The sequence below is a fragment of the Amphiura filiformis genome, chromosome 14 (assembly GCF_039555335.1).
Source record: "Amphiura filiformis chromosome 14, Afil_fr2py, whole genome shotgun sequence".
In the NCBI taxonomy this organism is placed as follows: Eukaryota; Metazoa; Echinodermata; class Ophiuroidea; order Amphilepidida; family Amphiuridae; genus Amphiura; species Amphiura filiformis.
The window spans coordinates 38,967,372-39,111,550 of record NC_092641.1 but is presented as its reverse complement, the minus strand read 5'-3'; the positions used below and the strand labels follow the sequence as shown (position 1 = coordinate 39,111,550).

Sequence of the window (144,179 nt, the reverse complement as noted above, 5' to 3'; positions counted from 1 at the left end):
CACTGAGAGAGTTGATGATAAGATTCGCGATAGTGAGACCGGTTAAGAGCGTGGAAGAATCTACGGTGAGGTCTGGAAAATGTGTGTCTGTCGTCATCTTGAAGAACTGTAAGCTAGGATATCCCTGCTTTAAGATGGCGATGTGATGATGGATTTCTTTAGGTTGTATACTGAAGTGGCATTTTATAACAATTGGTTTACACTGTACAGCTTCAAAGGAAGCTGGAGTATAACATGAAAGTCGTTTTGTAGGTGGTTGTTACCGTATCTGTACAACTCTAAACCGTCGATGTCTCATTAAAATATTTCCAAAAGCCTGTTTGCAGGCTATAGTTTGCAAGCCTATATTCTTAAATGCTGTGCTCCTTGGATGGACACACGGTGACACTTGCAGGTCTGCTCCACCAGATTATCATCAGACGTCCGTAATATCAGTAGGTCGCTTTGCAAAGTGTCATCAGAAGCAGTTTGAGCAAAGGGTTGTATAATTGGTACAACGTTAATTTGTCGAAGAGTTGGATCTAGCTCACGTTGTACCATCCACATTGGAGAACGTGAAACTATTATTATACAAATTAGAAATTAACAAACATGTCCTTTGTAGCCATTTTCAACAGGTAGGCCTGTGCAAACCAATGCCGTGCACATATTCCTGCATCAATTTCTATTAAACGATAGAAAAACCAAACCAACAACAATGTATGGATTATAATATCGATAATGCAACAGCTGTCCCACATTATTTGTTGTATTTTATAGTAATTAAAGCGAATCTAACTCATTATGCACACACGTACCTAGCTCTCGTCTGTAACATATGTTGTGTCTTTTTAAAATTTAAATAATGGAAGGCCTATCATGATAATTTAAAGGAAAATATATTTGTGTACATGGGGTTTGGATCAAATTTTTATTTTTTATTTTTTATTTTACAATGTTGAATTATTAATAATAATAACTGCCGGGAAGGGTTACTGTCCATTTTAACAAGATAATAACAAGATAAAGTGAAAGAAAAATAATAAAATACATGACTTTATGTCGAACTTTGCTCTGTTGACCTACAAAGACAACACATTTGGCCGATTACATAACTTTTAGGTATACGTTGGGACATGTGTAAACATTATAAATATGAAAAATAAAATCATATTAAAATTTTATATTATTTGATCGCATTATGGCTTTAAAGGTCCAATCAGTGATTTGCTCATCCGGACGATCATTAAAATCATCAAAATTTAGGTACCTTTTTCATTGCCATAGATCTGCTAACATAGCCTGCTATAGTGGTTCAGCCGACAACCGTGTATTTAAGACAAAATAAAGCATTTACATGAATCTGTAATTTATATAGTGACATTATATAAATTAGATACATGTATTTAAATGGGGCTTCAACTTCGTTAATACTGTCGTTTTCTTTGTTTTTATATTTCATTTCAAAAATACCAAATGACAATTTGAATGACTAACCCTTCACCTTTAAGCAATTTATTAACAATTTAATTTTTTTTACACTTCTAACTTGAACGGAACAAATACGCGACAAAATTTGGACATTTTACCAAAGAACGGGCATGAAGGAAGATTCCAGCGATACCCTTTCCCTGTATCTGTTTGTGATAATACTTGTCTATGCATTCTGCATGATTATGGATGTTCAAAAACGTACTTCGAGCTTTTTCAGTTGTAATGCGTAGGCCTACACCCCTAGTATGGAAGGCTCAACCTTAATCTTCCACACAAGGAGGGTGAATGTCAAATAACGTGACCTGAATTGGTGACTTTATTTTGAAATCTACCCTCCTGTGTGGGAATATTAAGGTCATGTCTTCCATATGGAGTGTATGTTTTTAACCTAGAATATCCCATTCCATCTAGAGAGGAGAAAGATGTTGTTGGTATTTACATTTTAGTAATGTTTTACCTACATTCCTTAAAATAAAGTTGTTATTATACCCGCACTCAGAAAGATGGTCAAAAATTCTTTTGTTAGGCCGTATAAAATTAATGTTTTGGTTCTCGTCCAGAGGATTTTCATGAATTGATGAGGGAGGGAGGTGGTTTTTTTTTTTTTTTTCAATGTAAAATTAGCATTGTCAGTAGTTTTCGGTCTTCTCCAACAGTGCTCGAGGAAACGATGAGGCCCTTTTTTTTTCAAATGTGAGATTCTGAGGGATAAACCCCTAGAGTACCACGAAAAGACTTGGAAGTGATGCTTGTTCTCTAATAAACTTATTTATATGTATGAAGATTTCATAAATCATTCCAAAGTCTAAAAAATTGAAAAATCTATAAAAAAAAAAAAAATCTGACAAATCCCAGAAATTGAGGAGGGAGGGGACGAGAACCAAAATATTAATTTTACACGGCCTTATGCATAGTCGCGCTAAAAGTCGATCGATACATGTTAAAATCAGCACAATTCAGAGATACACCTTTTTGCTATGAAATTTATTTTCTCGGTCAAATATAAAGCAATATTTTTTTCTTCAGTAATGTCAGTTAAAAACATAGTGCTTGGATATAATTTTTTTTTAATCCTGGTGTTAAAATTAAGCATCAAATAGTGTCTTTTAGTGTGATATTTTTGTAGGCCTTTAGTTCGCCCGCGAGCTTTTTACGGAATTCATTTTAATATAGTTGCTAAAGAAAGATATTTCCCACCTCTGTAAGGCACATCGTGTGGGTCTATATATTATAGTTTTGTCAGAATTTCCGTTTTATTTTACCCTTTTTCCTTCATGCTCCGAAAATGTCAAACTCAGCACCAGCAGAAATAATCGATATTTCCATTGTTGTCATCAAGGTCCCTTTTCCATTGAAAGCAAGGATTGCCCGACCAGCGATCTGGTAGCCCAAATCCCCAATTGGGTGTTCTGGTAAATGAGGTGAATTTTGGAAATTTGCTCCCGTGATAGCCTGCAATTTCAATTTATAGGGCCTATGGATTCTATGATTATGAAAACCATTTTGTCTGTTTGTTGTTTGTTTATTTACCTAGAAAGAGGTCCATGGGAAAATCCACTCTCCAAACCTAGAGAAAGTAGCGTGTTATTATAGGGGATTTTAATTTTCTGTCCCTCCTATCTCCAGGTGAATTTTGTATGACCCCCCCCCCCTCCCATCGCGGGTTGGCATTTTCATTACACCCTTCAGACTTGTGTTCGGGTTTGTTTTTAATTTGACATGTAGGCCTATTTGTCATAATTTAGCACTAGGACCTACTTTCTAAATGTATAGCTATAGCCGTGCTATATAAAAATTATTATGTACCGGTATGTAATATGATATGTAGGCCTATGGGGTTGGGTGGGTGCACAGGTGTGTGAGGTGGGTAGTGGGGGTGTATGTAGGGGTGGTACTCAATACATTTTAACCATGACTTTCAATGCAAGGCTCATTGTTGCCACAAATGTTTTTTCATTTAGGTCATTTAATAGGTTTTTATAAACTTCCACGCTAGGCCTGGGAATTTCTTGCTGCATTGAAGTTCTGACAACACTGTAGCCAGGCCGGGCCCAGAGATATCGATCCACAATGCTGTATTAGCCTCAGATTTCACGCGTTGATTTTGAAAAATTTTCAGCCGGCAGTAAAAAATATCGCTCACGGTGATGTGCGTTAGGAAAAATCTTTCATTAGCGAACTATATTACTTTGAAAAGCTAAAAGGTTGATCCAAAAAAAGGCTCGCGGGCAGAGTTGAAGCCTATCAATATCGAAAATCTTACACTAAATGACTGAATTTCAGTATTCAAGCATTACAGTTTTTCCTGACATTTACTGAAAAAATGAAAATTATTGCTTTTCATTTGGCCGAGAAAATTAATTTAACATTGAAAAGGTGTAACTCAAAATTTTGCTCATTTCAACACCAAATTCGATCGTTTGTATTGACCATTAAATGACTGAGTGAGCCTTGTACAACAATAGTTCAGAGTGCCCGCATGCGAAGCATGAACGGGTATATTGCCATTCTATGGTTTCTTCTCCTCCATTTCTTCTTCCTCCTCCATTCAAACACAACATTCTGTCAAGGCTAGCGCTAAAACTACAAGGGCCATAGGGCTCATATGTTGTACACTTATGGGCCCTACCCCGTAGATTTATCCTTTGCCCATCTTGGCCCCAGAGGTCAAAGGTCACGGGCCCCAGGGGCCAAATGTAAAAATACAAAGCATGCCGTTTCTCATCAAATGAAGCAGCCTCAGGGCCCTGAGTTGGTACACTGATAGCCCCAGGGGTACTCTATATATACAAGTATACATGAGCCCCATATGTCATATATAATGGGCCCCAGGGCCCCAAATGTTAAAATAAGGGACAACAGTTTGACAGGGCTAGCGCTAAAACTACAAGGGCCACATGGCCCATATGTGGTACACTTATGGGCCCTACCACGTAGATTTGTCCTTTGCACATCTTGGCCCCAGAGGTCAAAGGTCACGGGCCCCAGGGTCCAAATGTAAAAATACAAAGCATAGGCTATGGGCCCCAGAGGCCCAAATGTTAAAACAAAGGGCCGGTCGTTTCTCAGCAAATAAAGGAGCTACAGGGTTTAGATTTGGTACACTAATAGGTCTTCAGCATTATATTGTTATATGTATATATGAACCCCATGTGTTATCATCAAATAAAGCAGCTTCAGGGCTCAGAGTTTGTACACAGATTGCACCTGAGAATTATATTGTTAAAAACACCCATCCGATCCCACCCCATACACGTAGAACTAAACAGATTCACAGACAATAGCGTAATTATAATATAGATAACATAAACGTTAAGGCTGTTTTAGTTAAATTACATAACCATTGGCTGTTCTATTTAATTTACATACTCCCTCTGGAATGGCCACAAAATAGGCTGTTCCATTTAATTTACTTTTTTTTTTTGCAATGGCAGTACTAAGTGTACCAAATTGTGGCTGTATGACATGCACACAATCTGAGGCGAGACTCGTTTGCTGTATGTTACTGTGTGATATCATTTAGCGCTCTCATTTTGCTTGAAGTTTTCACAAATAATTGTGCATTTAGAAAAGCGGGGGCGTCAAGCATGCAGGCAGACTTCCAGGATTCACGCGTTCTCTCTATTTCATCACTTATACGCTGGTATATTGCCCTATACCCTAACCCAGGGCCTGAGTGGATATGGTTTCATTTAAATCAAAGTGCTTCTTCCTCTCTAAATCTTAAAATATTTTACCAAGATCTGCTATTTTCATCTGCCCGCAGAGGAATTTGTTCATGTGTCATTCAAAATTGTCATTATTATTATAGGTATTATGGTAATACCATAAGCTTTCAAAAGAAAAACACAATGTTTAAAGACTTTTTGATATGATCAATGCCTATGCAAATCTACTAAACACAACAATAAATGCTCAAGGGGTAAGGCTGTTTGAACTTTAACCCGGACTTTATTTTAACTGGTTTTCCACATTATCATAACAACCCAGCAAACACAAAACGTTTTCGATATCATTCGCAAAAGGTTATAAAAGGTTGTCACAAAACGTTTAAATGTCGGGTTATATAAAGGGTATATTAAGAGAATAAATCGTTTTCATAATCTTAAAATACATTTTTTTGATAATCTACTGCCCAGCAAAGAAAAATGTTTTACAGAAAACGTTTAAATGTCGGGTTATATAAAGGGTATAAAAACGTTTTAATAACATTCCAAAAACATTCTTGAAAACTTGATACGAAACATTCTAAACAGAATGTTATTTTGGGGTTGAAAAAATATTTTACGAAAAATGTTTGCCCAAAATATTTTCAATAACGATTTAAAAACGTTTTCATGACCTTTATATAACCCGACATTTAAATGTTATTAAAAGGTTATGAAAAAAACATTTTAAGAACATTTTTGTGTTTCCTGGGTTCAAATATTTTAACATAATGTTATTTAAGTATTGACACAATATTTGGCAAAAATTTTTGCAAAAATAGTTTACAATAACATTTTTTGAAAACATTTAAAAATATTGTTGTAGCGCGTTTTCATACAAAACGTTTTAAAACGTTATCATGACCTTTATATAACCCGACATTTTAATATTATTAAAACCTTTTTTACCTAAACCAAAAGCCAAAATATAACTTATTTAAAACGTTTTTAAAACGTTTTTGTGTTTGCTGGGAAGTTGCTTTGTAGCATTTTTCATTCCGATGTGCTAAATATTCATCATCCATCCATGCGATTGAAATTAACAATTGAATAAACCGCGCTTTGTACCGGCACTTGGGATTTGACATTTTCAAAAATATATAGTAATATAGTTTTTGTACTTGTTACGAGTCGTACTAACTCAAGGCCAAAATCCCCTTTTACCCGAACTCACACGAATGCACAACACAAATACACTGTTTGATTAAGCTAACAAAATCTAAGTCTTTAATTGGAAAGCAAAGTATGATTGGTACATATAACAACAATATACAATAAAATCACACAATCAGTTTTATTCTATCAGACTTAACCAGCGGTTTTCTTGTTGGTGATCCTAGAGTTCTTGCAATGTTCTGGACGACTGATGTGATATATCCTTATTCACTTGTTCTGCGAAATCAGCGAAGTCCAGTGTACACTTGCATTTATAAATATCCTTGCGTATGAAATCCTCACACGAAAATGATGCTGCAAAATATATCTCCTTGCGCTGCTTTCTCCAAGTATTTATCTCCTTGCGCTGCTTTCTCCAAAAATGGTGTTTCTTTCACCAATCACTCTTTCTCCAGGGAACAGGTTTCTTTAACACAGCTCCGCTGTATTTGACAGATGCGTGGCCTTCATAAACCCAGCAAACTCCAGCAATTCGACAGAAGAACTTTAATCCTTTGATGAGGAAGAGCACACGTGTGTGCTTGCAATCTCCTTCGTTGCTGTATTAAAATTAGCTCAATTATTGGCTATGTAAACTGGTTAAAATGTACTTCTTTTTTGAAGCACGAACACCATCACACACATGTGGAGTTTTGCAATCTCCCATGACATTCTGTGAAACCAAACTCCAAATCTTCACCTTTTATACACACAATCTATTAATATACCATTCTGTCACATTTACTTCCTGGGGATTTTATAAAATCATGTCCATTTCACAATCTGTTATCAGGGATTCCCCTGATGGTGCAACTATGCACTAAATATTGAGTAATATGGAAAATCCCCTATGATATTAATAACTCTGATTCAGTTTGTTTTGATCACCTGATGAATGAAAGGGAATTCCCCTAGAATATGCCATAACACACAAACTCTTGCAAGTGCAAGGGGGTTACCCATCTCATGAAATAATTTCAGCTTGTAAACAAAGTTAAATAATTAAATTAAATTACTCACTATAAATAGAAAGGGGCATATGTTAACTTACTGATCTAATAACCTGAAGATAATAGGTTGATGCATCTGGAAGCTTTTGTCATTTAAACGAAGATCGTTGTAATCATAGCTTTAATTGCACACCACAAGATGAATAGGTTCACTGCTTGAACTATTTATTGCATCATGCTCTCGATCAATATTTCATTTCAGTCTACATAACATAAAATTGCTTATACTATTAGAAAGATCCTGACAAAATACTATAAGGATCACTTGAGGTTTTGACTTTAAAAACGTACATTTTGGTCAAAAAATGTGCTTGGATAGGTAGTTTTAACCAGATTTACCACAGTCGCCTTGCTATAACATTGAAGTGCGTTATCCGTTATCTGTTGACCTAGTGACGAAAAGTATTTTTAGGGTAGGTGTTAGCTTTCGTTTCATATAAAAAAAATTTGATTGGATGAAGGGAACACATTAGGTTTCTACAAAAACCAATTACAGAGACCCATTTTCCAGCTAGAAGCTCCATAGCTCATCATACGATGCTATATCAACTGTGTACTGTAATCAAAGACTGTGGAGGAGACAATTCCCTGCTTGCTGTTCTCTGCTTGGAAGCTCTTAGACGAAAATGTGTGCTCAGGTGTATCGAGGTGGAAACTATAATAGTCATGTGGAAGATCGCATGCCATTGCTAGAGAGTATAACATGTGGTTATTTTAAAGCCAAAAATTTTCTGCTTTACAAATGCTAAATTCCGTTTTTCTCCGCTTTGTAATTTAAGCACATTTCTGACATAATAAAATTTCACAAGAATCTTACCAGGATTGTGGGATACTCGAGCTGTGAAAATGACGCATTGCAGCATGTTTGCAGCCCGGCCAATGTGACGATCATTGCGATGTTGCAAAGTTGGGATGGGTGATTGGGTATCATGGCTGCAATGGGAGGTAGGACAGGCGTTGTACGGTAACTCTATGACGGATTTTACTTTATTTTGATGAATTTTGAAGACCCATTTCATTTAGTATTTTATTTATTTCTTTTCAATTGTATTTTTCTAGGTCATTTTTGCTTATTTTTTTTCTCAGAAATGCGTTTTCCGCTTTACCTCCGAATTCCGCGATTTTCGCGGAATTTCCGCAACGCGGAGAATTCTTGGCTTTAGGTTATTTACTTCTTTTTTGGAACAGAAACATATTCAAGCAGTCTCAGCCTCAGGTTTGGGGACTTTTTATGATTCAGAGAGGGAAATTGACTCGATACCTCTTTGTTCTTGTGGTTGAAATTAGAAACGGTATTCTCATACGGTCCTTACATTTACTTTGAAACACGTACGTATGTATGTTGTTTTCATAATACACTTATACCCAGAATGTGCCCAGAATGTCACCCAAGTTTCCTAACCACGGAAGTAAACATCTCAAAAAAAAAGTAACTAACCCCCCCAACATGCTTAAATAATGACCATTATTCAAAAACGGGTGATTGTATCACAAATCTGTAAAATGCGTTGGAAGGAGAATTTATTTCTGCACATTTTGACACCTCATTTGCAGCAATTGACTAAATATTGACGCCACAGCGTACATTTAAATCAATGTAACCCAAGATTTGAAAGTTGCAGTAAATTGTATTGATTTTGTATTCAGTGTAATGGAAGGAAATCTGTGTAATGATATCTGAGTGTTTTTGTATTGTAAAAATTTGTATGTAAGTGCAACTTTCAAACCTGGACCTTACTACATTAAATTGACCGGTGTTTTATTGTTTTCCGGGCTATCGTATCAAATGAGGTGTCAAAATCCGCAGAAATAAATTCTGCTTCCAACGCATTTTACAGATTTGTAATACAATAGCCCTTTTTTGAATAATGGCCATTAGGGGTTAGTTACTTTTTTTGAGATGTTTATTATGTTATTACAATGACCTAAAAAACACAGGTACGGGGTCTCGGGACAGTTTCTATCACCATAGAGTGCAAGTAGACTGATTTGTTTCGTAACATAAATTATATATACCCAGAAGATGCCCAGAATGTAAGGGGCACACCATTTGATTTCCAGGGGATGGGCATGGGAGGTTTTTTTTAAATTGCGCCCACTAGTCAGTAAAAAAAATAATTGCCTCACTGATGAGTAAAAAAAATTGCCCACCCAACTCTGTATAAAGGCATACACTAAAATTGAAAAAAAAAGTCGCAGAAGGCGGTGAAAAAATATCCGTCAAAACCAAACTCCAATGCCCCCCCCCCCCACCCACCCCCGAGAATGTAACGGTGGGTCCCTAACCACCGTTTCCGCAACATAGGAAATAATGTGTTATCATGGTTGTTACAATATAACCAAACGTTCCTTAAATGCATGCATACTATGTGTAAGTAGTTCCTGTTTGAGATGTTTATTTAAGTTGGTGAATTCTGGCGCAAAATCAGTGCAATATGATCAGTAATCACACTTCCCAATAATAAAATGGAATTTTCTGTATTAGCACCCCTCCTACCATGCCTATGGTTGCAAATAATAATTAAGAATCTTACAAACTCAAAAAGTTTGACTGCTTATAGTTAAGTGTAAGTTTGGACATGTACATGACAGATTTGCCCCCAAAAATCAGTTTGATAAACCAGAACAAAAAACAACAAACAACCAAATTCATTTAAAAAGACTGCACTGAAATGAAAACTGAAACTGCTTTCTACAAGTTCTAAGTTCCTAACAAAGGGTACAGAAAAAGATATCGGTAATGACGTCAGTCAAGAGCTAGGCATATAGGAAACCACGTGACCAAAACCAAAACCAATCTTGTATTCATAAGTTGAAACGACCGATTGGCCAGTGAAGTTAGTTGAACATTATGATAACGTGTTCCACCTGTTTACCGTGGTTGAAATAATACAATCATTATCATCCGCTCTATAGCAGTTGAGAGGTGCACTCTTCATCGGCCATTGTAATAGGCAGTGGCTCCAAACTGTAGTTTACCATACATCGGCCATTGTAATAGCTCCAAACTGTAGTTTCATTACCATACACGTAAAATACATTGATAGTTGTACCAGACCACGTGTTTTGGTACCATGCTGTTCTTCCTGACTGGTTTACTCACTTATTTAGTCGCAGGTAAGATTTACTCCTTAGCGAATACAGCCGCTGTTGGACGGGGACCACTGATTGCTGATCGTTCAGTAGCTGATTACTGCATGTTCAGTCACTGATTGCTGATCGTTCAGTAGCTGATTACTGCATGTTCAGTCACTGATTGCTGATCGTTCAGTAGCTGATTACTGCATGTTCAGTCACTGATTGCTGATCGTTCAGTAGCTGATTACTGCATGTTCAGTCACTGATTGCTGATCGTTCAGTAGCTGATTCATGTTCAGTCACTGATTGCTGATCGTTCAGTAGCTGATTACTGCATGTTCAGTCACTGATTGCTGATCGTTCAGTAGCTGATTACTGCATGTTCAGTCACTGATTGCTGATCGTTCAGTAGCTGATTACTGCATGTTCAGTCACTGATTGCTGATCGTTCAGTAGCTGATTACTGCATGTTCAGTCACTGATTGCTGATCGTTCAGTAGCTGATTACTGCATGTTCAGTCACTGATTGCTGATCGTTCAGTAGCTGATTACTGCATGTTCAGTCACTGATTGCTGATCGTTCAGTAGCTGATTACTGCATGTTCAGTCACTGATTGCTGATCGTTCAGTAGCTGATTACTGCATGTTCAGTCACTGATTGCTGATCGTTCAGTAGCTGATTACTGCATGTTCAGTCACTGATTGCTGATCGTTCAGTAGCTGATTACTGCATGTTCAGTCACTGATTGCTGATCGTTCAGTAGCTGATTACTGCATGTTCAGTCACTGATTGCTGATCGTTCAGTAGCTGATTACTGCATGTTCAGTCACTGATTGCTGATCGTTCAGTAGCTGATTACTGCATGTTCAGTCACTGATTGCTGATCGTTCAGTAGCTGATTACTGCATGTTCAGTCACTGATTGCTGATCGTTCAGTAGCTGATTACTGCATGTTCAGTCACTGATTGCTGATCGTTCAGTAGCTGATTACTGCATGTTCAGTCACTGATTGCTGATCGTTCAGTAGCTGATTACTGCATGTTCAGTCACTGATTGCTGATCGTTCAGTAGCTGATTACTGCATGTTCAGTCACTGATTGCTGATCGTTCAGTAGCTGATTACTGCATGTTCAGTCACTGATTGCTGATCGTTCAGTAGCTGATTACTGCATGTTCAGTCACTGATTGCTGATCGTTCAGTAGCTGATTACTGCATGTTCAGTCACTGATTGCTGATCGTTCAGTAGCTGATTACTGCATGTTCAGTCACTGATTGCTGATCGTTCAGTAGCTGATTACTGCATGTTCAGTCACTGATTGCTGATCGTTCAGTAGCTGATTACTGCATGTTCAGTCACTGATTGCTGATCGTTCAGTAGCTGATTTTTGCTTGTTTAGTTACTGATTGCTGATCGTTCAGTAGCTGATTACTGCATGTTCAGTCACTGATTGCTGATCGTTCAGTAGCTGATTACTGCATGTTCAGTCACTGATTGCTGATCGTTCAGTAGCTGATTACTGCATGTCCAGTCACTGATTGCTGATCGTTCAGTAGCTGATTACTGCATGTTCAGTCACTGATTACTGATCGTTCAGTAGCTGATTACTGCATGTTCAGTCACTGATTGCTGATCGTTCAGTAGCTGATTACTGAATGGTTAGCTGATTACTGATTGTTCAGTAACTGGTTACTGAATGGTTATCTGATTACTGATTGTTGAGTAGCTTATTACTGAACGACCCGTTAAATTAAAAGGACATTTGTGACATTGGAGTTATCTAAATCAAAGGAGCATTAAATGAGGTGTTGATTCAAGGGCATAGCAAGAGTCCCGGAAGCCCATGGACAAGAATCAGTACAGGGCCATTTTAACCTTTATTAACCCTGAGGGAACAACCAAATATATGGTTATGAATTTTGAAACTTTGATGACTGCAACTGACAAATTGGAAGAGGAAGTCATTCCATATTTTTATCATCGTAACTAAATTTAGTAGTCTTAAGTGTACCTTTAGTGAACTTAATTCTTAGAACACAGATGTCACGGGTCATTGGTTCAGTTTGCAAAAATACAAAGCAAATTATTCAAGTTCCTTATCATGAATCAATTACCCATTGAAAAGTATTGTATACATAACTCCAGGTGAAATGAACCCTGTCAACAAAGGACATCTTATGGATTTTAGTGAAATTCATTATTTGCCTGTTCCATGGTCTGTTGATTTGTTATGAAAAATATTTGACATTTAAATTGTAACGCATAGTACACTCGTAGGTACATGGCTCTTTTTACCATGTACTTTTGCGTTTTAACGTTCCTTGTTACACGATTTCGGCCAAATTGTAATTCGATTATTCTTTGCCAAAAAGTTATACAATATTATTAGTAACAACTGTCAGAAAAGGTTTCTGGTCATTTTAAGCCAAACTAATGAGGTAAAATGAAAGAAAACTTACTTACTATCCGAGCCGCTTAAGGGTATACGAGGTATTGTTGGTCGAAGCAGTAAAAAAACGATTTTCTTTATCTAAATCAATATATTATTGAAAAACAACACTTTTGATGTTTTGCAAAAGTTTATTGTACAAATCATATACTTTGAAAACATGCTTGATTTATTATTGTTGTTAATGAGTTATGTATGTTTTACAAAAGTGTCGTTGTTTCAGCCCTCTTTAGAACATAACTCAAACACCATAGGACATACAAAAGTATATCTGTGATATTTGAATTCTTCTACATACTTGCTTTGAATTGATCACTACCGTTCGCAAGGTGCTGTGAACTACCAAATCACAGCAGTTTAAAATAGTTGATAACCTCGTAGATGTGCTAACACAGCCTGCTAGTAGTCCGGCTGCGAAACTCAACTTTGCCACAGAATTAAGCTTGTTGTGGTGTCCATATTTTTGATTTTGACGGATATTGCTTCTCAAGACCACCAGCTTCAAAAATAAGTTTACTGGAACTCTGTCAGCATTGAGCATTTTGAGATACGATGGGTCAAAGTTCACACAGGCGTCAAAATTCAAATTGCTCAAATGCTGTTGGAAAGTTCCCCAAATTATTCCTCTTTTCATGGCGATCCAGAAAAAGTATACTTTTACCTATCTGTGACATACCCATCTGGAGTTATAAAAATGCTCCGATCTTCACCAAAATAGTCTCAAATTGTTAACCATAGAAAATCCATGCAGAAAAATAGTATTGTGTATGATGCTTCCTTACATGGGTAACCATGGTAACATAGCAAAAGGTGTCAGTTCTATGGACATTCAATGGACATTGACCTTTGTCACCACGTTACCATAGTAACTAAACACCCTAGCTATGGCAAACTATTCTCTTTTTTAACTGTTTATAGAAGACGAAAAATTTGAGACTGTTTTCATACAAATCGGAGTATTTTTGAGGTTTTGACCCCTGTGTAGTTGTCTACTTTTATTACTAATACTTAGTGGTTTTTTTATCATTTTCTTTTCTGTTCTTTTCCCCAACAGTGTCGGGTCTAGAGTGTTATTCATGCAACTCTCTGGGTGTTGGCGATACACATTCTAATGATGCCTGTATAGAATTAGATAAGACAAAAATAGGAATCGAACCCTGCCAGATACCTGATGGTCAAGTTGGTAAATGCCAGGTCTTCAAAGGCTCCGTCACAATTGACCCACCACTGTGTGAGTAAATTAATGTAAAATACTTGCAAAATGTTGTGTTTTTTTGTTGTTTTTTTGGTTTTGTTTTTTTAGCATGTGTTGAAGTGAAATATTTTATGCGACTTTAGTTGTTTCATTATTTGTGAGGAATTGCAAAGTTTGATTTTACGAAGATAAGGTGGTCAATCCCAAATAAGGTGAAAGGGCTAATATACCCCTCCCAAAATAGTCCACTTGTATTATACACTTGTACTCAAAAAGTCCACATTTGAAAGAAAATACAAAATTTCCCATATTTGTAACAAAGTCATACTCTGCATGTCACCCAAGGACCATGTTTGTTTCTATTATGTGACCTGAAAACCTAAATGTGAAATGCATTTTTTAATTTTTAGAGTCAGGGTGTATTCGGAAAAAAATTAAGCCTAATGGTCTTTAATCTAGTTTTCTATATTTTTCCTAATCCTTATCTTTGGACTAGTTAAATACATTTAAACCACCGTAGGGCCGTTGTGAAACACATTTTTACTTCTAATATCAAAACGGCTAGTGCTATTTACCTCAAAACTTGGGAATCAGATTATTTTGGTACAGGCCTCAATTTGAGGTACAAAACACAATACCAAAAAAAAAAAAAAAGAAATCTGATCACCCACCTTTAAATCGATCATATGTGACCCGGCAGCACAAACGTGCCGTAAATTCCCTAAATTGTATTCTGTGTTACGGAGTAAAATGTGTACGAAGGTCGTATTCATCGATAACTTAAGCTGGCCCGACTTCCGTCTTATTTTGATAGTCAAAAACTAATCAATAATCCTATTGTTGAAGTGGATAATAAGCTCCTACCTTAGATGGCCGGCTATAGAACTTTTAATAGCTCTGGTCTTTGTTTGCTTTTGCTAAATCATGTTCAAGTGGTGGGTTACCAGGCATTGTATTTTGTACAGGTATGCATAACCAACAATTAACAATGAGAGAACTTTCTTAAACCTCGTTGACTTGGGGATGATTTGAAATGACCGCCAATTATGACTGTTTGATACATATTGCCAGCAATGTGGAAAAAGAGACACTTGTAAAAACGTAAAAAGCTATAATTTTGTTGAAGGAGCAAAGTTTAACAAACCATAACCTCGCATCTGGATATCGTTTGAAGTCAAATGATATACCATTTTTAAGTTTATTATGTTAATTTTTTAAACACGAAATAAAACAAAATTGACCGGGGGAGGTATTTACGGCTCATTCGCCGTGGACGGTCACATATACACCTGTTTATATACATAATTGTCCTATTATTGTTCAACTATGAGTAGTGTGATCCTTATTTTATCGCGTTTTCGCTTAAATCGACCGTATACGGTATATACCGTATAAAATGTCTTGATATGCATTGTTAGAACACCAACACAAATATTTATTTATTTATTTATTTATTTATTTATTTATTTATTTATTTATTTATTTATTTATTTATTTATTTATTTATTTATTTATTTATTTATTTATTTATTTATTTATTTATTTATTTATTTATTTATTTATTTATTTATTTATTCAGTTGATCCACAAACAGCCGCTGGAACCTACCGTTCCTGTGCAGTGTTTGACAGGAATGCAGTCCCACAAAACGGTTGTTACGAGGCAGAAGAAATCCCCAATGATGTCTTAGGAACAGTGTTCCAACTTTCCAGTTTCGTTGGTGTCCGTGAAGCAGTAGATGGGATCACATGTTATTGTTCAACAGATAGGTGTGATGAGACGATGTCAAACGTGGCCACTACTACAACCAAGATGTCGGAGTCAAACGGCCGAAACGGGGTCACTACTTCAGCACTTAGTTCTGTTAATTTGATAGTATTACTTGTGTTATATGTTGGCTTCATATGTAGTATGTAAAATAAATAAAAATTAAGCATAAGTGGATTTAAAAAACAAACACAAAAAACACTTTTTATATACAGGGGACCGGGAAAAAAGAAGCACATCATCGCACACAAGCCCATTTTAACATGAAATTACAATAAAAACATAGCATGCATACGGACATACATGGGTGTGTGGGGACTTGAACCCCAGACCTTCGGATAGTGCGTCATGAGTCTGGTACTACCTATCAATAAGCAGTGTAAACAGTTTAAACAACACACAACACACCAATTGTGTATTCTGAAATGTCTTAAAAACAGGTTGTAAATTATGTTGGATGTTATCAATAAGCAGTATGCTTCGACTATAATAAATACGTATTTATAAATACGCACATGACCCATGGGCACAGCATACCAAGAGCACCAAGCGTAACCAAATCCTCATACATTGACCACCATGCAGAAAACTAAGTAACCCTGTACCAAATTTAAGTATTAAGGTTACACGAAGAAACGTATAAAAAACGTATAAAAGACGTATAAAGTTGTTCTCTAAAACCGCGTTTTCTCAGCAATCAAATATCGCAGTGAGTCAAATGTTGGTGCATGGATGTATCTTAACATTATTTTTGTGTGTTTATGCAAATTTTTAGAATCCGTTTGAAAATCCTTCGTTTAAATCATTTTTACGCACCATGTTCACAAGATGAAAACCACGTTCCATGCAGTTTTTTTCAAATATTCGCTCCGTATAAAACCACACCGAGTGATTGTTTTCTCCTTTTTTGTATTGTACTACAAATCGACCAAAGAAATAATGTTGCCATGGGGAAGAACCAAATACAGTACCGATTAAATTTTATTAGCCCGTTTTGGGAAGAATTTTCGAGAATCTTGTACCACAAAACACTGTTATGTTATATTATCGATATCTGGTTTGTGGAACGTTAATTTTGATTTCTAACTGCCTACATTATTTCTCAAATGTCTGTCGCTTACTTTACCATTTGAATTTCACTCCAAATTTAAGCTACTTTTGCAAAAATCGAGGTTTTTCGCCATCGATACGTCCGACATTTACAGCGGTGATGAGATTGTTTATTATAAGAGCCTAGTATGCACTATTCCATAATAGTCAGTTTGAGATCAATCGATTTCACAGGTCACTCAATAGCTCAATCGGTTAGCGCGCCGAACTCACGTTCGACTATATAATACTATAGTTTTGAGCTGGAAAACTTTGGTACGTGTTCGAGTCCTTATGTGGTCCATTCCATCTATTTTATTTTATTTTTCTCTCACTTTTTTTCTTCTTTTTTCTTGTTCGTTTCTTTCTTTCTGACTGCAGCGATTGATTGTTTTTGCACGGTTTTTTTCATTATATAATTCAGGAATTTGTAGGCTATACTAGTCTAATAGGCGCGGTCTATGAATATATTTTTACAAATTAGATTAACAAAATATTGGTTGTTGGTTTTGTTACTGTTGTTGTAGTTATTGTTGTAGGCCTATATATTGCATAATCAGGGTATAAATAGGCATACTAGGCCTATATGTGACCAGTACACCACGAATGAGCCGTAAATGTCCTCAATTGTATTCTGAGTTACAGTGTAAAATGGGCATGAAGGTCATATTCATAGGTATTTCAATTTGGTGCTACGTGTATCTCATTAAATGAGGTACACGTAGCACCAAATTGAGGTACCTATGAATACGACCTTCATGCCCATTTTACACTGTAACTCAGAATACAATTGAGGACATTTACGGCTCATTCGTGGTGTACGGGCACATATAGCCTATAGAAGCATTGATTTATTTCACGACAGATATCATCCAGGATAATTTTAAAAATTGAAAATTTAGAAAATCCAAAGGAATTGCCGAAAACGGCTGCCCACAATCACCCCCCCCATCAGCCCATATGGTCCTATCATGGTCGCCCCCTCCCTATCCCTGCAACATATATAGGATGACTCACGAGCCGCGGTTTGCCCGTGGCCCTAGTTCAGATTGATACACCATTCACCATTGTACGCGTGAGTTCATTCTTTTCTGCATGGCTGTTTCCATTATTAACTTACGCCCCTCTGGAATCAAGCCTTGAAAATCAATTGTATTTAACCTTAATCGAAGAGCAAAATAATATTATTACACATGGGGGGGATGATTCCGAATATCTTTCTTTTATTGTTTCTACAAGTTTACACCCTTTTACGATGTGATGGTTGTTGAAAAAATTGAACAAAGCTATGGAAAGAGGAAGAAACAGTGACATGTTTGTGAACTGCTCCTGTCTGACATGTTTATGGAGTCGGTACTTTGTATTTAAACAAATCATAAAAAGTTTAATAATCTATAAAAAATTGTCAATGTAAATGATGTAAATTATACAATAGTATTATTAGCTTGGATATTGCTGCATTTTATGTATACAATATTTATAAAGTATTGATTCTGAATTAAAAAGACTTATTTTTGTCAATATTTAGCTAAATATGACTGTATTGTGTTAAATTACAGGTGGAATTGTATATCAAATAAGGAGTTATAAGTTATAAGTTACTCGGAAAGATGTTCAAGATATTATATTGTTTTACAATGTCAAACATTCAGTGGCATAGATTTCTTTTTGACATTGGGGGATGAGGTTGGAAAAATTTCTTGAAGTATAGCGAGACGGAATAAGTTTGTGGAACAAATGCGCGAGAAGCGCGAATAACTTGCCATATTGAAGCTAAAATGGTGAACTATGGTGCAAAAGTGGAATAAATTCGCGCGAAGCCCGTAAAATGAGCACTTTTCGGGCTAAAATGTCCAAATAGGAGGTTAAACCAGCATACGTGCATCAATATTGGGGGGATGATTGTACGGACCATCCCTCTTATCACAATATTGGCAGAATTCCCCATCCCCCATGTTGAAGTGGGTAAGTAGCACTACTGTAAATGGCAGGGTGATTTGTCTTGTCCCGACGGTCACTCCCATTGTAGCTCAGTGGAGATGATGCGTATGTAAGGCCCGGATGTAGGGGGGGGGGCTGCAAATTAACACCTCCTTTCAGCTTTGCCGGGCAGCATTGCAATCCATCAAAGACCTAATTGTTTCCAAACACCTGGTTTGACACACAACCACCCCCCCCTTATCTTTGGTGAACCGAATAGTTCACCTTATAGAAGTGTATGGTATTTGCTTACTAACTTAACACAAACCGCGAAACACCGCCAACAACTGCCGCTCACTAGGGAATTTCAACTACCGAGATTGCCCCCGCAAGGCTACAAAGAACAACTAACCGCGAAATTTGGATATCCAATTACCTTTACCCCGCAGGGCTGCAAAGAACCACTATAACCGCCACATACATCCAACCAGCTTAAACTGTAAATTACCCCCTTCTATAGGGCAGGGCTTGAACAATAAATTATGGGTTAAAAGTTTTAAAAAGTAAAATATATATTCTATGGTGTCAAATTGATTCCGTTAGAGACAGTCCGTCACCCTTGCTTTCTATGTTGGAACTCATTTGGAGGCTCATTTGGAGTGTGTAGTTGTCGTATGCGCCCTTAATGTTTTTTGTTGATATTGGGTTACGAGCTGACGAGACTCCCATACTACAACTAAATACTCATAGTGAGTTCCAATATAGAAGGTTCCAGCAGGGCAAGAAAAAAAGGGTGGTCTCTAACGGAATCAAAACCTTCCGTAACCTTCATATAAATGTGAAGACATCAAAAATGTCCTCACTGTTTTTTGGTTTTTTTTGGGTTTTTTTAGCTGTCCTTACATTTTCCGTAGAGTATAGAAGACAGTCCTCACTTATATCGGTACACCAATATTTTCTTACTTACTAAAAAGCACCGGGGTTCTACTCCTGACAGTTTTAAAGTTGCGTTCATTTTACTCTCCCTGCCATACTTGTATATGGGGAATTGGATTTAAAAGTCCTTCTGGTCTACGTATCATTGTACGTTGTACATCAACTGGTCCGATTCATTCAGACTGGTGTTGAGCCTTCTCCAAGTTTCTCATAACTGCAGGGCTCTGGCAAGCAGATGCCTCTTTTTTATGTCCTCTATCAGCATCGCAGTCTTGTGTGACACCCACCGAGTCTCTGGTCTGTGTCTGAGCTGTAAATGAGTACCCAGACCATAATTTATCGGTGGGGGCAATGTCGACACCTGTACCTGCGTAATTGTAACCGATAAACAGTTGTGATGGGATTTGCCTTTCTGATAAAGGTACACATTGTAGGTGGGTACCATAAGTGGTTTGAAGGTAGGTAGACGAGACACACCAGGAACAGTTTATGTTTTTGTGCCAGTTTCTCGCTGGTACACCATAAATCAACTTCTGGAATTGACGCTGGAATTGTTACCTACCCACGTCGGTCAAGCAGGTATCCTGCCAAGATGCTGAATGACCTGGATTTTGCTGATGATATTGCCCTGCTGGAACCTTCCATAGACAGCTTACCATGCTTACTAGGACTGCAACTGCAGCAGCAGATCTAGGCCTTGTCATCAGCGCACCTAAGACAGAATATATGACTGCAAACTGTAACGCCCAACCAGTACTTGAAGTATATGGTAGTACCATCAACCATGACACAGACTTCAAGAGTCATGTTAAAAATCAAGCGTGTGGATCGGATTCCAAATGAAACCATCTACAACCTGATCAACACCACTCCACTGGTTGCCAGAGTCAAGATTCATCAACTCAGATTTCTCGGCCATATACTGCGTCTTGAAGATGGCGAGCCTGTGAAAGAATATGCGCTTTATATTCCACCACATGGGAAGAGGAAACCGAGATGGCCGCACATAGGCCTACTGTACTTACCTCCTGGGAGATACTGAAGGGAAGCTGCAGCCAAACAAAATTGTTTCGCTTGCCCAAGATCGCATTAGTTGGAGAAAGCTTGTAGTCGCCTGCTCCGCAGCCGACTGATGATGATGACACCATAGATTTAGTAGAAGACATCTGCCTAGACACCTTCGATCTAGTATTTGGATATTGTTTGTAGTTTTCATTATCATTAAATTGCCATTCTTATCAATTAGTGTGGTTCTGTCACCTGAGCGGGTGATAATCCCTGAACAGCATAATATTTCCGGAGGCAACAGCAACCGAATGGCTTTTTATTTCCAGGATTTGTGTTCTAACTGACCACGAACACATTGGCCAGTTAGTATTTGACCTATGATGACGTGTTCAGCACCATCCTGTTTACCGCTCTGCGTTGGAATAATACAATCATTTACATCCGCTCATTAGCCGTTGAGAGCTGCACTCTTCATCCGCCATTGGAATAGGCAGTGGTTCCAAACTACAGTTAACCATTCATGTACTATATTGATTGTTTTACCAGACCAAATATTGTGGTACCATGCTGCTCTTCCTGACTGGTTTACTCACTTCTTTAGTTACAGGTATGATTTGCTCAATAGCCAATACAGTCTCTTTTGAACCGGCGCGCGCCTCCCGGATATCAAAAAACAACTGAGAGACAGGGGGGAGGGGAAAGAGAGTTTGAAGACGGAGGGGTTAGGGAGTAAGAGAGGGAGCGAGCGAGAGAGGTGGGGGAGAGAGAAAGAGAGAAAGGAAAGGAAAATAAAGGAATTATATTGTAATCATGTATAATGTTACAGCTCTGGGTGTTATATATATATGAATACTTTTTTAATGATGTTTTGGCTTCTGACTACTACGTACCTGTATATACCGGTGCACCAGTTTCGTAAACTCTATAACTTACCCAAAAGCCACAAAAAGCTACAGCAGCAATCCACGTGATGCGATTGCGTCATCATACGAAAGCACATGGCACGGAAAGCTTGACCCATTTGGTGCATCATTTTTACACTTTCTTTCAGGGTCTACAATAGAGAAATGATTATTTATGGTCACCCAGACAGGTGACACACAGCACATTATGGGTTTGATTAAAGGGGCCGCCCCTCCCCGGTCGACAAAAGTCTCCCTTGGTCCCCCGGTTCCTCCTCCATTGACTATAATCATGATTATTATTAATTTCAAGTGACTCAAATAGTACGCGGCGCATGATAACACCTATTTTTTCTGATAATGCAGTCTGTAGTACTATTGTGATTTTATTTTTGCATTTTCTTTTCTGGTCTTCTTTTTCCCAACAGTGTCTGGTCTAGAGTGTTATTCATGCAACTCTCTGGGTGTTGGCGATACGCATTCTAATGATGCCTGTATAGAATTAGATAAGACGAAAATAGGGACCGAACCCTGCCAGATACCTGATGGTAAAGTTGGTAAATGTCAGGTCTTCAAAGGCTCCGTCACAGTTGACCCACCACTGTGTGAGTAAATTTATGTTACAGTTTTGAAGTGCAATATTTCATACGGCTTTGTTTGTTTGTTTGATTCATTATTTGGGGAAAAAATGTATATCTTCAATACGAATGAATCAATTCTCTTTATTAATGATATTTTTTAAATGGTAATTCTAAAAAGTGGCATTTTTGGAATCGACCATATACTGTATAAAATTTGTCTGAAGATGCATGTTAGAACATAAGCACAATTATTTATTTATTTATTTATTTATTTATTTATTTTTCATTTTTTTACATTATTAATGATATTTTTTTAAATGGTAAATTTAAAAATTGCCATTTTTTCACGTTTTCGCTGGAATAAATTATTTATTCATTCATTTATGCAGTTGATCCACAGACAGCCGCTGGAACCTACCGTTCCTGTGCAGTCTTTGACAACAATGCAGTCCCACAAAATGGTTGTTACGAGGCAGAAGACATCCCCGATGATATCTTAGGAACAGTCTTCAAAACTCTCAGTTTTCTTGGTGCCAGTCAAGCAGTAGATGGGACCACATGTTACTGTTCAGAAGATAGGTGCGATGGGACGGTGTCAAAAGCCGGGTCAAAGGCGGGTTCAAAAGGAAGTACTTCAACTAATACGTCGAACGGAAACGGAGCCATAACTTCAACACTATGTTGTGTCAATCTGATGGTATTGCTTGTGCTATGTGCTGCGTTCATATGTAGTATGTAAAAAATAAAAATTAAGCGTAGGTGGATTAAAAAAACCTTTATATACAGGGGACCGGGAAAGAAGAACCGCATATATCGCACACCAGCACATCATCTTATTGCATAAGCAGGTAAACCAGCGGAAAAAAACTTATCACATACGTGCCTGTGCGGGGACTTGAACCCCATACCTTCGGATAGTGCATCATGAACAAGTCTGTACTTGTGGATAAGCGGTCGGGTAAAATACAAACAACACGCAACACACCAATGTAAACCACAGTAGCCGTATTATAACATTTCCATAAGAAATAGAATTGTAGTTTTTTGGTATAAAATGTTAGTTTTCATTGTCAGATATGTCCTCTTTTAATTTGGGCCCAAACAGACGAGGCAATGCAATGAAAATCGCTATTTAATACCAGCGCATATGCCGGGCGCATATGTCGCCAATGCGGGCCACTCATTCGAACGTGAGTCGTGTCGGCTCTTTTGATATGTCACGACTGCCCGCTCGCCATGTACGTACTGTGTTATGCACATCGTGTACACGTTCGATATTCCCATCGTAATAATAAAGCGACGGTTCCTGCGGTTTATTCAAAATTTCACATTTCGATAAAACTACAGCACCTAAAGTCGTGATTTTTGCAGGGTATGTTAGTTTACTGAAGTACATAAGGATAATGTTTTTTATACTGGGCACCTAAAAAGGGCGGCTCTGTTGCATTCTTACTCATCAAGACGTGTTTACATGCATGTAGCTTGTTTATTTGATATTTATTATGAGCTTGTTTAGTACTATTTTTTCCTTAGGCATTGGTCTTTCAATTTCTGAAACAAAACTTAATGATTTTCATTTGTACTAATTACTGTAACTCGTTAAGTCTAATTAGTCAGGGGTGGCTCATGTGGCGGAGGATCATGTGGTGGAGGATGGTGATCCACCGCCACATGATCTTCAATAAACATTATTGATGGATTTCTACTTGTTTCTGTACTTGATCTCAGCCAAGTGATATCATGTTTAGCATTCATTGCCTCAGTATTTGTTAATTAGACAATTAAAAATTACTTGTTGCTACATTAATAAAGTTCATTGACCTCTCTATGTATTTAATAGGGATTTAATGTAGGCAACATTCAAAAGGATGGTACGGACAAACGAAACATGATAAAAGGCTCAAATTTCTTAAGCAGACCTTGGTTGTGATCCTCTTTACTTCAGTAAACTAAAAACTAGTAAAACATAGAAAGTTTGCGACAAATCTGAAAGAGCGCCCTCATGCTCAACTTTGATCCAAAAAGTCCATCTTTACGAAAACGCTTTGTCGAATTCTCTTTTAACTTTCAAAACTGGATTGTTGAGCTTATTGTACATCTAGTTACATGCCTCAATCATGAAAATTTGCATCTCCAGTGCCAGATAAGGGGTGTTTACGTACATTTCCCGGCTGGGCAAGTAAGATCCATGCAACTAGCCCCCTGTTTTCCCACCTAAAATGTGCTACTGGACTGGACAAGTGCTAAATTTCTAAATTCGTATGAGCTACCATTTATAAAGGTCTGTATGGAATCACTTGGGCATTAATTCTGATTCAAAAAAAAAATACTGCACTACTTTTTTGGAATAAAAAAAATTATCTTGTTTTGTCAAATGAAACATAACTAAATCCTAATAATTTTCTTAGTTCTAACTAGCAATAAAAGTCCAATTTTAATCTTTTTCAAATATGAGGGCAAATGGGCTAAAACATGCAATTTTGTATGATTTCTTACAATTGCAGTCACAAAATTCAGCATTCAAAATATTGAGTATAGGCTAAAAGTTAGCTCATAATTTTAATATTTTATGTTTTTTAGATAATCGGTTATGAAAAAGATTAGAAAATGTGTTTTCCAAATATTAGAATGCATAATTTGAAATTGCTCTTTGTACAAGTTTTTGGGCTTTAATGTCACAGCATGCGAAAAACGTAGTAAACTATGCAGTGGCATTGATTCTAAAATAAAAGCCATTTCTTTCAATATTTAGCTTAAGGCGATTTAATACCCTGATTTTCATCAGTACCCATCTTCTTTTTTTTTTTTTTTTTTATAAAGTATATAATATGTTCATCATCTCATGTCCTGAACTTATCAAATATCTCTACATAAAAAGTGGTTTTAAACCATTTTAGAAAATCATTTTAGCCCTATATATTTTTTTTTTTGTTTACTGTATCCTGGTAACTGAGATGTGTGTTTCATAACAAACCATAATTTATTCTATTGAACATGTTCAAGTAGTTGAAGTAGACTACATGAATAGAATACATTAAATCCTTTGTTATACTATCTATAGAAATATACTCACTGATTATAACACTGAATAAATTAAATAGGCCTAAATAATCTCTTCCACATAGACAATTTAATATTACACCATGTATGTATCTTCTATAATAAAATACATAAAACAACGTAATTATGTTATAACAGCATGATTTATTACTCGGAGTTTCACGCCTAAAACGGCGATCATCAGATAAATATCTGAAGGCGTGAAACTCCGAGTAATAAATCATGCTGTTATAACATAATTACGTTGTTTTATGTATTTTATTACACGCTCTACTATCTAATAGTATCGAGCACTATCTTCAGCTGTTTTGATTAACTATATATTATATCTTCTATAATATGTTGTTGGGAAAAGAGATTTAAAAAGGCTATAAGGTCATCAAAGGTCAGGTTATAGGTCAATTGGTTCAGGTCAAATTCAGGCATCAATTTTGAATACATGTGATAGTCTGTGATATCATACATGTCATAATGAGGCATCAATTTTGATATTTTGTCTGTTACTGGATATATAATGGAAATGTGTGAGGTGGATATACTAAAATACCTTGGGATGTAAATGGTGAGTACAATTTAGATTGCCTAGTTGAGTTGGATTGGGCAAATAAAATATAAAATAGTTACCAAAATCACAAAAATGAAACTTACGGAAAACTACCTAATATGGTGGTATAGGTGATAAAAAATACAATCTTTTTCAACATTGCTGTAGTGTGGTTGTGGTAACCTGCTACCTATGGCTTAATTAAAGTTTCAGTGACATAGTGTTGCAAGTTCAAAATACAAAATATAGCTCGACATTGAAAATAGAAGCATTTTAACCGGTTCGTTTTTTGATAGTTTTGGAGCACCAAGTTCATGAAGTCATAAAAGAAATCAGGGACCACTTATTCCCATTTTACATATTAACATTATTTCCCTAATGTGTTAGCAACACATATCCAAAATTTTAACGAAATCCGTTGATAGTAAGCTTTCCAAAATGAAGTGAATTTAAATCATAAGTGATGTACCTCCTTTTGGGTTCTATATTCAAAAGCATGTAAGCTACATTGATACCGATGCCACCAATAAAACGAGAAGATTTGCCCCTTCATTTTGCATACCACTTTGTCCAATTTTTGTTTGTAATTTCTTCACAAAATGCAACAAAATGCAAAAAAAAAATCAATGGGTGTAGTACCCCTTCTTAAAATGACATTATTGTATTAATTTACAGTGACAATTGTATATCAGATAATGTTCTCCCTTTAGAATAACTCAAAAAGTTGTTTAAAACTAATTTGTTTTACAAACTTACTCCAATATTTACAATGTCAAATATTTTTCTTTCGGTCACACAAAATGCAGTTTTGAAAGTTGCACTTTGGTCCATTTTTAAAATCTCACAAAGTACACACGCAGTATGTAATTTACATTATGTCATGCCTAAGTAAATACTGCATTGTTTCAGAGTTGAATGGAACAAAGTGCAACGTAACGCTAAAATTCGACCAGTTGTGTTACCATGGTTACTGTGTTAGTTATTCTAAGTGAGAAATATACTGAGTAAACGCTGTAATTCTTCATGTGCCTATTTTCATCAATACAAGCTGTAAGCCTATATTTAAAAAATATTTTTACGTTTATGTCCTGTATTATCATCATTCTATGAAATCTTCATTCAAAAATTAAACATTTCTATTAAAACTTCATAAAGGTCTTTTGAAAGAATGTACTGATTTCAGGAAACGGATCTCGGTTTCAGGAACGACTACATGTACATCCGGTTGTGCATGTTCCTGAGATAGATCCTGATCCTGTTTATGCTGGTTAGGCCTACCTACAAGGTCTGAAAAGACTAATTCAACAGTGCATTTAGTCAAGATAATCGCACAAGAGCGTAGAGTTATTGCTATTAGCTCGAGAGCCGTTAGGCTGGAGCCCGGGGCTGGAGAGCTAAATGCAATATAGCAAGGTCAAGTGCAATTATCTTGACGAATGCACTTTTGCGAAGCAATTATCCAGCATAAAATTTTCGAGTCTATCAGAAATAATAAAAGAATAGGTTGACATTAATGAGTGTCACCCTCGGGTGGCGAAATATTTTATAATATTTTTTACTTTTTCCTCTTTCCTGTATGTGACTCCACTGTCCATTTAAGACCAAACAGTTGCTGAAAAGGGGTGGTGCAATAATTATGTGTACCCCTGGGGGTGAATTCTCAAAATGGTCTGCCAAAAACGCTTGTTCCCCCCCTTTGGCCATGCCAAAAATCATTGCCCCCCCTCGACCTGCCAAAATCGCTTGACCCCCCTTTGACCTGCCAAAAATGCTTGCCCCCCCTTTTCTGGCCTGCTAAAAATCTTTGCCCCCCTATAATTCACCCCCCTGTACACATAATTATTGCACCACCCCTAAGTAAAAGTAAGGAAGTATATTTATACTCGTAAGTAAGGTAGACTAGACTGAAACCATTCCATGGTTCACCAATAATAGTATTTTATTTAAATAAATTTATATACATGTATATTTATTTATTTTTGAATGAATCCTTGAATCTATGATTATACTTTGATGGGATCATTTATTAGTATTTCTTACAAAACATTATTATAATGCTAGTAGTCCTGAATAATACCAACAGCTAGCTATCACACTAATAAATTGTATATACCCAGCAAACACGAAAACGTTTTAAAAACGTTTTAAATAAGTTGTATTTTGGCTTTTGGTTTCGGTAAAAACGTTTTAATAACATTAAAATGTCGGGTTATACGAGGGGGTATCCAAAAGTTTTTGACATCACCCAGAAGCGAAGGAGCTATATCGATGTTCTATGGGACGTCCATCACTTTCGGATGATGCGGCCACAGTGAAGAAATTCAAGAAAGTGGAGGATTTTATCATGAAAAGGTTATGCGCCTACATCTAGCGCCACCTGTAAAGAAAGTAAACATACTTATGAGACCATTTTTGGACCATAATGTAGGCCTACATAAGGACTAGTAATTACACTGACAAAAATAGTCTCATAAGTATGTTTACTGGTTACTACAAGATCTAAAAAGACTAATTCAACAGTGCATTAGTCAAGATAATCGCACAAGAGCGTAGAGTTATTGTTATTAGCTCGAGAGCCGTTAGGCTGGAGCCCGGGGCTGGAGAGCTAAATGCAATAGCACGGTCAAGTGCAATTATCTTGACGAATGCACTTTTGCGAAGCAATTATCCAGCATAAAATTTTCGAGTCTATCAGAAATAATAAAAGAATAGGTTGAAATTAATGAGTGTCACCCTCGGGTGGCGAAATATTTTATAATATTTTTTACTTTTTCCTCTTTCCTGTATATGACACCACTGTCCATTTAAGACCAAACAGTTGCTGAATAAGGGGTGGTGCAATAATTATATGTACCCCTGGGGGGTGAATTCTCAAAATGGTCTGCCAAAAAACGCTTGCCCCCCCCCCTTTGGCCATTGACTTACTTTGGAATGGGATTTAACATGTATTCCAGCTTTCATGTCATAATTTTCTGAGGTTATGTAAAATACATTTTTTCTTAGATTTTAACCAAAATGTTATGGAAATGTCAAATTTTTTATTAGAAATCAAAAAGTAAGCCTTGAAACATTATTTTACTGGAATTTAAGTTGCTTCTATGCATGATTTCAGTAAACAGAAACATATTTAAGTGGTTTGAAATTTTGACCCTAAAAATCAAAAGTTACATCCTTTACTGTGAAAATGACCATATGCGAACTTTAAGCGTCCTCTACTAGATGTGCCAACAAGTACCCATGGTGTTTTAACTTTATTTAGTTTATTCAAGTGCTGTTGCTTGCATTTCTGTGGAAATATGTGTGGGCTCATGTTGGCGCAAGGATATTTTAAGGTCAAAAGGTCACTTCAAAATCACAAAATGCTACTTTTGTGTTAGTTTATGCGACCAATATGCAATCTTCAAGTATCCATTTCTCGATGCGCCAACAAGTACCCATGGTGTTATAACTTCATTTAGTTTATCCAAGTGCTGTTACTTGCATATCTGTAGGAATATGTTTGGGCTTATAGCTGCTTATGTTGGCGCAATGATATTCTGAGGGTCAAAGGTCAATACAAAAAACTCAAAATATGACAAATTGCATTCTTTGAGTCTTGGTAATTTCAATGACAACAAGATCCCATAATTTTTTCACTACCTATAACCTATGCCAACTCGATTTATTACATTTTTTCATAAAAGTCCTTGGGATAATATTGACATATGAAATCTTTTGAATATTTAAAGAGCCAAATATTACAAATATGTGACCAACTTATGCATATTTATTTAAACTGCAGAAGTTACAAGCTTAATATTATTATATATGAAGATCAATATTGCATTTTGACTGCAATGAATCAATATACTTATAACATGTGCAGGCTTATAATATTTTTGAGTTCCTAAATATTTTTGTAAACCATGAAAACTTAAAATGTGTACTTTCAACTTGGTCACATGATCTGAAAATGCAGGGTAAAAGTTTCGATTTATACACATTCTGCATTCAACAAAATTAAAGTGTTATATTCTTAAATATCACTGTGCCATGGGCATCCCATTGTTATGACTTCAACAACAATACACTCCATTTGTGGTAGAAATTGGGGCAATGTTTGCGCACATTTTCACAGTTGCACGAACTGGCAAAAAAATTGCTCTTGACTTTAGGATTGACCTTTGACCCTTAAAATATCCTTGCGCCAACATGAACCCAAATAAATTTCTACATAAATGCAAGTAACAGCACTTAGATAAACTGATTGAAGTAAAAACATTAAGGGTACTTTTTGGCACATCTAGTAGTTGATGCTTGAAGATTGCGTATTAGTTGCAGGAACTATCAAAAAGTAGCATTTTGTGGTTTTGGATTAACCTTTTGACCTTAAAAATATCCTTGCGCCAACATGAACCCATACTAATTTCTACATAAATGCAATTAATTTAACAGCACTTAGATAAACTGATTGTAGTAAAAACATTATGGGTACTCTTTGGCACATCTAGTAGTGGATGCTTGAAGATTGCATATTGGTTGCACGAACTATCATAAAGCAGCATTTTATGGTTTTGGATTAACCTTTGACCCCTAAAATATCCTTGTGCCAACATGAGCCCAAACTAATTTCTATATGAATGTAAATAACAGCACTTAAATATGGTGAATGAAGTAAAAACACCATGGGTACCTGTTGGCACGTCCTGTTGTGGATGCTTGAATATTGATGGAACCCCTATTTGGTCTATTATTTACTATTTACTAGGCTTTAGGATGATATTTAGAAAATCATTAAAAATACTAAACCAACAGGACCCAAGCTTGTTTTTGTTTCTTTTATTAGAGTTATAGTTTCTTTACTACTGAACACCACTTTTAATGTTCTTTGACCTTGGCGCACAAAATTAATGAGGCGTGAAAATGGCACAAAATAAGAAAATTTGACCTTTGACCCCAATTTTCTTCTAGCGCCAACGAGCACCCATCAATTTTGCATTTGCATTTGCTTCTAAATAATTAGTTTATCCATTTCAGCTTGCTTTTTATATGGGTGCTTAATGGCGCAACAAGTTTCAAGCCACAGAAAACAACACGAGGGCGCTTTTCACTAATATTTTAAACTTGTTTATTACGACGCGCCAATGGTAACCCAACCATTTTTTGTGTAATTGTAATGACACCCATAGAAGGATTCAAAAAATGTTTTCTATTTACTGGGCCAATGTTGGCGCACAATTTTGTAGTCATTGCTAAATGATAAACCATTTAACGATGTTTTTGGGGCCAAAATTTCATTATTTTTTTGCGGACAAACGAAATGAGCGAGGAAGCTAAAACTTTGGGGTTATTTTCTTGGAACAATGTTGCATCATCCTATTTTTTTTAAAGAAAATTTATGATGCACTTGAATCTGAGAGTCTGAGAGTCTGAATCTTACAGACAGTGGCTCTTAACAACCAATAATATCGCAATGTAATACTAGACTGTGGGCCTACAGAATACCAAAACCTCAGTATTGGCCAAGGCACAACACAAAATATAAAATCTTCTTCTAGCACACAGCTGCAAGTTCAACACACAGTTTTTAGTTATCCACAAAGTTCCTCACACAGTTCAAAATCTTAATTATTTCTTCTCACACAGTATCAAATGGTAACTTTTTGCCCACACAGAGCTCACACAGAATGACTTCTTGGACTGTGCACTGGGTTTTTAACAGGGCCTAATTTGCATAATTGGGGCAGTATAATTGGGGTGTTTCTAATAATTGGTAGACAGTGGTTTTTATTTTATGCATTAAAGAGATACCTTTCAATATCCCATTACAGTTCGAAAGCCAAAAATTACCAGTTCCAAGGCCCACAGAAGTGCTGAACCTGCAAAAACAACAAGGATCAATGGTAATACAAAACTGCACAAGAACAAGTGATGAAAATCACTGTGCATATAAACAGACACGCTAAACCAAACATCCACAGAGTAGGCACAAAAACAGGCAAAGTTCGATGGCCAAAAATTGCCAATTCCAGAGCCCTCAAAAGTGTCAGGAAAACAGTACACTGGAAGTGATGAAAATCACTGTGTACATAGCAGTCAAACAACAAAACAGAAAAAAAACAACCGACGTTTCGAGCAGATAAACTGCTCTTCTTCAGGGACAGACAACAAAATATAAAGCATGAATAAGGTCGAGAACACTATTCATGTCCCCAACATTGATCCTACCAAAGCCTTCGACATGATAGACCACAGAATTGCTGTCATCAATTTGTTGAAGATGGGTGTCTTCCCTGCAATTGTGGAGTGATTGACTTAATTTCCATTCCTCCCGTAAGCAAAGGGTTAAATACAAGCAAACCTTTTCTAAATGGGTTACTCTCTCTGGAGGTGTTCCACAAGGTACCAACATGGGACCTATAACCTTTCTTGCCATGATCAACTATGCCTTGAATGATGTCCATACAAACAATAGAGTCTGGAAATACGTTAATGACCTGACAATGTGAAAATCGGGCATATAGTGATGATAGTTCAATCCAAGGGAATCTTGATGCCCTGAATGAGTGGTCTCAGAGCAATAAATTGAAGTTGAACCCTTCAAAATGTCAGGCCATGCAAGTTTATTTTGGCAAGAAAGCTACCCCGATGCACATGTAGATCTTTCCATTGATTATCATAAATTAGCTGTTGTTGAGAAGGTTAAACTCCTGGGTGTTATGATCCAAAACCATTTATGTTGGGATGAACAAGATGATTCCATGTATATGCGAAGGCCAATCGTAAACTCTTCATGCTCCGCAAACTGAAGGAAGCATCTCTCTCACCCGAGAAGTTGTTATTGGTGTACATGGGTACATCCGCCCTGTTTTAGAGTATGCCGCCCCACTTTGGCATTCTGGTCTTACTCATAATCAGGTGGCCCAGCTTGAGAAAATTCAGAGACGTGTTTGCAAATACATCCTTGGTAGAAAAGCTTAGAAAGTATACTACCTATGCAGATTCCAACTCACTAAAAACAAATTTAAAAAAATGGGCCCCGAAAGTAACACATTATACCGGTAGTGAAAATTGGCCATCTAAAACACAACATTTCAGCCTACTTTGATATCAAATTGGATTGATTGAACCCAATACACAAATTTCTCGGGGGTGCCAGTTGAACCGTGTCTGTAAGTGTAATATATTAGTCTTCAGGCCCGTAGCCAGCCCTCCGAGTTAGGGGGTTCGTTTTTGCAGATTTCTGTTAACTACTAACTGATGAGTAATGGCCGCGTAGCGGGCATCGCGCCGCAGAAAGGCGGCGCAGGGGGGTGTCTGAGGGGGGATGTTCCCCCCTCCGAAATGGGAGAATTTTGAAAAATTAAGTCCCAATTGAAGGCATTTGGTGCACCATTTTTACATTATTATCAGAAATATATGGTTTCAATTTACTATTGCAAAGAGGCAAATTAGCGCGGTTAAAACAAAAAGTTGCGAATCAGGCACTTGGGGTGTCTGAGCTTAGGGGGATGTACCCCTCAGAATTTGATTTATTTTGAAAAATGTAGTCCCAATTAAAGGCAGTGCACAATTTTTACCTTATATATGGATTCAATAATTATATTATAGCAAAGAGGCAAATTAGCGCGGTTAAAACAAGAAAAAAGTTGCAAATCAGGCGTAGGGTGTCTGAGCTGAGAATTTGAAGTATTTTGAAAAATGTAGTCCCAATATTGAAGGCATTCATTGGTGCACCATTTTGACATTATTATTAACATATGGGTTTAATATAAATTACAGTAAAGACGCAAGGTAGCGTGGTTAAAGCAAGAAAAAGTTGCAAATCAGGCGCAGGGGGTGTCTGAGGGGGACGTTCCCCCTCAGAATTGGAAGAATTTTGAATCATTTTTACATTATTATCAGGAATATATGGATATATAAATTAGCGCAGTTAAAACAAGAAAAAATTACAAATCAGGTGCGTTATTTCATCACAAATATCAATTATCTTATTTTCCCATGTCATATCACTCCCTTCATCTCGCTTCATCTCTGAACTAAGCTTTCTCGGTTATTTTTTTTTGCACACCAAATAATTTTTATTCAAAAATTATAAGTCTTCAAATCTAGATAGAGCCAAATAATTACTCTGCTGTATTTATAGCATTAAATTAAGTCATCATATTCATTTATATTTTCCACATAGGCCTACATAAACTGGGCATCGGGGGGATTTTTCAAATCGTCCCCCTAATCTGATCTAAAATTAATTAGAAAAATTCGCGCGAAGCGCGAGAAAAATAATAATTTTTGTGCTAGAATGGCCATTTCAACCTTATTTCCCATGTTCTCCTTTTTTGTGTCAAAATTTTAGGGGGTTCGATCGAACCCCTCGAACCCCCCTGGCTACGGGCCTGGTCTTGTGCCCGGTCTTGTACCATGATTAAAACTCGGTGATGTTTGTGCATGCTGCCGAGCGGGCTGCGTAGAGACGGGCGTAGAGACTACGAATTTTGTACAAGGTACAGATAGGCCTACTGTGTAATCGGAATGGATTACGACATACGTTTGACTGTAGCCTGAGTCCCTCGGCCCCGATCTCGAAACAAAAAACATGGCGGAATAAAATGGCCGTTTCTCGATTCAGTCCTCACCTGCCAGCACAACCCGATGACCGTGCGTAAGCAGTTGAAGGACTGGTGGATCAAGCCTAGTTTGACTGCTGAACCAGATATGACAGGAACCATGCCTTTTGGAAATCGTGAAGTGACATTTGCCATCGCTGTTTGTCACCCGCGCAAAACCGAAGTTAAGGGTACATCCCGGGGGTACATGCCACAAAATAGCTTTCCATAGACTTTATGTGCAAAATAGGGGTCACGTTTTAGGCTATAAGTCGAGTTACGTCTTACTTTGAAATATATATTTGATATCATCTTAATCAGAACAAAATTCTGCATAACATATCTGAAAATGACACCATATTTTAGGTCTACTTTTTGAGAAAAATAGCGCTATATAAAAAGACCCGATTTTCCCTTGTTTACGTCCGACTGCTAACCGCGTTTTGACCTCGTGTGTTCATGCGCTCATCATCGTAAACATCGCTCAAATTTTCGCGTTTTCTGTTCAAATTAGTAGAGATCACATTCACAAGTTCTAGCAAAACACGATTTGCAACACTAAAATTGTTAATATTGTACCGATTTTGCACATTTTTTAATATGCAAAGTTGGGACTATAGTCGTGATAAACTTTTACCGGAAACCGCTTCACACGCGGATTTAGTGGCATGCACCCTTAAACGGGAAAAAAGTGCTTTATATTTCAGATTTCAGAGCTTAGCGCGGATCATGGATTCGGCCCGGGATTCAGCACTGAAATCAAAGGTAGATAGCTACGCTTATTAAGAAAATGCAATCACGTTTTTCATCGCTTTTGCTGATGTTTGAAATGATTGCAGCTTGTTTGTTGTGTATGACCACAATTTTGTGTTAAGGATGATATTCCAGACTATTTCATATCAGAAATTGTATGTAGGTCTAAAGGGATTGGAAATACACTAGGTAAATATTGCTTTCTACCTTCGTCAGTGAAATGTAAGGCCCGGTCCCCGCACTCCGTGCATCCGCGGGTATTCCTGCTCGTCGAAAATTTCGCGAAGTTCTAGCAAAACACGATTTGCAACACTAAAATTGTTAATATTGTACCGATTTTGCACATTTTTTAATATGCAAAGTTGGGACTATAGTCGTGATAAACTTTTACCGGAAACCGCTTCACACGCGGATTTAGTGGCATGCACCCTTAAACGGGGAAAAAAGTGCTTTATATTTCAGATTTCAGAGCTTAGCGCGGATCATGGATTCGGCCCGGGATTCAGCACTGAAATCAAAGGTAGATAGCTACGCTTATTAAGAAAATGCAATCACGTTTTTCATCGCTTTTGCTGATGTTTGAAATGATTGCAGCTTGTTTTTTTTGTATGACCACAATTTTGTGTTAAGGATGATATTCCAGACTATTTCATATCAGAAATTGTATGTAGGTCTAAAGGGATTGGAAATACACTAGGTAAATATTGCTTTCTACCTTCGTCAGTGAAATGTAAGGCCCGGTCCCCGCACTCCGTGCATCCGCGGGTATTCCTGCTCGTCGAAAATTTCGCGAAATAAGGGGTGTTTTCAGGTGAAGAAACGCGATTCGCGAAACACACAAAAAGGGGTGTTTTTTCAAACCATGTGTTCGCGAAATTGAAAAAAAAAGGGTATTTTCATCAAGCAGCCTACGCGTTTGTGCTAGAAAAGGGCATTATTAGAAATATCGTTTGTGTTTTAGCGAAAATAGGGGTATTTTTGAAGGGCAAATAATTCCCGAAATCGCTAAAAGAAGGGGTGATTTTCCCCTAAAAACTTCGCGAAATGAGATGCAAAAGGGGGTGTTTTTAAAGTTCACCGACAAGCATGAATACCCGCGGATGCACGGAGTGCGGGGACCGGGATGTAAGGTCAGTGATATGGGTACCTTTGTTTGCACCATGGCTGTGGTCAGTGATTTGGGTATCCTTTTTTCATAGCAGGTCAGTGGTAAGGGTTACCTTTCAGCCCTTGGGCATGTCAGTGTTTTGGGTGAAAAATAAAAGTTTCTGGTCAGTGATGACAACATGCAATGGTATATGAGTGGCACCCCCGGGACAAATTTATTGGTCGAGCTATGAGTTTTAAAATATTGGACTCGACTTGGTTCGTCGAGTCCAATATTTTTAAACTCATTTGGTCAAAAATATGATTTGTAATCAAAAATGTGATTTTTGATCAAAATGTGATTTTTGGTCAAAAATTTGATTTTTTTTTGTCAAAAATGTGATTTTTTTGGTCAAAAATGTGATTTTTTTGGTCAAAAATGTGATTTTTGGTCAAAAATGTGATTGCTGTTCAAATATGTGATTTTTGGTCAAAAATGAGCAAGTCAAAAATGAGTTTTGATCAAAAAATTGTTGAAAACAAAATTTTTGGGGGATAAGTGAGCCTATCCAATAGGCCTACAGTCGAAGTTGAGTCCAAAGTGTTGATTCCATTGGACTCATCAACTTTGTACAAAGTATAGGAAGGAAGATTATGAGAACGTAATAATGGGCAAATTGGGATAAAAACAAATCTTTTCCCCATCAGACAACAGCTGACTGATTTAAGATACTTGCCCACCCCCCATTTCGCCGTCTCCGAAGTCACATGACTTATTGATCACGTGTCTTGAAATACGGCAAAATGCCAAAATCAATCATTATGATTATGGGCGTTCTCTGTGACTCATTCTGCTAGTGTTTTGGTATTTTCTTGAATATAAATTTTGTGTCGCAACACCACATTGTGCACGAGTATTAACATTCATCCGGAAAATCAGTTCATACGTTGGTTTGCTGTTCAATCAAGTGATAAAGTCTTCGACTTCGAGTGTACGGTACTGTGTGTTTGTGAGAAATACATGAAATATGGGTAAGCTTAATACTATTCATTGCACTTCTGTGTATTAACATACGTACTATCAGTATTATCATTATATCACTACCAGTATCACATGATCATGAGATTATAAATAATGATGATGATAACGTCCGGACCGTATTTAGCTATTTGAAAGGAAGTATTCTGTGCTGGCTGGCAGTGGCATGAATGAACTTGCTACTTCCATGGTAATATTATCATTTGACTTTCAGTTTCACTGCATGCAGCCGTTACTGGCGTAGTCATGTTAGTATACAAATACATGCCTATGAGTGCTAGTATACAAATATTACATGCCTATGAGTGTGATAGTATACAAATATTAACTGTCTATGAGTGTGATGGTCGAAATATTAATCACGAGGTGAAAGATGGATTGTTCCATTCCACGAGCGGAACGGCGAGTGGAATGGAACAATCCATCTTTCACCGCGTGATTATATTTCGATCATTACACAAATATAAGACAGTTAATATTTGTTTTATATCACTCATGCATAAATTCCATTACTAAAATACTATTTAAGGTAGGAAATACATTTTTTCATCAACATAACAGACTGTGCCATATGTTTTGCCGTGATATAGGGCCTACTTCACATTTTGGGGTCCACCCCATAACTAAATCGGCGAGTCCAAGAGTCAGCGCACGGCTTGGCGCAGGCGCACTATGGCAGAGCACTATGATGGTATACAAATATTTATAACTGTCTATGAGTGTGATGGTGAAATATAATCACGAGGTGAAAGATGGATTGTTCCATTCCACGAGCCGGAACGGCGAGTGGAATGGAACAATACATCTTTCACCGAGTGATTATATTTCGACCATTACACGAATTCAAGACAGTTAATATTTGTTTTATATCACTCATGCATAAATTCTATTACTAAAATACTTTTTAAGGTAGGAAATACATTTTTTCATCAACATAACACCATGTTTCGCCGTGATATACATGTACATTACATTTTGGGGTCCACTCCATTACTAAATCGGCGAGTCCAAGAGTCAGCGCACGGCTTTGCGCAGGCGCACTACGGCAGAGCACATGATGGTAAAGACTATCACACGGAGAGGGTGATAGTAAAAATGATAAACGGTAGGCTCAACCAATGAACTGTCTAGAATTTATGTATGAGTGATATAATAAAGACTATCACATGGAGAGGGTGATGGTAAAAATGATAAATGGTAATCAACCAATGAACTGTCTAGAATTTATGTATGAGTGATGATATAATACAAAATATATCATGAGGTCAAATTTTGACTTTTAGATAGATCAGTCAAAATTTGACCAAATGATATATTTTTACTATTACACAAATATTGGCATTCCGGCATGTAATATTTGTTTTATATCATGATATCACATGGTTTCTTTACATGCCATGCAATATGTTTTGTCAAATCCATGACATGAAATAAAATTTTCTGATCATATCATTTGGGATTCGACTGCGATCTTATGTTGCCTATTTTAAAGTACAACACGATCGCAAGAGCGCTCCATGGACACAATATTAAAATAAAATGAAAATATTAGCCATGTAGGCTATCACGAGTGAGTTGCCATGGTTGGAATTGGAACTTTGATTCACATAATTTCATAACTGTGTTACACATTGTCACCTGGGGCGTTCATCACACTTGCTTGCAGGACTACAGACACATGTAGATTGTAGCCACAACATGCATTGCATGTTCAATGATACGATACATATAGGCGACTGAGGTGTAGTCAGTGGTGTAACAAGCGTTGGTAGTATCCGGGGCAAGAAACAAAATTGGCGCCCCTACCCCCCCCCCTGAGAATATCTTAGACGCGGCTAGCTAGGGGTTGTGGCGCCCAGGGCTAAGCCTATATAGGATACATAATGCCACCCCCTGGAACGCAAAATTTTGGACAAATGTGACCATCCTCCACAACTAAGCCCGGATGTCGCCAGTGCCACTATATGCTCCATTGAACTTAACAATAAACAATAGGAAACAAAAGATTTATTGACTGTTTTATTGATTTTTCACTACTTAAATGTCAAGTACTATGGACATGATATACATCATTTTAAAGCTAATTTCAAGCAGAATATTTTGTTTTAATATCTCAAAATGATGATTGGCGACTTCAGGGCTCAGTTGTGCTGGATGGTCACAAATTATATTAAAGGCCTACCACTAATTAATTTTAGTTATTAGAAGTTGAATATCAGTCTTAAAATGTTCTTTCAATTGATTTTGTGCTGTGAACATTTTGACTGCATTGGTCGCCCCATAAGGGTACGTTCCCCCCCCCCCCGCACCCCTAGTTACGCCATTGGGCGTAGTCCGATTTTTCATTACCATTTTCTATCCTAGATTGGGGCCTACCATTAAAACAATACGATTCCAAACAGCAGTTTTGATATGAGAAGCAGACAATGTGTATAAGGGACCATTCACAAACACTTGTTAGGGGGGGGGCCTGATGCAAAAATATTTCATCACAACCATTTTTCGGGGCCCCCTTTTCAGATCTTAAAAATTTCAGGGCCCCCCTTTTTTATTTAACATAAAAATTATAGGTCAACCCCAGGTTTTAAAAGCATAATAAACTCAAATTTCCTGGGAAAATTTTTGGTCAATTTTTCAGAGCCCCCCCCCCCTTAGGAGGGTCAAAACTTTTAGGGTCCTTTTTGCATCAGGCCTGCCCCCCTAACAAGTGTTTGTGAACAGTCCCTAATAATGCCCCATATGATACACTTTCCGTGTTTTTGTTCACACCATTTTAATGAAACATCACTGAGGTATAATTATGAAATTTCTTCCGATACCAAAATCTTAGTTTTGATGAATAAAAATGGGGATGAAGCTGTCAATCGGGTCACAGACTTTAAACTGTAAATCAACATTATTATTATTACTTTTATTCTGCCACTGTTTTGAACTGGTAGATTTTCATGTGACATGAAAATTCACATTTTCAGTTCAATTCAGTTTGAATTTAATTATTTCAGTAACTGTGTATGTATGCTATCTTAGGAAAAGTATGTACATATCAGGGCTCGAAAAAATGTTTATTTCCCGGGAAGCAAGCTAAATTTCCCACAATTTATAGCATTTTTCCCTCAAAATACGGTTCCAGAATTTCCATCCAAACACCAACATTTCCTGGTCATGAGCTTCCCAAATTCCTCACTTTTTCAAACCATGTACATAAACAGAGAGGAAATTCCACTTGGAATCCAAAATGGCATTCTTTTTATGTTTTTGAACTTTGTGTGCACATTTTGCTGAACCATGAAATGGTATCAGCCTATATTAGTGTAGGCTATGTTACTTACTTACTGACTGACTATCTTCTGCTCTTCTCCAACGTGCCTCTTTAGCTCATGGTTAGAGCGTCGTGCTAGTAATACGAAGGTCGACGGTTCAAATCCGGCCGAATGCACTGGGTTTTTTTAATGTGCACTGGCCTACTCTGGTGAAAGATTAAAATTTGTTCATACCCAGAGAACTTAAAGAATAATAATTTTCAGTAATGTGACTTCGTGTATTTGATATAAATATGCAGTTCTTGTGCCTTCCGCTAGGAATGCAATGAACATCATTCGAATCTAATACCTATAGAATATCTTCCGCTCTTCTCCAAGGTGCCTCTTTAGCTCAGTTAGTTAGAGCGTCGTGCTAGTAATATGAAGGTCGCCGGTTCGAATCCGGCCGGATGCACTGAGTTTTTTTTTTTCGATGTTTATTTGCACTGTCCTACTCTGGGGAATGATTTTTCTAGTTTCAGTAAAAAACAAACAACAGTCTTCATCATCCCTTACAAAAATATAAAGGGTGGCCAAAATCATGTATATGGCCATGCATTTTAAACTGGGTACACCAAAAGGTAGATAGAGCAGTACTTTTTTTTGTACTTTTGTGGGAGATTTTTTGTGCTAATTATGAATATTTTTAAGTCAATGGTGTCACCTACTTCTAAGACAAATTACCTATCAATTTAAAGCTTTTGATAAGACCTTTGTATTGATACCATAACATTTTATATGTAGCATTTACCATTCTTAAAGCCATTGTGTAACATTTCCATAAAAAAAATAGATAAATTAGTATTTCTTTTCTTTAAAATGTTGGCTTTTATTGTCAGATATGTCCCCTTTTAATTTTGAGCTGAACAACTGAGGTAAACTAAAGAAAATTGGAATTTACTACATGTGCAATATACCAATTCATAATATCCTTATATCCATGTTTGATATTCTAGCCATATGACTATACTACTTGTATAATGAGCATCATTTTTACTGATGATGAATAAATGATAAATTAATTGAATGTCATATGAAAAAAAAAAAACATTAAAAACCAAAGCAAATGGAAATAAAATCATTTTAAGCGATGTACGTAAGGTACATTATGTGCTTTTAGTATACAGTTCACATTGTCCTGATTTTAGTATACAGTTCACATTGTCCTGATTTATGTAACCTTTAGGATTCTGTAGTGAGCGTTATGCTGTATATAGTTTTTAACCTATTCATGTATTATATTAATTGTTTTTGCAGACCAACTGAGGTGTTGTAGTACCATGCTGTTCTTCCTGACTGGTTTTCTCACATACTTAGTCACAGGTAAGTTTTATTGGTAACCAGCTTGAGATTATGAAGTCAATTCTGATTTTATTAGAGACTTGTACAAATGTACTATACTATTTTAGAATTGCCATTGATACAAACATTGCAAAAGAATAATAAATAATACAAGTAAGCATGGTAATTCAGGAAAGAAAGTCCAAACACAGTATGCTTTTCTTTCCTGAATGCACAGTCAATTTTCATAATTTTTATACAAAAATGAAATATGTGACCCCTCGGCACAACTGAGCCCTGAAGTCGCCAATCATCATTTTTGAGATATTCAACCAAAATATTCTGCTTGAAATTAGCTTTAAAATGATGTATATCATGTCTATAGTACTTGACATTTAAGTAGTGAAAAATCAATAAAACAGTCAATAAATCCTTTGTTTCCTATTGTTTATTGTTAAGTTCGATGGAGCATATCTCAATAGTGGCACTGGCGACATCCGGCTCAGTTGTGCCGAGGGGTCACATATATAAAATACATGTAAATTAGTTACAAAAACGAAATAATAATAATAATAATGTTAATTAATACCGGTACTGATGACAAATTGATAATGATTATAATATCCAATAACAGTAGGGGAGATTGGGGTTAGTTGGAACGCGGGGTAAGTTGAAACATTGTATTTTTTTCTGACACAAAAAATTAATTTGGTAAAATACTGGCACCTAGTAATAATAATAATAATAATAATAATAATACACAGATTTAGAGAGCGCTTTTTAAATGAAGAAACAAAGCGCTATGGAAAAGGAAAAATGCAAGAGGGAGGAAACATTAGGTGAAAAGGTGAGTTTTTAGGTTCTTTTTGAAAGTTTGGACATTGGGAGAGTCACGAATGTGGGAAGGCAAGCCATTCCATAGAACAGGGGCAATGATGGAAAATGCTCTGTCACCAGCCAACTTGTGGGATCTTGGAATGGAAAGACAAGTGGCAGCAGTAGAGCAAAGAGTACCCAGAATGACGGGTGTGAAGGATGGGCGACAGGTATTCAGGTGTAGATGAAGCAAGAACCTTATAAACATGGACGAGAGTGCGGAACTGGACACGTTTAGCAACTGGAAGCCAGTGCAGACTATGAAGCAAAGGAGAAGTATCGTATATTTTGGTTCTCTGAAAATGAGTCTGGCGCACTTGTTCTGGAGAAGCTGTAGGCGGGTGAGGTTTTTCTGGGAGATGCCATTAAGCAAGGAGGAGCAGTAATCAATCTTGGACAGGACAAGAGTCCTAACCGCATTGGTACACGCATCAAAACTTAGGAATCGCCTAATCCTCCAAATATTACCAATCTGCCAGTTCAAAGTTTTGGACAAATGTGCAACATAACTGGACATCTTCATGTCATGGTCAAAAATGACCCCTTAATTCTTTATGGATGAAGATACAGAGATCTCCAACCCATCCAAATAAAGGGTGAGATGCTTGAGATTAATGTAGTGATAATCAGAAGAGGCAGTAAAAACTCAGTCTTCGCCATATTGAGCTTGAGCTTGTTACTGGTGAGCCAAGTTTGTAGCTCATGGATGCAGTTGGAAAGTTTGAACAAGGCACAAGCTGCATCACCGGGATGGCAGGATTAAAGGTGATAATCAGCTGATCATCATCAGCATAGAGGTGATATTGGAGGCCATGATTACGAATAATGTTCCCGATGGCATGAGTGTAATAGGTGAACAATATCGGGCCAATGACCGATCCCTGGGGGACACCATAAGGCAGATGAACCCTATCAGAATAGCATCCCTTCACAAAGACCTGACTACTGCGATTTTCAAGGTAGGACTGGAACACTCTATGGGCATCACCAATGATGCCAAATTCTTGGCTCAACCGCTGCAACAGAATACGGTGATCCACCGTATCAAATGCAACAGTCAAGTCCAGTAACACCACAAAGACAGCCCTGTTGTCATCAATAGCTCTGAGGATGGTATTATGAACAGCCAAGAGTGCTGTCCCGGTGCTTTGCGCAGCCCGAAACGCAGACTGCAAAGGCTCAGCCAGTTTATTGCACTCAACATACTCGGTGAGCTGAACACTGACAACCTTCTCAATCAGTTTACCAACAAAGGCCAGATTGGAGACAGGCCGGTAGTTCGAGAGCTGCTGTTTGTCAAGGGACACCTTTTTTAGCACAGGCGTGATGGTAGCCCTACGTAGTTCAGCAGGAAAGCAGCCAGAAAGGAGGGAGTTATTGACGATCTTAGTAAGAATAGGGAGAAAGATATGGATATGTTTCTTTAACAACCAGGTCGGGAGGGGGTCTAGGTCACATGACTTGGAGGTCCATGGCGTTATTATTTTAGATAACTCTTCTTCAGACACAACTTCAAATTTGTCAAACGAGCATTGCAATGTGCTAGATGTAGAACATTGAGAAGTGGTGTTTGAAGAGGTAGCATGGACAGCATCAACATCAGCACGAATTCTTTCTACTTTACCAATGAAATATTTACAGAAATCATTAGCTAATGTAGCTGGAGAGCTACTATCAGGAAGGTCACGTGAGGTCTTATTCAAAAGAGCATTTATAGTCTTATACATGTCCTTAGTGTTACAATTGAGTAGCCTTTCATTATAAAAAGATGCTTTCTCTTTGCTAATGGTTGTTGCAGCTTCCCTCTGGGAATCAATATAGGCTTGACGATCCACTTCAGTCCTTGTTTTACGCCAGCGCCGTTCACTCCGCCTACGTAAGCGTCGCGCATCCTGAACAGTTTGATTAAACCATTCAGGTTTGATGCGAACGGTACATGGTTTTTCTTTGGCAGGTGCATGGGTCTCAAGTACTTGGCTACAGGTTTTGTTATAAAACTGGACATGGTCTACATGTGCCTCATCCATGGAATCATCAGTGGTATTGAGCTTGAACACAAGGTCTTCCTCAAAAGCAACAGGATCAATATTGCGGAAATTACGCGCTTTGTACACATTGGTGGCTCTGACAATTGACTGCTTCTTAAAATCAATGTCACAAAGTATGAGAAAATGATCAGAAACATGAACAGGGTGGATGTCATATGGCTTGACAACATGATCATTCTCTTTAACAATAACCAAATCCAAAGTGTGTCCCTTAACATGAGTGGGCTCATCAACAAGTTGCTCGAAACTAAGAGACTCAAGGATAGCAAGCATAGATTTGGTGTCGCTTTCATCGGGCATGTCCATATGGATATTGAAGTCGCCCAATACCACTGATCGTCCAGGAAGGAGGTCAACTGCATTGAGAAATATCTCAAAATCATGAAAGTATTGAGGCATTTGCTTTAAAGATGATGATCTATACACAACAACAAAGTAAAGGTTCTGGTTCTTCATATAAAATAATGAATGTTCAAAAGTGTCACTTTTAGGTAGTTTCTCTTCGCAGAGTTCGAGACTCAGTTGGCTCTTGAAAACACAGGCAGTTCCTCCACCGCGATGGACAGAGTTACGGGGTACACCCACAAATGAGTAACCAGGAGGACACATTAGCCCAGTGATGACACGATCATCAGAACGGAGCCAGGTTTCCGTGAGGAATAGGTATTAGTAAGGGTCATCCACCAAATTAGCAACAGCACTGATGCCCCACCAGTGTTGGCTTGGGAAAGGAATATCTGTTTTTTGACTTACTGACTAATTTTTATACCCCTCAGAAAAGATGCGTTATCTCCATGTTGTTTGAAGATTCATGGGATTATTTTTTGAGTATCATAAGCACTAGTAGTAAGTCCCAGAATAATGTTAAATAAAAGTTTTATTGTATTTCTTATTTTGTGTAATGAACTTTGAAATGTAAAAATAGGCATCGGGGTTAGTTGAAACTTTTGAGGTGGGGTTAGTTGGCACGTGAAAATCGCATAGAAAAATATGGTTAAAAATTTGACTTTTAAAAAATTTGTAACATGTTTACCATTTCTTCAATATTGCTTTAATATGGTTAAAAAGCAATAATACAAGCAAAAAGTGCACACAGAAAGTACATTTTATAATATTTTAGGCTTCTCATATTTTGGTCCATGGTGACACTCGTCACCTTGTGTCCAAAGTATTGACCTGCACTCCCACATATTTATTTATTCATTTTTTTCACACTGATTGTATAAAGGGTGCCTTCAAGGGAAGTATAACCCTAACAACACAATAATAATAATTTTGACATTTTTACCAGCCGTGTTTCAACTAACCCCACCCTATGTTTCAACTTACCCCAGGGGTGGGGTTAGTTGAAACACTTTTTTTTCAAATTTTCAAATTGGATTATATGAATAATCATAAGCAGGTCCAATAAAGTTTAAGGCTGTATTTGTAGCATGTATGTATATGTTTATACTGATATGGTTAGTGTTTCTTGAAAGTAATCGGTTTGCGTTAAAAAGACGATTTTGTGAAAAATGTTTCAATTAACCCCAATCTCCCCTACTTATTAGTAGCAGCTGCAAAAGCTGGTACATGTTCTATTATGGCAGTCCTTGACAATTTGCGGTTTTTGACACACGTTTGTAATTGTATGCACTATGCTGCAGTCTAAGAAAATTATCTGCTTCAACAAATAAATAGGCAAGAAAAAAGATCAGTTTGTTTTCTGTAAGTGACCAGAAAATCTACATGCTAAACCCTTAGGCAGAAATGTTACAAAGAAAAGTTGACACAAGGAAACCACTGTACATTCATGCATCATATGTGATGATGCAATCACCCCAAGTCATATATGCGCAGAATCACTCCGAGTTAGCAATTTTCTTTGTATGCATGCAATGCTACATGTATAATAGTGCTGCACTTGCATTACACAGATAAAGAAAATTGATATTTCCGGCAGCTCATATTAGCCTGTATTTAAAATTTGGGGCTAAAAAACATTGAGATATATTTTTGATTTTTTGTAACAACTTAACCTGTTTTTAATTTTGAAATGGGATTCAACCACATATGCTTAAAGCTGGCTGAAATATAATGTTATTTCCCTGGGTTATTTCATGAAAAGCAACATACTAAATCTTTGGAAAATATTATTAGTAATGATAAAAGTACCATGATTCTTAGTAGACCTGTAGACAACCTAATACTTATTAATTTTATTTTATATTTTCTTTTCTGTTCTTTTTTTCCACAGTGTCGGGTCTAGAGTGCTATTCATGCAACTCTCTGGGTGTTAGCAATTCAAATTACGATGAAGCCTGTGTAACATTTGATAAGACTAAAGTAGGGACTGAACCCTGTCAGATACCTGAAGGCAAGTTGGTAAATGCCAGAGCTTCAAAGGCTCTGTCACAATTGACCCACCACTGTGTGAGTAAATTATATTGATTGCAAAAGTTAAAAGGCAGTCCATGTTAATTAATAAATAACTAAGCAAATACTGCTTTTTGACTTGCTAGATTCTTTATCATTCTTCTCCTAAAGTAAAAAGACGGTACATGCCGTCGTCTGCTTCACATACTGTCGTATACCAAAAGGCTACCTTTTTTATTAACTCTAACATGGCTAGAGACCACCGTCCAATTTCTCTCTCAACAAGTAAATTACACAGGGTTGTTTGATTTAATCACACTGATTTAAATCATTGATTTAAATCACTCAATTTTTTTTTAATCACTGATTTAAATCAACTTTTTCCATTTTTTACCATTTTTGATAAATGTAAGTTATTTTCTTTCTTAAATTGACTGATTTACTTCATTCCTAATGATTCTACAACTTTTGGATACAATCAAGGTGCAGAATTCAGCAGGTTTTTCCCTGTGATTTTACCAAATTTTTTCTTTGAAATTTTCACATGTAAAAACATGATCTGATTTTTTTGTAACTACCTGATAGGATTGTGCATGTGACTAGCATTCCACTGGTACCCTTTTGACTTTGTCATGGGGTATAGTGGTTCTTGGAATGAAAAAAATATTAAAAAATCGATTTAAATAAAAAAAATCTGATTTAAATCAAAAAAATCAACAACCCTGAAATTACACAGTAACCTATTTCAAGGATCTCTAACATCCTCATCTGTCTTTTGACCAAGTTTTAAGACCAATTAGGCAAAGATTAAAAATTGGACCCATCCATGACCTTTGACTTCAGATGGTCTTCAAAAGCCACCCCGTAAACCTCGCACCCATGGCACCAATCTATCTGAAATATCATACAGTACTTGAGTTTAAGGCAAAAAGGTCAAAGTTGTTAAGGGGTTAGTTTTTTGGGCCACACAGGGGTCAAAAGTGAAAAAAAACACTCTGATTTCAATGGAAATGTTGGGAACATGTCAAAACTGGTAGTAGAACAAACCCTTAGCACTTCAAAAATATAGGTGTCATTAAATCCCAAAAGGGGAGGGTGTAAACTAGGCCCTGTTAGATCCCCAACTGAATCTTTTGTTTCAAAATCCAAGACTTTAATGATTGATTGAGTGACTTATTACTTGTCTAATAAGCTATCTATCTATTTTGTTTATTTCTTCAGTTGATCCACAAACAGCCACTGGAAACTACCGAGCCTGTGCAGTGTTTGACAGGAATGCAGTCCCACAAAATGGTTGCTTCAAGGCAGAAGAAATCCCCAATGATGCCATAGGAACAGTCTTCAAAGCATTGAGTCTCATTGGTGCTAGTGAATCAGTAGATGGGACCACGTGTTACTGTTCAAAAGATAGGTGTAACGGGGCAACTACTTCAACAATTAGTTATGTTAATTTGATGGTATTACTTGTGCTATGTGTTACATTTATATGGAGTATGTAAAAGAAATATATCAAATGAAATGTAGGTAGATTTTTTTTGTAATTTTATACTCTTTGTATACATTTCTGAAATGGTGTCTTGAAAATTGTTTGATAAACATGTTGCATGTTATTAAGCAGGGCTTTCACAACTTTTCTATCAACTTGCCATTGGGCCCAGATTGGGTTATTTGTAAAATGCACTGACCCATCAGGAAAAAAAAAATTGGTGACTTCACACGAGATTGAGTTTCGCATCAATGTGCATTCATGGGATCCACATCAATAATAACAAGTGTTTTCACAGCACTCAGATCCGCATCCGGGAATTTTTCACATACTGAGCATGATTTTTGTAAATGTATTACAGCGCTTTACAGTGCGTGTGCGTACAGAGTGCTTGTGTTGTGTGTGTGCAGAGTGCTCATGGTACGATGCAATCTGCGAACACTGTCTCGAACAAAAGGAGATCACATTGATCCGCATCCCAGGATTGAATGCGCATTGATACAGAGCCTGCTTTCCATGTGGAGTCCCCATTGTGGTGTTTTTCGCCACCAATCAACTCGTATTTTTAAGTTCACAGGTAAACTGGGTTTTTTTACTGCACAAAAGAATATATACCAACCCTAATCATTATTATGTAAAACTTCATATTGCATCAGTCCAAGGTGTTGCATTTGCTTAAAACATGCTTTCATTATATCTGAAAGTAGTTACAATTAAGTCATGCAAGATTGTTAATACTTTTGTATAATGCCAATTCTGCTCAAAGCAAATCCAGAATATGACAAGGGAATACTACCAATAGTTCCATTATTAAGCCAAATGTCTGTCAAGTTCAAACTGTAAAAATCATCAGACGAATAAGACAGGTTTTCCTGTTAAGTTTGGTACAGCTATTCCAAATCGTTAACAAGAAAAAGTGCACGTTATTCAAAATAATGAACATTTTGGTAAAAATAGCGGGCAATTGGACACTTATGATTCATTTCCATTGGCCCAATGGAGGTGCAATTGTTAGCCCTCCCGGGCAAGTAACCGCATGTTACAACTTACCACCTGCTTTTGTAACTCTCCAATGTGCCACTGGGCAAGTGCTTATCTGAAATAAAAACTTTTCTGATAATTTGTCAACAAAATATTTTGGGGTGCATTAATGGTCTGAAGTTACACTGAAAGGACCAAAAGTAACCTTAGTTACGGTACCGATTATGACACATTGTATCTTGTAAAGGGCTGTATGTGAAATTATCTGCCCATTAGTCAGCCATAAAATTGTGTAAGGGTGCAATTTTTAATTAATTTACTAACAATTTACTTCCTTTTATGCCATGGTTGAGGTTAACTTTTCTATCTTGCATGAAGAAAAAAATTGTAACATACAATGTTATTGTCTTTAGTCATCATTGTTCAGGACTTGATTTATATAATTCTTGATTGAACAGTGTGAACACTTGCTCAATTTTAAACAAGTTCTATGTTTTTGCATACATTTACCTCTGTTTTTTTTGTTCTGACATTGGGCTATTCCAGATGAAATCCATACATTCCCCAATGGAAGACATGTATGACCTTAATCTCTGAAACAGGGGTGAAGATTTCAAAATGGAGTCACCTATTCAGGTAACTCATTTGAAAATCTATACTTTCTATGTGAGAGATTAAGGTTGCCTTCCATAGGGTGTATGGATTTTGACTGTAATAGCACATCGTGACTAGTGTGAATGTGAAGACATTCCAAATATCTCTTGTTATTATGAGATTTACTTCCATCAGGTTTGCCTCCCCCCAGTAGTATCACAAGTAAAACATTCTATTTTTGATGATTGCATGCAGATGCTGCTTTTTACTTTGTAAAACAACTTGGTAGTCACACACTTTTGGATTTTGTGCCCATTTGGGTGGGGTTTTTTTAGTTGCTATGAGGATGATACATGAAAGCTTATGACAAGGGCATCCAAATGGTGGTCACTAAGTTTTGGATTTAGCACCCAACTGCACACTTTTTTTGTTTAAGGTGATATGAGGATGAAACCTTTATCAAATGAAAGCTTATATAGCAATGGCTTCCACATGGGGCTTCCACGCGGTAGTCGGCAAGTTTTGGGATTTGGCATCCAATTGGGCACATTTTTATTTTATTATTTTAGATTGTATACAGATGAGAGACATCAATTAAGAGCTTATAAGCTTATAACAAGAGCTTCTACATGCATGGTGCCACCAAGTTTGGATATGGCACCCAATTGGGCACTTTTTAACATTTTAGGTGCTAGGAAGATGGGACATTTTTCAAACAAAAATTTATAACAGGGGCTTCCTCCGTGGTGTTTACCAAGTTTTGAGCATCCACCTCAAATGGGCTGTAAAGTTGGCTGAGCTTGTTTTGAGATATGGTCCATTGAACCTCAAAAAAAAAAAAAAAAAACAGAGGATTTCCAAACTCTATTACTGATTGTTACTACCTTGCTAACAAGCAAAAGGAACATGTCATCACCATCATAACAAAAGTTTCTCATTTGCAATTTTGAGTTTTGTTATGAGGGTGATGATGTGATACATTGTATATTAATGTAAAGCTTATTTTGAGAAAAATGTTGATTGTCCATTTTCTCAAAAAGTGAAAATGCCAACATTACAGCACATTACACACATTAGAGGTGTATGGTCACCTTAGGTTTTAAGCTTGGCTTGAGCAATGTGCCTGAGCCTGGTCCTGTCTGGACCCAAGCGTCTATCTGCCGGGCCGGACTAGTTAAATTTGGGCATGTGAATTTGAAGCATTGGCTTCCCATGTAATAAGGTAGTGTCTAGTTTTTGCAGATCATTGCATTTTACTTAAGATTTGGATTTTTGGTAAATCCCATAAGCCTTTGCAGGTAGACCTGTGATGTCATCATTTGACATCACGCTGATCTGCACTGATGCGCACATCGTTTAGCGAACATCGTTATTTCACATTGCAAGTCGGCTTGATGTCAAATTACAATATCTCAGGTCTACTCGCAATGGCTTATGGGAATTACCAAAAAGATCAATAAAGAGATTGGGCCCATGCATATTTTACTGTTTCAGTGATTACTGTTGTCAGAACTTCTTCAGAGTGAAAACTTTTAATTGCTCTGTAACATTTGGAAAGCTTTGTTTTAAAAAGACAGAAATTTTTTTTTGTACTATTTTGAACTATTGAACTTATCCAACTCTGTTTAAGAACAAATCATGAAAAATAAAATGTATATTTAAGGAAATTCTGAGTATAAAATGATGTAAATATGCAGTAATAAATACTTAGCTTGAATAATTGGTGCGTTTGATGTATGCAATGTTTAAAGTATTGATTCTAAAAAAGACTTTATTTTTGTCAATATTTAATTATTTAGCTAGAAATGACAGTATTGTACTAATTTACAGTGGAAATTGTATTTGAAACAAATTTATAGTATTTCTTTGTAATAATTGCTGTAATTCTGCAGGTGCCTATTGTGCTATTCCGGTTGAAATCCATACACCCCAATATGACTTTAATATCCCACACAGGGAGTGTGAATTTCAAATGGGGTTACCGGATTCCATTTTAAATCCTCACCCGTTGTGTAGGAGATTAAGTCATGGATTTTTATTTTATCAGTATTGAAGTATTTGGCAAAGCATTTATGATTATGACAGTATTTAGCTAGAAATGGCAGTATTTAGCTAGAAAGGACAGCATGTAGCTAGAAATGACAGTATTATAATAATGTTTAGTGGGAAATGTTTTTGAAATACACAAATAGTATTACTTTGTAATTTAAATCCTTACACACCTCATATGCTGGTTTCATACTTTCGGGTGCTTGCAGTGGTGCTTCATCATGCTGCTTGTACTTTTCTGCAAGCGGAGTAGCAGCATGACTTAATTGACTATGAAAGCCAATGTTGCCGCTCAGCACCGCCAAAATATTTTCCTGCTCTCGTACATCAGAGCAGCACGGCCACTCCCGAGTTGACTTGAATTCAGCTCCTAGCAATCTACCCTGGAGTGATTGATATATTATCGGAAAGTATAAAACCAGCATAACTTATGGAAGACATGACATTAATCTTCCACACAGTGAGTGTGAATTTTGAATGGGGTTACCTGAATGGATGACTCCATTTGAAATCCACACCCCTTGTGTGGGAGATTAAGGTCATGTCTTCCATAGTGGGTGTAGGGATTTCAACTGGAATAGTCCATTGTCATATTTTGTAATGTCATGCAAGATTATATAAAGTACATGTGTAAGTTTTAGATTTTTATTTTTATAATTATTAAATATCATGTATAGTGTATTTCTATTGAGAATGTTTCTTGTCTTAAGGTGGTACTACACCCCTGTAGTAAATTTGTGACTATTTTTGCATTATTATCAAAAAATAATAACACACTGGTAACAAAAGTTATGTATATTATTGGGGCAAGGAATCCAATTACTTCACTGAAATTTCAGTGATTCAAGACAAGCGGTTCGTTATTTATGATTAGAAATGAGGTACATCCTACTTGTACCTTATTTCTTATCATAAATAACGCCGCTTGTCTTGGGTCACTGAAATATCCAGTGTAGTAATTGGATTCCTTGCCCCTATAATATACACAAATTTTGTTACCACTGTGTTATTAGTTTTTGAGAAAAATGCAAAAATAGACACAAATTTATCGAGGGGTGTAGTACCCCCTTAAACAGGTGGCCATCCCAAATGAAAGTCAGTTCTGAGTTTCCTGTAAAGTGTACGTGCTGAGGCTTGTGGATCAATGTCTAGGCATTGTGCCTGTGCGTGGCACACTATAAATCACTGCACTTGTTTCCCCATCACATATGTTTAGAAAACAAGTGAGGCAAGTTTTCCATTATTCCTTATCATGCTTATTTCCACAACTTTAATTTTCTTAAATCATTGTCTTAAACCCTAAATAAAGACACAAAAAGGCCAAAAAGAGCATCAGTGTGGCACACTGGTTAACGTTAACTGAAAACACAGAATTTACTTTGCTTTGACATATAATTATTTAAGATTCATGTTCGTGGCGAGTAAAGATCAAGCCATATATTTGATCTTACGGAACAAAGCAAGAGTTTGATGACATCCTATAAATAAAAGTCCTTTCGTGGGGAGGGGCAAAAAGTGATTTCGTTTGTAGAAAATTGTTTAAAATATCAGTCAAGTTGATATTTTGAGGTTAGAGTTTTCAATATTTCACACAAGTGTTACAGGGAGGGGGCAGCCTCCTAATGAAAGCACTTTTGTTTATGAGACATTATCAAACTTTTGGGTTGTTCCCTCATGAAGTTAAACATGTGCTGCTTTTTTGACAAATGAGCATAACACTGAAAACAGCCAGTAACATGTGCGTCATCCGTCTTACCAAAATCTTGTCTGTGACTTGCCAAGACCAATGAGATAGAACCGGAGAGTACCAACTCCACCATTATTGTGTGTAGCTCTTGGAGGGCAAAATAGTGTACTTCCACATTATTTTGCTCCATACCCAGCAAACTTTGATTCAAAATTATGTGTGTATTATGTAATGCAAAAAACAAAAAAACAAGCACTAAACACTGCATGTGCAAGCCTTTGTAATGTTTAAGCTTAAAGATGCAAATTATCATTCTATTTTGGGCTTAAGCTGACAAATGCTGGAGGCACACTATTTGCCCTCTATGAACAACAAACCAATATGTCGGATTTACATAGTGTTGCCCCAAAGGCAATTTTGAGTTGGTACTCTTTGTCCATGGCCATCCGCATTCAATAGAAACATGCTACTTTAAAGCCATGGACAACCTCTTTATGCAAAGTCGATTTTTTTTTTCAAATCTTATTTTTTTTAGTATTATTTTGTAATAGGACAACAAAGCAATTTTGAATTTATGCCAACATTAAATACCTCATTAAGTTCCACAGTTAAGCGTCCATTCCCCCAGCCAAGATAGTAAGTGGGTTTTCATTCATTTTCCCTCATTATTTCGGCTTAAAATTACCAGAAAACATTTCCTGACAGTTACTACTATTATTTCATAGTTTTTGGCAAAGGCAAAAAAATAAAAATGTTACCAAAATTGTGTATCGAAACACAAACTATCCCATTCTCATATATGCAGCCTTATTTTTTCAAAATTCCCTTTTTTTTTGTTCAAAAAAATTGATTGAATTTATATATTTTGTAGGGGGTCCAAAAAAAGGATAAGAATAATAAAGGAATAGGTCTGAGCTATTATGTCTACATGTACCGCAGATCTGACTCGAGAGTTGCAGGCTTTCTTAAGTTTCAAACTTTAATATTTTAATTATTCCTATTAATAAGCATTGTTAGGTCGATATTCAATCTTTAAATGAATTTTCCTGCTCTGTTGTGTATATAGCATATTGAATTTGTATGAAGATACTAATATATATATACTGGTACCTTGAGTTAAGAGTATAAAAATGAAAATGAAATTTATATGCTTGGATATGACTTGTAAATAAATACATTATGGCAAATACAGTAATATTGAATGTTTGTTAGCCATGTTACTATGTTAGTCAAAAGGTCTCATTCAGAAACTTGAAGTCTGAAGGTTTATCAGCCCTATGTTTTGCTAGTTGAATAAATAAAACACTTAAAGGAGTATTTCGTGATCCTATTATCCTCTTTTTGTCATTTTTCAGTAGATATCCACGAAAAAAGCTTATTTCCAAAATTTCAGTTGATTCCGATTTTGCGTTTATGCGAGTTATGCATGATTATGTGTATTACACTGCTCCATAGACAATGTGTTGTAATTTCGTTCTGGTGCACCAGAACGAAATTCAAATTTCACGATATCTTTGCTAAACGAATTAATCTGCAAGAAATATTTTGTACATAAACATTATATAGCCAGAGGTATCCAGTGATATAAAAGTCTCAACTTTTTTTGAGAAAAGTGGGGGGATGAGGCTGTGGATCACGAAATGCCCTTTTAAGCATCATTAGGTCGATATTCAATCTTTAAATGAATTTTCCTGCTCTATTGTGTATATAGCATATTGAATGAATTTGTATGAAGATACTAATATATATATACTGGTACCTTGAGTTAAGAGTATAAATTGAAATGAAATTTATATGCTTGGATATAACTTGTGTAAATAAATACATTATGGCAAATACAGTAAGATTGAATGTTTGTCAGACATGTTACTATGTTAGTCAAAAGGTCTCACTCAGAAAGTCTGAAGGTTTATCAGCCCTATGTTTTGCTAGTTGGATAGTGTTTTATATAATATAAATCCTAACACTTAAAGGGGGTGACCTGATTTAACTATATGAAGTTTTCTTCTTGATTGAATGACCTTTACCACCATCTGTGAAGTACCAGTGTTTCTATTCATCTTGATATAAGAGCTAAAAATATAATTTTCTAGCCCCATAAGAACACTGTGTATTAATTAACTGGTCGACAAAAAAGAAGCACCTTTTAATTAATAACATTCAAACTAGATATCTTTGAGCCCTGAAAATTCACAGGGTGAATGAGAAAAATAGTTTTGTTCTTCTGCTACCAAAATTTATACCACTTCCGGTAAAATCTGGGGTTCTGAGGATGAAGCTATTAGTGATCGGGCTATGCCCCTTTAATGCTTAGAAAATATAATCTGATTCGCATTTTGGACATTGAACCTCATTTCCTTATTTACCAGATCATCAAAACTTGTATCTAACTTTTGCACTTCTGACTGGTGAACTTTAAAACTAACGAACCCTCGGTCAACCAACCTTTTGTACTTGGCATGTTATTCCAGTTGAAATCATACACCCCCTAGTGGAAGATATGACCTTAATCTACTACACAGGGAGTGCGAATTTCAGATGAGGCTACCACAATGGGTGACTCCATTTAAAATTTACGCTCTCTGTGTTACAGATTAAGATCATGTCTTCCATAGGGGGTGTATGTATTTCAACTGGAATAACCCAATTCAAGAGTGGATCCCAGATAATGGTAAAAAAATCATTTATATATATATACAGGGTGTCTCCCCCCCCCCCCAAAAAAAAAAAACACAGAACCCTCATTGCACCCGATTTATCTCCTATTTCTGAAAAGTTAATCAAATGTATTTTGGTATGTAAATATACCTTTATTCGTTAGCGTTAATAAACCGGAAAAAATATTTCAATCGGTTCAAAACTTTGAAGATATGCTCTTTTAAAGAAATGTACCCGTTTTTCACTCTGTCCACGGATGAGGTTTGGCTACTTCAAATTAATATTGAAAAGGAATACACCTACCAAGCATTCATATCAAGCATTCCTCGGTGATAAACTTAATAAAATAACGAACTTTATTTAGGGAAGTGTCATTAACTTGTCGGCAAAGTGGATCAGGGATGGGACTTCTCTTGCGATACTTAATACAATTAAACTTATTTTTTCTTGGTTATTTAGGCCGTTTTGGTTTATTATGTTTCTTACTTTCTTACTTTGTTGTGTCTTGCTTTCTTTTTATTCACAACATATCATAATTATCATTTTCTCTTTTTGGGATAAAGGGTAGCCTGAAAGGGGCTGCTTTGCCCTCTACCTGGTTGCCTCCTTGACGAACACAGGTTTCAGCCCTGGTCCTCATTGCATCAATTGCATTGCGTACCCTCCTTGTGCGCCGTATACTTGCGAATGCAACAGTAATACGGTTGCGAAGATGATGGAGGCTAGCTGGTGATCCTCGCTCATAGTGAATGCGTTCCAAAGCCTAATGCTATTATCTATCCATGTCATTAACCGTGTGTTTCGTTTTAATCTTTTGATGTAGCCAAACCTCATCCGTGGACAGAGTGAAAATCAGGTACATTTCTTACATATCTTCAACAATTTTGAGCCGATTGAAATAATTGTTTTAGTTATTAAAGCTAACGATTTTTAAAAGGTTTCTTCACATACCAAAATACATTTGATCAACTTTTCAGAAATAGGTGAAAAAGAGGGCGCAATGAGGGTTCTGATTTTATTGGGATACCCTGTATAATATTAATAATAAAAAAAAGACATTCCGCCTTCGTTTTTTGAACTGCCAACTGCTTTGAGATAGGCCTATGGCATTGTTTTTAGCATTCTAGTAGAACACAGATAACCCTTGCCGCACACTTGCAGAAAGTTGTGTTCAAATTCTAGGCCAACATCGTTAAAAATGTATAAATAGGAAACAATACATCTGGATAAAAATGCTACAACAATTAAGCTCAACCATAGATTTTAAATCTATGGCTCAACACGATATCCATGTCCGAATTGCCAAGGTCCATGCCAGTGTAAGGAACATTGCATTGTGATATAAGGACAAGATCACCTCCCAAATCTATAAATATTTACTAATTGCTGGTAATATGCACAAAAACAGATGTTGGCCATCTCCCTGGCCAGTTGGCTTGGCCAACAATATTTCCTCAAACAATTTCGTTTAGCAATGAAAATTATATATTGTTTAAACCATGTCTAAGCAATTTTGCTTTTTTGAACTTTTGCTTGTAACAACCCTTGTATATCATAAGAACTTTATAATATACATGCATTGAAAAAATGAATGAACCAGTTGGCAGTTTTATGTAATCAGGTTCATCTGTATAATATATACCGTAAAATTCCGTCTACAAGCATATATGTGACCGTCTACGGCGAATGAGCCGTAAATTCCTCCCCCGGTCAATTTTGTTTTATTTCGTGTTTAAAAATAAACATCATAAACTTCAAAATGGTATATCATTTGACTTCAAACGATATCCAGAAGCGAGGTTATGGTTTGTTAAACTTTGCTCCTTCAACAAAATTATAACTTTTTACGTTTTCACATTGCTGGCAATATATATCAAACAGTCATAATTGGCGGTCATTTCAAATCATCCCCAAGTCAACGAGGTTTAAGAAAGTTCTCTCATTGTTAATTGTTGGTTATGCATACCTGTACAAAATACAATGCCTGGTAACCAACCACTTGAACAGGATTTAGCAAAAGCAAACAAAGACCAGAACTATTAAAAGTTCTATAGCCGGCCATCTAAGGTAGAAGCTTATTATCCACTTCAACAATAGGATTATTGATTAGTTTTTGACTATCAAAATAAGACGGAAGTCGGGCCAGCTTAAGTTATCGATGAATACGACCTTCGTACACATTTTACACCGTAACACAGAATACAATTTAGGGAATTTACGGCTCGTTTGTGCTGCCGGGTCACATATATATGCCTCTAAACGAGGTTTTTGTTGACACAAGAGACAAGAGGCAGACACTCTCAACAAAAACGTTATTTGGAGTTTGAACAACTTTATTATTGATAAAGGCGGCTGTACAAACATGTATATTTGTAAGACCAATCTATTGCAATGTTTTGAGAAGGGTATTGGCCTTTCATATCTTTCGTTTAAAAAAAAAACCGTTTAGAGGCATTATGCTTCTAGATGGAATTCTACGGTATTGTATTTTAATACAATTTAAAACTGTGCTTTTGTTAAATCATAGATCACTATAAGAAGTCTGTACATATTCAAATAAGTACATAATACGCTTTTGTTTCTGTTTTGATAAGATAAGTTTTTATTCTGCTCGATGTCTTTTCTGAACTAATATTATTTATTTTTGTACAAATTAAATTTCTTACAGTCTAAAGTGGGCTATTCATTTAAAATCCCTACTGCATCCCCGTATCATTCCTGTTTCTATTTACACTGGGTGTACAGGTTTCTTACAATCTTGGCATAAGCCAAGAGTTTGCTCATAATTTTGATATCGTGTAATAATTTTGATAATTGATTAGAAAAGAGTGTTTCCCAATGATTATAATGTATAACCTGAAATTATTCTTTGTGCAAGTATTTGGGCTTGATTGTCACAGCATACAAAAATATTCAATAAAAAATGCAAGTTTTTGGCCTTTAATGTGTCCAAAGATTGACCACAAATTATAATGCATTGGTAGTTGGAATTAACTAAAGGATTAGGATTTAGCTATGTTTCATTTGGCAAAACTGAAAATATTTTTTGATTAAAAAAGGAAAAGAAAGATTGCCGCTATATTTTTCTGGGACTGTCAGGTGTGACTTGTAATAAATTGGCTCCTTCCAGTCATTGATGGCGTTTTGGCTCGGCCAACTCCAATCATCAAGCCGCAATCAGCGAAGCGGAACCGGCCTGATTGGATTCAGTCAAACCAAGGCCAAAACGCTATCAAAGTCTGGAAGGGGCCAATTATAATATTGAAGACAGAGATAAAAAAATTTTTAAAAAGACTACTTTGCGTCTGATGTCACTGTCAATCAAATTCCCTACGATCCTTGATTGGTTAATATATAGCGAGTAAAAGGAAGGTCGATTTATCTGGTGCCGATCGGAGAAAAGGAATAGCAGAAAATGGTGAAAAATTATGTACCTGACAAAGCAAAAAGCAACTTTTCTAGGCATTGTTGACATGGTGCCTTCGGGAAAGACCTAACGTTTGAGATGGTTTGTATTTTTGAAGGTGCAAATTAACAATAAGGCGCCCGGTTTTACCGCCGCGTTCAGCAACTCATATCATCACGACACTTGTAAATTGAACCGTGCTCGAGTTTGATTGACAGATAAAGTCTTTTCGCCAGCCCATCGGGCTGGTACCTGTTTCTGGGATGGGGTCAGTTTGCTCAAGAGATTAATTTTTATTGGTATTGGAATGACTTTTTGTTAAAACTTTTGTGGTTGAATTTTTTTTAAATATTTTAATTCGATGTGTAAGGAAAAGTAAGTATGTTTTGCCGTTTCAACGAATGAAAACGAGTGAGTATTACCAAAGTTATGTTTGAATTAATATGACTTTAAAAGTTTTAGGTATAGGCCTAAAATGTAACAATAATAGTTAATATACAGCATCATATGGTCAGCAGAAGAAAAGTATGTCATTTCAGTGTCTTTGACCCGGGGTCCTTGACCACTGAACAGCGTGATATCATGTTGATAACAGATCTAAGAATCAAAATCTTCATCATATGGACCATATTGATGTCAAAGTAATTATCTATCATATCCTGTGTCGTTTTATGGATAAAAATGACTCAAAATGCTATTGATGAAATAGTTGCTATCATGAACATCAGTTTTGCCTTTTCAACGGGAAAAATCCGATGCAAAATAAAGTTTTTAGGGCCTAGCTATAATATGGGCATAATTTATGCATGTAGGCCTATAGTATTGAACAATGTACCCATTTGACATGCACTTATATATAAATAAATTGTCTTACTTTATTAATTTAATAACTTCTATGTTATAAATAAAATGACACATAACGTAAGTGAAGCTACTTTCTATCTTTTTTATTTGATTCATAAACTTACAGTCAAGACACACAAGAGTGAAGATTGCAGTGAGTAATCAGTCCTTTATAAATGTTCTTGCCACCATCTATCATATAGTAAACTATACATTGCGAATTAATATCAAATTATTTTAAAATAAAAAATGTACATGTAAGGTGAGTTTATGTTATGTTATATGGCGAATTTAAGGAGTATTTCGTGATCCTAGCATCCTCTTTTTATGACATTTTTCAGTAGATATCCACAAAAAAGCTTATTCTAAAAATTTCAGTTGATTCCGATTTTGCCTTTACGAGTTATGCATGGTTATGTGTACACAATGTGTTGCAATTTTGTTCTGGTATACCAGAACAAAACAAATTTCACGATTACTTTGCTAACGAATTAATCTGCAAGAAATCTTTTGTACATAAACATTATGTAGCCAGAGGTTTCCAGTGATATAAAAATCTCAACTTTTTTGAGAAAAGTTAGGGGATGATGCTGTGGATCACGAAATGCCCTTTTAACTAAAACCTGCAGTCAGTGCAGTGTAGTATTTGTGACGTGGTATATCGAAAGCAGACACTTTTGGGCAGGATCGTAAATGGAGAAATAGCCAAAAATCTACCCGGGGTGATTTTTTCACGATTTGGGTTTATGATGTTATTAATGTTTAAAATATTGTCTGATCGTTTCAGACCGGAATATAACTGGCATGTTGTATTTTTGAGACATTTTTCAAGGTAATTCCTACTCTCAACATTGTCAATAATATTTTTAAAGGCAGCTTATCTATTATTAATATTAAAGGCCCATTCAGTGATTTGCTCATCCGGACGATCGTAAAATCATCAAAATTTTGGTACCGTACCTTTGTTATTACATAGATGTGCTAAGTCTGCGAATGGTTCAGCCAAAAGCCGTGTAGGCCTATTTAAGACAAAATAAGACATTTTACACGAATCTGTATTTTTAGATACTGACAGTATCTAAAATTAGCTACTAAGTATTTGAATGGCGGGGCTTGAACTTCGTCAGTACTGCTGTTTTCTTCATTTTTTTCAAATTTTTGCATTTCAAAAATACCAAATGACAATTTGAATGACTTAGGCCTATCCTTCTCTTTTAAGCAATTTATAAACAATTTTAATTTTTTTACTCTTGCACTGGGATCACTGAATGGGTCTTTAAGAAATATGGTGTATCATGTCAAAAACAGACATCTTTTGGACAGCTTATAAATTTGGAGGCTTTCACATAAAGAGCTATTTTGCTCCACAACGCCGTTTTCCCCAATAAAATCGGACATTCCTAAGCGAAGAAATTGAGTTCGTAAGTTATGGTATTAAAAAATTGGAAATTGAAATATCGTGGGTAAAAAGCTGAAAAGACAAATAAAACCAGAACAGAACAATTTAGAGAACAATAATGAATTAATAATAATGAACAATAATGAATTAAAGAGTTGACAGGAGATTAGGAGTTAATGTTTTCTGCAGTTTCAGTGTACATCTTCTCACCGTGGATGGTTTGGTGGACTGTCATGTAACATGGATGTAGTAAGCCGTGATCCTAAAATGCCTTTCACATTGACCAAAACTAATTACAAGACCTCTTCTACATTGAGGCTGGCTTTCCCTTTTAGAGGAATTTTTATTATCTCTGTCTTCCATTTTATAAGAAACATCTATACACCTGTATCTTCATTGATGTTTGTCGTAGATGTAACATCATGATTAGGTTCTTGCTTATCTCCCTTCTCTGCGTCACTGTTTGACGACTTCTTCCTCGTTGAAGTCGATACGGCAGGTCTACTGGCAAGATAAGCAACGACGACCCCGAATAAGAGCATCAGTAAGGTGTAAATGCAGCCTAACAGGACCGGAGTGGGTCTCAAATAGCGGTCATCTGGGCTGCAACAAGAAATTAATCGTAAAAGGTCAAATGAATCAAGAAAGGCAGAAAATGGAATATAAAATATGAGATAAATGTGGTCATGATTTCTATACCGGATTTATAAAACATGTTAAACGTCTATTTGATTCTGACCATTCCATTCTCCTCTCCTCTCCTCTCCTCTCCTCTACTCTACTCTACTCTACTATACTCTACTCAGTTCGCGTCTCTACTCTTCGCTTCGCTTCTATATTTTCTTTTTCTTTTCTTTATCTTTGCTGTACTTACTGAAATATTGTGATCCAGCCGTCCATTCCAGACACGCATGAAGCGATTGCCATAGCAAATAGCACATAACCAAAGAACTTGTGCATAGACGTAAAACGAATCATGAATCTAGGACCAAAGAACTTGGAGAGACAACCAAACTTGGAGAAAACGTAAAAGAATACTGCAACTCCTTGCTGAAAAAGGATGAGAATTGGGAAACATGCGCTTATGTAACAAATATCAATTGCAACTACCGCGCTAGATTGTCCAGGGATAAGAGATCATACCTGTATTTTTTTTAAATAAGAAACCATGTTTATCGATGAAATTCCTGGTTCCTTGATCGACCCCATCACTCCAGAGATAATCATCCAGGCATCCATTACCGAGACAGCGTATTAGAGGATTAGGTATATAATAACAAAGAACTAGTATTTTAATAATAAAGGACGTTCCCTTGGGTTTGAACAGTTTGTGCTTTTTGGATCAATGCCGCATCAAATCATGTCGACCTTCACTGCCTGGATCATAGGCCTACTCTGTGAGCTTCTGCGATCGTAATAGCGCCATCTCTTCATAATCATAAAGGCATTTTTATTAATTTCGCTTTTTGCAAAGTCAAGCCAAATAAGGGGCCCGCCGTAGCGGGCGCCCCAAAAACAAAAACACAAGATTGCATTACCTGTACGAAAAACATCATCACTGCCGTCATGCCCAGCCAGCTATGCATTGAATAAAAGTCCGGGAATCCGGCACGATCTTTGGCCAAAAATATCGCTTTTATACCCACGATACTGAATATTACAGCTATAGACTGAGTACATCCATGCAAAACCATACGCCAGAAGTGAGATTTCAAATTAAGACGTTTCGGCACTGGAAATAGTAACATTGCTGGAGAGAAATGAAAATTTATTCAACAAAAAGAAACTTAGATGCAAAAATGAAATTATGTTGTATGATCATATTCTCCATCAAACGGGTCAGAAATCCAACTAGCATATAAGTCTTTACGATTTTGTTTGGCCGCAGCATCCCTTCAGTAACTCCCAGTAGGTGCTGGACTAGTGTGCGTAAAGTCCGATTCTTACTCCACATCGCAGCGCGATGCGATACTTTTAAAACCTCGCAGCATCGCGCGATGAAATTAAAAAGTACATTTTTAAAATTTCATCGCGCGATGCTGCGATGTTTATGAGTCTGTAAATCTCCTTTTATGGTCATTCTGCCGACCTTGATTTTCCAGCAGCCAATCACAAGCGTTCACGGCAGCACGATGCTATAAAATTGAACAAAATCCAACTCCATCGCCGACCGAAATTTCCACCGCCCGATGAGAATTTTTACCGCCGAGCTCGTAAAAACCTGGCTCAGATTTCGGTTTGTATAGCATCGCATCGCGCTGTAATGTGAAGATTCTTTAACAGGCTCGTCGTCTGGACGCAGTATAATGGTGTTAAGGCCAAAATCACCTCTTACCCAAATTCACACGAATGCACAACACACATACACTGTTTGATTAAGCTAACAAAAATTGAAAGTAAAGATATGATTGGTACAATATATGACAACAAATGCATATACAAAAATAATCACACAATCACAATAATATTTTAACTACTCAGTACTTAACCGGCAGTCTTCTTGTAGGTGATCATAGAGTTCTTGTAATGTTCTGGACGGCTGATGTAAATCACTTGTCCTGCGAAAATCAGCGAAGTCCTTTGTACACTTGCATATCCTTGCGTGTAAAATCCTCACACAAAAATGGTGCTGCTTTCTCCAAACATTTATCTCCTTAAGGGATCTGGAATGAGCGTTTTGAGCGTTTCGACAGTATTTTTTGTGGGACATGGGAGCACATTAGACATATTGAATTGCATTCTGAATATGAAGAATGTCTTTCTGATATCAAATAATTTTCATTTTTTGAAATTCAAGATATAATACAAATTTTATGACAAATTATTAAAATTTGATATTTTTCACATTTTTGATATATAACAGTCCTCGAAGTAAATTTTGTAAATCTAATGATATATTCTTAAAGTGTATGTAGCTGGGAGGAAAAGCCGACGATCAATTGAAAATTTTGACCTTTCATATTGAAGATATGGTTTTTTTTTTTTAAAGACCTAATTTATTTTTGTGTTTGGGGGAAAAAGCCATATCTTCAATACGAAAGGTCAAAATTTTCAATTGATCGTCGGCTTTTCATTCCACCTACATACACTTTAAGTATAAATCATTAGATTTATAAAGTTTACTTCGAGTACTGTTCAATATCAAAAATATCAATTTTTAATCATTTGCCATAAAATGTGTATTACATTGCGAATTTCAAATAAATCAAAATTAGTTGATATCAGAAGGACATTCTTCATATTCAGAATGCAATTCGATATGTCTGATGTGCTTTAATATCCCACAATAAATACCGCCCAAACGTTCATACCCCCATCCCTTAATTGCGCTGCTTTCTCCAAATTTAACTCCTTGTGATGCTTTCTCCAAACTTAACTCCTTGCGCTGCTTTCTCCAAAACTGGTGCTATTTCCACCTTTCACACAATATCTCCAGAAGAATATATATTCATTTCTTGGAAGAAGTACGTTCTTTGACGTATTCTAGATCTTCTCCGACAACACTGGCAGGTAGTAGTACATTGACTACATAAAATAATTCTGGTTTGCAATTTCCTTTCTTTGAAGGAATTGTACTGTAAGCATATTAGCTAGCTAGCCCAGATCAACACTATAAACTGAAGAATCATGTTTACATTTTCTTATATACCAAGCACTGGGAAATCCCATTATTTTAATAGCCAAATGTGATCTTGGGAATTCCCAAGTCTTAGTTATAACATTAATCTTTCACATGACATCACTCCCTGAGGGGAATCCCATGACATCACTTCCTGAATGCATATGATGTCATCTTCACTTTACAATCTCAGGGGAATTCCCATATGATCCAAAATTAGAAATGATTCAGTTTGTTTTTGATCAAGGTGATGCAAGAAAGGGGAATCCCTAAATGAAATAGATTTTAATTGTAAACAAAGATAAATCATCAAATTAAATTACTCAGGGCACATCACAATGGCAATTTGAGTTGATGATTCTTGACCCTGGAAACTAGTGGGTGGTTTTGGTCAGATTGTAGATTATTTCATTTTGTATCAGATCGACACGCTGGATGTTTAACATGACTCTGTCGCAAGATTGATCTTGTTTCCCATACACAGGTTGTCTCAAACAGCTTGATTTTGGGTTCGATTGGCAGGGATGGGCTTTTCCAAAGTTTTAGTTTTTAGAACTAAACTCATTATGAACTCACCTTCTCCGAACAGAAATACCATACCAAGAGTGAAGAAGAAAGAGTGGAATGAGATTACTTCGTGTTCCCACGATAACGGATGTGGTAAATATTCCACAATCCAGTACGTCATGATACCGACCACACCGAATCCACTCAGCTGTGAGATGATTAGAAGAGGCCAAAACAGATCGATATCCCACCAAGACATGTTTGATTAGTATCTGTACGAATCACAAATAAGAATGACACCGAATAATTCATTATGATATTCAGAACATAATTAAAAGAACATTGTGTATTAGTCGTGATAATTCATTTGTGCGAAGTAATTATACGTCATATACTTAAATACGTCATAACTAAAGAAAATTATTCAATTATCGTTCGTTTCCTTGTAAAGGCATAATGTGATGAGCAAATTCCGTCATTTTTAAGTAAAGGTGAACAATGATGACGGTATTTATCTTAAATCTTGTTTGCATCTTTAAAAGAGTTATACGCTTGTATAATAATATTAGAATATATCAGAAAAAAGACTAACAAATATTGTCAAGGAAATTTTTTAAAAACTTTTTATCATGAAATGTCAGGTATAAGTCATATTATTTGGCTAAGTTAAATTTAAAAATATATGTAAATAGCGCCCTCAATTTGTACACAAATGTACAATTTATAGAATAAAAATTACCACAAGAAGGCAGAAAAGGGCGAATAATTTGATAAAGAAGAGAAAATCTATGTTAAAAATAGCTAAAAATACTTATGTGTATATTAGTGTGATATCAGTTGGCATGATTACTTATGTCTAAAATTGAACATTATTACAATATTTTATTAGAAAAATTAATAAATGACTATATGAAAATAATAAATAAACAGACAAACAGATATTTGTAAAATGGCGATAAGGAATGACAATAATACCTTTGCATTACGGTCATTGCGTGAAATTATCGGAGTTTGTGTGTGGCTTCGGTATTTTTCCTCAGAAGCTCGTGCTCCCTCGGAAAATTTCCTCGGCTTAAACAAACCCCTCCGATTACCTCAAAACAGATAGCGTAGCCCGCGTACTTGTACGCGCGTCAAATTCGCATTCAAACATTAACATTTAGTAAATATTACATAGTTCTGAGGTACATTTTACATGATTATTATGAAGTTCTATACCGCTCAGTTATATCTCAAATTCGATGTGTCACTAAAAACTTACCTTCTTTATCACAATGTATAACGAATTAGAAGAAGCTTGCTTCGGAGTCCGAATGATTAAGTGATATACTTCTGTGTTGCCTTCTCAAGTTATTGAATCAACAACGAAAGAAAAATGCATGCAATCTATTAAACATCTATTACTGAGACTTTGGTCGAATCCGATTCAACTTAGTTTTTCGGAAAAAGGCCAGAGGACCTTGGCGTCAACCAACTCGTGTAAGTTCTAACAGTAATTTTGTTATAGTTATTTTTCTCTTTTTAGTGACACAATTGAAATTATTGCATAGTTTACAGTTTAATGAACTGGTACCACAGAATGGACAAACACCAGTTAGTTACAGATCAGTACTTGACCAAAATACCATACAATAAACCATGGTCCACTGAATAATGCATCGTCATTGGCACAATTGTTCTTCATCCATCCATCAAGCGTGCCGACCTTGACCATGGTCATTTTCTAATAGTTTGCATCACTAAAGGGGCCCGGCTCATTTTAATCAATCAATCAATCAAACAATTATTCAAAAAAAATAATCCATCAATCAATCTATCAATCAATCAGTCAATTAATCAATCACTGACATTTATGGAGCGCCCCCCCCCCCAAAAAAAAACATCAAGAAAGGTGCTATAATCTATAGGCACAAAAAGCAAGGCATAAACAATGCTGGAGATACACACAAAAGAACACCACATTTTGACGCGTTCTGAATTTTGTTCAGTTTTCTTTGTCAGCATTCTTCCAGACATCATCAAATGATTGATTTTCAACCTGTACACTTTTAGAAAGACTCGCCCGAGGTGTTCTGAGAATTTTGCAGTGTAGATATTTATAAGGTAAGGAAACATTCTAGAATATATTTTGTATTGATCACTATGCTCGCATCACCTTTCTATATGAATACCCATGTCATATTTGAGTTTGTGTTTCCGAGAACTTTAAAAGGCAGGTGCAAATTTAGGAGAAAGCATATGAATTTTGGCTTATTAAGGTTTATAACAAGCCAAAACAAGTACAAGACAACTAAGAAAGTGAAAAATAGTATAAATTGGCGAATTTGTCATGCTAAAATCCCTTACGGGCTACATTATTTCGGGAAAGGATTGAAAGCCCCCTGCCGACTAATTCACCTCCTGTTTGGTTGCTGTTTACCTTAACACTCGCAGATCCTCTGATATTGGACACTCATTATCATTACACAGGAGTAGCTCACAGGCAATCAATATGTATTGTTTATTCAACTTTATTGTCAAATTTTCAAATCGATTGGGGAAGCACGTCCCCCAGTGCCTCTATAACGCTACACCACAGTGGCTATTTTTGTGAACAGTTCAAAAGGGGTAGTCATCGGCGCGCCGCGGCGGCTCAATGACCCTAAGAAAACTTATTTTGTATTTTGCTTACACCACAGTTAAGTCAACTTTCATACCATTTATCAGTCTAGTGTTATATGATTGCTATAATTGTAGTATAATCATGATAATAGAGGAGACACAGTGGACTGTTATTTTACGGCATGTTTACGGGGCCGTTGGTATCATCTCGTGCGTTACTCTTTTCCCTTTATTTATCATATATTTCGTATTTATTTAGCCTGGATTGACCTTTCAATGCACTGGCATTGCTCTTCCAAGGTGTCCAGGTATTACTTATTCATACAGTTGGTATTTCGGCAATCAATCCAAGCACCTAGTATAAATACTTGTTGGGAGACTTCAAACCGTTCTGTTCGCTCACAGTGTCAAAATGCTGTATCTACAAGTAAATAACATAGCAGATACTGACCTTTGACCTGGGAGGCAAATATCCAAATTCTGCAACAATATTAACCCAGGTTAAGTGCACCAATCGGTGGAAAATAAACACAGGACCCTGAACAAGGCAGTATAAGTTAGGGAGATGGACCTAATCGGGGATTGATAGATGAGATGGTAGCGCAATAGGTTATGGTTAATATGAAAAAATTAAACTTTCGATAACTTTAATTTCGTCCCTCCGCTCCCACTGGTACCTAAACAAGCGTCTAGGTGTCATCCGACTTGACGACATAAATTATCTTGACATGTCAACTTAATATTATGTCGACATGTTCAGATAGTCACGCCAAGTCGGGTGCAGCATCTGGCACTGAAAACTCTCTGTGTTTATACCAAAAAAAAATGGCAATGATTTTTGTTTGTGTAAATATTTTGCTGACTGAAGGTTGGTAACTTGTGTGATGCATTGACAGGTGAAAGCACTGATTTTCTACCAATTATAGTATAAAATCTATAATAGTATAAATTATAATATAAGATTTTTATAACACTGGAAACAGCTGGCTACATAATGTTTATGTACAAAAAAATCTTGCAGATTCATTCATTTAGCTGTGTCCTGGAAATAACCTCTGATGATCTTGAAATGACTTTGGACAAAATTGTCTTTCGTGAACAATAGGCACTAAGTTTAATAATAATCGATCTATTTTGAATAATATCAACATCACATATACTAATTTTCATTCAAATTGGACACACTTTGGAAATGTACGCCTTTTGATCTTGGTTGACCTCTGGTGACCTTGAAATGACCTCCTTCATATTTTGAATCATGTTAATACTAATTTTCGTTTAAATTGGACAAACTTTAAAATTAACCCTTTTGACCCCCAAAAAAGACCCCTCCCCTAAATGTTTAAGCCAAATCTGTTTGACCCCTGCATGACCTTGAACTCAAAATGTGTGTTTACCCCATAGACACCAGCTAATGTCTATATGCATATGTGTCAGAATGGTCAGTCGTATCTCTGTACAATGAAATCTGTAGGTAGGAAAAGGAGCATTTATATATTTGGTTATGTACCGAATATACCCCTTAATGACCTTTGACCAAAGGCCAAATCTCGTTACTGTACCATGTAATCTGTAGGAGAAGAAGCATTTTTTGGTAAAAAGCACATTTTTAGCCATAATCTGTAAAATAAAGATGGAGCTAGAGCAAATGAAATCAAATGACCTTGAAAGGTTGCGAGAAGAGGAAGAAGAATAAGACACTAAATATGTTGCGGTTTACAAAGACCACAAAGTCCAGCCGTGACCTTGAAATGACATCTGATGATGACATTGGATGGCTCTCTTAAACATAAACATAAACAATGTGATTTATAAAGCGCCTTTTACAAAAGTAGGCAAAGCGCTAAAAGAGAGAAAGACAAGAAAGGAAAAAGAGCTAATGAGTGGGAAAGAGGTGGGTTTTAAGGAGATTCTTGAACGTGGTAATATTTTCTTGACCTCGGACAGTGGTGGGCAACTCGTTCCAAAGGCGCGGCCCCACTGTTGAAAAGGCGCGATCGCCAGCTTGTTTCTTGGAACGAGGCACTTCAAATGTGACAGCAGCGTCAGATCGAAGCACATAAGATGTTTTGTGGGTCCGAGGTTGAAAATAAGAAGAGATGTAATCAGGTGATTTGTAGTGAAATGCTTTGAATGTCTGGAGAAGACTCTTGGATAAAGGCGTTCAAGTCAAACAAGTGGCCATCGGAGATTAGTTGATTAAGAGGTTGTATGTCAGCATGTCCTTTGTGGCCGTATCATGCTTTTAACGCCTTTATCCAAGAAAGCCACCATTACAAGTAAATTTTCACCCTTTTGGTCAAATTTATGCATGGAGAACTCAACGAATCATCGTTTATTATTGAATGATGGTTGCATGGGTGATTAAGGGATCAGAGACATTAAGTTAAATCAATCAAATAAACAATTAAATCAATCAAAATATTGATATCGAGAACGTTTTGTACATTACATGTATGGGATGTTGAAAATCTTGTACCCAGTCGGGGCAAATGCACCTAATCGGTGGAAAATACGCAGCCTGGTCTCGAAATTACCCACTCTGGGGGTAATGTTATATCAAGGTTTATTGGTCAAAGATACATTAAGGTTACTGTTGGTCGATGTTACATTAAGGTTACTGTTGGTCGATGTTACATTACGGTTAGTGTCAATGCTATATTAAGGTTCATATTGGACAGTGTTATATTAAGGTTACTCTTGGTCAATGTTACATTAAGGATACTTTTGTTTTCTTGCCCTGCGGGGCTCTTATATATTGGAACTCCATCAGTAAAAACTCCACTAATGGAGTTTCCGGTCTCAGCCCTGCCGGGCTTGTGGCCTTAATTTATTATTTGTAACCTTAAGATATCAACAGCCTGTCAAATATTTCATTTTTACCCCTTGATTTTACTTTTTCTTCAGGCCATGCCCTCTATCGGGGGCTAATTTATAGTTTAAGCTTGGCCGCTATTGTTTTTGGAGAAATATTGTTTCTTTTCATTATACGTACTTAAGTGAACTAAAAACGACAAAGGGGTAATTTTAAAATACGTACTAAAGTGAATTAAAAACAACAGTCTCATAGTGTTTATTACGAATGTGGGTTCACTGCGATAGACTGATGGCTAAAAAGATCAGGTTTCAAATAAGACACGGGACACTGAATTACCCAGTCGGGGAGAATGCACCATGTATGATGAAATAGCTGGAAATTCATACTGGTACCACCACTAACACTGACCGACACTGACCTTTACTTAATCATAACTCCAAAGTTATAATGTCCATTTAAACGGCAAGAACCATTCAGTAATCAGCTCCTGACCAATCAGTAATCAGATAACCATACAGTAATAAGCTACTGAACAATCAGTTACCGGTATCAGCTACAATTCAGTAATCAGCTCTGATCAGTCTTTTACACCTGTCGCGCGGGAAGGTCATACTCATAACACATAAAAAAAGGACCAACTTCAGTTACGTTCGACGGTCTAGCCAAAATGAAAAGGGGACACATCTGACAGGGAAATCTTGAATACAATTGCATGTTTTATGGAAATGTTACAATATGACTTTAATGGGTTAATGATTTAATATCTTGTCTATATATTGTTTTCTGCATCGCCTTTTTTCATCGGTGTAAGCTCATGATCATTGTCATTCAGTTGTTTGTCCTCCTTCTCTGGTTGCAATCCCTTCTCCTCTTCACCACGATCTCCGTTTGCAAGTTTCTTGTGGTGAGTCGACTTCTTTTTCTTCAATGTCGGTGGTCTGGTTGTAAGATAAGTAACGACGACCCCGTAAAGCATCATCATCAATGCGTAGATATCTCCTAACAGGGTCGGTGTAGGTCTGAGAGAATAATCTGGACTGCAACAGGGAAATGCAAAACAATATTATGCATATTATCCAAACCATCCTTAATTTATAATTTGAGACTAAATTAAAGATACGAAGTTTGCGTCTGACGTCCACGGTTGTTTGATGCCATGCAAAACTGTATTCATTTTTAAGCAACGTTGAACACTGATGGCGCTATTTATCTTAAATCTTGTACACTTGACATTAGATCATTAGAAAAATGATTAAAAAACAAATAGCAACGAAATTTTCTAAAAATATTTATCATGAAATAAAAGGAATAACTCATATTATTGGGAAGTAAATTTTGAATATGGCCATGCGTTTTGAACTCGCCACCCAAAAATGGTGGTTTTGTTACGCTTTTCCAAATCAAGACTCGTTCAAATTGTTATATCTCTGCTTTAAAAACAAAAGGTATTGAAGTGTATTTGGTGTCATGTTGTAGCTAAATGTGTGCCCTAACAGACCTCCAAAGGAGAATTGTTTATCAGCTAAGATAGTGGAGTTAGAGTTGTTTGAGTTCAGAATGACCGAGGTGGGGGATGAGGCGGTGGCGGATGAGGCGGTGGCGGTATGTGTAAAGTCTATGGGAAATAAAGATTTTGTGTGTGCGCATTGAATCAACTGATCATATCTTTGCATCCATATGGGCTACAGACATGGTTAAGAGCTCTTTTGGAAGATTATTTATTCTGCTAATTGTTTTTAATCATTTTGAACTCTTTATGATTGGTTTAGTCTATGAAATGCAAACTTTTATGTGCAAAACTACCTGTTTTCATATTAAACACTGTAGTAAGCAATGCGGATGTTTTCAAAATCTAAAAGTTGTCCTAAATTTTGAATTACTTATCCTATCATAGTCAAAGTTTACATTTTCTGAGAGGAAATTTGATGAGGAATCTAAATATGGGTTTTTTGTATGGGTTAGGGGTAAAATGTTTCAGTTCAAAATATGTTGAATTGTAAAAATATTTGAACGTATTTTGGGACACCCTGTATTCCGAGATTAACAAACAGCTGTGATTTTTTTTCTTCCAAAGTCAGTAGGCTCCTCCTAACATCTAACCAAATCAATGTTGTTTACTTTCAGTTTATAACTGCAAGTTAGTAATAAGCAATGCATTAAGTGACCCATTTTTTATTTGGATTTTTTTTTTCTACCCTGTATAACGTCAAGGTCACCCTGTACAATGAGTTGAAATGTGTATATTTAAATTGCTTTTGCCTTCAGCTTTCCAAAAATGTATACTTTTGCTAGTTTAGGGTTGATAGTTGTGGAGATATTCTAATTTGAAACTTGATTGGTGTAAAAATTCATAATATTTGTGATGTAACGCTAAGGGTGGCGAGTTCAAAACACATGGCCATATATGTAAGTAGCGCCCCCAATTTTTACTCAAATAGTTTAGAGAGTAACAATCACCAGAGAAAGGCAGGAAAATAGATGTTAAAAATAACTTCAAAATATATGTGTATATTAGTATGATTTTCTGGTCTAAAATTGAAAAATATATAATGATCTGTTAGAATAATTAGAATTAATGATCACATCAAGCAACCGTGCGCCCCTGTCAACCAAATTCCCTACGACCCTTGGTTGGTTAGGAGGCCGGTCGAGTGCAGATCCGTCGGAACACACTTTTCAATACGGAATAAATGCTAGCCTCATCGTGATATCATCCAAGCAGCAAAGTTCATTTCCCATTGAAAAGCGTTATCCGACGGATCTGCAGTGGACCATTCTGTTTAGTAGCGCGTACTTAAAGGAATATTGATTCATCTAGTGCTTTATCGGTGAAAAGGAATCGCAGAAAATGGCGGGGAAATTTCGGTATTTTAACAAGGCAAAAAGCAATTTTTCTGTACCATTTTCACCATGTGGTGGTAATGATGTGAACGTGTTGATGCAGCTGAAGGTGCAAAATTAAAATTAACCATTAGGCATGCTGTTTTAAATTCAGAAACTCAATCATCTCGACAACTCGTATAAGTTTCTGAGTTTGATTGCCAGGTGACGTCAGACGCAAACTAGTATTTTTTTTCTCTGGCTCCGACTTTAGCCAAAATCATCAATGTTGAAAGTGCAGCTGTAGTAATAAGCAGCGAACAAGACAGGATATGGACTGCTCAGTGCCAGAAGTGGGTGAGTGTAATAGCTGCCATGTGTAGATGATTACAATATACTGTGTGTAAATTACCAAATGTTTACAGGACAGCTATTAGCACTGACCCACTTCTGGCACTGAGCAGTCGATATACCCATTGAAACAGACATACCAAGCCCTTGCATCATTCATATTTCGAGAACCTCAAAAATAGGTCTTTCAAACAAAACTGGAAGACCAAAATGACGATGTGATAACAACCCCGGTGTAAACGAACAAAACGTCCACGAAAGGACCTGCACCATTTCTGGCCTGTTCAAACAAAGCATCTTTTGATAATCCAATTTTTAAGCTTTTTAGGTCCTCGTATCGACGCTCTAGGTTCTCGTTATATCGATGTCTATTAAGGGTGGGTTCTATATAGGCACACACACACACCCCATCAATACCCCATCCGCCACAAAAATATATAGATTAAAAAAGGGTGAAAAGCCACACAGGAAAGATTTTTTAAACTTTGGCCCTTTTTGCGTTTTAAAACGTTTTTGGTAGATATTGATACTTTTTTTGAGTTGGATATCCATATTGCGCGGTTAGTGGTTCTTTGTAGCCATGCGAGGCAAACTAGTTGGATATCCATTATCGCGATTATTGGTTCTTTGTAGCCCTGCGGGGCAAACTACTTGGATATCCAAATTTCGCGGTAAGTGTTTTTTTGAAGCTCTGGGGGAAAACTAGCTGGATATCTATATTTCGCGGTTAGTGGTTCTTTGTAGCCCTGCGGGGCAAACTAGTTGGATATCCATATATCACGGTTAGTGATATTTTGAAGCCTTGTGGGGCAAACTAGTTGGATATCCACATTTCGCGGTTAGTGTGATAAATGGGACCAAGTTTAGAAAAGGGTGAAAAGCTTCACAATTTTTTTTTAAACTTTGGCCCTTTTTTACGTTTTGGTAGATATTGATGCTTTTTTGAGTTGGATATCCACGGTTAGTGGTTCTTTATGGCCCTGCGGGGCAAAACAGTTGGATATCCACATTGCGCGGTTAGTGATTCTTTGTAGCCATACGGGGCAAACTAGTTGGATATCCATATTTCGCGGTACCACCCAACCAGCTACATACCTCATCCAGCTATTTTACAAAATACTAGTGTCTACCCATCATGACGAAGCTCCTACTTCCGGTAATACCGCACACAATTTATACTGGTGTGTTTATAGTGCAAATACAATATCCTTCGGTTGAGAAGGATATCGATCTACCCTACATACATATACTGCTAGTGTTTATCCGGATAATTTCTGACCGGATAGAAATTTACCGTAATGTACCGCTCATCTGCTCCCACTATAAACACGCTCGTACACATAACAAATGCACTACGATCAAATAGGTTGATGACAACATTTGATTGAAATGACTGCACTGCACTATGATTTAGTGAAGGACGCCGGTTCAAATCCTTTGTTTAGAGCCAATCGATAAAAGCATGCAGTGCCTCTATATGACCTTCATCCAGTAAGGATCAGCCAAGCATGAAAGGTTTCTTGTTTAGCTCAACTTTTTTCTTCAAGTATTTATTACCGTAGGCCTATAATCATAATGCAGGCCTAAATCAAGTGTACTGAGAGAGTAGGAGGATTTGTTTGATATTATTCTTGATTTTGATTAATATTATAGTCATATCTGCTTGTTTCCTTAGCATCGGATATTAAAATTACAATTCTCCACATACACATTCCAGTTTGCAAAGCAAAGCTGTCTTTTTATAGTGTTTAGAAAATATTAACACAACCACCAACTATCAAAAGACTGTGGGTTCTGGATTCTAGTCCGAGTAATTAATGGATTATTGTGTCATAATATGCCTACTGCGGTTGAAATTGCATACGATGATTCTACACTGACGTATAGAGAACATCATTCACAAACTTTCACACTTCTCGGACCTAAAGGTTTATAAGGGATTAAACGCTTGAATGATGTTGTTCATACTTGCATATACCGCCGCTATTGCCATCGCTCGATGCTAGCCTTTCCAATATGCTTCTTGCGTGCAGCAGGGAGGTAAATAAGGATAATTTACTGGGTGGGCAATTTAATTTATTTTTGCCCTCAAATTAGGGAAAATAATTTACTGGGTGGGCAGCGGTAATTAATGGCATCCAGGCATTTGAATTTTTAGAAATGTAGACCTGTTTTTGCGTATAATTTGGCTTTGATGTAAAAGGTGGACTTTACCTTGCATCTTATGCCGATATTAGCATATATTCGTATATTGCAATTTTCAGGAAAAACTGTATACCATATTATATTTCACTTTGGTCATTTTAAAATCTTATACTAATTATTACTCACCATTACCCCAAGGTAGGAAAAGAAGCAGTAAAATTAGACGGGAAGGGTAATATTTTTATTTCGTATTATGTTGATGTTAAGATGCACCATGGTACTATAGTTTTATGATAATTATTATTATATGGTGCCCAATTTTTGAGGGCAACATAATTTACTGCGTGGGCACTTTTGGGCAATGGGCAAGTTGAATTTACTGGGTGGGCAAAATAATTTACTGGGTGGGCAAATGCCCACCCAGTTAACATGTTATTTACCTCCCTGGCGTGCAGTGTGTAAATAAACGAGTTAGGTGTGAAGCATGAACGAACGATTAACATTGTTGTTATACGTCGACAGATGCCCATAGGTGCTAGTATGAATTTCCATTTGATATAATTGGGCACTTCAGGGTTCAATATAGATTATATACAATTAAGTATGATATATTTTCGATGGTAAATATATTTCACTTTAAAAGTTTTTAGTTTTCATAATTGCAATTTGTTAATATTATTTAAAAAGCGGGTATAAGTCTATTGTAAGAGTATCCGATCATTTTGAATTTTAATAAATGCGAAACGCCGGCGGCGGTAGTGACCAGCAAGAACTGTGTATGCCGCGATTCTTGCAGTAGTTTTTATGAATAGAATACAATAGCGGATACAATAGCGAATACAATAGAACTCTATTACGGGCAATAAACCTTGTCGCGTTGCTAAATTTCACTTCTTCTTTTTCATTAACTAACCGTTATTTTTAAACTTTGGAAAACCTCGACGCGAGGTTTTTAATATAGCTATATATTACTTAAAGTAAAAGTAAATATTAAACTGTTCACCTGGAATTCTGGACTTACTGTTTTTAGCTGGCTACAGTATCACGTCTCATCCGAAACGCGTCTTCAAGCTTAACGGGCTGGCGCTGAATTGTGACCCGTGACTCGGTTGGAGTGACGTCAAAGGAAAGTCGTTGCGGAACTGGCTACGTCGTAGGCCCTTAGTTACGTAATAATCGGATTAACTACCATAGCAATAGGTGAAAACAATTTTTGAATATACCGCGCTGCACTGATACTTTCACGCGGTACCTCTGCATTGAACCATATCATGCTGATCACTTGCACCTGTAAGATTAGTATCATTGAAAAGACCAGTATTGTGTTCAATCTATAACTGCAGATATACACAGGTGATTAGTTCAACCTGCTTGTAGTGCAGCGCGATATGTTCAAAATGGTTTTCACCTATTGCTATGGTAGTAAATCCGATTTATTACGTAACTTCGCCAGCGTATACGTATGGCCACTTTGATCCCTCGCTCAACGATGAAGGTTCGTCCACGCACGGCCCTGCAAGATGCTAACACTTCAAAGTGTTCATAGTTCTGGTCGCTAGGGTTCAAATCCCCGCACAGGCATGGAATCCTACTTAATATGTATCATGTTCGCTTCCATCTAGCGATCAATAACCTGAATAACCATTGTGTAATTCAATTCAATGGACAAGCTCATACACATGTGGTTCTTTGATGTCAATCGCATACAATATAACCCGTGATCAATAATGAACGTTGGTCAAAAGACGAGCTTAATGAAGTGAAAAATTATGTACATGCAGATTCATCATTTATGCATATTGCCTTGAAAATCATAAAAAGCAACTGCTTGATCAACCCAAATGATTTTATTAGCGTTATTTCTAAACCAAATTTCAAAACCACAAAGTGTTTTACCTGACTTTTGACCCAGAAATGTATGAATTTGATGAGAAATTGTGATGAAAAATGATATTTTACAAGTCAGATTCAGAAAGAGAAAATCTCATTACACACGTTAATTACATCACAATCCAAACATAGATGGTTAAGTTCATGGAGAATGTTACAAACTGTTGTATGTTTTCCCATATTGTTTTTCTATGGAATAATGTTTTGTCGTTAAAATCGGACATGAAAACCTATCAAAAACACAACAAAAACGTGCATCGCTATTTGTATGCATGAAACAAATTATAAGAATTGTACAGAAGTGTCCTAACACTTATGAAGGCTGTATCTTGAGAACGCGCATGGTCTGGTGCTAGAATCTTGGCAAGGACACTCTGGTGAAATAAAGAAAAATATATGTGATTGATTTTGTGTGACTTTTGAGCGTTAAATGTTTCAAAATTTAAAAATGAACAAAATGCGTGTAACTATGATGTCATCAACATGACCATTATAGCATGATAAATAATTATTGCGCCCTAAAAAAGAAATGGTTAACAAATGGTTTGAATACATCGCACGACCTTATAGTAACTGTATCTAGAAATTTGTGCAAGTTACTTCTCAATTTTCGCCAGAAACGAGCTTTTTCCTACGGTTACTGCCCAGCTCATTAGCGCGATATGGGATATTCTTTACCTCGAGTTTACTGCCCTCTGTTGACGACAGGGCTTCGAACTCTTATCAAGGCGATCTAAGAAGTGCAGGGCCGTGCACGACTCTCCCGAGACGTCACTCCAACCTAGTCACGGGTCACAATTGAGCGCCAGTCCATTAGGCCTAACGATGTGTCTCGGATGAGACGTGATACTGTAGCCAGCTAAAAACAGTAAGTCCAGAAGTCCAGGTGAACAGTTTAATATTTACTTTTACTTTAAGTAATAGAATCTTAGAAAAGGAGATAGAGAGGAAGAATGAAATATTATGTGTTTATCCATGCTCAAAACAGTAAGTCCAGATGAACAGTTTTTAATTTTACTTTATCTATTTACATGGATGATTCAGAATATTCACAAATATATTCTATTACTTACACGAATATGGCAATCCACCTATCCATTCCGGTCAAACACGAAGCGATTGCCATAGCAAACAGCACATATCCAAAGAATGTGTGCATAGATGTAAAACGAATCATGAACCTCGGACCAAAGAACTTGGAGAGACCAAAGAACTTGGAGAAAACGTAAAAGAATATGGCGACTCCTTGCTGAAAGATAGCAATTGCGAAATGAATCGTTAACCCCCTGAGCACTACCTGCCGATCTAACATTGCCTCTGATTGCTTAATTACATGATATCTTCATTTGAATCACCAATCAGAATGTAGTTTTGCAAATAATTCACCCAAATTGTTTTGCGTGGTTAAATTATTATTCTAACAATGGGCTATTCCAGAAAATAGATGCACACCCCTTATAGAGGAGTTCGGATTTCCGGACTTTTTGTCCAATCGTGACTGTTGGAAATCCAGACTTTTAAAGTGTCCAAAGGTAAAAAAATCAGGCAGAAACATATTTTAAAATCAGAAATCAGAAATCCTCAATTTGAGAGCTCATTTTGGACATTTCCGTGATTTTTCCTTCATTTAATTGGATTTCCAAGCTTTTTCAAGTGACATTGGCAACTGGAATACCAGTCAGAAAGCAGACTTGGAAATCCAGACATTTCTTTGATTGAAAATTTACTCCTCTATAGGGGGTGTGCACTTATTTTTTGGAATAGCCCAATGTTGCTGATTGGTCCAATTGATAATGAAAACTCCTTTTTGACCAATAGGCCGGTAGTTCTCATATGGGGTTAATCCTTCTAATTGAAAGTCCCCAAGCCTGAATTTTTCATTTCGGTTAATATTGCTGGTTCATATAATTTTTGTACTGATATTCCACGTCGAATATTCGCAATTTAATGTTTTAAATAACTTTTATCTTGTACTGAATTTGGGGTTAATTCATATATTTTCAATTAAACGATCATTTATGTCTCGGGTCGCTTGACCTCGTTCACAAAATTTACCAGAACATTTTGCGATTCTTATTTTTATCAAGATAATAACAAAAAATAACAAGTAACTTTATTTTTTTTTAATTTCCATTTTCCCTCGTTGATGGCGGAGCAACCGCGGGGTCGTTAGTTTTCCTCACTGGGAAGGCAAGTGTTTCTCCACAATCCCGATAGTCAATATACTTTCCAAATGAAATGCAGCATAGAAGTTACGTTAAATTAACACGTCATATTTTGACTTAAATTCTGCTTACCTGTAAGAAAAACAACATGGCCGACGCCATACCAACCCAGCTATGAATGGAATAGAACTCGTGATGCCCGCCCTCCTTTTTGGCTAAAAATATCGCTTTCAAACCCACGATACTGAATATTATAGCCATAGACTGAGTGCATCCGTGCATAACCTTACGCCAGAAATGAGATCTCAAATGAAGACGTTTTGGTACTGGAAATAATAACATAGCTGGAAAGAAACAAATGTAGCAACATATTCAAAGGCACTGTTTATACGTCGCTGATTCAATTATAGAGGAATCCAAATTCACGCATTCCTACACCTGACTAGCAGCCTTTAGTTGGGTAGCCGTCGCCTACAATGCACTCAAAATGTGAAATGATTCGGCCTTGGCGGAAATTTTAAACTGCATTCCATCACCCGTTTTACACCTTCAGCGAAAACACAGGTAGACAAAAGAATAACACAATGCAGTTCCCTTCGACAAAACACACAGCATGGTCTATTCGCTGTTGAAGTGACATAATAATCGGATTAACTACACGCGGTATCTATGCATTGATGTACTTGCGAACAAAAGGACTATGTATGAATAGATGCGACGACGGTGATTACCTGCGGAATTATCTCCATTATATATATTATTAGCTATTATTCTATTAATCCTCCTCGTCCTTGCATCTTCTCTAGGTATTAGGCGGCTTTTATTTGCACAATTGGACGCTCAAAACACCAAGTTGGTGCTAGCGGCTACCCAAAGATGTCCGACCAAATCCTGACCATGACTTGCCTCGTTGGATTCGTCTATACGAGACGTGTCGTCAACCATCACTCGATCATTGAACTCGGAATAAAACCGGAGATCTCCGGGTATATTATGAAAACTTAAATTTTTTGCTGTAATTAAAGCACTTCAGGTTTAGTCTTTCACATGAATTTTTAGTACACCATTGGGCATTACAATCATGCAAAGAGTAGATTTTAAGAAATATTGAGGGCGTCGCTGTGGAGCAAATCACACATTATGGCTTTGAATAATCCGAGCTTAACTCACCTTCTCCGAACAGAAATACCATACCGAGAGTGAACATGAAGGCGTGGTATGAGATTGTTCCTCCATCGTGTTTTCCCCAGGAAAATTGGCCCTTCTTGTACTCCATAATCCAGTACGTCATGATACCGACCACACCGAATCCACTCAGCTGTGATATGATTAGAAGAGGCCAAAACGGATCGATATCCCACCAAGCCATGTTTGATTAGTGTCTGCGAGAATCATAAAAGACCAAAGTAATATCAATAAAAGAGAGCACTGTGCATGCATTTAATAGTCGAGGTAATGTACGTGTGCGAAGTAATTATCCGCCATATACTGCATGCACCAGTAAGCATGCTGAGTATTACACAATCAAGTATTTCATGATACACGCCAAAGCCGCTGTTCTAGAAGATGCCAAAATGGATCAATATCACATTAGTCTTTTTCAATGCTTTCTCTTATAGTTATACTACGGCCAGCCGATCACCCCGGCCGGCGGTACTTACAATCTACTCAGATAGTCGACTCCTCACGTAAGAAAGACGAATCGCCCCACCCGAGAGTCTTGTCAAGCTCATTCGTAATGATCAGCATGCTCTGACAATAATTATACCACTTCCCGAAAACGCCCACTCCAGCTTTTAAACTTCTCTTTAAATAAAAATCATTCATAATTTGCATGTATAAGCAAAATCCAGAGACGGGAACAAACACACAAAGACAGACAGACACCCCGACACACACCCCCACCGACAGACAGACACCCCTACCCCACACACCCCCCCCTCACACCCCCCCACCCAACCCCCACAGACATAATATTACCTGATTAGCAGGATCTCTGTTAGTCGACTGACAGAATTGCACCGTTAAAACAACGTTTGCTGTCCACGAAATCCGTCAACTGACTATTATGACTATTGACATGAAAAACATTCCTGAAAAGTTGAATTGAAGTCATGCATTATATAACCACATAAATATAAGCAGCCTTTCACGACCCGTGCAAATTGCATTGTGATCAAAGTTTGTTTCATATCCAGTTTCTAGCGTCCAGCTTCCAATGAGCTTCGCCGTTCTTTCTTCAATTCGCTATGGTGTAATTTCACTTTCATTGGTCAAAAAAGCACATCGTTCCGGCGATCACTCGTCGCTAGCGAGTCGAGTATAAAGATAAGCATAATATAATTATCCACAAAGATTTCACTTTTTACTATGAAAAGTCAAAGGGTCTTAACTCTTATCATAATGGGAATTAAATACCAAAAACGTTTTATTTATCTGTAAAACTACGTCGGAAATCAGTCAGATAAACAGCTGTTCAGAGACAGATAATTTTTTTTTGGCGTATATTAATCATTATTTTGCTGTATTTTGATGTTACTTTAAACATTACTAGATGCTGCTGTTCAGACATATCTAAATATTTTAAATAATAATATAAGTTATTAACGTGAACAGAAAACTTCAAATTGATAAACGGAAATTTAATCTCGTTTTAATTTCATTCCCAGCAAACACAAAAATGTTCTTAAAACGTTTATTCAAAACATTTTGATAACTTTTAAAGGTCATATATATTGCTCGGACAACATCATATATATCATCGGCAAGCTAATATTTTGAGGACAATGAAATGACTCTTTTTTTGAAGTTGACGTCATGAAATGACTGTGCCTGCTTTGCCAGAAGGGACTATAAACATTTTCAATGCACAGAACGTATACTGTTGTAATTGTTCACAGAAAAAACTCTGAATTAAGTATTACAAATTTAATGGTTTTTAAACATATGGATAAAATCAGCCGCTTCTTTTTTATATTTTAGTAAATTGTGATATTACAATTCATATGTATTTCAATATCATGAGAAATATTTGGGCTAAAAAAAGCTTAGAATTTCAGCGTGATCAATCTAAAACTAGCATATAAACCGTGTTAAGTCCACAAACTCATGTATCTGATTTCCATGTGCGATATTGCAATGCTATAGTTATTATAGTTTCAGTTGGATGAAATATTACAAACCAAACGCATAGTAACAATACTGTGTGAGGCTTTGTTTCCGAAATGAGAACAATAGTCTGCATATTGTTATGCAGCATTGTTATGGGAGTGAAATTCCATAGCCGTGGAGTGGCTGCTTCCTGGCTTGATCTGCAATCGACGTTTTTTAAGGACGTGTACAGATGAAGCAAGTTGTTGTTTGCTGTATCAAGCCCAGGTAGACATATTATAAATCCTGTTCCATCAATCTAACATTCTGCTGCACTGCCCCCGACCCCGACTTGGGACGGGCGGTGGTGGGTTGAGCGCTTTGTTCCCGGGAACCCTCTCTCTCCAGTGCAGCAACTGTTGACATCAGGGAATCACATTACAGTAGTGGCTACTCCCTTCTTTCAGACCAGGAACTGTCGGTATAAGGTGTTGAAACCAACGTGCCAAGCCACAACCCCTTAGTATACCAAGCAAACCCTTTGTCATGGATCTGCAGGGCAGGACTTGCACTGCTGGAACATCTTGATGTGTGCAAGTTCCATTAGAGGTTAGGCTGGTCACAGGATCCTGGTCATATGTAGGGAAGTAAAGCTTGGTCATTTATTCAACTTCAGGTAGGTTGAGTGGTGGCATAATACATTTAGTACAACTCAATGTTGCTAATGTCAAACTTGTCAAAGTGATTGTGATTGTGTCACTCAAGTAAATGAGAGCATGATATAGTGTCCGCTTCATTTACTTACGTCATCAGCCGGCTGTCTTGAAAATTAATTTGACTTCAAGTTCAAGCGGGGGAAGAACACGTACGAGCCCGAACTTTGCCCACAAAATGTATCTTTTTTCAGGAGAAATACGCATAAAAAAATTGCAACGAGTGTTAACTTGTAATGTAATAATTATTCTCCTCGAATAGGGATAAACTTGTTTTTGCAATAGACACGCCCTTTAAATGTCAGGTAATATAAAGATCATGAATACGTTTTAAAACGTTATTATAAAATATTATGGGCAAACGTTTTTGCAAAATATTTTGTCAACAGTTAAACAACATTCTGTTAGAATGTTTTGCTTTACGTTTTTGCAAAATATTTTATTAAAATATTGTTATACCCGACATTGAAATATTTTCTGTAAAACATTGTGTGTTTGCTGGGTTATAATTTTATATTTATAATAAAGTAAAATAGGATGAAAAACATAATATCCTGTTTTGCCAAATGAAACATAGGCCTACTGAGCTAAATTGATTCGTATAATTATTTTTTTAAATTGCAATCTGGGAGGAAAATTTCTTTAAATTGCAGTGAAATTCCTGGCACAAGAATAAAATTCATAATATCAAGGTAAAATGCATACTTTTAAGGTAACATTCATACTTTTAAGGTGTAATTCATAATTTAAGGTACAATTCATGTAAAAACCATGTATTTTATAAGCTTACACTCCTCCCACCCACAACCCCCATCCTCAGCGTTCCGCGCCTCGGCGGAGAAGACCTCAAATATTATTCCCCCCCCCCTCCCCATATTAAACAATATTCCGGAGCCTCTGTGCACGGATAGCGTGATCCGCGAATGCTCTGATATTTTAAATAGCTATTTATATAGTTACTTGCGTTTCTTGTTTGGTTATCATGAATATCAGAACGCAGCTTGTAAAGAAACTGAAAAATAAGCTCAGTAATTCAGCAATACTATACTTGTTATCATAAAAAATGCCCAAATTTAATGTGTAGGTGTCATTGTTTGCTATTAAAAATATTATACAAGGGGCGGTATGTCATGACTATAGTGTTAGCTACTGTCTTTATCATGCTTATCGCCCATGAGTTTCACAATTTTACGTTTTGCACGTGCTTCCCCATATTAATATAGTTCAAATAAGGTTGAACAAAAGTACATTACAGAATGCAATCCATACACAGAAATTGGGCTGTTCCATTTAAAATCCAAACTACCCCTGTGGAAGATTTTGGAAATATCTTCCACAGTGTGAGTATGAGTTTCAAATAGAATAGACAGTTGGGTAACTTCCATTTGAAAAACTCACTCCAATGCAGGGGGAGTATGGGTTTCAAAATGATTAATCCTGATTAATTACATTTGAAAAATATACTCCCCCTTTTAAATGGAATAGCCCAATTTAAGTCTTCGCCAGAATATAACGTATAGGTAACTGTTCCATTGTTTCTGCTCGCTGTGCACGCATTACAAAAGACAATTGAAGATTTTAAATTCGGGTTCCCCACTATCTTGTATGACTTGTGTAAAGAAAGGGGGGCAAACATTTTTGGCACGTCAAAAAGGGGCGGGCAAAGGTTTGGTACGGTCGGGGGAGATTTTGACCAGTGGCGTAGCCAAGGGAGTCAGCTACCTTCCCCATGTGAGATGTCTTACCCCCCCCCCCCTTGCCCCCCACCCGATGATGTTTTTGTATTTTTTGTTTTACTGATCTCCCTCTCACCCAATGACCCCCTTTTTTGTTTTCCTGTCACCAAAAGACCCCCTTCTTTCAAAATAATTAGGGAAAATTTCTGATAATCTTGCAATGATTGACCCCATTTTTGTATTATTTTTCTTCAAATTTTGTACAATTTAAAAAGAAAAAATTCCCAGTCTCACTGAATGACCCCCTTTTTTGGTCAGAATTTCGCCAGTCTTACGGAAATATCCCCTTTAATTTTGGGGACCTTCTCACTTAAAGATACCCCTTTTTCGGTGTCTAGGCTCTCACCGAAAGACCCCTAGATACTTTCGAACTGCTGTCCGCACATCCCCGTGACTTCCAAAGTCGAGTGCCCCCCCCCCCCGGACACGGCTTAATGGCGTATATTATAGCTATAAAATGATGCTTTTTGACGTCCCCTATAGCTTGCATGTCCTCAGTAAGCAACAAAATTATGTCTAGCCCATAGGGCCTATCCCCCACCTCAATGATCATGATGTGATTCAGCAAATTTTATGCATATTTTTTGTGAGGTCTACTGTTTTCCGGCCAAAGCATTCTATTTATATTGCAAGTTGCCGTAATTTAAATGTCATGAAATGTGTGCTAAAAATCACTTCCCCATCCCCGTCACTTTCGAGCGCCTCAAAAGTCCCACTCCCCCCTTTTAGTCTTCGACCCCGCAGGGCTCATTGCACAAGCTTGCACATGGTTAGTACCGATACTTGACCACTTACCTTATTAGGAAGTTCGTGAAACGACCGAACCAGTCTCCTGCTATGACGAACACACCGATATACATGTAATAGGCCCTAATGAGCTATATTATGCAACAAACAATGCAGTACAATGTTGTATAACATTTCATAGCAACCCAACGCAATACTTTTCAGAATATTTATAATTTAATGCGGATCTTTCTTCCATGCAGAGACAGAGTAGGCCTACAGTGCCGTGAGTAGGCTCATAATAAAATATAGGCCTACCTTTATACCTTTTTATATTGTTTATGTCCTCATTCGGTTATATTCAAGAAAGACATAGGCCAACACACACATGCAAAATGTGCCCTTGACATGGTTTACAGTTCTCATGGTTCTTTGAACAATCAAACAATGGATTAAATCATTTCTATAAAGAAGTTTAACAAACTTAAAATATTTACGCCAGGCGGCGAGCGGCATGATAAACAGAGACGGCAAAACCGCTCACTCGTATGGCACATATTTTGTGCAAGAAAAGAGAATGTAGGCCCTACAGGTCCCGTGTACAGGTTTACTTGGTGAAGAGCATGGTGTCTTGATCTTGATTTTTATTTAAAAACCTGATTTCCGTTATCCAAATAGCTGCTTTGTCGATCAAGGAACCAGGATTTCCATCGAGTAAACCTGCCAGATTCTTAGTGTTCGAAAAACCAGAGATCCCTGGAAAAACCAGCGCGGCCGCGGTATATTGGCTGACTATGCATGTACTATCACAACCGATACGCGCCGTTCAATTTGCACTTTTTTGCTACCCATCATATATCAGTGTACCAAATTTACCCTAATTGGGCGCATTTAAGGACACTTTTGCAATTGGGCGCATTAGATCATACTGGGGGCACCGACCATGATTGGGGGGGCACAAGCCATTTTTTGGCAATTTTCCTATGGGATTTTCTAAAACTTGAGAGCGATTGGGGGCACGTGCCCCCCCCCGTGCTCCTATGACGCTACGCCACTGACCCACCAATCGATATCGCTGAAAAGGTACCCCAAAATCGTGGCACATCCCGTATTAGACCTATGTACCTTCAACTAGGGAGCGGATCGGAGCCTAACGCGGCGCATTATGTTGCAGGGCTCACCCCCCCAATAATCCTAGGTGAAGTTAAAATTGTGATAAAATAGAGGGAAAATGGGTGTTTGTGACCTATTTTTTTTAGCAAAATTGTCTTATTCCGAGGGGGAAAAATCAATTAATTACAAGGTTTGTTGGGGTTCAAACCCCAACTATGTAAGCTTGTATTAATCATGTTGATGTTGTAAGGGGCTGTGCAATAATTATGAGCCCTGGGGGAGGGTAAAATTGGGGGGGGGGGAAAGACATTTTTGGCGAGGTGAAAAGGGGGGGGGCAAGCCATTTTTGGCAAGCTGAGAGGGGGGGGCAAGCGATTTTGGCACACATTCATGGGGCGCCTTTTTAATAAAACGCTCTAAAAGGCTTAGGAAAACAGTACGGAAACGCTTAAATATGCAAATTTTCCTGCTCGCTGCGCTCGCAACAGGTATATAGACCATTAATAAGGTTTGTAAATTGGGATCCCAAAAATTTGGCATGCGCAAGGGGGGGGGCAAAGAATTTTTGGCGGGCCGAAGGGGGGGCAATTTTTTGGCGGGCCGAGAGGGGGGGGCAAGCGATTTTTGGCGAGCCGTTTGGAAATTTTACCCCCCCGGGGGGCCTCATAATTATTGCACAGCCCCTAACTTGTTGATGTCTACTTGTTTAGTTTGTGATTTTTTAATCGTATTAAAATAATCCCATAATTACATGGTCGACAAAGGAAAATCCATGAATTTAGTATTAAGCTATTCATGCCGCAGTCAGGCAGGGGGTTCAGTGCATGGGCTCCCTCTACCAGCTCTACCTAACTTCTAGGTAGGCCCGAAATTATAGCAAAAATGGAGGGCGCTAAATAAAACAATCAACAGCTAGTATTATAGACCCTGTATTAAATGAACTGTAAGCATGTGAATCAGCCATGGGGTCGGATGCGATATCGCCATTTTTGATGTCGCCACTCCGTATTATCATCATACAGTGGCGTAACTAGCGGGGCCGATTTGAACCCTTACCCCCCCCCATAGGTAGGCCTAAAGTGGACCTACTTCTAAGAGTTATTAATTCACCTCATATTTGGTTATTTTAACCTTTAAAAACTCAATTTTTACGCGCTTCGCGCGTATTCCACTTGGAACATTTAGCTTCAATAGGCCTATTCGAAACATTTTTGCGGGCTTCGCGCGCATTTGTACCATAAACTCCTTTTGTCGCCAAAGGTGCTGGATTCACTATACTTCAAGGCAATTTTTTCCAACCCCATCCATAATATTTTGTATTATATCGTGAATTTCAAAAATGAAAATTATTTGATATCAGAAAGACATTCTTCGTATTCAGAATGCAATTCGATATGTCTGATGTGCTCTCATGTCCCACAAAAATACTGTCGAAACGCTCATAATGCTCATTCCAGATCCCTTAATGGCCTTGCTTATAAAATAAAAATGTTTAATAAAACTCAATTTAATTGCAATCGATTATTAATTTATCTCTGAAAGTAAAATAATTCACAATCTAATATGATTGATTTTTGTGCCATCATTGTGCTCAATTACTGTTTCAATTCCGTTGTACCTATTATGTTTGTTGAATACTGTAATCGATTTATGACCATTTATTTAAGGCCGTATAAAATTAATGTTTTGGTTCTCGTCCCTCCCTCCTCAATTTCTGGGATTTGTCAGATTTTGTTTTAGATTTTTCAATTATTTTAGACTTTGGAATGATTTATGAATTTTTCATACATATAAATAAGTTTATTAGAGAACAAGGGCCACTTCCAAGTCTTTTTGTGGTACTCTAGGGGGTTTATACCTCAGAATCTCACATTTGAAAAAAAAAAGTGCCTCATCGTTTCCTCGAGCACTGTTGGAAAAGACCGAAAACTACAGACAATGCTGATTTTACACTGAAAAAAAAAAAAAAAAAAAAGCACCTCCCTCCCTCATCAATTCATGAAAATCCTCTGGACGAGAACCAAAATATTAATTTTATACGGCCTAATACATTAAGCTCTCAAATTGATCAATTATACCTATTCCACGGTGCTTAATCGACGCTTTTTATGTGTAAAATGACTTGTTATTTGTCTACATGATCCATCAAACACACAAAATGTTTTCATAAAACGGTTGCAAAATGTTAGAAAAGGTCTATCCAGTCACGCCACTGTTCACTTTCTCTCAACCTCTAATACATAATCGTGTATTTTCTTTCAAACTTAAGGGGGTATTACACCCCTGGCCAATTTTGTGCCTATTTTTGCATTTTTCTCAAAAAATATAGCACATTGGTGACAAGTAAGATATGTATATACTATAGGGGCAAGGACTACAACTACTGTACTGAAAATTTAGCAACTCAAGGCAAGTAGTTATTGATTTATTGATCAAATATTGGTTTTCCCTCATTTTTTACTCCACAACTGTTGTCTGTACTGAAATAAAAATTCCCAGTGCAAGTAGTAAGTCCTTGCCCCTATAAATGCATATCTTACTTGTCACCAATGTACTATAATTTTTGAGAAAAATGAAAAAAATAGGCACAAAATTGGGCAGGGGTGTAGTACCCCCTTAATGTTTTTGGTCATGTTTTCGTGTATTCAGGTATCGTATTCGACCATGTTAAACAATCTGTTAATAATATTATTGTTATCATAATAGTATATAGTACACTCTTATTTTACTCAACTTGAGTAAAAAAAGGTCACAACTCAACAAATTGAGTAAAAAATTGCTCAAATTGAGGAAATATATATTACCCAACATTGAGCAGTATTTATGAACTCAATGTTGAGTATTATTTACTCAATTTGAGTAATTTTATACTCAATTTGTTGAGTTGTGACACTTTCACTCAAGTTGAGTAAAATATTTTTAAGAGTGTAGTATAATTATTAGTATTATTATTATTATTATTATAATTATTATTATTATCATCGCGCAAAAAAATTATAAAAAAATTACCTGAGAAAAATAATTTATGCATGTAATTACGAGTATTTAATATATTTACGTAGAATACAAATACACAAACATCAGTTTCAATAATTAAAACTGATGTCGGTAATTTAAAAAGTAAAGCCACACTGAGCACACCTGTATTATTGATACCATTGGTTTTCGTGTCCATGTATTAGACTTAATTGCCGTAATGGAACAAGTGTATGATCAGTGAAGCGAAGTAATTGAATTTAAGGCGAGTGGGGTGGCATAGCAGAAGACATGTTTTTCAAGTTTTAGCCATTAACTAAATAAATGCACGGTTATATATAACAGCAATGTATTACTTAAAGGAGGATTTCGTGGTCCTTGCATTATCTTTTTATGACATTAGTCAGTAGATATCCACGAAAAAAGCTTATTCCCAGAATTTCAGTTGATTCTGATTTTGCGTTTGTGAGTAATGCATGATTTATGTGTATTACGAATTAATCTGCAAGAAATTTTTGGTACATAAACATTATGTAGCCAGAGGTTTCCAGTGGTATAAAAATCTAACTAAAAAGTGGGGGATGAGGCTGTGGATCACGAAATGCCCTTTAAATACCAATACATGAATTAATCGTATAAAGGAAACGTCTCAACGCAGCCAATAATCGCATTTACATTTCTACATGTGCGATATATTAAAACGAACATTTTAGGTTTTTGTCCCAAAAAAATCATGCACATAGATCAAGCCTTGAAATCTACTTATAGAACTCATATCGTTCCTGTTGTGTGTCAGCTTTATTTGTCTTAATATTTGAATGCAAACACCGCTAGGTTATACACCTCTCCGACCTGCCTTAACAAGGTATATCGTGACCTAGACCTATATGGATTGATGGTATCGCTTTTATTACCATGATTACTCTGCTGTATATAGTATTGTTAATTAGTAGTCAATGTCTTTCTAGCAATTCAGTTAATTATGTACGAAGACTATTGAAAAAGAAACAAACGCTAATTCAAATTATCTCACTGAGCAAACTGTTAAATTTACCTGAGGAATACTGAGAATTTTCTCAGTTAATTTAACACATTTCTCGTTGTATTTAATATCCCGTTAAGTTTGAATTCGTCCATAAAATTTGGAAGTGTCTATTTGTAAACTTAAATTTCGTCTTTCAGTTTGGTCAAATAAATTATTCATAATTTGATCAAAAAGATTCATATAATGTTCATTTAATTTCGTCCTGGTACGCATTGAAATCGTCTCACCTATTGCACAAATATAATTAGTCTTTGTTCATTAATTTTCATGCTTTGATCAAAGCAATTTGTCCTCCATTATGTTATCATAATGCATTGTAGTCCTTCATTTTTTCGATTACAGCTTAGATTTGAACCAGTGGTCTTGAGTTCTCACCTTGCTAATATAGATCCGAACACACGTGTCTGAATTTATTCTGACCAAATAACAGTTATCACAATATATATATAAAAAATTTATATTGGTAAGACCTAATTCGGATGTGTCTCAAACAACTGCCCTTGTACATGCATAGCTTTTCGCATCTAGCGCTTTTTTTCCTTCATATTTTGGAGATAAAAAATGGCCCCAAATGCAATTTTGCTGATGTTGGAGTGTTAATAATTATTATGAAAAATACCCTTGTAAACACGTTGTAGTGTTAATGGTAAGCAACACCTCCATTTATTCCTGTAGTGTACGGAAATAAACGCGTTGAAGTGTTAAAAAAGTGTTACCCTGGAATTTTTACAGTGGAAGCCAATAATATATCAAAACTAAAGTTTTGGTCGTTTTTCCCCTCCCGAGATCATGTACATGCACTACAAAAAACAGCAGAAGTACACTTAATAAACACTTGAACACTTTAATGGCTAAGGTTTTATAACATTAAAACACGTACAAAATATGAAGATGTATATGTTTTTAACACAAGATAGTGTTAACAACGTGCTTTTTAAGAAAATATGAAGATGTTTATATGTTTTTAACACAAGATAGTGTTAACGGTGTGCTTTTAACACTATCTTGTGTTAAAAACATAAACATCTTCATATTTTTACGTGTTTTAGTGTTTATAAATTAACACCCCTATATACTGTACAAACCTTTAGCCATTAAAGTGTTCAAGTGTTTATTAAGTGTTGCTCTGCTGTTTTTGCAGTGTGGGTGGAAATTGCACTTCTTAATTATATCAAGCCTTGTGATCTACTTTACAGAACCAATACCATTTTCCTTATGTGTCACTTTAATTTATCACAATGTTTTAATGCAAACACCACTATGTCATACTCCTCTATGACTCGCCTTAAGGATAGCAAGTAATTATAAAGAATACAAAAGAAGGAAGTGTTGGCGCTTTTATTCCCAGTTTTCTTAAAACGTTTATTCAAAACGTTTTGCGGGTTATATAAAAGGTCATGAAAACGTTTTTAAAATTTATTGTAAAATATTTTGGCAAACATTTTTGCAAAATATTTTGTTTAGAATGTGTTGCATCAAGTCGAAAATGTTTTTTGAATGTTATTAAAACGTTTTTATACCCTTTGTATATCCATGATAACATTATTATGACATTTAAACGTTTTGTAAAACGTTTTGTGTTTGCTGAGATTGTAATTGGCGTTATATACTTCCAATATACACGGCTTTCTTGCACTCACTTGATTAACAAAAAATGGACCCAAAATGCGAATAGAAATTAACGAATATTTCATACAGTTTATTGATTTAAAACCTTGTCGATGTATAATATCAAGATACCCACTGACATGTGCTCAATTAACTAAGACAAATATTTTAATACTTCGTTTTTTATGTATCACTGTTTTATACCTCAGAATTAATGTGATACATAATCAAAATCTATTTTGGTCAGTTTTCAACAGAAGCCCCACAATTTATATCGTGTACAAGTCCTCATGGCTTTTTAAAAGGAACCATGTTTTCAACAGAAGCTCCACAATTTATATCGTGTACAAGTCCTCGTGGCTTTTTAAAAGGAACCATGTTTTCAACAGAAGCCCCACAATTTATATCGTGTACAAGTCCTCGTGGCTTTTTAAAAGGAACCATGTTTTCAACAGAAGCCCCACAATTTATATCGTGTACAAGTCCTCGTGGCTTTTTAAAAGGAACCATGTTTTCAACAGAAGCTCCACAATTTATATCGTGTACAAGTCCTCGTGGCTTTTTAAAAGGAACCATGTTTTCAACAGAAGCCCCACATTTATATCGTGTACAAGTCCTCGTGGCTTTTTAAAAGGAACCATGTTTTCAACAGAAGCCCCACAATTTATATCGTGTACAAGTCCTCGTGGCTTTTTAAAAGGAACCATGTTTTCAACAGAAGCCCCACAATTTATATCGTGTACAAGTCCTCGTGGCTTTTTAAAAGGAACCATGTTTTCAACAGAAGCCCCACATTTATATCGTGTACAAGTCCTCGTGGCTTTTTAAAAGGAACCATGTTTTCAACAGAAGCCCCACAATTTATATCGTGTACAAGTCCTCGTGGCTTTTTAAAAGGAACCATGTTTTCAAGACGGCTTTCAAGCTAAAACATTGCAGGTATATGTAAATCATTTAGACATTTGTTATTGCATTTGAGAATTGGAAAACGGATTAGGTCCTCTTAGATGTAAAAAGGGTTTTCATCCAAAACATTTGCAAAGAACAATGCAATCAAAACAATTTCAGCCTTGTGTCTGTAGTTATTTGAGCACAGTACGCTATGAATTCAATTTACATAATTATAGACGTATGTGAGGTTATTTTTATTATAGATAAATTTATACAATATCCAAAAACTTTTAACCATTGAACACATTCCTGCCTTTGTTTACATGTTTAGAAGCCAAACATCGCGTATTAAATTCGCAAACAGCAATTTTCAAATATGTTAAACATTATTATCAATCAATCATTCAATCAATCAATCATTCATTCAATCAATCAATCAATCAATCAATCAATCTATATATCAACCAATAAGTCAGTTACTCAGTCAATCAATCAATCAATCAACCAATCACTAAATCAGGCAATCAATCGATCACTAAATCAATCAATCACCCAATCAATCAGTCAGTCAATCATCCGGGGGGCTCGAATATAAAAGTGACGTACCTGGTTATAATCGAGGTTATTCAGTGGGGGGACCTCTAAAATTTGATGTCATTGACAATGAAAATAACTTTCTGGGCAAAAAAATGTAAAACTTTGCAATAATTTAAAGGTAAAATTGTCCCAAACTTCTAAAAATGGGCCATTGGGTGTAAGCTGGAGAATAAAGGGGGTCCTTATGTGCCGTGTTTGTCCCGGGTGTTTGTTTCAAAACAGGGTCTATTGACAGAATGACGCTTACCAATATGGGAGCGCCCCGGGCAATCAACAAGTTTACAAAGTGAAGGCAAGAATGTGTTTAGAATTGTTTAATGCTAAACACTGTTTTTGCAGTGTAGGTCCTATATGTAGAATATCTTATATCACAAATGCATTAGATTATTTTAAAACTAATATTTCGTTAAGTTTATGGAATTTATTTAGTATAAGATTACATTACATTTCACTATTTCTAACTTACATCTAGGGCTAATCCATTTTAAGTCCACACTCCCCCTGTGTAAAATTTTGGAAATATCTTCCACAGGGGGTATGAATTTCAGCACATTAATTGACTGTATTTAAAACATACCCTCCCTCTGTCGTAGATTCAGGCAGAATCCTTCTCAAGGGGTGTATGTAATTCAAATGGAGCTGCTTATTGTGATTATTCCATTTGAAATTTATACTCCCCTGTTGAAGATATTTCCAAAATCTTCCCCAGGGGTAGTGTGGATTTTAAATGGAATAGCCCATTATATATGATATAATATTATAGTATATACAACCATCCAAAACCTCGGAACCAGTGCTATTAATGTTGGTCTAAATTACGTTTGAAATTTGAATTTAAAACTTTAGTCGCTATGCATCACGGGATCCAATAAGTCAGTAGCCCTACAAGATTTAGTTACTCATCAAGTACTCAGATGAGGTACCAGTTCCACTGACAAATGTGGTAATTTGCCCAGACGCGTAAAGATTTTTTATAGTTTTAGAACCACTTTTATCCGTGTCATTGTCCTTACTGATTACTGTATACGCTTTTAAGGGTTCTTGGCTGTGCTGTATGTAGAACCCTCGAGAGAAAGGGGTTCTTAAAAATTGAAAGAACCCTAAAATGGTTATTTCTGATGGCCTTTCCAGAACCCTTTTCAGGTCTAAAATGGTTCTTTCTTACTTTTCCAGAACACTTTTCTGTTCTTTGTACAACCATTAAAAGGTTCCACATACAGGACAGCTCACGAACTATTTTAGGCTGTACTGTTCTCAAAACAGTTATATAGCTACGCTGTAAAAATTGTGTCAGTTTAGGGCCGGTTTCTCGAAGCATGGAAGCAAATGATCTCTTTTTCCATGCTCGAAGCATGGCTACAGGTCAGGCTTCCTAAGATCAAACTTTTAAGCCCACTTTAGTCCTATACCAGATCTTATAATTTCACATCATACGGTAATACATCACCTAGAAAGATTAATCGATAAAATGTATCCACGTACATTGGTAGGTCTATAGCCTACTGGTTTAGGAAGCCGGACCACTAGCCTAACTTCGAGAAATCGGACCTTGTGTGTCTTGTATGTAGACATGTCAACAACAATGGAAAACATAAGACATAGAACTAAGCATGCATGTCTTGTCGGGAGACACACTTGAAGACAAGTCTTGTCAAGCCTGTTTCAGTAAGACACAAAGTGACATCTGCACGTAAGACATCCATTTGAAGAGATAAACACAAAACCATGTCTCTATAAAAGGTACGTTAAAATTAAGTTATTATAACACTTTACTTGTGTCTCCTCCTGGCTCGACATGGGACTATTAAGGTTGACGATATGTCTCAAATCGGCATCCAACGTTTTTCACTATTTTCAAAACTGAATTTATACTCCATCGCTAAGTGTCTATAGCGAATGCTTTCTAGCCAATGAGGTAGCGCGCTTTATGTTGCTTTGTGAAAAGCACGCTACCTCATTGCCAATAGCTCGTCGCTCAGCGATAGAGTATCCGTTATTCATTTAAGACACAATTTTTACAGTGCAGTATATTTTAAACGAAACAAAACCAAAAAAAGCCAACTTTCAGAAGTAATCCCGCCTGACTAGTATTCTTTCAGTTCAATTCTGTCTGGCCATTTAGTTGACCAAACGGATCAGCAGCACAAAAACACCCACCAAAATCGCACTGATACCAACATTGGCCGCCCCGTTGCAATTATCCTCCTTACACGTACATATTTTGCCACTGAATTCCAACTTCTCGCCCATAGCATCACCGGGAAACACATCCAATTTATGTGCATCTTCATCCACGTCATCGCTTCCGAGGCATTGACCAACATCCTTCTCCATTTTTTCGCTGTATTTTATGCAACGACGGAGATCAACGTCAGTTTCGACTATCCCAGCTAAATTGGAACACAAAAAATGGTAGCAGGTCAACTTATATATTATTATATTTTAAATGCATTTGAATATTCTACAGGGTGAGTTTTAAAAAAAAAAGTGCACAAGGCGCCTCATATTATTCTGGATGACAGCACACAGTGCGCAGTAAAGACAATGCAGATCAAATACTGATTTTAATTCAAACTTAAAATTCAGACCTAATTCAAATTTGCCGCCCTTATTATGTTCAAATAAAGTCTCTCACTTTCCTTACATCTTCCACACACACACATTTCCAACCTTAGGTTCTCTATGTACACTGTAAAAGTCATAGAACACTTGACACTAGTGTTCTGTCTCTGTTTCCAAGATTAGTTATGAAAAGATGCCTGCATTTCCATACTAAAATTTGCCTTAAATAGTGTCTCCTTACCTGGCACTATCACAAAAGGAAACATTGTTACATTAATATTTGATTGTGAAAAATAAGACAACATTTTCAAAACTTAGAACACATCTGTAACACCTTTTGAACACTTGACACGTGTTCTTATTTCCTTATGTCTTTCTTTGTTTCATTTGAACACTGGTGTTCTTGTAGTTTGAACACTAATGTTCTTAAATATTTTGAAATATTTTAGAACACTTGTTACACATGTGTCATGTGTTCAACTGTATCTTATGAACACGTATTAGGTGTTCACACTAGTGTTCTCTAAATAAGTTGAACAGCAATGAACACGTGTCATGTGTTAAAAAACCGTTACATTAATGAACGCGTTCCATGAGTTCTGGCCAATTTACAGTGTAGTCAGAGTTAGAAGAATTCCCATTTTCTTTATTAATCTGATTGTTGTTTTTGCAGTGTTTAAATGTTAATTTTAATTTCCATATATGTTTATTGGTTCAGTAACGTTACAGGATGAAGAAACGTATCGAGGTGGGCGGGTTATTCAAATGTCAAAACCAAATGCGTGGAGATCGAACTATATAGGGCAGAACCTGATACAGCATCATGAGCAAGTCTTGTGCTCCACCAGGCATGTATAGCAAGAGCCTCGGGGGCAAAAGAATAAGAAGCAGTGCGGGCCCCTTTAACATCTCCTTAATCAACCCTATCCTTAACCCATTTCATTTTCGCTTGGGGCCCCTGGATTTCGTCCACCCTATCCACCCGCTTGCTACTTTCTCCCTCCACTCTACCTAAATATCATGAAATTTGGCCATTGATTTGAAGTAAAGAAATCGTGTGTTACTTGCTACGGATACTTTGATCAGCTCGTAATCGGCGGAAATTATTAGGCTTTTATCACTACGCCGAAAAGTAGACCCAAGTTAAGAGCGATATAGTTGATCTCTACCTGGTCTGTTTGCTTGTTAAAGAAAGTAGACGAAAAACAGGACTTCCATCAATAATTTGCAATACTTCTGGTGAGATGTCGCAAGACAATTCTCCAAATAAAATATATTGATATTAATCCGCGATGTTATAAGGCCCGCCGATTACGAGCTGAACGAACGAACGGAGAGACAGGCAATTTAATTAGCTGATAACCATGCATGATAACTGCATCTATAAAAAAAAAATCACTTGCGACCTACCTTCAGGGTGATCAAATTTATACTGGCCCGTAATTTTCTGGCAGACATCGGTATCATTGTTACACTGTTGTGACGTCACACTCTTTTTTCCCCCATCAAAGTTCTTGCAATACGCGTTGTAATGGAGATTTCGAATTTGAGGTGCTTCAATAAACTCCAGGTTAACGCAGTGATAACACTCTATGGCCAACGCTGCAAGAAAGAAAGAATATATTATAGAAACAATAGACAAGGCTTTGCCGGCACAGAGTGTTGTATCACTTGATGTAGTAACATAGGCAAAAGGAGGTTTGTCTATTTTGTGTCTTTTTAGTATAATAAAGATTCCTTTAAAAAAATGAATGGGGCGCCCAATGGGAGCTATGATGTGATGTGCTGAAATCCGGGGGGGGGGGGCTCCCACTTTGGATGTGACGCGTATGTAGGACTATTAAGACCCCCCTTTTTCACCATCGCTGTCACCCACAGACCCCTTTACCAGCACATGCTCTGTCACCCAAAGACCCCATATTTTTCCTTTAGATTTGTCACCCAAAGACTTAGACCCTAAACAACCAATTAAGATAGGCCAAAAACACGATAAAAAAATCCCGCTGAGCATATAGGTACGTTTTTTGCAAAATGTTTAAGAGACAATCTTTGACATTTGTTGCTAACAAAATTACCCTTGAGACCAACTGGAATATGTTTTGCATTTGTTTAATTCCTTAGAAAATGTCATAAGATAGGCCTACCTAAAAATACCAATGAACAGAGACAATGGGCAGTATAATCTAAGTCACGTTTTCGACGATTTTCTTGGCAGACAAACTGGCAACTGCTGCGTTGCTGAATAATCCGGGTAGGTAACCAACGTCCCGTTGCGGTAAACAGAAGATCGTCACAACAGAACCAAGATTATAGAAGAAGGTATTCGACATATATCTGAGGCCCAAGCGTTCGCATTAAGTACTGTTCACAATAATTGTATTAAAATTATGCATTTCAACCAGAAAGTATCTCAAATATAATAATGTTTCGAAAATATTGTGCTTTTGAGAAAATCAAAACATTGGGCCACTGACAGACCTGACCTACAACGTGGGTTATTAGTTTCTATTAAGGGGGTACTACACCCCTCGATAAATTTGTGTCTATTTTTGCATTTTTCAAAAACTAATAACACAGTGGTAACAAAAGTTATGTATATTATAGGGGCAAGGAATTCAATTACTACACTGAAATTTCAGTGACCCAAGACAAGTGGTTTGTTATTTATGATAAGAAATAAGGTACCGCTAGCATGTACCTCGTTTCCTATCATATATACTGAACCGCTTGTCTTGAGTCACTGAAATTTCAGTGTAGTAATTGGATTCCTTGCCCCAATAATATACATAATTTTTATTACCAGTGTGTTATTATTGTTTGAGAAAAATGCAAAAATAGTCACAAATTTACCACAGGGGTGTAGTACCCCCTTAACACAACATGAAAGAAAGAAAAACAAAAAGCAAACACTCAATTGAATGAACAAGCGTTGTATTACCTGTGCTGGTTATTGCGAGAAGCAATAGAACCACCGCTCCGTTGACTCTCAACCCTGAAAGCACAAAGAAAATTATTCCTTTTGCTATGAAACTTTGCGAAATTATAAACACTTTTTGTACTACTGGCTACTAATTAAAGTACAATTACTTTTACAACTTCTGTGTCCGGATGTTTCTTAAACAATCTGCAACAAAACATTTCGTTTTTTCTACTTTTCCATTTAAAAATAATTCCAAACTTTTTTCTATGACAATCGATCATTCTTATTTTAAGATATTACACTATTTCTATGTATTAACAGTAGAAGCATAGACTTATAAATTTAATACATTATTATAGGCAGGTTAGGTCTATAGTACCTACAAGGCATTCCCAGGATGGCAAGACAACATACATACAACATTCAGTATCACTGTTTTGCTACATCTGGAGTAATGGTTCAAACTAAAAGCACCGAAAGTGTCCCAGCAAACACAAAAACGTTTATTAAAATAACGTTTTTAAAAAGTTATATTTTGGCTTTTGGTTTAGGTAAAAACGTTTTAATAACATTAAAATGTCGGGTTATATAAAGGTCATGAAAACGTTTTAAAACGGTTTGTATGAAAACACGCTACAACAATATTTTAAAAGTGTTTTCAAAATGATTTTGTAAACTTTTTTTGCAAACATTTTTTACAAATATTTTGTCAACACTTAAATAACATTATGTTAAAATATTTGCACTCAGCAAACACAGAAATGTTCTTCCAATGTCTTTACCAAAACGTTTTAATAACATTTAAAAGGGCATTTCGTGATCCACAGCATCATCCCCCACTTTTCTCCAAAAAAAGTTGAGATTTTTGTATCACTGGAAACCTCTGGCTACATAATGTTTATGTACAAAATATTCCTTGCAGATTAATTCGTTTAGCAAAGATATCGTGAAATTTGAATTTGGTTCTGGTGCACCAGAACGAAATTACAACGTATTGTCTATGGAGCAGTGTAATACACATAATCAACTGAAATTTTTGGAATATACTTTTTTCGTGAATATCAACTGAAAAATGTCATAAAAAAGAAGATGCTAGGATCAAGAAATACTCCTTTAAATGTCGGGTTATATAAGGTCATGAAAACGTTTTTAAAACGTTATTGCAAATATGTTGGGCAAACATTTTTCACAAAATATTTTTTCAACCCCAAAATAACATTCTGTTTAGAATGTTTTGTATCAAGCTTTCAAAAATGTTTTTGGAATGTTATTAAAACGTTTTTATGCCCTTTATATAACCCAACATTTAAACGTTTTCTGTAAAACATTTTGTGTTTGCTGGGTAGTAGATTATCAAATGTTTCTTAATGTTATGAAAACGTTTTATATCCTTAATATACCCTTTATATAACCCGACATTTAAACATTTTCTGACACCTTTTATAACCTTTTGCGAATGATGTCGAAAACGTTTTGTGTTTGCTGGGTGTGTCAAAGGTGTTGTTTGAGCTTTCAGATTTAACCATTTATTCCAGAGGTAGTAATATGGTGATGCTAATGTTGTCTTTCCATCCCGGGAATACCTTAATTGCGGGAATACTCGGCCCATTGTATTTTTTTCATCAGTCTATGCTTATGTATATTCTATAGTTGATATGTTTGTTTGTTAATTCATCTATTTTCCTGCTGATTTTGTTTAGTATGTTGTATTTGTTCAATATTTTGTTTGTTTGTTTGTTCGTTTGTTACCGTATTTGATTGTGGTCCTCTTTTCTTTCTTTTTCCCCATTTATTTCGTAGGGTTCGGCCTATTTGTATGTTTATTTGATATTTGTTTGTTTGTTCGTTCGTCTAAAATAAGAGACTCAAATACCGTATGTCGACACTTCGTATTGAATTGAATTCGCCTGTATTATACATTCTCATATTTTAAACAATTGTCGCTTTTCTTTTCTGTACGAAACTCTACAATTAATATGATCATTAGGCCTTAACTACAATTATAAATTATGATATGAAATAATATACGTTACCTAAATTACAATATCTTTGCGTGACAAAAATAATACACGGGTGTTGTCTATAATGTACATTCTTACTAACGCCGACTTACGGCGTGCAAATTTAAGCAATTCTTTTTAAACAAAAAAGTGACCAAAAACTATTTTAATACGATTACGTTCACATGATATTAAGTTCACATAATATTACAAGCTACTCACCCATAATTGGTATATAAATCCTCTTCGGTAAATCACTTTTAAAAGGTTTCCAGGTAGGAGAAAAATATATCTAAAATCCACAGTTTCTAACAATGTCGTTTTTGTAAAATATTAATCGATTAAATATTTTACAGTAAATGAAACAATGGTATTGCGCAAAAACGAAATAGATTTTTCACACCTTTTTGGTTTATTCAATGCATATCAGCAGCTGTTTCTATTGTATATATGCAAATCATCATATATTTTGAGGATGTGTTCGCAATTTATCGATAATAATTATCAAATAATAATAATAGCAAAACTGTTAAAATAAATCTCCGATGATATTTTGTATATATACACACGTATTGTCGAGCAATGTGAATTTACTTATTAGTACTTATAGTATAAAATAATTTATAGAATTATTAATTTTCTCAATTTTGTATTGTTTTACCCTATTGTTTTTTTTCCACCTTTCTTGCTTATTCCTTCATGTAATTTTACACGAAATTATGGTTAGGGTTGGGGTTAAGTTTAGGGTTATAGTTTAGGGTTGGGATTAGGGTTAGGGCTAGGATTAGGGTTATGATTAGGATTAGGGTTAGGGTTAGGATTAGGGTTAGGGTTAGGATTAGCTTACACGAAATAATTACATGAAGGATCGACCCATTTCTTTCTTTTTATAAAGAATGAAGGGAGCAAAGAAAATTTGACTGAGGCGGGTTTTAGCCATTTTTTTTGCTCCCCTTCTTGTTCTTCATTTAATATTATTACCTGTCAATTTTTCTGTATATATTGTATTTTTATAAAGTGGATTACACGGAACCTTAAAAACACCAGGCAGGTCGAGTACTGCTTGTATTTGTAAACGGGGGGCTAAAAAGGGTGAGGCATTGGGTGACATGGCTGCTTAAAAGGGCATTTTGTGATCCACAGCATCATACCCCCACTTTTCTCAAAAAAAGTTGAGATTTTTATATCACCATGATTACTGGAAACCTCTGGCTACATAATGTTTATGTACAAAAAATGTCTTGCAGATTAATTCGTTAAGCAAAGATATCGTGAAATTTGAATTTCATTCTGGTATACCAGAACGAAATTACAACACATTGTCTATGGAGCAGTGAAATATACATAATCATGCATAACTCGCAAACGCAAAATCGGAATCCAACTGAAATTTTGGGAATAAAAATTATGCTTTTTTCGTGGATATCTACTGAAAAATGTTATAAAAAGAGGATGCTATGATCACGAAATACTCCTTTAATCCCAGATCATGTCACCCAAAGCTCCCAAACGTTTTTAATCTCATGACCTTCTACATTTTCATAATTCTGAATTGCTTCATATTAAGGGTCCCTATAGATCCTATTCAAATTTGAATCAAGTAGTTCTGAGAGTGTAGGGCGGTTGCAAAACCCCCTCCCCCTTGTAGTTCGTGTTACAAAAATTGCTCAGTATAAGACCAGGGTGAAAACAAACTTAACCAGATTTAATGTGCACGAAACGCGCAACAATTTTCATACTGAAATAGTCCCAAATTAGGTTAATTTTTGTCTTAAGGGGGTACTACACCCCTGGCCAATATTGTGCCTATTTTTGCATTTTTCTCAAAAATTATAGCGCATTGGTGACAAGTAACTACTGCACTGAAAATTCAGCAACTCAAGGAAAGTAGTTCTTGATTTATAAAATATTGGGTTTCCCTCATTTTTTACTGTACCTCCACAACTGTTGTCTGTGCTGAAATAACATTTCCAGTGCAGTAGTTGTAGTCCTTGCCCCTATAATATACATATCTTACTTGTCACCAATGCGCTATATTTTTTGAGAAAAATGCCAAAATAAGCACAATTGGGCAGGGGTGTAGTACCCCCTTAAAGGAGTATTTTGTGATTCCAGGATCCTCTTTTTATGACATCAGTAGATATCCACGAAAAAAGTGTATTCCCACATTTTTCCGTTTGAGAATTATGCATGATTATTTGTATTACACTTTGTATTTTCCCCGTGTTTCAAGAACACAGTATTATAACTAATAAATAATCACAGAGTATCATCTGTTTACAAAATAAGTGTTTATTTTCAGATTTCCAATTAACCATTATCAGTATGGTGCCAAATCCAGCTAGACCTTACTAATAGTTATAGTCAGAAACAGGTATTTTGTCCTGTAGTCCCTGGCAACCCAGTCTGCTTGTGGCTCACTCGCAAACATACACGACAGAAACCGGCTGTGAAAGAGCCTAATGCACGTAAACAACTTCCTTATAACATGTATAATAAAATCCGATTTTGAGTATAATAAAGAAAGTCATGCATATGCAAAATGAAGCAATTACCTATTGCTAACTTGGTAAAATGCATACTCGTAGCCCAATCTTGTACATTATAGCACCCAGTTTTGGTTTGTGGTTTCGAAATGTTGCAATTAAACATTAGTTCTTTCAAATATGAAACGCTAAAACCCAAATCTAAAACAAACAATCATATATTTAGAAAGATATAGCAAATTTTCCATGATAGAGATTGGACCCCAGACAAAGTACACCCAAATTAAGTGTCAATATAGAATTATCCCACCATGGTGGAAAAAAATATGTCCTCATCCGCTTGTCAAATATTTCAATTCGACCTTTAATCAGTACGATTTCATATGATTAGATAATCACGCGTTCTGAATAAACATCAGTTTTGACCCAAACAAACACTTCGTATATAGTACAAATATTATAGTAGCATCATTGGATACCGTGATATACTACCCTTAACTCTGTAACAAATCCCGGGAACAAATACATTAGCACCTCCAATATAAACTCAATATAAAACTTCAAAATGGCTCAAGTGAAGTCATCCTTCTTAGTCGGCATAACTCTGGCAGTACTTTGTTGCATAGTCTCGTATAGTGTTACTGCAGCTGATGAATGCACGCAGGTCAACAGTTGTTCGTGTAAGTTTACGAATGGAAGTGCCATCGACATATCATCTCTAGGAAGGACGGATGGCTATCCAAGGTAATTTCAAACTGGGTCACAAACATACATCCATAATACATCAGGAATATTGTTAAAAGCATTATCTTGGATGAATTTATTATTTTAACAATTGTTAAGTTTTTAGCGGGTTCGCCGTCGGACAAGTTTAGAACTGTCAATCTTTCGTCAGGAGTAGCTCTGACTTCTTCAGGACAAAGTACCTAAGAATGAGATATTTAGGCCGCCCCTTGCCTACTTGTGGCTCTGAAAAGAGCCGTTCACCGAAGACTGCCTCTTGTCAACAAAGAACAAACAGATCTCGCCTCTGCTACTAAACCTTTTAATTTAGCATATACGCGAGGTCTGCTTGTTATCTGTTGGCAGAGGGCAGTCTTCAGTGAACGGCTCTTTTCAGAGCCACCAAACCTTTTAGATTAGCAAATAGGTGAAGTCTGCTTGTTCTCTGTTGGCAGGAGGCATTCTTCAGTGAACGGCTCTTTTCAGAGCCACCAGTATAGGCAAGGGCCGGCCTAAATGTCTCATTATGTCTCTTATTTTCATATAAGTTTTTATTTGAAATTTACAAGCCGACTGGGACGGAGACTATGAATTAAGGGTTCATTCATAGGATTGAGGGCATAAACAGCGATCATGCCCGAAATCCTATGAATGAACCCCGTTCATACATACCCATCATTCTTAGCAATTCAATACAGATGAAAATAATAAGGGTTTACAAGTTTAAATAACATTTCCATACCGTTTTCCTTCATAAATTGGAAGAAAATGAGTAGGCCTACTTGCAGGAAGCAGCTCGGCTCATGAGGTCAAAGGCCGGGAGTCAACGCGTGATACGCGTCATCTTTTGCGCTCCGCGTGAGATGGGCGCGGTGACATGCGCGTGTACGCAACACTAGCAAATCGTGGATCGTGTTAATTGGGTTCCAACGCTGCGTGACGCAGCTTGTTTATGCCCTGCTGGTCATAAATACCGTTTATGACCAGTACGCAGGGCATAAACAAGCTGCGTCACGCAGCGTTGGAACCCAATTAACACGATCCACGATTTGCTAGTGTTGCGTATACGCGCATGACACCGCGCCCATCTCACGCGGAGCGCAAAAGATGACGCGTATCACGCGTTGACTCCCGGCCGTTGACCTCATGAGCCGAGCTGCTTCCTGCAAGTAGGCCTACTTCATTTTCTTTCAATTTATGAAGGAAAACGTATGGAAATGTTATTTAAACTTGTAAACCCTTATTATTTTCATCTTTATTGAATTGCTAAGAATGTTGGGGGTTCATTCATGATTTCCAGATGATCGCTGTTTATGCCCTCGGCTCACGCCTCGGGCATAAACAGCGATCATGCCCTCAATCCTATGAATGAACCCCTAATTCCAACGCTGCGTGACGCAGCTTGTTTATGCCCTGCGTACTGGTCATAAACGGTATTTATGACCAGCAAAAAAGGGTGCAAATCCAATCAGAAACGTCGTTATATCGTGAGTAGGCCTATGTATGAACGATACATTCCTACCTCCACGCTGCCATAACAGCTTGTAAACTAGACCTTCGGTACAGTGGGTGGTCTTCCTGTGCAGTTTGCGGTAAATGACACCAGGTTGCGCAGCAAAATTGTATATTGTGTTTAAATTTGTGAAATTATTGAAAGCGTTTCCATCGATAAATATTTTTTTCCGTTGGTAAATACTTTCAAAATGTTGTTTTTCATAAGATATCAAAAATTCAATCAATATTTAATAATTTTGCTTGTTAATAAAGTTAATATAACCTTTGATGATATTTATCTAAAAACTTCCTATCCTTGTCTGTATAGTAGTCAATAGAGGCCTTGCATGTGACGTATCATCCCGTAAATATGGCGGACTACTCAAATGCATTCAACAAAAGCATTATTGCAATCTACCGTGACAGTTCGTCTCATACACATAACCCTGCACTACGATCAAATAGGTTGATGACAACATTTGATTGAATGGACTGCACTCCGCCATAACTACGGTGAAGGACACCGGCTCAAATCCTTTGTTTGGAGCCAATCGATAATTTCATGCAGGGCCTCTATAGTAGGCCTATGAGGATTTGGTCACACTTCGTGGTCTTGGTATGTCGCGCCCATGTGTCACATGCGTATTACGTATTTACAAATATAGTCGAAGCACACTGCTAACAAAGTATCCAATCTCTTCAAGAAAGCTACCGTCATTTATCTTATCATCCGTACTTCCATCTTATCTGCACCAATCTTATTCTCTTTTCAGATTCAAGTACGAAGCTCCCCTCAGTGGAAACACTAAAAGTGACGACAAAGCTGAATGGAAGTATGCCTTTAATCCGTGCTACGGTTTTAATGATACTTACAGATGTAATGGCGTAGTGGTATGATAATCAATCAATCAATCATCTCGTCATTTATATCATCATTCATCTCATCATTCATCTCGTCATTCATCTCGTCATTCGTCTCGTTATTCATCTCGTTATTCATCTCGTCATTCATCTCGTTGTCTTCTCCGTCTCGTCATTCATCTCATCATTCATCTCGTCATTCATCTCGTCATTCATCTCGTCATTTCTCGTCATTCATCTCGTCATTCATCTCATCATTCATCTCGTCATTCATCTCATCATTCATCTCGTCATTCATCTCATCATTTCTCGTCATTTCTCGTCATTCATCTCATCATTCATCTCGTCATTCATCTTATCATTCATCTCGTCATTCATCTCATCATTTCTCGGCATTTCTCGTCATTCATCTCATCATTCATCTCATCATTCATCTCGTCATTCATCTCGTCATTCATCTCGTTATTCATCTCGTTATTCATCTCGTTATTCATCTCGTTTTCATCTCGTTGTCGTCTCCGTCTCGTCATTCATCTCATCATTCATCTCGTCATTCATCTCATTTTTTCTCGTCATTTCTCGTCATTCATCTCAGCATTCATCTCATCATTCATCTCGTCATTCATATCGTCATTCATCTCATCATTTCTCGTCATTCATATCGTCATTCATCTCGTCAATTATCTCGAACGTGAGTCATGTCGGTTCATTCATCTCGTCATCTATCTTATCCGTCTCGTCATTTGTCTCGTCATTATCTCGTCAATTATCATCTCGTCATTCATCTCGTCATCTCGACACAATCTCATCAACTAATCCGTCATTTGTTTCATTTTATTCAGATTTCAAACCAATGTTTAAAAAACGCATGCAAAAGAATAAACAAATTTCCACTGTGGTCCCTGATGAGGATACATATAGCAAGCATAAAACCAGAGGATGATTTAAGGAAGCCCCATCATGCACTGTAAAAGTGTTATCACGCGAGTTTCAACTGCCACTTAACTTCTCAAATCCCATTTAAGTCTGTGCAAAAGATGTTGTTTTAGAATTGCCCGTGTGTCATTATTACTTAGTCGATTTCAGATCTAAAGTGATGTATGCATGAAGGATAATTCACACCTTCTGTAGATAACATAAAATGTGAAATCGACCGACATTTTGAATGTGTTTTTATTGTAAATATATCAGTCCAAATTCAAATTTAACCATACACGTTTATGCAGTGGTCCCGGGCAGTGGTGGCATGTTCACTCACACAGCTGCTAACCGCAAGTTGACCCCAGTGGAGTGCTGGGAAGTGCTTAAATCATCCTCTGGCATAAAACATTCGATATTACAAATACCGTTACCATTACCAACAAATGAAGAGCTTATATCCAAACCGTGTTAAGTCCACCCACCTTCAAAATTGAGATTTTGATGAAAATGGGTAGTGAGTAACTAGGGCTATCCAGCAATGTGTATGTTTTTTCCCCAAAATTAGTCAAGTTCTGAAATATTGACACACAAAGTATCGATTTTTTTCCAAAACGTGTTAAGTCCAATCCAGTTTGCTAGCAAACTATGTTAAGTCCACGAACACTGCCCTTGTGGGCAGCTTGTAGGCAAGTAGCACGTCATAAGGCTTCCAATAGCTGTTAATCGCCCAAGTTCTGCATGATTGATAAAACTGCCTTGCTTTGCGTCTTCGTTCTTGTTTGGTCCTGAGACTAGTTAGACTGGCCCCCAGTCTCGGTTCGGTTCCATCTCTGGATAATGTAACAATAAATAATTACGTAATGCCCTATGAAAAAAAATGCCAACTCCCCCCTTATTTTCTTCAATGCCAAAACCCATTCCTCTTCATCCACAAATCGACGCCACTAATTACACCCACCACAGTCAACCATGCAGCAATATAGAAATATACTCGTATTATAAGTGAACGCGAAAGTCCATTGAGCGCTGATTCCGAGACTGGTCCAATCTGTTAGAGATCTCACTTCCAAATATTCGTTCAACGAAGCACGGTGATTCCGATGTCAATTACGAAAGCCCCGCCCCAGTTTCAATTCAAATATGGTAGCACAAAGCTATGCCGCGGGATGTGACGCAAGATCGGATGGGACACTTGTCAACAACTGAGAGGTATTGAGCTCAAGTGGCACGCGTCTGATAGACCCATGGTACGCGCAATAATAAAAGGCAACCACTCGACTCGGACTTAGGCCTATTGTCCATATTGCGTATATTATCGCGTGCGGTTTGCAAATGTTTGCACATTATTTAGCTAGGGAAGCCTTTTCAAATATCCCCGCGCTGCCAAGCTGCGTTGATTGGTCGGATACAATATCGTTGTTTAGTCGCTTACACAAACGTTAATGTAGTGAAAACATGGACGTGGTATATAGAAAGATTGCGTGACTCCAAATCCGTAAAAGTGAACTCCCAGCATTTTGTGGGAACTGGAAGTCAAATTGCTTACAGACTGGGAGGGTCCATGTATTGGGTTGATTTTTAATGCTATGTAATCTACATTACCAGTCGTTCTCCATGGACCCGAGGGAGGGTCTAGAGACTAGTATACCTCAGAATTTGGTCTGCATAAAAAGGTGGGTTTTTTTATTATTATTATTATTAGTAGTAGGCCTAGTAGTAGTAGGCCTAGTTTGTATGGGATTTCTTAAATATTTGATAGATACCTCCAGAAAGACATGGACAGGGTGGGAAGGGGGAGAGGGAGAGGTTGTGATGGTAGATAGAGTTAGTGTTTGATATTATTATGTTGTATGATTATCAAAATGTGCTACTAAATTCAAGGTATAATTTTAAAGTTAAAGGTATACAAAAACCTAGGACTGTCAATATGAGATTAGGGTGGCAGCATGGGGGTAGGGGGAAATTGTGATAATGTGATAAAACAAGTGGATATTTCAGGTCATCACTTATTGTCAGTGAAATGGTGTTTATTCAATTCTGGGAAATGCAATACAACTAAGTTTTGAATTTTGAACTATTTTAAACGTCGAATTTTGGTAAAAAATGGGCGGGAGGAGGGGGTTCGAGATGCAAGGTGTTTTGTGGCAAAATTGTGTTTTATAGTAGAGAGAATCACATTTTGTATGTTTTTAATAAATTTGTTATCTTTTAAGACTAGTTTGAGAAACATATGGTTAGTCCTGTGTTACAGATACTATGTTTTGTGTCAAAATGTGTTAAGTCCATGACAGAAATTGCGTTTTGTGTCAAAACGTGGTAAGTCCATGCTATTTTTAAAACAAATTAATTCATTAAAAAAAATCAAAAGTCTCTAGATTTTAACATAACATGTTTTTATGGTCCTATATATGTCATCTTCACTTCAATGCAATTTTATAGAAATCGAACTTTTTTTCATTGCCATAAAGAAAATTCCTGATTTTCTTCAAAGTAAATCTTGTGGACTTAACACAGTTTGGAAATAAGCTCTTCAAATTTTGAAAGAATTAAATTAAATACAAACACACCATTCATTACTTTAAAAATTAATGCCAGAAAACATGCATCAGGTCCAGTCTGACTAATTGAAAACATAGATTGCACGTTATTTCTACAAGATTTCTGTATCTCATCATTTCGACATTTTGTTAACTCATCACTTTTATCTCGACATGAAGTATAGTCTCGACAATTATTATCTCGTCACTTCAACATGTCAAAATGTCATTTTGGTGCTCCGTTCACAGGGATGTCAACAAGGTAACACAACTCAAGGGAACTCATCGGGAAGTTTCATGTTCAACCCCCTTGGTGACGCCAGCTCGGCTTCTTTCAGTAATGACGGTGCCACTATAACATACACCAGTCACACAGACCCAGATAACAAGACAAGGTAAGACGGGAGCCCAGTGGCGTAGCCAGCACTTTTTCCAGAGGGTTGGTAAAGAAGCAAGTCAGCTTTGGGGCGGGGCAAAAGTACAAAAGGGCTAAAAATCTTACCAGGGCGGCTAGCATCACACAGGAGTGGGGGGGGCTAAGACTTCTCACACGGGCAGCTCCTCCTTCCCCCCCCCTCCCTTGGACACGCCATTGCGGAAAATACCAAGACAACGTTTTTGTTTTTGTTCATTATTTTTTCAAAATTATTACAAATGAGCAAAAATTGGGGTAGACTTTAGTATTGGAGCTAAATATCACACAGATGAATTTACAAAAAGTTGGAACTCAAATCAAGAATTTGCACTGTAAAGGTGCAATGTTGGGTTTTTGCCAATGTCGCGACTGCCAAATTTGTTCAGTACCCTTCAGCCATGCCACAAACACTATCAAACTTTTATTCTAATATTGGACACCAAACGTAAGCGGTTAGCGCTGTTCCTCTACTAATAGATATTTTCGCGCACTTCACACACAGCGACAACGCCAGGTAAATAATTATATTGTACAGGCGCGGGAAACTAAATCAATACATGTATATTTGCGACCACGCCGCTATACTACAATTTTAAAAATAGATTTGACACTTCTATTCGCTCCTAATCAATGATAACTACCCAATTCACTCAACAGATTCATCAGGTTTGTAGATAAATAGATAAAACAATTTCATGTAATTTTACTCACTAGTTTCTGATGATGCTTTTCGTCCATGAAAAGCGAAACCGTCAAACTAGTGAGTAAAATTTGGTTTTGTTTACACGAAATTGTTTTATCTAACTACCCTATTGTTAGTAACGAGCAAACAGAATAAAAATCCTACATTGTTGAGGGACAATAATAAGCAGTGTCTCAACGTCTCTATAGAATTCCCCTTTCCTTTCTAGGTGGGCTAGGGAATTGGCAGCCGAGTTGAGCACTGGCGCAGAGTGGTGTTTCTGCTATTTGATATTCAGACGATAGGATTTTGAATACCGGGGTAAAAAATGATGAACATCTCTCGTTATTTTTGGCTTCTATAACAATAAAGATTTGCACTTGAATATGTCATTATAAATGTGTTGAAAGAACATGATAATTTTAAGCGTGCGTATTGAAAATCAATCTTGCGTTTTGAAATCAAAAACTGACAAAAATTCGGATTTTATATGTGCAGAAGAAAAAAAAGGACTGTTGACCTGATTTGTCAACCCACAGGATTACGGAGCATAACACAGTACATGCGCAGGGTAGACGACTGGTGGAGTCAGCATGGTCAGTCTGAAGTAGATGAGTGGGAAAGAAACGTACCAGGCTCACTGACCTCTGACCGGGCTATTGTCAATTAGCCTTGGTCGGAGGTCCCTCGGCCCATAGTCTCAAAATTATTAAACAGGTCGGAACAAAATCGCCATACGTGGCTGTTGGAGAACTAGTGGATTCGACCTACCATCATGGGGATTTCTGCCTTGAAGATATTGGGGCGATGAAACTGTGTCACGCACATTACTTCCGCTAGAGTCATTTCAGGAGGTGTGTTTATTTTATGCTACTATGATGGGCCGTACGCTAAACCGCATCCTGGAAGCTTATAACTGTTATAACCCTAGCCCTAATCCTAACCCTAAGAGTTGGTGGTATTGCGGCCCATTATGGTTGCAGAAAGTTATAAGCTTCCGGGAGCGGGTCAAGCTTCAACTTAGTAATGTTTCCCCCGAGGAAATTTTGCCCTGCTTATACTCTACCGTATAGAAGTGGTGAGTAAAACCTTTTAGGCTATTATATTATGTTTGTTATTATATTTATAGGAAACTGACTTTATCATTAGTCTGTGATCATTCCGTGAAGAAATCAAACCCAAAACTTTATCGAATCGGGGAGTTCAGTGATGCTGAAGGTGTACCGGATTATGTAAGTAAAAGAGTTACCGCCTAAAGCTCCGTTCATTCTACGCCGCAATTGCATTGCGATGCGGCGAGTTGCCGCACTGCATCATACTGCAAAATACTGCATTGCGGTAAAGTTAAATACATTTTAACTTGGATGTGTGACGAGTTGCGTTGAGTTGCGACAAATGGTTATTGATATATCGGGAACGCAACGCACCGCAAAGCAATTGCGCGTAACTGACCTTTACAAAAAAAAACGCAGTGATTTATAGTGAGCTACGCACGTGCACATGCACAACGCCTAGACGCTGATCCACACGCCTCAGCACACTTTGCAGGTTGTCGCTGACATAAAACACCCGCATCATCCCATAAACCATCAAACAACAACACAGGGAAGCGCACACTCTAGACATTACAGCGAGACAATCAACAGTAAGTTCCTTGTCCAGGAGAATTTCAAGCTAATTCATTTACAGCGCGTTCCAAGTGTAGCGGGGTTGGCCGGGGGAAGGGCCCCCTGGTTATAATATCGAAAACATATACATTTTAGTCACTCTTTTTAACAACAACAAAACATCCGCCTGACCAAAACTCCCATGTCCCCCTGAAAACCAAATGGTGCGTCCCTAAAGTAGGGATATTTTTGCGAATGAGATTGTTAGTGGACTATTATCCCTAGGCTTTAAGAACTGACTGTTCCCCTTTCTAGTTACCTCTTTGTTGGTGTTTAATTTATGATTTGTACATATTTGTCTTCTGCCAATACAGGAGTTCCTGATGGTTAGTGTATGCGCCTGTGCCGGGGGTTGCACCTCATGATCGGCAAGGTGACCGACTCATCTATGCACATGACAAGGTGGTGTTTCCAGTTTGCTGCTACTTATACAACATTAAGGCAATAATGTGCGGTTTCAATCAAGAATAAATTCTTATTTGTTTTCCACCAAATGTTAGTGTTGACTGATCTGTTTGATCGCACCATCTCCCTTTTAATTTCGAGCCAACAAATGGCCCCCTTTTTTTGGCTCAAGTTCTTGCCCCCCCCCCAATTTTACCCTCTCACAGGCTCGGAATTATTGCACAGCCTCTAATGGCTTATGAGTTTTAATAATTTTTATACATTGTACAAATATATTCTTTTGAGAATTATATTCTGCTGTCTTGTCTTGTGTTTTATATAATGTTTTTATGAATGGATGTTCTTTTAATAATGGCTATGAATTTTAAGAATTATTGCGCATCAAAGGTCATTTTGGGTTAATTTCCGGTCAGAGGCAAAATACCTTCAAAATGCGCAGCCTCTAATGGCTTATGAGTTTTAATAATTATTATACATTGTATATCTTGAGAATAGTATATTATGCTGACTTATGATGTACGTATTGTGTTTTATGTAATATTTTTATGAATGGACGTTCTTTTAATAATCAATATTAATTCTAATGATCATTGTTAATTTTATAAACATTTTTCTCTGTAAAGGTTTTGTACTACGTATTTTGCAAATGTAAATAAACAAAATACCTTTAAAATGCCTCCTCTAAAACAAACAGCATAGCCGAGTGGTGCCACTTGCACTGTTGCACACATGCATCAATTGACATTAGCGAGTTCCTTATGGTTTGGTCACAAATTTGCCTTATCTATCTCTACCATGTCTACGGTCAAAGTTCAAAGCGATTGCCTACGTGGTCGCTGGAGGACAGCACTTCTATTTTTTCTGCCTCCGCAGGAGGTACTTTGCTTTGAAATTTACACCTAAAATGCCGCACATTGCGCGGCATGTAGGCCGATTGTACAAATTTATATTCTGACAAGTACTCTAATTTCCGCCCAATATCGAGAGCCCAATATATATCCCCCACCTCTTTGCGCCATACATAAATTCGCCTATCGCCATTTCCGAATGTTCAAAAAGGTAATCACGCTTCCTCAGCATGTGCAATTACTTAGCATTAAAATTAATCTTATTTTATAGGGATTCTAGAAACACCTAGCACGTGGTGACAATGGTGCGGGTCTATCAAGCTCATGAATTATGCATTAGAATTTTTTTAAACTCATATATTGTATAATTGAAGACCGAATTAAAAAAGACTAGCTTGCGTATGCCGTCCTGTCAACCAGACCAAAATGCCATACTGCGCAGGTCAGCAACCAATCACGGCGCGCCTTTGTCCTGACGTCAGACGCAAACTAGTATTTTTTTAATTCGGTATTTAATTATGGATTGTAGCCTCATCACATCAGCAATATCGTAGAAATTAAGTCGGACAACCGTTATGATGTGTGTGGCAATGGGAATACACATTAAACAAGGTTTAATTTCATGATTACATGAAACCTGATTATCAATGGAAAAACTTTGGCTGGAGAAGTTGAAGCTGACGTTCATGGCGACACTTTGGATGTGATAATTTGACATCATGGATTGTTTTGTGCAAAATTGGAGGTATTTTTGCGGCGAATCAGCAGACCGACTGACATGCAGGCTAGCATGCTAGGCTCGACTAGGCCGCAATCATCGTGTCTACATCATACCCGCTGGACAGCAGGAAGAATGTTTATAACTTACATTTCAATACAATCATGTTACTTTTATCTTGAACTTGGAAGAAACTGATTTCAATAACAATTTCAATATTGCAAACTCATGACCATCAGTGACCATACATTACACTAAACAGTGAGATCCGTGCCGGTTTATGACTAGAAAGTAGAATGGATTATTTATTTCTGTTCATCTTGATATCAACATTTAAATGGTAAGTTCATGAGTTTGACCTCAATTAAAATACAAAACAGAACCTGTGTCAAATCTACATTGTATGTCGCACAATTATGTGTAGTGCATGACTGAGTGCATGATGCTAGCATGACTAGTCTAGGGCTAGGCCCGGGGCTAGCAAACTGATTTCAATAACAATTTCAATATTGCAAACTCATGGCCATATTGGCCTACCATCAGTGACCATACATGACACTAAGGGAGTGTTCAGAAATACTTTGGTGGGGGGGGGGGGGGCTGGGAAAAGGGAGGGGGGGCCAAAAAAGTTTTGGACCTTAAAAGAGGGGGGACTAAAAAGTTTTAGGTGGTAGGAAAGGGGGGGCAAAAAAAGTTTTCCTCTTCAAAACCCAAAATTTTCGCGAATTGAGACCCTCTATACCACTTTTAACATGGGCAAGTTTTTGTTTTCAGTGCTTTTCTTTGAAAAAATGATGGCACTTATATCTATTAATTAGTATAACATTAAAGATGATCAGCAACATGCAACATCTGGGTTGGTCTAAGAAATACTGACACTTTTTATCATAAAATTTTATATCTCTTTCAAAGTAGGCTACAAATCAGTATGATTATGTACCAATCTGATCAAATACAACTAAATCAAGAAAATATTGCAAATAAATTGGATTTCTTTGCACGTAAACTGCACACTTCAGCATGTTCAGTTTTAATACTATTTCTCATTGCAAACTTATTTTGTACACAAAGGCCCATGGGTAGATTTACCAGAGTGGGCACAGGTCCAGGTACCACGGTCTTTGGGGCCAAAACTGATACCTGTGTACATTTGCGTGACCAAATTAATCTCTTTTTGCATAAATTAGTTCTAATTTTAACAATATTTGACCATGCATTCAAGCTTCAATATAGCCAAATTTTTTGGGCGGTTCACGCGCATTTGTACAGTACTATCATAATAGCCACGGATCCAAATTACGCACCTATGAACCTCCAAATAAATCCTCTATTTCATTTATCCCTGTAAAATCAGATAAACACCCTGATTTGGGACAAATCTAAATTAAGTATAAAATGAAAATTTCCATTTGTCCCACCGGGAATGTTTCAAACATTTGCCTCCCTCAATGACATGTGACCCAGATACCACACCACTGGAAACAACACTAAGTATGTTTGTTATACGATAATGGTGGGGGGGGGTCAAAAAAGTTTTGTCTGTCAAAAGAGGGGGGTCAAAAAAGTTTAGCAGTCCATCGAGGGGGGGGGCAAAAAAGTTTTCGAGTGAAAAATTTGAGGTAGACCAGCCCCCCCTACCAAAGTATTAATGAACACTCCCTAAACAGTGAGATCCGTGCCGGTTTATGACTAGAAAGTAGAATGGATTATTTATTTCTGTTCATCTTGATATCAACATTTAAATGGCAAGTTCATGAGTTTGACCTCAATTAAAATACAAAACAGAACCTGTGTCAAATCTACATTGTATGTCGCACAGTTATGTGTAGTGCATGACTGAGTGCATGATGCTAGCATGGCTAGTCTAGGGCTAGGCCCGGGGCTAGTCCTTTACTAGCCCTTGGCAGTTGGCAGTATCTGGAAAGCACTCCTCCGACACAGCGCTAGTCTAAATCTAAAAAACACTCTGCCAGTCCGAAACTGAAAACCACTGCGCTAGTCCGAATTTGCAAAACATGGCGCTATTCCGAATCTGAATTTAGGAAACACTGCGCTAGTCGGATATTCGGACTAGCGCCGTGTTTTTCAGATTCGGACCAGCGCTGTGATTTTCAGATTCGGACTACCGCTTTGGTTTTCTGCAGTTTCGGACTGACGAAGTGTTTTCCAGACTCGGACTAGCGCAGTGTATTTCGGATTCGGACTAGGGGTGTGTCGGACTGTTAAAGTGTTTTCAGATATTCGGACTAGCGGTGTGTCGGACTGTTGCAGTGGTGTTCAAATTTGCCAAATGCATCCATGGGTTTTATATCTTATTTTGTAGCCTATCTGAAAATTTTACTTTGCATAATTCTTGCGTATATAATTAGAAAATAAGGCCTACCTGACAACATTGCATAACAAGAAAGTTGTTGCCAACGACTTAGTTTCGCTCCATTTTGACAGGCCATATTTTGGTAACCGAATATCCGATTAAAATAAAATTTTCAGTCTTGTATTAGGAGAAAATGGACTCACATATTTTAATCAGACAAAAATCTATATCCAATAGCGGGCGGCCTTAAAGCTAGCATTATAAGTATCTCCTTAACTAATAACAAAAGGTGTCCACTGGTATCTTGGAGGCATTGTCTTTTTTAAAGACATTTCTTGTTTTAATTATTTATTTTTTCGTTTATTTATTTATTTATGTTTAATTATTTATTTATTTATTTATTTATTTATTTATTTATTTATTTATTTATTTATTTATTTATTTATTTATTATTCTTTTTTATTTTATTTTATTTATTTATTTATTTATTTATTTATTTATTTATTTATTTATTTATTTATTTATTTATTTATTTATTTATTTATTTATTTATTTATTTATTTATTTATTGTGTCTATTGGCTCTGATGGTGTAAACCAACTGGTATTTGCAGGTTTTTAAATATATTTTTAATTTAACGCATCACTGGATAAAAACATGATAATTAAGGTCAAAACTAGAAGAGTGCGCTACGTGGACACCAACAAGTAAAATATTGATTGTTTTCTCCAATTTATTAATTACCTATGTATATTGACGTTGCCATGGATCTTAGATGTTTGTTGGTCACTATAGTTACATCATGCATTACAAATAGCCGAATACCCTGTGTCATTGTTCATTGACCTCTATTCTACACTCGTATCTCAATAGTTGATTTCAACTTGTGGGAGATGAGTTTGCGTACCAACATATTCAAAGGTATATGAATATTGTGTTGAAAGAACTGCGTTTTAGCAGTTGAGATATGGTATAAATTTGAGTGGTAGAAAAATGGTTGTTTGGTGTTTTCTTACCAAACCAGCGAATAAGTAGCCCAATTGGGCGGCTTTTAAAGTTTTTCTCGTGATTGTTGGCTGTTTACTATCCCATAGATATGCCCTACCAATTATTAAAGAAACAAAATTGGGCGACTTGATGCCATAATAGTTCCCATGAATTTTGTTCCTCAAAAAGGAATTGTTAAGAGAAAAATCGGGCGATTTTTCGATTGTTTGACCGCGGTTTGGGCTGAACATTTTTGTCACGCTAATGGCAAAATTTATTATTGGTATCAGAAAGCGAATTGTTACAAACTGAAAGAGTCGATGAGCCATTGTGGACTTGAAAAACGGACCGCTTGACAACAAATTGGAAATAATATCGCTTGTAGAATTTTTGATACAATAATTATTACAAAGGCATCGTTCTGGAGAAAATGGGTATGTATATTATTATTTGTTTGCTTTCTTGCTTGCATTTTTAATTTGTTTGTATGTTCGTTTGCTTATGACTTTATTTGAGGTATAAAACAGTTGCTGGAATGAAAGGAATACCTTGATGATTAGAAATGCCAAAAAAATGATAATATTTCTTTCGGTTGTCATCTATTAACCTGACCTTCAATGATGATATAATGCTTCAAAATAATCAGAGGAAATTATATTATTATTAAAATGATACGGCACGAAATAAAACTTGACACTTTTTATCATACATTTTAAAGAAATTTTTATCTAAATAAAATCACAAAATGTTTAACAGAAAACGTTTGAATATATTATAAAGGGCATAGGGTATAATACATTCAAAAATATTTGTGAAACATTCTAACGTAATGTTATTTAACATGTTTAAGTGTTGATAAAATATTTTGGAAAAATATTTGCCAAAACATATTTACAATATTACATTTTGACAACATTTTTAAAAACGTTTAAATTACCTTTATATAATATATAACCCGGCTTTTAAATGTTATTAAAACCTTTTGACCAAAACCAAATTGCGAATAACGTGTTAATAATGTTTGTGTAGATTTATCTCAGTATTTAATCAAATTGTTGAACAACTTCGATTCTTTACCATTTTATTTTTTTATTTTCTTCGTCATTTTATTTTCACTGACGATTTGAAAACATTATCTATTATTTTCAGCAGAAAATATGAAGTCACTTTTGGCAGCTGTTCTTGTCTTGATTTGCATAATGCAAATAGGTAAGTTGTTTTTGCTCATGGGGTGGGGACTAATGCCTCTCTTACAATGCCCCTGATTGGTTAATTACATGATATAATCATCTGAGTAACCAATCACTCTGATAACCCCCTGGGCACGACTGCCTTTCTTACGTAGCCTCTGATTGGTTTTAATTACTAAGTTGCCAGCATTCTACCGTAAAAAACGACGAGTTTACAAGTATTTCACCGTATAATTAGTATATAAACGGTATATTACCGTAAAAGTACGGTAAAATGCCCACAATCCTGTATAAAACACACGCGTGTTTTACGGTAAAATACCTGGCAACTTGGTTGCCAACATTTAACCGTTAAAATCACAGTTGTTGCCGTAACTATAGGCAAATAGCATTTAAACACAATCTGTCAAGACAATTTATCCGGGCAATTTATTCAAAAATGGATGATGCAACAATGTACACTCACAAAAAATAAACAAATATAATCTAACGGTACTAACATGCCTATTCTCAGTGAAATAGTTATTTAATGTTACGGTAAATAACAAAATGTGTGTGAGACGAACTGTCGCAGTGGATTCACGGTTGTTTGATGGCATGTAAAACATAGTCATTTGAAAAGTTGAACAATGATGGCGCTATTTATTTTAAATCTTGTTTGCATCTTTACAAGTGGTTGTCTCGGTCCCAGTCGGTTTGTGTTCCTCCGTCATTAGTGACGAAGGAGCAATCGGCTGGGACCGAGACTATACAAAGGGTAGACATTTGTATAATGGTATTAGAACATCAGCCAAAATACTACCAAATGACAAGAGAATTTTCAAAAAACTTTTTATTATACAATGTAAGGTGTAACTCATATTATTTGGCTAATTTGCATTTGAAATATATTTAAATAGCGCCCTCAATTTTGCACACAAATGAACCATTTATAGAATAAAAAGTACCACAAAAAGCAAATAAAGATGAATAAATTTGATATAGAAACGAAAATCCATATTAAAAATTGCTACAAAATATAATGTGTATATTATACAGTTTATTAGTACGATAGCTGTTGGTATTTTTTAGGTCTAAAATTGAACATTATATTATGTTTTGTTAGAAAAATTAATAAATGAGCTCATCAAACAACCATGGATTGCAATGAATGCATTTGTTAAGGGGGTACTACACCCCCTGCCCAATTTTGTGCCTATTTTTGCATTATTCTCAAAAATTATAGCACATTGGTGAAAAGTAAGCTGTGTATGGATTATAGGGGCAAGGACTACAACTACTACACTGGAAATTTTACTTCAACACAGACAACGGTTGTGGAGTTACAGTCAAAAATGAGGGAAAACCAATATTTGATCATTAAATCAATAACTACATGCTGGGAGTTGCTGAATTTTCTGTGCAGTAGTTGTAGTCATTGTCCCTATAATATACATATCTTACTTGTCACCAATGCGCTATAGTTTTGGAGAAAAATGCAAAAATAGGCACAAAATTTGCCAGGGGTGTAGTACCCCCTTAAATGCATTTGAGAAGTCCGCTATATTTATGATGCGTCATATGCACAACCTCTATAGTGTGTGCTCGTGTGTGATGGGTGGGGGTATGTATGAAAGAGAGATCGATGTTTGTGATTGAGAGCTTTTTATCAATGAGAGCGACGGGTGCTAATTATGCTTATGAAATCAGCATAAATATTATAATCGTATCTTAAGCATCCATATGTCGCCATGTCGGGTTTTTATCTTATTAAACATGGTTCAACTTTCTTTCCTTTTTATCCCAGATGGCTTAAAATGTGCCACTTGCGAAAATTTTGTATGCAAAACCAACGGCACCGTTCAGAATTGTATGATGGGAGATGGAACCAATAATGCTGACTGCATTTCTGCACCTGATAGTTACTTGAATGGACCCACCTGCAATGCTCAGACAGGTCGAACCGCGCGATGTATTTATGGAGATTTCACCATAACAGCCCAGACGGGAGACGGAGGTATATAATCATAACTGAAATCAGTGTCTTAGCCAACCCCTATTTAGCACGTTAAGTCTATGGAAAGCTATTTTGTGGTGTGTACCCTTAAAATAATAATAATAATAATAAAAGAGATTTATATAGCGCATCATACAGAAGTCTCGATGCGCTTTACAGAGCACACATACATAAAAGTAAAAACTAAATAAATGTACAAAAATCCTTAAATAATACACCTTAAAATACAAACTACAATAACAAGATTAATTAGGCTACACCAAGCATCCCTCACAAGGAAAGGAGAAAATAAGAACGAGCAAAGGGTCCCAACCAAGTGAAAGACGCATGGTAGCACAGCATATACATACAGAGTAAGCAATAAAACAATGACCATATTATATTTACAGGCCATTATACACATTATAGCAAAAACCAAGTTCAACATGATCAATATAAAAAATGGTGGTATTTCTGGTGAGCCTTTAAAAATGACATTATTTCCGGTTAACTGTATGACCCAAAAGAAACCTTTGACCTCGGTTGACCTTTGACCTCATAAGCTGGAGGTGACCGCTGTTGACCGTTGACCTCGGTTGACCTTTGACCCGGAACCGGAAGTAGCGACGTCTCTAAATGCTTATTTACTACTCGTATGTGCATATTAGTCTCAATAGATTTACGTATTCAAACTAATGATAAAGACAACGTCACTGATATAGTGGTACAAGTCCTGGAATAACTGAAATCATTGAAATCATTTGCCTAAGTCACACTCACAGATTTAGGCAGAAAATCGTGTGTTATGAGCCGGGAGCTCTCTTTATACGATAATAATGACTAAGTCATTTTGTAACAACGTGGCAATTGTTATACAGATTGAGTTAGAGCAAAAAACTCAAAACCTCAAACAATGATTTCCAATTTATATATTAAGTCCGCATAGATAGGACTCAAAAGTAAATTTCAGAAAATGCAGTTTAATTTGCTCGTCAAATGAAACACAAAATTATCCCAGCGGCTCAAATGGTCTTCCGTCGTGCAGTCACTTGATGGTTTCGCGGCCATCTACATCGCCCCATATAAATTTGTTAGCGCTATTTCACAAAGTCATATATACAGGGTGTCCCAGGAAAAATTACCGAGCGAATAAATTTGTCCGTAAGTCGAGAAATAGACATGTGAATCCAAAAATTTAAACATCAGCGTGTAGCCCATCTAATTATGCATCTTATAGCCCAATTTGCTTGGAATCGGTTGACTGATTGCGAAGAAATGAGCGATTACATAACGCATGGGTCAATTCACTTCATTCCAAGTTTGAAAGAACGATCATTCAAAACAATGCGCACTCGTGGTTAACTGTCAATTTTACTGGAATCGATTTACTGATTGCGATTTGCGAAGAAATGAGTGGTTACATAACGCATGCGTCAATTCACTTCCTTATAAGTTGAAAAAGATCATTCAACTATAGTGGTTAACTGTCAATGGGCTTCATGTTTTGTTTTGTGATATCCTTTTCATTCTTTTTAAACAATCTGTTTCTTGCAAAACATTTAATTAGGTTTTGTTCAAATTTGAAAACCTGCACGCTGTTGAAAATGAAAGCTTGCTCGGTACTTGAAAATATCCTTTTTCGTTAATGTTGATATAAATGTTGCGTAAAGAATTATTGCATAAGAGAATTCCAGCTGGCTTAAAATATTTCTGACACACATTTAATTTTTTTGGAATATTTCGTAGAAATTGTAATGCAAACTTTAAATATTTAAAAACTTCAACATTAATGTTACATGGTATCAAAAATCACACGTAAACTGAAAGCAATTGATCATTGCCATTCTTGGCTCAAACGTTCTTTGCAAAGTTAAAATATAACATATTTGCCCAACCTAAAAGAATTAAAGTTGGAAAGCTTCCAATTGCAGAAATCAAAGTTTTCTCAGACAAACTGTTATTCATCTTTAGTGAAAGCATGAATAACATAACGCCGTCGAATTATAAAATAGATAATGTGGACTAAATTTAATGAGATATATACGCAAACTTTAGGAAGCGGTGAGTGAGTATGAACAAACCGCCTCTGATCAAACTTGGAATGAACTGCATTGATATGCGCATTATGTAATCGTTAATCTTTTCGCAACCAGTCAACTGAATAAAATAAAATTTTAGTATGTGATGCACAATTTTTTGAGTTTGATGTCTACTTCTCGACTTACGTCCAATTTTATTTACTCGGTATTTTTTTCTGGGACACCCTGTAGTTCATTGAATTTACAACCGTATGACAAATCAGGCGAAAATAGCAACTTTTGCACAATTTAAAGAGAATTGGCCATTGCTCATTCTAGTGACGCTAGTATATGGACAATATAAGTGTGCTTTTTCATTTAATGACATAAAATTTACAAAATATTGTAAGGAACACTTAAGGTTTTGACTTTTAAAACCTACATTTTGGTTTTAAAAAATTGCTTGGAGGTAGTTTCAACAGATTTTCCACATTCGCCTTGCTATAACATTGAATTGCGTTATCTGTTGACAAAAAAAAAAAAAAGGAGGAAGTGTTAGCTTTCGTTTGATATTTAAAAATTCTGATTGGATGAAGGGAAGACTTAGGTTTCGACAAATAACAATCAAAGAGGCGCATTTTTCAGCCAGAAGCTCCACAGTTGTTACATTGCTATGCACTCAACCGTGTAGTGTAATCAAAGACTGTGCGGAGACAATTCACTGCTTGCTTGAGAGCTCTTGGACGAAAATGTGTGCTTAGGTGTATCGAGGTGGAAACTGTGCACATGATGGTTTATAAGAGAAGGGTATTTGAATAAAAAAAATCTTTCAATATGTCAGCGCGTTTATCGCTAAATACGCATTCTAGGTTAGTTGAGCATAGAAGACGGGCGCACATTTTTTTTTATAAAAGTCCGAATAAGACCCCAAAGTTAATATCAGAGAAAAAGATCAGATTACCATAAAAACGAAAAGTAATGGGTTAAAAATTTAGAATTCAAATAAAATACTCTGCCTAAACCAGCCAGTTCAATTGCCTCACAACTGAGTATCACGAATCGTTATAATACAATTATGATGTACAGTTCATACGATATTCTTTTATCCATATGATGCCTCAGTTATTACAATTATTGAAATTATTAAAATTATTAAAATATTTCAATGAAAATCCTCTCACTCTATTTAAAAAAAGGTTATCATGTCTCCTTAGCCTGTGCAATTAATTTGCATTAAATACCTTTTAATTCTAAAACATTTAAGAAACAATTTCATTTTGGTGTAAACTGCTGTGACCCTAGCCAATACCACATTGGATAATTTAACTAAACAAATAATTTATTTATATACTTTATGGTGTCAAATATATCGTCAAAACGTTTTGTTTGTTTAACCGGTCGGACTGGGTGGACACACGCTTGGGTCCTAATGTGACCAGGCTCGAGCAAAATGCTTAAGCCACACCTTAAAAGCTTATATAAGCATGCTGGCCAATATTGAAGAGAAAAGAAAGAAATAGGATTGAGAAAAAAAGAACAACTAGAGTCAACAGACGCTGAATACAAGCCGCAATTTGACCCCTATAACTTGACACCTGGGTTACGGATGGGGTCAACTGCTCTTGCACTGTGCTTAGGATGTCATAAGAAATATTCCTGGTGAATTTCAGCTTAATCGAAACTTATACATGGATTTTGATTTTTTGAAAATTTTTGATTGACCTTTTGACCCCTTTATTGACCTTTGACCTCAATGTAAAAAAAACCTTATGTACACCGACAAAATGCATTGTTTCAATTTTAATTTAAAAATTCTAACATGTTCAGTTCTTGAGATAAAAATTCTTGAAGTTATTCAGCTAAAACAGGAAGTGACCCTTAATGACCTTTGACCCCAAAATAAAAATACCATGCATACATCAGGGAACACTAATTCATGTATGTTGGTTATATTATTCTGGTCTGTTTACATTTTGAGATAAAATTTTTTGAACATTTTGGTTTTTGACCGGAAGTAACCCCTTAATGACCTTTGACCCCAAACCTGTAGGCATCCTAAAGACCCTGGCTAGTAGCACTGCATGTGGGCTAATGGCGACTCTCTGCTATATATTTTGTAAAGACAGTGATTTTTTGAATATTTTTAGCTTTCAGACCGGAAATGACCCCCTTAATGACCTTTGACCTCAATTCTTTTTAGGAAGTTTTAAGCACTGCCACATGTTGATTCATATGCATGAGTCACATGATCATTGCATGAAATTTGTGGAAGGAGTAGCATTTTTTTGTGAAATCACATTTTTGACCATCTTAGCTAGGTCAAAGGTCACAGCGAGGTCAAAGTCAAATGGAAGGTTTGGCCTAGCCCAGTGGTCATTTGGGTCAACTTTGGTTGAAATCTGTCAATCACTTGCGGAGCTACATGCAGTTGATTGCGGTTGCCAGAAGAAAGAAGAAAGAAGAAAGAACTAGATCTGGTTACAGATCTGGACCTAGCCGGAGCCGGAAATGCCAGTCTTCAAGTTTATGGACATCTCATACCATTAATGGTGCATCACTCTAGCATGTAGGGGCTTTATCCGTCTTCCATAGGCTGAGATATAGCTACTTTCCGTAATTTTTAACATTTTTTGCAAATTTGACGTTTTGACCTCCTTAATGACCTTTGACCCCAATACAAAAAAAACCTAATATACACCACAAAAATGCATTGTTACAGTTTAAATAAAAAAAATCTGCTATGCTTAGTTTTGGAGAAAAATTCTTGAAGTTATTTAGCTTTAAACCGGAAATGACGTCTAAATGACCTTTGACCAAAAAAATAAAAATACCATGCTCACATCGGGTAACACTAATGCATATATGAAGTTTATGCAACTCTGGTCTGGTTACGTTTTGAGATAAAAAAAATGAACATATTTGATGATTTTTGGTTTTTGACCGGAAGCGACCCTTAATGACCTTTGACCCCAAAACTGTAGACACCCCAAAGACCCTGGTTGGTAGCAATGCATGTGTGCTAATGACAACACTCTGCTATGTAATTTGTAAAAACAGTGATTTTTGAATATTTTTAGCTTTCAGACCGGAAATGACCCCTTAATGACCTTTGACCCAAATTCTGTGAATAATTTATAGGCACTGGATATAGCTGATGCATATGTGCAAGTGACGTCATTGTAGGATGTAACATGTAGGAGAAGAAGCACTTTGAAGATATTTGGTTTTATACCGGAAATGACCCCTTAATGACCTTTGACCCAAATTCTGTGAATAATTTATAGGCACTGGATATAGCCGATGCATATGTGCAAGTGACGTCATTGTAGGATGTAACATGTAGGAGAAGAAGCATTTTGAAATTTGTTGCCAGAAGAAAGAAGAAACTAGATCTGGTTACAGATCTGGACCTAGCCGGGGCCGGAAATGACAGTCTTAAAGTTTATGGACATCTCACACCATTAATGGTGCATCGCTGTAGCATGTAGGGCTTTATCCGTCTTCCATAGGCTGAGATACAGCTACTTTTCCGTAATTTTAAACATTTTTTTTGCAAATTTGACGTTTTGACCTCCTTAATGACCTTTGACCCCAATATAAAAAAAGCCTCATATACACCACGAAAATGCATTGTTACAGTTTAAATTAAAAAAATCTACTATGCTTAGTTATGGAGATAAAAATTCTTGAAGTTATTTAGCTTAAAACCGGAAATGACGTATAAATGACCTTTGACCAAAAAAATAAAAATACCGTGCATACATCGGGTAACACTAATGCATATATGAAGTTTATATTACTCTGGTCTGGTTATGTTTTGAGATAAAAAAAAATGAACATATTTGATGATTTTTGGTTTTTGACCGGAAGCGACCCCTTAATGACCTTTGACCCCGAAACTGTACACACCCCAAAGACCCTGGTTGGTAGCAATGCATGTGTGCTAATGACAACACTCTGCTATGTAATTTGTAAAAACAGTGATTTTTAAATATTTTAGCTTTTAGACCGGAAATGACCCCTTAATGACCTTTGACCCAAATTCTGTGAATAATTTATAGGCACTGGATATAGCCGATGCATATGTGTAAGTGACATCAACGTACTATGTAATTTGTGGCAGAAGAAGCATTTTGAAGATATTTGGTTTTATACCGGAAATGACCCCTTAATGACCTTTTGACCCCAAATTTGTGAATATCCTATAGACACTGGATATAGCCGATGCATATGTGCAAGTGACGTCATTGTAGGATGTAACATGTAGGAGAAGAAGCATTTTGAAATTTGTTGCCAGAAGAAAGAAGAAAGAAGAAAGATCCGATAGCATCACAAGACCTAGCCGGTGTCCCGGCTAGGTAAGAAGAAAGATCCGATAGCATCACAAGACCTAGCCGGTGTCCCGGCTAGGTAACTAGATCTGGTTACAGATCTGGACCTAGCCGGGGCCGGAAATGCCAGTCTTAAAGTTTATGGACATCTCACACCATTAGTGGTGCATCACTGTAGCATGTAGCTTTATCCGTCTTTCATATGCTGAGATACAGCTACTTTTCCGTAATTTTAAACATTTTTTTGCAAATTTGACGTTTTGACCACCTTAATGACCTTTGACCCCAATATAAAAAAACCCTCATATACACCACGAAAATGCATTGTTACAGTTTAAATAAAAAAATCTACTATGCTTAGTTATGGAGATAAAAATTCTTGAAGTTATTTAGCTTAAAACCGGAAATGACGTTTAAATGACCTTTGACCAAAAAAATAAAAATACTGTGCATACATCGGGTAACACTAATGCATATATGAAGTTTATGTCACTCTGGTCAGGTTACGTTTTGAGATAAAAAAAAATGAACATATTTGATGATTTTTGGTTTTTGACCGGAAGCGACCCCTTAATGACCTTTGACCCCAAAACTATAGACACCCCAAAGACCCTGGTTGGTAGCAATGCATGTGTGCTAATGACAACACTCTGCTATGTAATTTGTAAAAACAGTGATTTTTAAATATTTTTAGCTTTCAGACCGGAAATGACCCCTTAATGACCTTTGACCCAAATTCTGTGAATAATTTATAGGCACTGGATATAGCCGATGCATATGTGTAAGTGACATCATCGTACTATGTAATTTGTGGCAGAAGAAGCATTTTGAAGATATTTGGTTTTATACCGGAAATGACCCCTTAATGACCTTTGACCCCAAATTTGTGAACATCTTATAGACACTGGATATAGCCGATGCATATGTGCAAGTGACGTCATTGTAGGATGTAACATGTAGGAGAAGAAGCATTTTGAAATTTGTTGCCAGAAGAAAGAAGACCAAGAAAGATCCGATAGCATCACAAGACCTAGCCGGTGTCCCGGCTAGGTAAGAAACTAGAGTCAACAGACGCTGAATACAAGCCGCAATTTGACCCCTATAACTTGACCCCTGGGTTACGGATGGGGTCAACTGCTCTTGCACTGTGCTTAGGATGTCATAAGAAATATTCCTGGTGAATTTCAGCTTAATCGGAACTTATACATCGATTTTGATTTTTGAAAATTTTTGATTGACCTTTTGACCCCTTTAATGACCTTTGACCTCAATGTAAAAAAAACCTTATGTACACCGACAAAATGCATTGTTCCAATTTCAATTTAAAAATTCTAACATGTTCAGTTCTTGAGATAAAAATTCTTGAAGTTATTCAGCTAAAAACAGGAAGTGACCCCTTAATGACCTTTGACCCCCAAAATAAAAATACCATGCATACATCAGGGAACACTAATTCATGTATGTTGGTTATATTATTCTGGTCTGTTTACATTTTGAGATAAAATTTTTTGAACATTTTTGGTTTTTGACCGGAAGTAACCCCTTAATGACCTTTGACCCCAAACCTGTAGGCATCCTAAAGACCCTGGCTAGTAGCAATGCATGTGTGCTAATGGCGACTCTCTGCTATATATTTTGTAAAGACAGTGATTTTTTGAATATTTTAGCTTTCAGACCGGAAATGACCCCTTAATGACCTTTGACCTCAATTCTTTTTAGGAAGTTTTAAGCACTGCCACATGTTGATTCATATGCATGAGTCACATGATCATTGCATGAAATTTGTGGAAGGAGTAGCATTTTTTGTGAAATCACATTTTTGACCATTATAGCTAGGTCAAAGGTCACAGCGAGGTCAAAGTCAAATGGAAGGTTTGGCCTAGCCCAGTGGTCATTTGGGTCAACTTTGGTTGAAATCTGTCAATCTTTGCGAAGCTAGATGCAGTTGATTGGTTGCCAGAAGAAGAAAGAAGAACTAGATCTGGTTACAGATCTGGACCTAGCCAGGGCCGGAAATGCCAGTCTTAACTTAAAGTTTGACCTTTGACCGGCTATTATGGACATCTCACACCATTAATGGTGCATCACTGTAGCATGTAGGGGCTTTATCCGTCTTCCATAGGCTGAGATACAGCTACTTTTCCCTAACTTTAAACATTCAGTTGCAAATTTGACGTTTTGACCTCCTTAATGACCTTTGACCCCAATATAAAAAAAAACCTCGTATACACCGAGAAAATGCATTGTTACAGTTTAAATTTAAAAATCTACTATGCTTAGTTATGGAGATAAAATTCTTGAAGTTATTTAGCTTAAAACCGGAAATGACGTCTAAATGACCTTTGACCAAAAAATAAAAATACCGTGCATACATCGGGTATCACTAATACATATATGAAATTTATATCACTCTGGTCTGGTTACGTTTTGAGATATAAAAAAATTAACATATTTGATGATTTTTGGTTTTTGCCCGGTAGAGACCCCTTAATGACCTTTGACCCCAAAACTGTAGACACCCCAAAGACCCTGGTTGGTAGCAATGCATGTGTGCTTATGACAACACTCTGCTATGTAATTTGTAAAGACAGTGATTTTTGAATATTTTTAGCTTTCAGACCGGAAATGACCCCTTAATGACCTTTGACCCAAATTCTGTGAATAATTTATAGGCACTGGATATAGCCGATGCATATGTGCAAGTGACGTCATTATATGATGTAACATGTAGGAGAAGAAGCATTTTGAAGATATTTGGTTTTATACCGGAAATGACCCCTTAATGACCTTTGACCCCAAATTTGTGAATATCGTATAGACACTGGATATAGCCGATGCATATGTGCAAGTGACGTCATTGTAGGATGTAACATGTAAGAGAAGAAGCATTTTGAAATTTGTTGCCAGAAGAAAGAAGCAGAAGAAGAACTAGATCTGGTTACAGATCTGGACCTAGCCGGAGCCGGAAATCCCAGTCTTAAAGTTTATGGACATCTCACACCATTAATGGTGCATCACTGTAGCATGTAGGGGCTTTATCCGTCTTCCATAGGCTGAGATACAGCTACTTTTCCGTAATTTTAAACATTTTTTGCAAATTTGACGTTTTGACCTCCTTAATGACCTTTGACCCCAATACAAAAAAAACCTCATACACACCACGAAAATGCATTGTTACAGTTTAAATAAAAAAAATCTGCTATGCTTAGTTATGGAGATAAAAATTCTTCAAGTTATTTAGCTTAAAACCGGAAATTACGTCTAAATGACCTTTGACCAAAAACTAAAAATACCGTGCATGCATCGGGTAACACTAATGCATATATGAAGTTTATGTCACTCTGGTCCGGTTACGTTTTGAGATATAAAAAAATGAACATATTTGATGATTTTTGGTTTTTGACCGGAAGCGACCCCTTAATGACCTTTGACCCCGAAACTGTAGACACCCCAAAGACCCTGGCTAGTAGCAATGCATGTGTGCTAATGACAACACTCTGCTATGTAATTTGTAAAAACAGTGATTTTTTAAATATTTTTAGCTTTCAGACCGGAAATGACCCCCTTAATGACCTTTGACCCAACTTCTGTGAATAATTTATAGGCAGTGGATATAGCCAATGCATATGTGCAAGTGACGTCATTGTAGGATGTAACATGTAGGAGAAGAAGCATTTTGAAGATATTTGGTTTTATACCGGAAATGACCCCTTAATGACCTTTGACCCCAAATTTGTGAATATCCTATAGACACTGGATATAGCCGATGCATATGTGCAAGTGATGTCATTGTAGGATGTAACATGTAGGAGAAGAAGCATTTTGAAATTTGTTGCCAGAAGAAAGAAGCAGAACTAGACTTAGCTGTGGTCTAAGACCACGAACACAGCCGTGTTGTGACCCCTTACTGACCTTTGACCCCAAATTTTATGAAAACGCCCATAGACATTGGCTAATGTCAATGCATGGGTGCACGTGGCGCCACTTTGCTGTTATTTGTGGCAAAAGGGGCATTTGGAAGGTTTTTCGTCTCAGACCGGAAGTGACCCCTTAATGACCTTTGACCCCAAATAAAAAAATACCACATATGAATTGGGTAACCACAATTCCAGTGTGAACATACCGTTACTGTCCTACGTTTTTCTTAGCTAATAAAATTTTTTGAATGTATTTCGTTTTATACCGGAAGTGACCCCTTAATGACCTTTGAACCCAAATCTGTCAGGACCCCATAGACACTGGGTAATATCAATGCATGTGTGCAAGTGGCATCACTGTCCTACGTAATTTGTGGGAGAAGAAGCATTTTAAAGGTATTTCGTTTTATACCGGAAGTGGCCCCTTAATGACCTTTGACACTAAATAAAAAAATACCACATATGCACAGGGTAACTACAGTTTATGTGTGAACATACTGGTACTCTCCTATGTTTTTCTTAGCAAATAAAATTTTTGAAGGTTTTTCGTTTTATACCGGAAGTGACCCCTTAATGACCTTTGACCCCAAATCTGTGAGGACCCCATAGACACTGGATAATAGCAATGCATGTTTGCAAGTGGTGTCACTGTCCTACGTAATCTGTGAGAGAAGAAGCATTTTTAGTTGAAATCACGTTTTTGACCCCTATGAGCCCTGCGTGACCTTTGACCCCACGAGTTTCATATGACATGTAGGGGCATGGTCAATGATGGTTGTGACCAAGTTAGGTCAAAATCGGTGTAAGCATCTAAGTGCTAGAGCAAATGTAGTGGTCGGCAGAAGAAGAAAGAACTAGACTAAGCTGTGGTCTAACCCACGAACACAGCCGTGTTGTTACCCCTAATGACCTTTGACCACAAAATATATGAAAACGGCCAAAGACATTGGCTAATGTCAATGCATGGGTGCATGTGGCACCACTTTGCTATGTTACTTGTGGCAGAAGGGGGCATTTTGAAGGTTTTTCGTCTCAGACCGGAAGTGACCCCTTAATGACATTTGACCCCAAATAAAAAAATACCACATATGAATTGGGTACCCATAATTCATGTGTGAACATACCGTTACTGTCCTATGTTTTTCTTAGCAAATAAAAAAATTGAAGGTTTTTCGTTTTATACCGGAAGTGACCCCTTAATGACCTTTGACCCCAAATCTGTGAGGACCCCATAGACACTGGGTAATAACAATGCATGTATGCAAGTGGTGTTACTGTCCTACGTAATTTGTGGGAGAAGAAGCATTTAAAAGGTATTTCGTTTTGTACCGGAAGTGGCCCCTTAATGACCTTTTGACACTTAATAAAAAAAATACAACATATACACAGGGTAACTACAATGTATGTGTGAACATACCGTTACTGTCCTATGTTTTTCTTAGCAAATAAGACATTTTGAAGGTTTTTCGTTTTATACCGGAAGTGACCCCTTAATGACCTTTGACCCCAAATCTGTGAGGACCCCATAGACACTGGGTAATAACAATGCATGTGTGCAAGTGCTGTCACTGTCCTACGTAATTTGTCGGAGAAGAAGCATTTTAAAGGTATTTCGTTTTATACCGGAAGTGGCCCCTTAATGACCTTTGACCCTAAATAAAAAAATACCACATATACACAGGGTAACTACAATTTATGTGTGAACATACCGTTACTGTCCTATGTTTTTCTTAGCAAATAAAAATTTTTGAAGATTTTTCGTTTTATACCGGAAGTGACCCTTTAATGACCTTTGACCCCAAATCTGTGAGGACCCCATAGACACGGGATAATAACAATTCATGTGTGCAAGTGGTGTCACCGTCCTATGTAATCTGTGAGAGAAGAAGCATTTTGAGTTGAAATCACGTTTTTGACCCCTATGACCCCTGCGTGACCTTTGACCCCACGAGTTTCATATGACATGTAGGGGCATGGTCAATGATGGTTATGACCAAGTTAGGTCAAAATCGGTGTAAGCATGTAAGTGCTAGAGCAAATGAAGTGGTCGGCAGAAAGAAGAAGAAAGAAGAAAGAAAGAAGAAAGAACCTGGAAGAAAAAAGACACAGCCGTGACTAACGTCACGGCTGTGTAAAGAACCTGTAAGAAAAAAGACACAGCCGTGACTAACGTCACGGCTGTGTAAAGAAAGATCCGATAGCATGACAAGACCTAGCCGGTGTCCCGGCTAGGTAAAGAAGAAAGATCCGATAGCATCACAAGACCTAGCCGGTGTCCCGGCTAGGTAACTAGCCGGTGTCCCGGCTAGGTAAGAAAGAAGAATTGAGAAGAGACAGAACAAGCCGACATCCGTCGTCGGCTTGTAACAACTGCTCTTGCACTGTGCTTAGGATGTCATAAGAAATATTCCTGGTGAATTTCAGCTTAATCGGAACTTATACATGGATTTTGATTTTTTGAAAATTTTGATTGACCTTTTGACCCCTTTAATGACCTTTGACCTCAATGTAAAAAAAAACCTTATGTACACCGACAAAATGCATTGTTCCAATTTTAATTAAAAATTCTAACATGTTCAGTTCTTGAGATAAAAATTCTTGAAGTTATTCAGCTAAAAACAGGAAGTGACCCTTAATGACCTTTGACCCCAAAATAAAAATACCATGCATACATCAGGTAACACTGATTCATGTATGTTGGTTATATTATTCTGGTCTGTTTACATTTTGAGATAAAAATTTTTTGAACATATTTGGTTTTTGACCGGAAGTAACCCCTTAATGACCTTTGACCCCAAACCTGTAGGCATCCTAAAGACACTGGCTAATAGCAATGCATGTGTGCTAATGGCGACTCTCTGCTATATATTTTGTAAAGACAGTGATTTTTTGAATATTTTTAGCTTTCAGACCGGAAATGACCCCCTTAATGACCTTTGACCTCAATTCTTTTAGGAAGTTTTAAGCACTGCCACATGTTGATTCATATGCATGAGTCACATGATCATTGCATGAAATTTGTGGAAGGAGTAGCATTTTTTTTGAAATCACATTTTTGACCATTATAGCTAGGTCAAAGGTCACAGCGAGGTCAAAGTCAAATGGAAGGTTTGGCCTAGCCCAGTGGTCATTTGGGTCAACTTTGGTTGAAATCTGTCAATCTTTTGCGAAGCTAGATGCAGTTGATTGGTTGCCAGAAGAAAGAAAGAAGAAGAAGAAAGAACTAGATCTGGTTACAGATCTGGACCTAGCCGGAGCCGGAAATGCCAGTCTTCAAGTTTATGGACATCTCATACCATTAATGGTGCATCACTGTAGCATGTAGGGGCTTTATCCGTCTTCCATAGGCTGAGATATAGCTACTTTCCGTAATTTTAAACATTTTTTTTGCAAATTTGACGTTTTGACCTCCTTAATGACCTTTGACCCCAATACAAAAAAACCTAATATACACCACGAAAATGCATTGTTAAAGTTTAAATAAAAAAAATCTGCTATGCTTAGTTTTGGAGATAAAAATGCTTGAAGTTATTTAGCTTTAAACCGGAAATGACGTCTAAATGACCTTTGACCAAAAAAATAAAAATACCATGCTCACATCGGGTAACACTAATGCATATATGAAGTTTATGCAAATCTGGTCTGGTTACGTTTTGAGATAAAAAAAAAAATGAACATATTTGATGATTTTTGGTTTTTGACCGGAAGCGACCCTTAATGACCTTTGACCCCAAAACTGTAGACACCCCAAAGACCCTGGTTAGTAGCAATGCATGTGTGCTAATGACAACACTCTGCTATGTAATTTGTAAAAACAGTGAATTTTTGAATATTTTTAGCTTTCAGACCGAAAATGACCCCCTTAATGACCTTTGACCCAAATTCTGTGAATAATTTATAGGCACTGGATATAGCTGATGCATATGTGCAAGTGACGTCATTGTAGGATGTAACATGTAGGAGAAGAAGCACTTTGAAGATATTTGGTTTTATACCGGAAATGACCCCTTAATGACCTTTGACCCCAAATTTGTGAATATCCTATAGACACTGGATATAGCCGATGCATATGTGCAAGTGACGTCATTGTAGGATGTAACATGTAGGAGAAGAAGCATTTTGAAATTTGTTGCCAGAAGAAAGAAGAAAGAAGAAAGAACTAGATCTGGTTACAGATCTGGACCTAGCCGGGGCCGGAAATGCCAGTCTTAACTTAAAGCTTGACATTTGACCGGCTATTATGGACATCTCACACCATTAATGGTGCATCACTGTAGCATGTAGGGGCTTTATCCGTCTTCCATAGGCTGAGATACAGCTACTTTTCCGTAATTTTAAACATTTTTTGCAAATTTGACGTTTTGACCTCCTTAATGACCTTTGACCCCAATATAAAAAAACCTCATATACACCGAGAAAATGCATTGTTACAGTTTAAATTTAAAAATCTACTATGCTTAGTTATGGAGATAAAATTCTTGAAGTTATTTAGCTTAAAACCGGAAATGACGTCTAAATGACCTTTGACCAAAAAAATAAAAATACCGTGCATACATCGGGTATCACTAATACATATATGAAATTAATGTCACTCTGGTCTGGTTATGTTTTGAGATATAAAAAAATGAACATATTTGATGATTTTTGGTTTTTGACCGGAAGCGACCCCTTAATGACCTTTGACCCCAAAACTGTAGACACCCCAAAGACCCTGGTTGGTAGCAATGCATGTGTGCTAATGACAACACTCTGCTGTGTAATTTGTAAAGACAGTGATTTTTGAATATTTTAGCTTTCAGACCGGAAATGACCCCCTTAATGACCTTTGACCCAAATTCTGTGAATAATTTATAGGCACTGGATATAGCCGATGCATATGTGCAAGTGACGTCATTATATGATGTAACATGTAGGAGAAGAAGCATTTTGAAGATATTTGGTTTTATACCGGAAATGACCCCTTAATGACCTTTAAACCCAAATATATGAATATCCTATAGACACTGGATATAGCCGATGCATATGTGCAAGTGACGTCATTGTAGGATGTAACATGTAAGAGAAGAAGCATTTTGAAATTTGTTGCCAGAAGAAAGAAGCAGAAGAAGAAGAAAGATCCGATAGCATCACAAGACCTAGCCGGTGTCCCGGCTAGGTAAGAAAGATCCGATAGCATCACAAGACCTAGCCGGTGTCCCGGCTAGGTAAGAAAGAATTGAGAAGAGACAGAACAAGCCGACATCCGTCGTCGGCTTGTAAGAAGAATTAAGAAGAGACAGAACAAGCCGACATCCGTCGTCGGCTTGTAAGGAAAAGAAAGGCGAGAAATAAGAAATTGGGCATTCTTATTCCATGCCCTGATACAAAGGCTTTATATACGACCTTCTGATGGGTACAGAAGGTGCACTTTGTACCGCTTGTGAGCGGATATATAGTCTAGAATACGAAGACGATCTCGATCCCCATTTGTCAACAATAACCTTCCTTCAAAATGGTCCGACGTTCTTGTTTGTGTTGTTGGTTTTTTGTTGTTTTGTTTGTTTGTTTGTTTGTTTTGTTTTGTTGTAGTTGTTTTGTGGATTTTTTGTGGGTGTGGGGTGGGTGTGTGTTTCCATTCTTTCTTTTATTCCGGGTTATGTATACACGTTCCATATGCTATTAAAAAGTACTTTTACTCTTACACATTTCTATCTGACAGGTTCTGTGGAATTAAAAATGCAGAATCGAGGTTGCATCGACTTCGAAACAGACTCCGATCTAGACAAGAATGGTTGCCTCAAGGACGACGATTTGGAAGATTTAAAGGCGGATATGCTGGAGATCTATGATGAACCCAACATCAAAGGCTACGCATGTATTTGTGATGACGAGGACAATTGTAACAGCGCTATTTCTGTTCAATCTTTGGGCCTTTTCACGAGCACTCTCGTAGCTCTTGCTGCTCTCGTATTCGTATAACTTAAACACGATGAGTTGTTTTATGTCCAACATCATCGGGGCCGCTGCGGCAAACGCAGCAACAATTTTACCGTAGCGCTTTCCAGCTGCAACATTATATTTGCCACAGCGACTCATCGTCGAAAAAAAGAACAAAGCCTTCAACAACGCTGATCAGTTCAGTGCAACATTGGGTTACTCCAGTTGAAATCCATACACCTCGAGACAAGACCTTAATCTTCCACACAGGGCGTGTGCATTAGGGATTTCAAATGGGGTTTATTAAATTATACCCATGTTTGGGAAATTACGGTCATGTCTTCCAACATGTCCAAAGGTGGTAGATGGATTCAAACTAAAATAGCCTATTGTGCACCGGAGACCCGAAAAACGCAGCGGACAAGAACAGAACCTCGGAAAAGAACAGAATTTCCCACGAATTTCATAGCGCAGAGAACAGGAATCGAATACCCTGACCCTATTTGTCATTCTGGGAAATTCTCCCCAGAGTTGTATACGTGTCATGACTTGTAACTCGAGGTAAAATGAGTCAACTTACTCGAGTGATATTCAATGATTTGACCCAATTGTATTTGTAGAGTGACTCGAGTGATTTGACTTGACTCGAGTAACTCCACAAATGATTGACTCGACTCGACATAACCCTGTGTGTAGGTCTGCCTTTCAATAACCACAAGTAAATCTCACATCTGCAAAATCAACGTATTGACCATAGACCCTAGCTGGACGATCCAGTTTACAGAGATCTCACGGGCTAGAAAATAATACTCCGACGACAGCATTAGAGAATGAATTTGGAGAAAACCTTCTGATAATTACAAACACTCGCTGAGCAGCAAGACCTTCCCTCTAAGCTTTTAATCCGAAGCTGATTATCTATTTGTTTTCATGAATTGGAAGACATTCATTGATGCATTGCTGAGCTCAATCATGTGAAATTGCTGGCGCGTGGGCCACCCAGGCTGGTGGCTCAGCATAGTATTTTATTAACGGAAGGTTTTCACCAAATTCATTTCCTAATGATTTCCGTTCTTGTCTGCAATAACTGCGGTAATCGCTGCAATAATCTGGTCATAATAGGTTTGTCTTCTGCTTCTTCTGCAGCATAGTTTTGCCGTAGCGGAATACGCTGCGCAAAAATTATGGTTGCGTTCGTCCCCAACGGCAAATTCAACTTACGCGTCAAACAAAAACTTTGTAGCTTTTTTTTAACCATTGCCACACACCGCGAATTAAAATCAGGTTAATTCGATCATTCAGAACAGAGTGTATTGTGGGTAAAAATCTCGGACGGGATACAATAACACCGTTCTCCCATAGACTTACTGTCGGAGCTTGTGGGAATGAACTTTGATCGGAAATTCATGTAATTCTATTTTTACAACACTGACACTTCGGTAATTTCAAACGATCTTTGTTGTATGAAAGTGATGTGGGGCTAATCAACCCCAACAATTCATCGTCATATCGATCATGTCGATATTCTATACCACAATTCACTCTGTTCTGATTTAGCCGAGAACTAGCTTGTTTGAACCGACCCACTATCATCATGATCATAAGTATGCCAGCACGCACAGGCATGACAGGTGGCTGGTTGTGGCTGCAGGACAACCTTAAATGGGATCTCCAGATGGATATTAGGCTAAAAGAATGGATTCCAGGTTGTTCATGCATGCTTATGATATTACAAACCTTAAAGGCCCATTCAGTGATTTGCTCATCCGGACGATCGTAAAAATCATCAAAATTCAGATTTTGGTACCTTTGTAATTGGCATAGATGTGCTAACATAGCCTGCTAGTGGTTCGGTCGAAAGCCGTGTATTTTAGACAAAATAAAGCATTTGCATGATTCTGGACTTTTGATACTGACAGTACAAAAAGTCCGACTCGAGATCGAAAGAAGCTCACTCTCCACGTACCAACACGCGTTGCGTATTGTTTCTACTACTTATTACATCAGTAGCTACTATTTTAAACAAAATACACAATTTTGACTGTTTTTCATATTTGAATTGACCGTTAGTTTGCCTCGGTGACCTTTAATTGCTTATTTTGTTTTCTACTACAAAAATTAAGCGTCTGTTTTAAATCAATTTAGACTCTACTTCCCCGTGTTAGAAACACTGGACTAGGAAGTTTTTCCAGTCGATTGGTGGCGCACTGTACGAAAATCTCGATTTTCTCGAGTCGATCCGAGTTGAAGTAGAAAACCTTTCTAAAACTTCTGTTTTTGACTAATTTGTCGATGTATTCAGGGAAAAGTGGTTTAATGAAATTCTGTAGACTTATTCTTTATTTCTAAGCAACTCTGACAAATTTCCATTTTTTTTTATGTTCCTGTGAAATCACTGAAAGGGCCTTTAAAACGTTTCACCTCCACCCGAGAGCTCAGGCAGTGTCTTGTATGAACTGAGGTGGATAATGTATAAGGCTAATCATCGAGCAGACGGATGTAGTGTTGTTAAATGGCTTTCAGGTATCACAGCTATGATATTTTGTATTATTTTATTGTAACACAATGTTCATTTTTTTGGTATTACGCTATACTAATATTAAGAGCGGCAGTTATACGGTATGTTATTGAAGCTATCTAAAACGATCCTGCAGAATAATCTTAGTGCGGACCTATCATCTTCATACATTATACAAGCTTCTTGATGCCTTATCTGGTACGAGGGAAAAATATAAATCTGGCAAGTTCTCTTATTATATCCCTCTACCCGTCCGAGGAGTGTCATGCGTAATAGTAGCAACTTTTAAGTTTCACGACATGTGTATTTACTTTCGCCGCTCAGAGTTGTTCTGCAACCCATAGTATGTGTAATATAATACATGTAAATCGTTTTAAATAATTATTAGATTTAAATATCTGATTTTAATATTGTTTTCCTCTGTGTGTTCAATCTATAGTGCAATATTTTAACTTTTAAATATATTAATCAATAATAATTTTATCTTGTGTATTTTTCAACCTAATCGTATTTGTCTGGTAGAATTGCAAGTGTTCATTATGGAGTGCGGAACAAATAGAGTTAGGTGTGTTACATGGATCCATTCTGGGGCCTTCAATATTCGTAATGTTCCATAGGTAGCATAACACCGTGACAGTTGTGTTTATTATGATATTCAACTTTATAGCGGTTTTTTTTGGCAACCCAAAAGATCATGTTTTCAAGAAAAGGAGACCAATTCGTCTTCAAGGGAAGTATAAGAGTTGGTTTGTATTGACCGCTTATGCGGAAAGTATGGGAGAAAGGATAGATTACTTTTTAAATGAAATAATATATCTGTAATTTACGTAGCATTGCGTTAGATTTACTTCCCTGTTTAGTTTTGACAATGTGGTTATCTTTTATTATTTTAAAATAACTCCATAAAACAATAAGTTTTAAATCAGCTGAACGGATCATAGGTGACATTGGGCTGTTCCATTTGAAATCCATACTCCCCTGTGGAAGATTTTGGAAATATCTGCCACAGGGGAGTATGAATTTCAAATGAAATTAGCACAATAGCCAGCTCCATTTGAGTTTCATACACCCTCTGAAAAAGATTCAACCTGAATCTTCTACAGAGGGAGGGTGAGTTTCAAATGGGGCTGCCTAATGTGCTCATTCCATTTGAAATTCATACTACCCTATGGTAGATATATATATCTTCAATTTGAAGGTGTACCTGTTAATATCAGAGACACAGTTCAGGGGCACAGTTCTTTAACCCCAATACATTTGTACATTCATTGAATGACCTTTGAAAATTTGGGTACTAAATCTCATACTCTGCGAGTTGAGGTTAAATTTTGCACACTGTGATTGTTGAATTGAGGATATTGAACTATGCGATAGGAATGAGGCCATTGTGGTCCATAGTGTATGATCCACCCTGAAACCATATTGTATCCTGTTGAGGCCTAAAAAAGATATGTATTGCCTTTTTCCCACCGACCCTAAATTCTCAACAACAACAAAAAGATCGTTTTTGGTGTGTTTTCCGGGTTTTTTTTATTATTATATTATTATTATTTCATATTTGAATTTTCCTAATTATATTTGGTATAAAATTTGCAAAATGTTTTACTTGCTTGTAATTTTAATTCTAATATATTTTTAAAAAGAGCCTGACAAGCCTATAAATCACTGTTTACCATCGTAACTATTTTGTGATAAAATGTTTAATACTGTATGTGGCAAAATTGTCAAACAACCAAACGACTGACCACGAGCTTCAAGGGCAACACAAACTTTTTTTTTTCGTCCCATTTATTCTAGCGTTCTTATGTTTGTTTGTTTTGGTGGGGTTTTTTTTGGGGGGTTGTGTGTTTTTCTTATTATGTAGTCGTGTTATGATTTTTACTGCCATGAGTTCTTAAACAGTGCTCAGTGCTTTATACATTTTATTGTATTGTTTTGTTTTTGTATTTTGTATATTATAAGGGGTGTATTTAGTCAGTGGCGTACTGTGAATCATCCTATTGATGGGTCACCGACCATGATGGGGCACTGGACCTGATTTTGGCCACAAGCCCAGTGGCGGCG

General features: G+C 36.8%; 6 protein-coding genes across 8 annotated transcripts; 4 read left to right on the top strand and 2 right to left on the bottom strand.

Moving 5' to 3' along the window:
• Positions 1-10,143: 10,143 nt before the first annotated feature.
• On the top strand, positions 10,144-16,449 carry LOC140170067 (uncharacterized). Its single transcript, XM_072193388.1, has 3 exons — positions 10,144-10,462; positions 13,927-14,103; positions 15,647-16,449. Exons 1-3 carry the CDS (start codon positions 10,420-10,422, stop codon positions 15,982-15,984), a joined length of 558 nt encoding a protein of 185 aa, XP_072049489.1. The 5' UTR covers positions 10,144-10,419; the 3' UTR covers positions 15,985-16,449.
• A 4,540-nt stretch (positions 16,450-20,989) lies between these two features.
• LOC140170066 (uncharacterized) lies at positions 20,990-27,388 on the top strand. The gene is made up of 3 exons (XM_072193387.1): positions 20,990-21,394; positions 22,118-22,294; positions 22,660-27,388. The coding sequence occupies exons 1-3, from the start codon at positions 21,352-21,354 to the stop codon at positions 23,007-23,009; spliced, it is 570 nt and encodes a 189-aa protein (XP_072049488.1). The 5' UTR covers positions 20,990-21,351; the 3' UTR covers positions 23,010-27,388.
• A 9,719-nt stretch (positions 27,389-37,107) lies between these two features.
• LOC140170065 (uncharacterized) lies at positions 37,108-53,004 on the top strand. Its single transcript, XM_072193386.1, has 4 exons — positions 37,108-37,330; positions 41,894-41,959; positions 47,078-47,253; positions 48,418-53,004. The coding sequence occupies exons 1-4, from the start codon at positions 37,327-37,329 to the stop codon at positions 48,526-48,528; spliced, it is 357 nt and encodes a 118-aa protein (XP_072049487.1). The 5' UTR covers positions 37,108-37,326; the 3' UTR covers positions 48,529-53,004.
• Positions 53,005-68,748: 15,744 nt separating this feature from the next.
• On the bottom strand, positions 68,749-87,862 carry LOC140170064 (transmembrane ascorbate-dependent reductase CYB561-like). 2 transcript variants are annotated; one of them, XM_072193384.1, is made up of 6 exons: positions 87,550-87,862; positions 83,196-83,308; positions 82,386-82,597; positions 81,348-81,559; positions 80,124-80,299; positions 68,749-72,881 (listed from the first exon to the last, which is right to left on the bottom strand). In XM_072193384.1, exons 3-6 carry the CDS (start codon positions 82,582-82,584, stop codon positions 72,614-72,616), a joined length of 855 nt encoding a protein of 284 aa, XP_072049485.1. In that variant the 5' UTR covers positions 82,585-82,597; positions 83,196-83,308; positions 87,550-87,862; the 3' UTR covers positions 68,749-72,613. The 2 variants fall into 2 exon arrangements, with proteins under 2 accessions (XP_072049485.1, XP_072049486.1); XM_072193385.1 differs by lacking the exon at positions 83,196-83,308.
• Positions 87,863-94,863: 7,001 nt separating this feature from the next.
• LOC140170063 (uncharacterized) lies at positions 94,864-103,537 on the bottom strand. Its single transcript, XM_072193383.1, has 4 exons — positions 103,415-103,537; positions 101,211-101,264; positions 99,683-99,874; positions 94,864-98,100 (listed from the first exon to the last, which is right to left on the bottom strand). The coding sequence occupies exons 1-4, from the start codon at positions 103,416-103,418 to the stop codon at positions 97,829-97,831; spliced, it is 522 nt and encodes a 173-aa protein (XP_072049484.1). The 5' UTR covers positions 103,419-103,537; the 3' UTR covers positions 94,864-97,828.
• Positions 103,538-120,450: 16,913 nt separating this feature from the next.
• On the top strand, positions 120,451-143,961 carry LOC140170061 (uncharacterized). 2 transcript variants are annotated; one of them, XM_072193382.1, is made up of 4 exons: positions 120,451-120,684; positions 121,403-121,459; positions 123,227-123,436; positions 139,380-143,961. In XM_072193382.1, the coding sequence occupies exons 1-4, from the start codon at positions 120,681-120,683 to the stop codon at positions 139,637-139,639; spliced, it is 531 nt and encodes a 176-aa protein (XP_072049483.1). In that variant the 5' UTR covers positions 120,451-120,680; the 3' UTR covers positions 139,640-143,961. The 2 variants fall into 2 exon arrangements, with proteins under 2 accessions (XP_072049483.1, XP_072049482.1); XM_072193381.1 differs by having other exon boundaries at positions 120,452-120,684; positions 121,400-121,459.
• The last annotated feature ends 218 nt before the right edge of the window (positions 143,962-144,179 follow it).

Bases quoted from the DNA above. Each gene is read 5' to 3' on its own strand.
- LOC140170067 (XM_072193388.1), top strand. From the start codon at position 10,420: ATGCTGTTCTTCCTGACTGGTTTACTCACTTATTTAGTCGCAG. The intron at 10,463-13,926 runs GTAAGATTTACT...TTTCCCCAACAG, and splicing joins ACTCACTTATTTAGTCGCAG to TGTCGGGTCTAGAGTGTTAT. The intron at 14,104-15,646 runs GTGAGTAAATTA...TTATTTATTCAG, and splicing joins CACAATTGACCCACCACTGT to TTGATCCACAAACAGCCGCT.
- LOC140170066 (XM_072193387.1), top strand. From the start codon at position 21,352: ATGCTGCTCTTCCTGACTGGTTTACTCACTTCTTTAGTTACAG. The intron at 21,395-22,117 runs GTATGATTTGCT...TTTTCCCAACAG, and splicing joins ACTCACTTCTTTAGTTACAG to TGTCTGGTCTAGAGTGTTAT. The intron at 22,295-22,659 runs GTGAGTAAATTT...TCATTTATGCAG, and splicing joins CACAGTTGACCCACCACTGT to TTGATCCACAGACAGCCGCT.
- LOC140170065 (XM_072193386.1), top strand. The intron at 41,960-47,077 runs GTAAGTTTTATT...TTTTTTCCACAG, and splicing joins TCTCACATACTTAGTCACAG to TGTCGGGTCTAGAGTGCTAT. The intron at 47,254-48,417 runs GTGAGTAAATTA...TTATTTCTTCAG, and splicing joins CACAATTGACCCACCACTGT to TTGATCCACAAACAGCCACT.
- LOC140170064 (XM_072193384.1), bottom strand. From the start codon at position 82,584: ATGGCTTGGTGGGATATCGATCCGTTTTGGCCTCTTCTAATCATATCA. The intron at 81,560-82,385 runs GTGAGTTAAGCT...GTTTCTTTCCAG, and splicing joins GGTATTTCTGTTCGGAGAAG to CTATGTTATTATTTCCAGTA. The intron at 72,882-80,123 runs GTAAGTAATAGA...TCCCTGTTGCAG, and splicing joins AGGTGGATTGCCATATTCGT to TCCAGATTATTCTCTCAGAC.
- LOC140170063 (XM_072193383.1), bottom strand. The intron at 99,875-101,210 runs GTAATACAACGC...TCTTTCTTGCAG, and splicing joins TCTCGCAATAACCAGCACAG to CGTTGGCCATAGAGTGTTAT. The intron at 98,101-99,682 runs GTAGGTCGCAAG...GTTCCAATTTAG, and splicing joins TAAATTTGATCACCCTGAAG to CTGGGATAGTCGAAACTGAC.
- LOC140170061 (XM_072193381.1), top strand. The intron at 121,460-123,226 runs GTAAGTTGTTTT...TTTTTATCCCAG, and splicing joins GATTTGCATAATGCAAATAG to ATGGCTTAAAATGTGCCACT. The intron at 123,437-139,379 runs GTATATAATCAT...TCTATCTGACAG, and splicing joins AGCCCAGACGGGAGACGGAG to GTTCTGTGGAATTAAAAATG.